The sequence below is a fragment of the Lampetra fluviatilis genome, chromosome 14 (assembly GCF_964198595.1).
Source record: "Lampetra fluviatilis chromosome 14, kcLamFluv1.1, whole genome shotgun sequence".
In the NCBI taxonomy this organism is placed as follows: domain Eukaryota; kingdom Metazoa; phylum Chordata; class Hyperoartia; order Petromyzontiformes; family Petromyzontidae; genus Lampetra; species Lampetra fluviatilis.
The window spans coordinates 14,353,835-14,470,389 of record NC_136288.1 but is presented as its reverse complement, the minus strand read 5'-3'; the positions used below and the strand labels follow the sequence as shown (position 1 = coordinate 14,470,389).

The following is a 116,555-nucleotide window of genomic DNA, read 5'->3' as shown; positions in this document are numbered from 1 at the left end:
CTAAAAAAAAACCAGAGCCGCACAAAGCGAACCCGCACAATGACACAGCTGCCTGCCGAGTATCGCGCATAGTACACGCATAGTATACACGCATAGTACACGCATAGTACACACGCATAGTACACGCATAGTATACACGCATAGTACACGCATAGTACACACGCAGAGCGCACACAGTACACACGCAGTGCGCACACAGTACCACAGTACACACGCAGTACATATGAAGTATTGGAAATGACGGCAGGAAACTCCTTGACGGGTAACACACTTCTTTTATTAAATCTTCACTTATCTCGATACAACGTGTAGTCTCTATTCTTCCGCGTACGGTCACCAGACACCGGTACAACGCGTAACCTCTTCTCTTCTTATAACACACCGTACTGAACTCGTGTAGACTCCAAGCCTCTAGCTACACACACCTCACTCGTCTCGTGTAGACTCGCCTCGTGTAAACCCTATGCCTCTGGCTACACACACATCACTCGTCTCGTGTAGACTCTTCTCGTGTAGACCCTATGCCTCTGGCTACACACACATCACTCGTCTCGTGTAGACTCTTCTCGTGTAGACCCTATGCCTCCGGCTACACACATATCACTTGTCTCGGGTAGATTCCTCTTGTGTAGACTCGTCTCGTGTAGACCCTACGCCTCTGGCTACACCTATACCACTCGTCTCGTGTAGACTCTAGGCCCCGGCTATACACTCGGCATGCTGACACTGCATGCTCACACTACCCCCGCCTCTGGGTTACACAGAGTCCCGGTCCTCTCAGGACAGCGGGACTAGGTACCGCAGGGCCCTGGCTCTTCTTCCCGTCTTCTGTCTTCGCTGGTTACACTCTCCCTGTGCGCCTGTGCGCATCCCCTTATATAGTCGTTCCTCCCGGGAGACGGAGCGGATGCGGACCTCGATGCGAGCATCGCTTGTTGGTGAACCAATCACAACGCGCTATCTCTACGATCCTTTCTCCCCAACGCGTGTTTTCACTCACCACCCAATCACGCCGCGCTGCCACTCGCTCACTCCCACACCAGCACGTCACCGGCACCCAGCCAATCAACACCACACAACCCACGATCCCGCGCTGACCCCTGATCCCTCGCCGTCAGCGCGCGTCACCACTCACACAACCAATCCCAACGCGCTGGCACCTGATCGCTACCCCAGCGCGTATCACCACTACATCACCCCCCCCCCCACATAGCTTGCAGCCGTCCCGGCTGCTAACCAACAACCTCCCACATCGTTAACACAACAAACCCCCCCCCCCCCAGTGTGCCCCGTAACACAACAACAACACAACAGCAACCTATGTACAATTTGACAATAAACGCAAGAAAAGTTAACAATACCACACACAACACCTTATATATATAAAAAAACTATATACAGCCCGACGAACAACATAATAAAAGCAATTTCTAGAAAACGAACGCGCTCCGCGTCTCTGCAACTAACGAAGTGACGAGGCGCTCCCACTGCCTCGACTCCTCACGTGGCAGGTCAAACAAAGTAGCGCGACCTGGCGCGAGTCCGTCTGGCTGGTCCGTCATACGGGACGGGACACTGACGACCGTCAGGCGGCTCCGGCTGCTCTAGACGGCATGGAACGGGCCTGAAAGGCCCGGCCCCGCCGCGAAGATCCGGCCGCCGGTGGTCGGCAGCTGTCAGTTCCGAGACACCTGGGAGCAGATCAGGCGGAGACATGTGAGGATCAGGCAGAGACATTTCCCCCTTTGGGTCGTCGGTCACGTCACATGCTCGGCCCTCACGACACAATGGGAGGCCATATGGAGGCGAGAACGGTTTCAGTCGGGAGGGGTGGACGTACCACCGTCGTTTTCCCCATTTTATCTGAACGCACTGGGGCCGTGCCACGCGCACGATCTCCACGGGCCCCCGCCATGGCCTCAACAATTTAGGCGACGTAGCCAAGGGCGCCTGAGGGCAATGCAGCCAGGCCCTGTCACCCGGTTTCCATTCGTGCACGGACACCTTCCGTGCCCGCAGCCGTTCGTTAGCAATTTGGCGAGCCCGCGAATTAAGCCGTGCGGCCTCCCTTGCCTCTGTTAGCTTGTGAATATTGAATTTAATATGTTCCGCCAATTTAGAATTGGTTCGTGGAGCGGACAGGCCAAGCTGCGTTTCCATGGGCGGGTCGGCTTCCCGACCGTACATCAAATAGAATGGGGAAAACCCTGTCGCTGCATGGGGGGCCATTCTGTACGCGGCAAGGACCCCCGGGACCTGCAGGTCCCAATCTACATGTGCCTCACACACCTGCTGGCACAGCATAGAAGTCAAAGTCTTGTGAAGTCTTTCCACCATCCCGTCTGTCTGCGGGTGGTACGGGGAGGTACGCACCTTTTTAGTACCCAATAAATCGCACACCTCTTGCAACAATTTACTCGAAAATTTTTTACCTTGGTCGGTCAGCAAGCGTTCGGGAGCCCCCTTGTCCAGGACATAGCCCTGGACAAAGGCGTCCGTCACAGCCGCTGCCGACTGGTTGGCGAGAGGCCACGCCATAGGCCACCGGGTGAAATATTCGACCCCCACCCTCTAGGTGTGACTGGAAAAGGCCCCAAAATATCGAGTGCAACGAGCTCGTTAGTGCGCGAGACCTGAATCGATTGCAGCGGTGGATTAGCTAGCACGGGCGGTGGTTTCCGTCTGGCGCACTCAACGCACCCCTTCAGAATATTTACCACGTCACTCCCCATTCCCGGCCAATAATAGTCACGCTGAAGCAGGGCAAGAGTTTTGTTTACTCCCAAATGCAAGAGGCGTTCGTGTGCGGCCAAAACAATTTTCCCCCTTACAGCCGAAGGCACCACCAGCACGTGCCGCCGGGACAAACTGTCTCATCTCATCAACATGCCCTGTTTAAGTACATAGGAGCCAGTTCGCTCTTGGTCCTCTTTAGGACCACCCACCCTGCGGCGCAATGCTAGCAGGGAGCTATCCGCCATTTGGAAGCGGCCCCACTCGCCCAGCGACAATGAGAGCAGCGAGTCCCGATCCTGACAAGTAGCGGGGACCTCCCCGATTGGCGCGCCCGCAGTCGCAGCCAATGTCCCTTTATCTTCCACAACCGGCGGTTTACAGCGCGCCGATCCCGATAGACACGCACATTTCTGACACGGCAACAATCGCGACAGGGCATCGGCATTTGTGTGTCGCAACCCCTTTCGGTATGTGGTCGTGAACTGATAGTCTTGGAGGACTTCCAACCACCGCGACAATTGGCCCGAGGGTTGGGCGACCCTCAATGAATACTGTAGCGCCGCGTGGTCCGTCCGGACCGTAAAGTGACGCCCATAGAGATACGGTCTGAACTGTTGTACAAAAAAAACAATGGCGAGCAGTTCACGACGGGTAACGCAGTAGCGCTGCTCAGCCGGAGACAACACCCTGCTACCATAAGCGACAACCCTTTCGACTCCCCCAACGACCTGGGACAGTACCACCCCAATGCCCGTGTTGCTAGCATCCGTGTCTAGCAAGAAGGGACTCGCAAAATCCGGATAACGCAAGGGTGGGGCGCCCACCAAGGCGTTCCGAAGGGCGCAGAATGCGGCCTCCTCTTCCGGTCCCCATTTGAACTTCACACCCTTTGCCGTGAGAGCGTGCAAGGGTTTTGCAATAGTGGCGAAGTGCTCAACGAATCGGCGATAATACGAAGCAAACCCAATGAAACTGCGCACGTCTGCAACCGACGTGGGCGTCGGCCATGAACCGACACAGTCCGTCTTCGCGGGATCGGTAGAAATCCCCGAAGAGTCGACAATGTGACCCAAGTATCTAACGGACTTACGAAGAAGGTGGCATTTGGCCGGTTTAAATTTCAATTTAGCCGATCGCATTCGCAAGAACACCCCTCTCAATCGCTGGAGGTGTTCCTCAAATGTTTTACTGAAAACAATGACATCGTCAAGGTAAATCAAGCACGTCTCCCATTGCAAGCCTGACAAAACCAACTCCATAAGGCGCTAAAACGTCGCTGGAGAGGAGTGAAGTCCCATGGGCAACCGGTTAAACTGGAACAGGCCCCCTGGAGTCCGAAATGCTGTCTTAGGTTTAGACTCTTCGTTGAGCGGCAACTGCCAGAATCCCGATAACAAATCAAGAGTCGAAAAATATCGTGCACCAGACAATGCATCGAGGGACTCATCCATCCTGGGGAGCGGATACGCGTCAGCCACAGAGATCTTATTCAGGCGACGGAAATCTACGCAAAATTGCAAGGAGCCGTCTTGCTTCTTAACCAGCACAATAGGTGCTCCCCACGGACTGGAGGAAGGCGAAATAATGTCGGCTTCAAGCATATCGTTAACGGCCGACTGAACATGTTCCTTTTCGGCAGGACTCAGCCGGAAGGGATTTAACCTGACCGGTGCCGCATCGCCCGTGTCAATGTGGTGGCGTAACAAATCCGTACACCCAATGTCATATTTATGCTTGCTGAACACATCAGAAAATACCATTAGTAACTCGCGCAGCGCACCCAACTGCACCCCTGACAAATCGTCCGCGCCCGCGCACAGCGAATGGACCCATTCAAGGTCCTCTTTCGGTTCAATATTCTGCGTGGGGCTCGAATCAACATGCGCAACCAGCCGTTCCTCCGCAGGAACCCGCGCTGCGTGAGCCAGCACGGTACCCTGCTGAATGACGGCTGGCCGCGATCCAGCGTTTAAAACCATCACAAACGGATCCTTGTCCGCCCGAACCAAAGTGTGAGCCACCGACAGATCGACCCCTCCTACAGCCCTGTTAGAAGGACCCAAAAGCACGCCTTGTTCCGAAGTCCCCTCTACCCATGGTTTCCTTAACCGGAGGGGAATTAACATCTGTGAACCCGGGGGCACGTGCACGGTCTGCGTCGCCAATGCTTGTATCGTGGCGCACGCCGTCCGAATCTCAGTAGGGCTCGTCAAAAATGAAATGCGGCGACCCGAAGGTAGTTCAATGCAACGCTGATCGATTCGAATTTTAATGGGCATCTTAGCCAAAAAATCAGTGCCCAATAGACAAGGAACCGCCAAAGAAGATGAAACAAAAACGGGTCCCGACAATTTGATATCTCCAATGCAAATGGACGCCCTAATCTGACCGATAATGCCCAACGATCCCCCATTTGCGGCGAAAAACGGCACATCCACTGGGAGCAGTGGACGGCACTGGACGGGGAGAATGTTATAAATGAGGTCAGATATAATCGTTGCCGACGCCCCCGTGTCCACCAATACCCTGACCTCTACCCCATCAATAGAACCCGCAACGACGGATGAACCCGCTGAAGCAGCCACAATTCTATGTCCCAACTCCGACCACTCAATGTCTCTCCGGTCCCGGCCGAAACCCCCTCGCCGTACCGAATCCCCGAACCCTAACCGGCCCTCTTCCGTCGCTCCGCGACGGCCCATGCGTGTCGAGTGTGTGGGCCGAACATGTGAGGTGCCGCGACTTGCCGGGGTTTGTAGGGATGCCTTGGGGCCTTGGTCGTCGTCCAGCCGAGATCCCATGGCGCGCTGACGGGGCGCGCGGCAACCGGACGCCACGTGGCCCCGGAGGCCGCAGTTGTAGCACGTGATGAGGGTCGTCGGTGATCTCGGTTGCTCCAGCTTGCGGGTCGATCGCAGAGGCGACCGACCCCCCGACCTCCAGTCCCCCGGTCGTCCCGCGGTGAACGCCTCCTCTCGCGGACTGACGACCTGTAGCTCGGTGATCACCGGACCCGGAGTTGAAGCCACAGCAGCGTTGCAGACGACCCCTTGTTTGCGTTGAAGGGCCTCGTGCGCTTGTATACTCGTAGTGACCCGTAAGGAAGAAATGTCGATCTCGTCGGCCGTGTTGATGGGGACCCCCAGGTCCTGCGCCAACTTAAGCAGCTGCTCCAAAACCATCGCATCCTGGCCCTCCTCATCCATCCGAGGGAATGCAGCATCGGCGAGAGCCAGCAACGCCGTGCGATAGGCGAGCGCGGTCTCCGTGTCCGCCTTCCGCCTCGCATAAAAATGATGGCGGCACGCCGAGGGAGGTCCGTAGACCCTGGCCATGAGACCCAGCGCTGCCTTAAGTGTGGATCGGTCCGACCTCCGAGCTGACATGAAGGCCGCGAGCGCGTTGTCGTCCAACATGGCAGGCAATGCCCGCAGCGCCGTAGCATCGGACCAGGCCGACATCTCCTGATGCGCCAAAAATCTGCGCTGAAACTGGCCCCAGTCCCCGCCTTCCGCCTTGAAGGCTGACAATGCGGGGAGGCGCTGTTGAAAAATGAAGTCGTCCTCCGCGTCGTGGTTCCTTCCCGCCGCGCCGTCGGTGTGTAAGATGGCGGCTCCAATGGCGGACGCCTGATGGCGGTCCGCAGCGCGCGTCGATGACGTAAGATGGCGCGCTTGGAGACCCGCACCCACGTGGCGGTCGCCGTTCCCGCCAAAAGTCGCCGCCGATGAAATGGCGGGAATCGCCAAGTCATTTTGGCGGGAATCTGCAGGGCGACCCTGTAGAATGTCCGCTGCCGTCTCCGCTCCAGCCGACGAGCTGATCTCCGCCAGGATGGACGCGGCGGCGAGCAGCAGCTCCGCCAGACGAGAGTGCGCCTCCCGGAGCACGGCCTCGGTCCCCCGCCGCTCCTCCGGCGCCGCCGGCGGATCCTGCAGCGTGGGCCATTCTTCGTCCTCACCCCCCGACGGCAGCTGGCCCGGGTCGTCAAGGTTGTCCTCGCGGTCACTCCCGTGGGTCCGAACGGTCTTCCTCGTATCCATGCTTGGAAGACAGTTTCACTTCTGACGCCAGTTGAAGTATTGGAAATGACGGCAGGAAACTCCTTGACGGGTAACACACTTCTTTTATTAAATCTTCACTTATCTCGATACAACGTGTAGTCTCTATTCTTCCGCGTACGGTCACCAGACACCGGTACAACTCGTAACCTCTTCTCTTCTTATAACACACCGTACTGAACTCGTGTAGACTCCAAGCCTCTAGCTACACACACCTCACTCGTCTCGTGTAGACTCGCTTCGTGTAAACCCTATGCCTCTGGCTACACACACATCACTCGTCTCGTGTAGACTCTTCTCGTGTAGACCCTATGCCTCTGGCTACACACACATCACTCGTCTCGTGTAGACTCTTCTCGTGTAGACCCTATGCCTCCGGCTACACACATATCACTTGTCTCGGGTAGATTCCTCTTGTGTAGACTCGTCTCGTGTAGACCCTACGCCTCTGGCTACACCTATACCACTCGTCTCGTGTAGACTCTAGGCCCCGGCTACACACTCGGCATGCTGACACTGCATGCTCACACTACCCCCGCCTCTGAGTTACACAGAGTCCCGGTCCTCTCAGGACAGCGGGACTAGGTACCGCAGGGCCCTGGCTCTTCTTCCCGTCTTCTGTCTTCGCTGGTTACACTATCCCTGTGCGCCTGTGCGCATCCCCTTATATAGTCGTTCCTCCCGGGAGACGGAGCGGATGCGGACCTCAATGCGAGCATCGCTTGTTGGTGAACCAATCACAACGCGCTATCTCTACGATCCTTTCTCCCCAACGCGTGTTTTCACTCACCACCCAATCACGCCGCGCTGCCACTCGCTCACTCCCACACCAGCACGTCACCGGCACCCAGCCAATCAACACCACACAACCCACGATCCCGCGCTGACCCCTGATCCCTCGCCGTCAGCGCGCGTCACCACTCACACAACCAATCCCAACGCGCTGGCACCTGATCGCTACCCCAGCGCGTATCACCACTACACATACACGACACGAGGTTGTCCCACGACCGACCGCATAGCCGCGTGTGGAGTGAATTCAAACCGCATAGTCGGGGGAATTTTGGGTATAACTCGATGAGCCGCATGTCTGGAGCGACATCGCACAAAGCGACCCAACGTCGACCTCGGGGAACCTGTCGTTCCAGAGTGATGCGGGCGGCAGCGGAGGTCGGTGTCCAAAGTTCGCGCGCTAAAACAAATGCTGCTCGGCTAACGCGGGTTCGGGAAGGCCAGTAGGCCGATATTGTTGTGTGGAAATCGCGCAACGGAAAAGTTGTTCGATATATATTTATTTGATTTAAATATCGCAAGCCACACGCAACAGAGAGCGCACCGCGGCGCGTGTTGCTGGAGATGCATCAACGACGCGGCGCTGGCGGTGAGCTGAGCTCAGGGTGTCGGAAGATACTTGTGCATGTTGAACTTCTTTCGCACCGTACGAAGCCAACCGTGCTCATCGAGAGGCACGCAGCAGCAAGCCGGGTGTGTCTCGAGGCGGGTGGAGCGGTGGCACAGTGGTGAGGGCACCAACGCTGACGACCGCTCACCCAAGTTCGACTTGCCGGCCACGGCTTGAACCCACGGGGCTCTTCATCGCAAGGCCGCGCGGACCCCTGGGGGCCCCTGGCGGCCTTCAGTGCAGCCCCCGACAATCCACAACACGTGACCCCCCCCCCCCCCCACATCATCATCGTCATCCTGCTGCTGTCAAACCACAATTTGTTTCAAATGTGTGGCGGCGGCTGCCCTCCCGTTGCTGATGTCTCATCAGCGAAAGTGCCACCCCCCCCCCCACTCTGAAAATGAGTGCAGAACGCTGCGCGAGATGGAGGTGTCCTCGTGGCCTGTAGTCCAGCACTTGTTGTGAAACTCCCTTCCCGTCGTTGTCGAAGAAGTGCCAAATCCCAGGCTCGCTAGAAGGCAGTACAGCAAGTGTGGACTGATCGCACTCCATCTCCGTCTCGACGGGGATAGAGCGTTGCCCCCTCTCGCAACCCGTCGATTTTCTCCGGGTGCTCCGGTTTCGCCCCACGTGTATAATTAGAATATTAAACACAACTCATCATTAAAATGGCTGAAAACTTCATATGAATAAAAAAAAACCCAATGTAGCGGCAAGACCCTCCTGCTCGTCCACGGTTCTTCGGTGTGAGTCTCAGGGTCACGATTTACACATTCCCCATTCCATTGACGGGGGCGAGTCACGTTTAAAGAGCAAACACAACGACGCGAGAGCGTCTGTGGAAGCGCGCGTGTGCAGAAACAACACAGCCCGAAGAGAGTCTCGCTGGCCGGTCGGGGTGGCTCCTGGGAGCGCGCCGTTCCGCTCAAAGTCCGAGTTCGCCTGCGGGCCAGGGATCTGAGTGCCGCGCGGTCAGTCCTGTTCCGTCAGTCGGGTCTGGAACGTGCGCTGGACTGCGGAGTCGTGTGACGTCATTGGTGATGAAGATAATTGGCGGATAACCACCGTGGTGGCCATGCCACCCGCACCACGGACCGCGCAGTGACCCCACTGCGGCCTGCGCTCCTGCAACGCAGCAGCAGGAGGAGGAGGGGGAGGAGGGCGACACGACACGAACTCTCTCTCTGCTGAAGCCCTCTTGTCGTGCCAGCAGCAGCAGCAGCAAGACCTCGACACCGGCATCGACATCCTCAACCAGATCGCTGCCATCACGCGCAAGAATAGCATAGTTGATCATGGATATCGGTCGTGATGATTATGTATTGTGGATGATGTCGATAATGATGATAGTGATGATTGGATAATGTTATAATGGATGGTGTAAGATGATAATTATGATGTATAGTGAGTGTAACCTGATACCAGTGATAATGGAGAGCGGATAATGTTGGAGAATACTACTGTTATTATCATGGATCATTTATCATGGGGATAATGATGCTGGTTATCATCTACAGTGCGTCCAAACAGCAATAGCAACTGTTGTTAAGGGGGATGATTCTGATGATACCGCCTCGGGCAAACGCTGCAAAGGTTCCCACATTTTTGAAAGTCACCAGCAGGGTGTGACCTGAACAAAGAAAAACACCACAATTAGCAGAAGGTTACGATTGAAGCGCCAAATACATGCACGTCCTCACCAATAATCTTCTTCGATACAGCTGATGTCGATGCAGAGCAACTACAATTTCACAATCAAGTGGTCAAGCCAGAGAACCGCGCCAATAGTGACATACGGCCACTTGTTCAACCCACTGCTGGGTGCAGGTTTGTCCCCACGCCGTGTAAGACCACGGGGATGTACTGGCCACGCGTCACCCAGGTGGGTGGTGAGCGCGGCTTGGCGAAGGGGCGACGCTCCGGACTTGGTTCACTCGCGGTCAGATTCACACTCGCCACTCACGTTAACAGATTCCCGAAATCGATCGATCCTGATCTTAAATAGCACACAGCCATCATTACCATCAGACACGATCCAACATCAGCATCGACATCATTGACTGCACCGTACAATCGTCATCGCCGTCATCCCGACGCCCCCACCCCCCACCGATCCGCCCCCCCCCTCACGTCAGCGCCGCGCCTCCGTCTCGGGTGCCGCGCAGAGAAGCCGGGGCGACGCCGCCACCCACGGGGTCCTCGTCTCGTCACTCGTCTCGTTCCTCTCCTCGTTCCTCTCCACTTCACTCTCCCCGTCACTCACCTCGTCACTCACCACGTGACTCACCTCGTCACTCTCCTCGTCACTCTCCTCGTCAGTCTCCACGTCACTCTACACGTCACTCTCCCCGTGACTCACCTCGTGACTCTCCCCGTGACTCTCCCCGTGACTCACCTCGTCACTCACCTCGTCTCTCTCCGCGTCTCTCTCCACATCGTTCCTCATCCTCTCCTCGTCCTTGTCCCTCAACCTAATCATCCTCATTCATCTTCCTCCTCCTCCTCCTCGTTCCTCCTCTCCATTGTTCTCATCCACCTTTCTCACCCTCGTCCTTGTCCCTCAACCTAATCATCCTCATTCATCTTCCTCCTCCTCCTCCTCGTTCCTCCTCTCCATTGTTCTCATCCACCTTTCTCACCCTCGTCCTTGTCCCTCAACCTAATCATCCTCATTCATCTTCCTCCTCCTCCTCCTCGTTCCTCCTCTCCATTGTTCTCATCCACCTTTCTCACCCTCGTCCTTGTCCCTCAACCTAATCATCCTCATTCATCTTCCTCCTCCTCCTCCTCGTTCCTCCTCTCCATTGTTCTCATCCACCTTTCTCACCCTCGTCCTTGTCCCTCAACCTAATCATCCTCATTCATCTTCCTCCTCCTCCTCGTTCCTCCTCTCCATTGTTCTCATCCACCTTTCTCACCCTCGTCCTTGTCCCTCAACCTAATCATCCTCATTCATCTTTATCCTCCTCCTCCTCGTTCCTCCTCTCCATTGTTCTCATCCACCTTTCTCACCCTCGTCCTTGTCCCTCAACCTAATCATCCTCATTCATCTTCCTCCTCCTCCTCGTTCCTCCTCTCCATTGTTCTCATCCACCTTTCTCACCCTCGTCCTTGTCCCTCAACCTAATCATCCTCATTCATCTTCCTCCTCCTCCTCCTCGTTCCTCCTCTCCATTGTTCTCATCCACCTTTCTCACCCTCGTCCTTGTCCCTCAACCTAATCATCCTCATTCATCTTCCTCCTCCTCCTCGTTCCTCCTCTCCATTGTTTTCATCCACCTTTCTCACCCTCGTCCTTGTCCCTCAACCTAATCATCCTCATTCATCTTCCTCCTCCTCCTCCTCGTTCCTCCTCTCCATTGTTCTCATCCACCTTTCTCACCCTCGTCCTTGTCCCTCAACCTAATCATCCTCATTCATCTTCCTCCTCCTCCTCCTCGTTCCTCCTCTCCATTGTTCTCATCCACCTTTCTCACCCTCGTCCTTGTCCCTCAACCTAATCATCCTCATTCATCTTCCTCCTCCTCCTCCTCCTCCTCCTCGTTCCTCCTCTCCATTGTTCTCATCCACCTTTCTCACCCTCGTCCTTGTCCCTCAACCTAATCATCCTCATTCATCTTCCTCCTCCTCCTCCTCGTTCCTCCTCTCCATTGTTCTCATCCACCTTTCTCACCCTCGTCCTTGTCCCTCAACCTAATCATCCTCATTCATCTTCCTCCTCCTCCTCCTCGTTCCTCCTCTCCATTGTTCTCATCCACCTTTCTCACCCTCCTCCTTCACTCTATTCCTCCTGCTACTCCCCTTTCGCCCTCCCCTCCCTCCCCTCCCTCCCCTCCCCCTGGTCCTCATCCTCCGCCTGCTCACCCCCCCCGCATCTTCTTCGCCGTCTCGCCCAGAGCTCAATGAGTTGAGGTCGCGATTGGACGCCGGTCCCCTGTGGACGGAGGGATCGAGGGAGGTGAGTGTGTGATGACGGGAGCTCTAGAATCGCTGACGATGATGACGGAGTACGTATGCTACTGCTGCGTAGGTTTCGCGGCTGTGCTGCTGCTGCGTAGCTCTCTGATGTGTTATCGTGGAGCGAAACGTCGGACATCGTGCCGAGAACGCGACGGGGAGCTGTGGTGAGAAGCATGGAAAGGCGCACGCTGGGGTCGACATTCAAAGGGATGAGGAACACGTGGATTCTAGAACATACTCAGGGTAATGGCATCATCAAACTATTTATAAGAAGAAGAAACACTGATTTGGGCTTGAACAGGCAACGTCGCTTACAAGATCGATGGCCCGTGGTCAAGATTAATGACGGAGTGGCAGAACAAAGGTGGAAGCCCGTCTCATTGACATGCGCTGTGGAGACGGAGCGATACAATCAGTCCGTGGGTGGATCGTTACTTTGCAGTGCCGTGAGAGGTGGCGAAGTTTTCACCCAGCGGTGAACTGACCATGGATGTAGATGATGATGAATGCACGGTGTGTATGTGTGTATTGTTGTGCATCTCATTTACGAGGAGCGGTGGTGCAGTGCTTAGCGCACTATGCTACGAACCGATCCGACCCCGGGTGTATACATGTCATGCACGTTGTGTGTATGTCGTTCAATTATGCAACACGCACGTCTAACAAACAATACAAAAAAGTCTGAAAATCTTCAAGTAATCTCGGTCATTGATCCAACCCGTCTGTGATCAACAAAGGCAGTGGGCCTACTGAGAACACGTGGGACGAGCGGAGGAGACCTGGGGCGGACACCTGGAGCTGGGGAGACCTGGGACACGTGGGGCACAGGACAGATCAAGAACACGTGGATTCAGACCGGGGAACGTGGGACAAGAAGGAGACTTGGGACGGACACGTGGAGCGAGGGAGACTTGGGACGGACACGTGGGAGTGCGATCAAGGTTTCTGCTGGGTGGTTCCCGATCAGACAGGAGCCCCGGTCCAAGCAGGGACCCACCAAGATGGCCATGAAGACTTCGTTCACCCTCCTCGTCCCCTTCCTCCTCCTCGTCCTAGGACCCGGGAATCGCACGGTGTGTCCCCACACACACACGCGCACTCACCTGTGTGTGTGTGTGTGTGTGATAATGTGCATGCGCTTTGTCAGTCCACTGCCGAACCCATACTTCACCGCGCTTGTCTGCGCGGGTCTGGGCTGACGTGGAGCCCACAAGTGTGGTACAACAATGTACATTTGATGCACTGCCCTCTGCTATGCTATTTGAGACTACTGGCAGCAGCTACGTGAGCTGTGACTACTGGCAGCAGGTACGTGATTTGATTCTAATAGCATCATGTAAGCTATTTCGGTATACTGGTACGTTCATTATTTGAGTCTACTCACAGGATGTATGTGATTGGTCCTCCTGGTGGCACGTATGTGATTTGAGCACTGTTGGGCACGAGCCCAACTTTGCAACATCGCGTCTCGAGTTCTTCTCTCGCGTTTCCCCAATTGGACACCCCGAGGTAATTTAAAACTCCACAATTGACCAGCAACCTTCCCCCTGCCAAATCCTTTCACAAAGCGAGTCTCTTGCACCGTCTCTGTTTCGCCTTTGTTCTCTCGTCAATGTTGTTCCTCCACTCCGCGCCATCTCTCGGCGTCTTTCCAAGCAAACCTCCCTCCCTCCCCTCCCTCCCAGCCTTTCACGCACCTCCTTTTCACCGTCACGCGCAACTTCAACAGCGCTCCGCGCGGCTCTCGCTCGCCCCATACATCTCATTGCCTTCATCTGATTCCTCCTCCACTCGCTGGCCCCAGTTTTACATCACACCGCAGTTGTGTGTTGTGCTGTGATCGACCCCCCCCTCCCCTCTATCCAATGCGTTCCGAGTGACGTTGGGTTTCGCTCCGACATTATCGCTGCAGCCGTCTTCATTGGGCACACGGCGCCATGCTGCCCAGCCGCACGAGGAAGCCTCTCGCGAGCGATATTATTCATGTTTTGTTTAGGGTTAGATCGCGTAAAAGTCAATGTGTCGTTCACCCGCCACGAGGCGCCCTCCCCCTCGCTCCCTATCCCCCCCCCGCTCCGTTCCCCCCCCCCCCCCCCCCGTTTTCCCCCTCTTTGACTTATATAGCCTCCTGGCATCTCTCCCACTTTAGCATAAATTATCTTGCTGTGGTGTTCACACCTGATGACGATTGCTTGTGTTGCAATCGAAACGTCGTGATTTAATTGTATTTATTTGTATCTTTTATTTTATTTATTATTTATTATTCTTAGGTTTTTTTCGGTAAAGTCACGTAGGTAAAAAATACAAATTAATAAAAGTAAAATAAAAATAAAATAATTCTTTTATTTTATTTTACTTTTATTAATTTTAATTTTTTACCTACGTGACTTTACCGAAAAACCTAAGAATATGAATCCTTGCAGTCACGAAAGCTTCAAATCTAGAATTATTATATATTATTTTCTTTACCGACGTGACTTTACCGAAAGCGCCAAGAGTATAGCACGTTGTGTTTACGTGACAAACCTCACCAATTGGCTGTGTTCGGTGGTGGCGGGCTAGCGGCACATTTATATTGACGCGCTCAAACCCTTAAAAAGACCTAGTTGCAGGGCGCTTCAAAACAATGTTGACACTTTGGAGAATTTGTAACGACACCACAGGAAGTGTGCCGCCTCCGCGCTCTGGAGACCACCTGGAGAAGATTCCAGGCACGCGTTGACAACGATGGCGAACACGTGGAGACTCTTTGAAGCTACTAGAAAACATTTGTTATCACGTGACAGTGTAGTAGTAGTATCCGTTCTTTTTTCCATTAAAAACGATAGTCCCATATAAGTGTTACATTTTTTTTTAAACGCCCTGTATCAGCTAGGACCGTCACAGCCAGATTAGCTGTATCAATCTAGAATTAATGCCCTGTATCAGGAAAAGCCTACCTTGTCAGTGATGTGTTCGTTGTTTCCGGACCGCATCCCAAGTGAAGGGATCGATGTCACCTCACGCCGCCCCCCTCCACTCACCCGCCCGCTGTGTTTGCTGCTTTGTGCCTCCAGGCGGCCGCCGGGGAAGGTCCACACGGTGTCCGCGAACGACGAGGTACAGCGCGGTACCGCGGGTAGTTCTGCATGATGTCTGACGTTTCGCTCCAGGGGTCTGGGAGTTTCCATCGGGGGACAATTCAATTCAGTTCCCGAATGTATGCACGTTGATGTACGTGCGTATGTTGAACTTCTTTCGCGCCGTACGTAGCCAACCGTGCGAATCAGAGGTGCGGGGGAGCACAACAAACTGAACACAAAAATAAGTTCTAAACAAATTACGTTTCAATCTGGAATTTAAAGCGCGTAGCTCCAGTGGCTTCCTAATATCGGAAGGAAGAGCGTTCCAGACGGCCGCAGAGGCGCACCTGAATAGCGATGCGGTGACCACCGTCTTTGTTTGATGGCCAGCAGCCAGAAGTCGCTGCGCGGATGACCGTGGCTCGCGTGGTGGTTTACGCTTCCCAGGACGTGGAACAAAACCTCGGGGAAGCGTGCCAATCGGTTCCCGGGTTGTGCCACGGGTTGTTCTGCATGATGTCTGACGTTTCGCTTCTAGCGCTGGGAGCTTCTTCAGGAACCTTTGATCGAGTTCCCAGAGGAGCTCCCAGCAATGTCGGACATTGTCGCGAGCACCTCGTAAACACGACGAGAGCAGAGACCTCCGCAGTGGCGTGAAGCGCTGCCTGCTGCCTCGCCCCTTCGTCTCTGTCAGCAGCGGCCGTGCAGACGATGGTTGTGCTGCTGGAACTGGAGATCACGGTCACCAATGGCATCATCAGCGACCAGGACATCCTGGACGTGCTGCGCAACGTCCAAACGATCTTCATCAACGGCAGCGCCATCAACATCACCGACCCCGAGATCATCAGCGGTGGGGTTCGCCTTCGCGCACGCGGCTTGGCCACCACCCCGCTCTCCCTGTGCACTCATGCGTGCGCCCTTCTGCACAGGGGTTCTGCTGCAGCGTGCACACGCGACCCGATTCAGAGCCTTCCCGTGCCGTGCCCTCGTTGGAGGCGAGGGTTGGCGTGGATCGCCGCACAAATGTTGATAAACTCCCTTCCCGCGAGCGTTGAGGAGAGGTTCCGTACCCTGCCTGGTTCGCAGGGAGAAGGCGGTACAGCAAGTGTGGACTAATCGCCGCCTTTCTCAGTCTTTACGGGGATAGAGTGTTGGTTCACAACATCTTAAAACAAAAAACCCAATGTTGCAGCACGAATCCTTTGGCTCGGTGTGGTTCTCCTGGTAAGTTAAGTTATTTTTTTACACGTTCGTTTTTATGATACCTGGTATAGCCCCGACAAAATAGCATGTCCACACGACCAGCATGCAACTGGTGAAATCTGGAATTCAGCCGATGCCATCGCCTTGCCGTTGACCTCCCTGGAGAGGGGCACAGCAGCCACTGCTCACGGGGCGCGCTTCCAGCAGGGGTCAGAGCCCACGTACGCGATGCACGAAGTCACCTCGAGGTGCACGCCAACCTTCTTCCTGGAATGAAGCAAAGTTAGTGCGGAGGTCGGGATGTGTGACGGTCATCTCGTGGGCGTCACAGTGACGAGATGTTAAATCCCTCGCCCGTTATACAGGAAGTCGTGGGTTCCATTCCGACCCTCACGGCTGTATATTTGGAGTTTGCATGTTCTCCCTGTGGTCGCATGGATTTTTCTCCGGGTCCTCCGGTTTTTCCCTCCGCATTTACAAACGTGCGTTCAGAGTATTTGGCGGCTTTAAATTTCCATGTGACAAGCCACTTCGTTGAGCCATCATCTGTGGCCACGTCACTTCTCACAAAGAGCTATAGAGCTCAGTGGGGGCCTACCTAACGTGCTTCTGTGGCCCGGCCACCCTTCTGTTGGGCGGCTTGCTCCCACAGCCTCTTGCCTCCTCAATGCCGTGAATCAGGGGTGCCCGTGTCTCCCTCACGCTCCCTCCTGTGCCCTATTCTGCACGGCTCAGAGTGTGTCCCCCAAGGCAACGAGACGCAGTGTCGGTGCGGAGCGGGGCTGCTGTGGGACACCTCCACCTGCCAGGCGCTGGGGCCCTGCTCCTCGGACCCCTGGGGACCCCCGCAGGGGTGCAGCTGCGTCCGGGGAGCACCCGCGGACCCCTTCCAGTGCAGCGCGCCGCCCCCTGCACCCAACGTCACAACCACACTCAACGTCACAACCACACCCAACATCACAACCACACCCAACGTCACAACCACACCCAACGTCACAACCACACCCAACGTCACAACCACACCCAACGTCACGACCACACCCAACGTCACGACCACACCCAACGTCACAACCACACCCAACGTCACAACCACACCCAACATCACGGCCACACCCAACGTCACAACAACACCCAACGTCACAACCACACCCAACGTGACGACCACACCCAACGTGACGACCACACCCAACGTGACGACCACACCCAACATCACGACCACATCGAACAAGCCTGAGACCAAACCCAGCTCCACGACCGCAAAGCCAAGCGGCACCCCGTCAGGTGAGTGAACCAATCCGTCTGCCGCACTCGCGAGCCATCGTGCCACCTCGTGTCATCACAAACGCAGTGGGGTGGCGTTTGTAAACAAAGGCTCAGAGGCAGAGCGAGCGGTTCCACGGCAAGAAGGTCGGGATTCGCATCCTGGTTGGGGAGTTAACTCGGACCATGATCCCACCCGGGTCGATAAAACAAGTACCGCTTCGTGGGGACGTCAACAGTGGTTGTTCGATGAATAGAACAAGTCCCCTTCATAGGAATGTGGAATGTCCACCGCGAGCTCAGGACTGTGAACACGAGATGAGCATCGTCAACACGATGCTCATTAGAGCAGGAAATATATTTTATTGAGCTACAAAGGAAATACCCCAGCCCAAACCATACATTGTAGCAATGCCAGGGTCTGAGCAGGTCGTCGGGCACATCCGGTACACCACATCCAGTATACCACCTCTCATCATGTCATCGCCCAGTGCGGCCCCTACATGCGTAATTGTGCCGATGTCAGAATATTTTGATGTACGGGAAGTCCTCGGTTAACGTGTGGCGATGTTCACACTACAACGCGGTTCTTCCATTCGGGAACACTTTTAGCACAACGTGGAACGCGCACCATTATAACACGAAATGCAGACCCCATTATAATGCAGTTTCAGAGCATTCGACGACGAACTACTTTCTTGAGCTGCGCGGCTGAGTGATAGAGTACGCGGAGTGATACAGTAACACGGCGTCGTAGTAGTAGTGCTTCGTGTCTCGCCAAACTTAATCATTTTTACATGAATTGTGGGGAAACTGTTTTCGCCGAACGCGTTTCTCGCTGAACGTGGCACTGTCTAGGAACGCAATCTGCCGCGTTAAACGAGGACTCGCCGCATGTACAGGGTCGCGCGTGAAGAGAATGCCCAGTAAGGAGTGAGTACGGCAGCTGCGATGATTAAACGCAAACATGGTGCGGTAGATGCGCGTCTTACCCGTGGCCAAGTTGCGGAACCTGACTGTGATCTCCTCGGCAACCACCCCTCGTGGGGCTCTCGCCGTGCGTGCATGGCTCTGGCGCGGCCCTACGATACCGCTGTGGGGGAGTGGTGGTGCGGCGGTTAGCACGCTACTGCTACAAACGCGGTGACCCCGAGATCGATTTCCAATCAAGGCCACCAACACCGATGGCGATTATCTGAATCGGACCTGGGCCTCCCCGAGGTCGACTCAGCCTCAAATGAGTACCTGGTGTGGGGTATAAACATCGCCACTGGGGAGACAAAAGCGGCCGGGCGTGGTGTTGGCCACCCATCCCATCGTGTGCTGTGCCGGCCTTCATAGGTGCTACTCGCGAACAGCACTTGCCCCCAACGCTATGTTAAGGCTACACGGGGGACCTCTGCCTTTGTGTGCCGTGCGTCTGCATTTACCCCACGCTCAGATGTGAGCAGACACAACGTCACGATCCGGACGACGATGGATTTCGACAGCCTGTACGAAGATAAGAGCAGCAGCAAGTACATGAAAATGGAGACTCGTTTCTTGTCCGCGGTAGGCACACCACCGCGCACCCATCGCGATCCGTGCCGTCAGCGGTAAGCCGGTCACGTGGCTCAGCGGTGGAGAGCGAGCAGCTCACAAGCCGCGAGGGTTGCGTGCTCAGTCCCTTGTTGGGGAGTTCAACCCAAAGCTGTCAGTCCATACGGTTTGCCAGCATTTTTGTGCAGGGACGTTGAGTTTTCAGGTCCATATGGCGTACAGCCGTTTCAATACGGGCAAATATATAAACAAATTGTGTCTGTTTTTGTTTCTCCCTTGTGATGGGACTTTATAGGATTAACTTTGAGATTTATAAGGGCACGGGGTGACCAATGAGGTCTAAATTAGTCTGTAATAAGGTAGGTCACTGACAAGGGGTTGACAGGTATGTGAACTCGGCCTATCATCTGTCTGGGGGTGGATAAAGGAAGTAGTGTACCGCTTTGTGGGGAAGTCAACAGCAGGTGCTGTGAACAGCAGCTGAGCACCTCCTCAATTATAAAGATGCTGTTGTTGTTTTTTGCGCGATAATGATGATGCTGTTGACATCAACATCATCGTAATCATCGCGCACACAAATACGCACGAAGATCCCCCCCACCCAGACAGCAGCGGATTGACAAAGGGGCGTGATGAATGTCACGCTGATGCACCCCTCCTCCCTGCATTCCTTCAGCTCAACAAAAGCTACCAGCGCCTTGGAGAGCGCTTCATAAAGGTGATCATCCTGAGGTTCAGGTGAGAGAGGTGACCCCGACACGCAACGCTTAGACGGCTGGAAGTGCCCTGGCTGCTGACGGCACGCAGGGAAGCTGGGGGGGGGGGGGGGTCGGGAGTGCTGGCGGTTAGCGGATTAAGCAAACAAATTGTTAATAATATTTAATAATATTTATTTATACATTTACTTTACTAGGTAAGTAATGTAGCTCTGGCCACAAATGATAGCTCAATCAAGTGGTTTACGTGGAAATGTATCGCAGTCTTTAGACTCTAAACGCACGTTGTCTCGACACGTGGGGAGGAAAACCCCGAGGACTCGGAGAAAAATCCACGCGACCACGGGGAGAGAAACATGCAAACTGCAAATATACAGCAGGCATCAGGGTTGGGATCGAACTCACGACCTCCTGTATACCAGGCGAGGTAGTTAACATCTCCTAGCCACCGTGGCGCCCCGGCAATGCCGGCTCTATGATTAATCAGGCCAACGTCGCCATTCTCCCGAGGGTCTTGGGTAGGCCTCGGCAAGGTAAGGTAATTTACCCTTTTTACCGGGTAAAAGGGTAAAGGTGTCGACATGCCAAGGGGTAAGGTGAAGGGTAACAGGGTAAAGGTAGCTCGGAAGAATTACCCGGTAGGGTAAAGGTAGCGCGAAGTATTACCTGGTAAATACGGTGACTTGTTTACCGCTAAAAGCTCCATGGCGCAGTCCGTGGCCTCCATTTAATAAGTAATATTTAAAAAAACTTTTTTAAAAACACGCTTTTATTAAATGTACTCGTTATGGCAGAACTTCACGACTCCAGGAAGTGGCCCCGAAGCTTGCCATAACGTAAGGGGCCGTGGTGATTTACAGCCAACGTCAGTTGACCGTGGACAATTAGACCCAAGCCGAAACATAACATATAAAAAAGAATGTTAAGAAATATATATTGGTTTAATGATAGAATATGGTATTGTCATCAGTATGATATAAGTATACGAAGTTTGCAGTCGATACCACATTAGGAAGTGGGTAAAAATTGAGTTGCAAGATTTGAGGATACAACGACGACAACGACGACAACAACGACAACAACAACGACAACAACAACAGACAGTGAGTTAATAGAAAGCGGGTAAAATTGGAATAATCGAGAGTATTCTATATTAATAAAGCGCTCTACCTAGCATTTACCGTCATAAACCTTGTTGATGTGTAGTTCCCTAGTAATTACCCTGTAATCAGGAAATTTGTATGGGGTAAGGGTAAAAGGTAGGGTAAAAGGTAGGCTCGTAGCTTTTTACCTTTTACCTTACCTGCTTAAGGGTAAAAGGTAGGGTAGAGTGATTGTATTGTGGTAAGGTAAAGGTAGGGTAAAGGTAGGCTCGTTGTTTTTACATTTTAACTCTTACTTTACCTTGCCGAGTCCTAGTCTTGGGGAATGTTGCGCCTTGGCGGGGGGCGGCAGTGTCAAATTCTGTCCTGGCTTCTACTCCGTACGTCACAAACAGTACATTTACATATTTGGTAAACAAAACTAAAACAACAATACGGGTCTACAAGTTACACAATCTCTGTGAGTGCATTGGATGCAGTAGTCCCTGCTGCTGCACTTGACCTAAAAGTCTGTGAAGGCTATACGGGGGAACTTTGTATATCCCTGTGGGATTGGCATATGTGTGGCACTGACCTTCCCCCCCACCTGCAGGAATGGGAGTCTGATCGTCGATTACCAGGTCATAGGTCACAATCTCTCCACTGAGGACATCATCAACAAGACTGAAGACATCAACACATTTCTGCCAAATGACACCGCAATGAACACATCAAACCGATTGGTTATTCACTCGGAAGGTTCGTAAACCCCGGTTGAACGCACGGCTATAGGGATGTGCGACCGAATTTTGGATCAATCTGAAAAATACGGATATAGGACCTCGTCACGAAGTTTTTGACGATCCAAATATTTTTTATGTCTCTGACCGATCCGGGAAGTGCAACGTCCCCAAACTTTGGCCAGGAATTCACTCCGGCCAGGTCTGCCCGGCCTGGTCACCATGCCTGCCCGGCCTGGTGACCAGGCCTGCCCGGCCTGGTAACCAGGTCTGCCCAGCCTGGTGACCAGGCCTGCCCGGCCTGGTAACCAGGTCTGCCCAGCCTGGTGACCAGGCCTGCCCGGCCTGGTAACCAGGTCTGCCCAGCCTGGTGACCAGGCCTGCCCGGCCTGGTAACCAGGTCTGCCCAGCCTGGTGACCAGGCCTGCCCGGCCTGGTGACCAGGGGAGCGTTTCCGCACCCGGCACAACAACCACGACGCATCACAAACATCTGCTGCTCGTAGGGACTTGGCACTTTTGAAAACCAGCCAGAGGTGAAAGGGTCACCCGAAATTTCGAGATTCAAACGAGCGCGCAAATGTTTTTTTTATACGCGAACGCATTTCACCCCGACGGCTGTCAATTGCTTTCTGGAATGCTAGTTCCGTCATCAAACATTTCCGAAGACAAACGCATGTTGGAAAGTGTTACATGATCCATGTGTATGCATGTTTTTTTTACTAACTTTTAAAATAAGTTGTTATCGACATTATGTTGGCGATGCACGTGTGTAATCCAGTACTTGTGGAGGCGAGGGCTGGTGGATTACACAGACGGTCGTGAAACTCCTTCCCATGGGCATCGCAGTTGCCATGGCCTGGCTTATGGCCCGGGTACAATGGCAGTAAAGCAAGCGGGTTAATTTCCATCTGCGCTGGGATTGAGTGTTAGCACCTCGCACACACGTGCGTTCTTCCCAAGTTTAAACACTCGTAAAACGATCTTGTCAAATATCCAATACAGGACGCCAGAGCTCATGCAATTATTTTATTGGCAGAAAGGGTAAACCCTATTCTTATTTTGTCATACTTTGATACTGGCAAAGAGATCCCATGTTGTCGCTGCTCGCCCCGAGGCATTACTATAAATGCTCTGATAGTGCATTGTCCTTGTACTGTTCACGTTTTGGTGTTTTCTGGTCCGGCACTGGTAGTGAGACTGGGCCCTCAAGGAGGCTGTCTCTGGTGTAGGCCAATCAGTTTCAAAGACAATGCCACATAGATTATGAGAGCCACGTGTTTGTTTGCATGTTCACCACGAGTACGTATGGTTAATGCGGGCTTGATTCCTTGCAAAAGGTTTCTATTTGGTGTTAGAACATCTTAACACCTCCTGTTTTATTTCCAGAAAGAGTCAAACCTGTTATTATTATTTTATACACAATTGTTTTGTGTCGGTTCTGGATGCCTTCCCGCCCGCCTGTGTTTGCCCGCACCATTGTGCAAAAACTGTGCTCGTGACAAATGTCCACGAAATATGACACGATCTACATTGTTTTAATTTACATAATATTATCATTACTCTTTCCTTTTGTTTGAACAGGAAAAGAGATTTCGGTCGACGGCAAACTGACAGAGAATGCAGAGGTGACCCTTGTCTACAACAGCACAATAGGGAATACAACGAATGTCACTTGGTCGAGGAACGGGCAGAGCGTTTCCACTGACTTCGATATGATTGTGGCCGAGAAACTAACCATCCGGAAGTTCCAGATAAGTTCCAATGGTAAGACATTCAGGTTCAACACCAGGCTCACAAAGCTCTTCAGAAGGGATATTGACACCAAACGCAGATGTGCCGGTCCGGTTTGGCCGTGACAATCCCAGTGGAGTTTAGAAAGCCTGGAAGTCTACCCCCCGGCTCAAATGTCTGGCCTCACGCTCGGGAAAAGGGCTGAGCTTGCCGAGTAGTAGGCAGGGCAGGCAGAGGAGTGGGCAGGGCAGAGGAGTGGGCAGGGAGGGGAGTGGGCAGGGAGGCGAGTGGGCAGGGAGTGGGCAGGGCAGAGGAGTGGGCAGGGAGGGGAAGGGGCAGGGAGGCGAGTGGGCAGGGAGGGGGCAGGGAGGGGAGTGGGCAGGGAGGGGGCAGGGAGGGGGCAGGGAGGGGGGGGGGCAGGGAGGGGAGTGGGCAGGGAGGGGAGGGGGCAGGGAGGGGAGGGGGCAGGGAGGGGGCAGGGAGGGGAGTGGGCAGGGAGGGGAGGGGGCAGGGAGGGGAGTGGGCAGGGAGGGGAGGGGGCAGGGAGGGGGCAGGGAGGGGAGTGGGCAGGGAGGGGAGGGGGCAGGGAGGGGAGGGGGCAGGGAGGGGAGTGGGCAGGGAGGGGAGGGGGCAGGGAGGGGGGGGCAGGGAGGGGAGTGGGCAGGGAGGGGGCAGGGAGGGGAGTGGGCAGGGAGGGGAGTGGGCAGGGAGGGGTTGGCAGGGGGCAGGGAGGGGAGTGGGCAGGGAGGGGAGGTGGCAGGGAGAGGAGGGGGCAGGGAGGGGAGGTGGCAGGGAGGGGAGGGGGCAGGGAGGGGACAGGGAGTGGAGTGGGCAGGGAGGGGAGGGGGCAGGGAGGGGAGGTGGCAGGGAGGGGAGGGGGCAGGGAGGGGGCAGGAAGGGGAGTGGGCAGGGAGGGGAGGGGGCAGGGAGGGGAGGTGGCAGGGAGGGGAGGGGGCAGGGAGTGAAGTGGGCAGGGAGGGGAGGTGGCAGGGAGGGGAGGGGGCAGGGAGGGGAGGGGGTAGGGAGGGGAGTGGGCAGGGAGGGGAGGGGGCAGGGAGGGGAGTGGGCAGGGAGGGGGCAGGGAGGGGGCAGAGAGGGGAGTGGGCAGGGAGGGGAGGGGGCAGGGAGGGGAGTGGGCAGAGAGGGGAGTGGGCAGGGAGGGGGCAGGGAGGGGAGGGGGCAGGGAGGGGAGGTGGCAGGGAGGGGAGGGGGCAGGGAGTGAAGTGGGCAGGGAGGGGAGGTGGCAGGGAGGGGAGGGGGCAGGGAGGGGAGGGGGTAGGGAGGGGAGTGGGCAGGGAGGGGAGGGGGCAGGGAGGGGAGTGGGCAGGGAGGGGGCAGGGAGGGGGCAGAGAGGGGAGTGGGCAGGGAGGGGAGGGGGCAGGGAGGGGAGTGGGCAGAGAGGGGAGTGGGCAGGGAGGGGGCAGGGAGGGGAGGGGGCAGGGAGGGGAGGGGGCAGGTAGGGGAGTGGGCAGGGAGGGGAGGGGGCAGGGAGTGGGCACGGAGGGGAGTGGGCAGGGATGGGGCAGGGAGGGGAGTGGGCAGGGCGGGGAGTGGGCAGAGGAGGAGGCTGCAGGCGTGAGCTGACGAGCGTCTCTCCGTGCAGGGACCTACACGTGCCAGGTGCAAGTGGGCTCGTTCGCTGTGCTCAAGAGCAGCGTGGTGTTGGAACTGATGCCAACCATCAACCAGCAATCGGGGTCCCCGCCTTCCGTGTCGGGGAAAAAAGGCGTTCCATCCAACGTGACCTGCTGCCTGCAGCAACAGTTGCCGAACTTGACAATAACGTGGAGTGTCAACAACACGTCCACGAACTACCGTGAGTTGCCCACGTGGGCAGCGGTGAGAGATAGTTTGACATATTTATTTAACAAAAACGCTCCTCAATAATACCGAGTTCCCATGACATATAATCATATATAATAGGCAACGTTGGGCCCTTCTTCACCTCTCTGGTTTCTCTGCGTGCTACGAATGAGGAACATTTATCGACATGTCGCCGATTGTAGTTTTCTTCGACGGACGCGCTCAGCTTGCTCCGTGTGTGCCCTTTCACACCACTGCGATGCAGCAGCAGCAGCAAACACCACTTTAGCTTGACGAGGTCTCCCAGCACGCACGTCTGGCCTGAACAGACTGTTGGGGCAAGTGCTGTGAGCGAGCACCGATGAAGGGCCGCACGGCACACGAGGGGACGGGTTGCCAGCATCACGCCCGGACGTTTTTGTCTCCCCAATGCCGTTGTTCACACACCGCACCAGCTACTCACTTGAGGCTCAGTCGACCTAGGGGAGGCCAAGAACCGGTTCAGTACACACGCACACACAACAGCAACAACCGCCATTCGGCACGATGCGTCTATGACGTCACCACTGGTGCCAGGCTATGTGCACACTAAGGCCACTTGAAGTGTCGAAGCCTCGTTGTGCAGGTCCTGGGAGAGACGCAGCAGGTGCCATGGGTTGACCGACTGAGATAGCCGGCAGATGCATCACCTGTGCCCCCTACTGCCAACTTGCTGTGTTTTAGCTGGCCGGCTCTCTGCTCGACGTTGTGCGCACACACGCACACGCTGGCACACATGCAAGCATGCACACAACACACACGCCTACTTCGGAGCTCCCTCCGCCAAACATTCATTTCAGCCGGGTCCGTTGGAGTCCGTGAGCCAGAAACTATTCCCGCACCCAGCACACCACATCCAGTATGCCTCTCGCTGTGGCCGCGGCCACGCGTGCCACTCCTGCGGAGTACACGGCCACGCGAGGTACCCAGTGAGAAATGGAGTCCCCCCTGTACTCCGCCTCGAGTTCCGCCGCTGGTACGAATGGCTGCTTTGAACGCCCATCGCGCGTGCGTTGGATTACCGCAGAACATCCGCTTTATCCAAATGTAGGAAGGAGAGAGAGAAAAAAAATCGAGCTGATGCGTTTATGTCAGTCCAAACAAAGAGTTAAAAGTTGACTGAATGTAAGTAACGCCATCGTCCAGCTGTGCGCTTGGTCACGCCCACGCCAGAGGCACGAGAAGCTGGGGTCGATCGGACCGCGGCTCTGCGAGTGGGCCACTGAGTTGATGAATGTGGCCAGATTTCTCCTCCTGCAGGTCCCCCCAATAGCAACGCAACGTGACACGCACGTTTCGTTCGTATTGGATCATCGTGACGAGAGAGTTAACGCGTCCGCCCCCACTCCCCTACCTCCTCCACCCCCCTGCCCGGTACAGGAAGGCAGAGCTCATGCAAAGGTGATGCTTTGGTGAATTCCATCGCGTGTGATTGCGGTGATTGATATTCGCTTGCAACTTTTTGTTGCGAATCTCTGCTGCGTTTTGCTTGTCCTGCAGTGACGAATTCGAGTGGATGTTCTGATTACCCGCACACGTGCAACGAAACCAATTACAAGTGTTCCACAAACAGTAGCAGCAAGGAAATCAACGTGGCCTGCATTGATGGAGGTACGGCGCGCAAATGCATACGGCACTGCCACTCACTGAGCCACACACAGTAGAGATGACTGATGGAAAAATGTAAAAGCGCAGCCCTGCAATTACCTGGACGTGTGACTGCTGGGAGCTCTAGAAGGCATCTTACCGACTCTTCTATGTTGACCAGACATCTTGTAAGGGGCGGAAGCACCTACACTTTGTATGTGTGTATGTTAAACTTCTTTCGCACCGTACGGAGCCAACTGTGCTAGTCGGAGGTGTGGGGGAAGGACAACAAACTAAACACAGTTTTCAAGTCTAGATTTAAAAGCGCATAGCTCCACTGGCTTCCTGACATCGGCGTGAGGAAACGTGACCACCACCCCTCCTGCCCACACCCACAGAGATACCCCCCCGCCCCCACGCTTTATAATCATCAAATAATGAATTCGCACAGGTAAAGATAGAGGGGCAGCCTTGAAATGACCTGTGCACTTCGCTGCTGGCAGAAGGGCCCCTACCGGAGGGAGTTCGAGAGAGCCCCTCTAGAGGGCATTTGGCCGCTGTGCTGGAAGAGGATGGGCCCATCCACACTGCTGTGTGTGCACCTGGTGGTGTGGGCCCATCCACACTGCTGTGTGTGCACCTGGTGGTGTGGGCCCATCCACACTGCTGTGTGTGCACCTGGTGGTGTGGGCCCATCCACACTGCTGTGTGTGCACCTGGTGGCGTGGGCCCATCCACACTGCTGTGTGTGCGCCTGGTGGCGTGGGCCCATCCACACTGCTGTGTGTGCACCTGGTGGTGTGGGCCCATTCACACTGATGTGTGTGCACCTGGTGGTGTGGGCCCATCCACACTGCTGTGTGTGCACCTGGTGGCGTGGGCCCATCCACACTGCTGTGTGTGCACCTGGTGGCGTGGGCCCATCCACACTGCTGTGTGTGCGCCTGGTGGCGTGGGCCCATCCACACTGCTGTGTGTGCACCTGGTGACGTGGGCCCATCCACACTGCTGTGTGTGTGCACCTGGTGGCGTGGGCCCATCCACACTGCTGTGTGTGCGCCTGGTGGCTTGGGCCCATCCACACTGCTGTGTGTGCACCTGGTGGTGTGGGCCCATCCACACTGCTGTGTGTGCGCCTGGTGGCTTGGGCCCATCCACACTGCTGTGTGTGTGCACCTGGTGGCGTGGGCCCATCCACACTGCTGTGTGTGCACCTGGTGGCGTGGGCCCATCCACACTGCTGTGTGTGTGCACCTGGTGGCGTGGGCCCATCCACACTGCTGTGTGTGCACCTGGTGGTGTGGGCCCATCCACACTGCTGTGTGTGCACCTGGTGGTGTGGGCCCATCCACACTGCTGTGTGAGCACCTGGCGGTGTGGGCCCATCCACACTGCTGTGTGAGCACCTGGTGGTGTGGGCCCATCCACACTGCTGTGCGTGTGCACCTGGCGGTGTGGGCCCATCCACACTGCTGTGTGTGCACCTGGCGGTGTGGGCACATCCACACTGCTGTGTGTGCACCTGGCGGTGTGGGCCCATCCACACTGCTGTGTGAGCACCTGGCGGTGTGGGCACATCCACACTGCTGTGTGTGCACCTGGTGGCGTGGGCCCATCCACACTGCTGTGTGTGCACCTGGCGGTGTGGGCCCATCCACACTGCTGTGTGTGCACCTGGCGGTGTGGGCACATCCACACTGCTGTGTGTGCACCTGGCGGTGTGGGCCCATCCACACTGCTGTGTGAGCACCTGGCGGTGTGGGCACATCCACACTGCTGTGTGTGCACCTGGTGGCGTGGGCCCATCCACACTGCTGTGTGTGCACCTGGCGGTGTGGGCCCATCCACACTGCTGTGTGTGCACCTGGCGGTGTGGGCCCATCCACACTGCTCTGTGTGCACCTGGCGGTGTGGGCACATCCACACTGCTGTGTGTGCACCTGGTGGCGTGGGCCCATCCACACTGCTGTGTGTGCACCTGGCGGTGTGGGCCCATCCACACTGCTGTGTGTGCACCTGGCGGTGTGGGCCCATCCACACTGCTGTGTGTGCACCTGGCGGTGTGGGCACATCCACACTGCTGTGTGTGCACCTGGTGGCGTGGGCCCATCCACACTGCTGCGTGTGCACCTGGCGGTGTGGGCCCATCCACACTGCTGTGTGTGCACCTGGTGGTGTGGGCCCATCCACACTGCTGTGTGTGCACCTGGTGGCGTGGGCCCATCCACACTGCTGTGTGTGCCCCTGGTGGCGTGGGCCCATCCACACTGCTGTGTGTGCACCTGGTGGTGTGGGCCCATCCACACTGCTGTGTGTGCCCCTGGTGGCGTGGGCCCATCCACACTGCTGTGTGTGTGCCTGGTGGCGTGGGCCCATCCACACTGCTGTGTGTGTGCACCTGGTGGCGTGGGCCCATCCACACTGCTGTGTGTGCGCCTGGTGGCGTGGGCCCATCCACACTGCTGTGTGTGTGCCCCTGGTGGCGTGGGCCCATCCACACTGCTGTGTGTGTGCCTGGTGGCGTGGGCCCATCCACACTGCTGTGTGTGTGCACCTGGTGGTGTGGGCCCATCCACACTGCTGTGTGTGTGCCTGGTGGCGTGGGCCCATCCACACTGCTGTGTGTGTGCACCTGGTGGCGTGGGCCCATCCACACTGCTGTGTGTGTGCCTGGTGGCGTGGGCTCATCCACACTGCTGTGTGTGTGCCCCTGGTGGCGTGGGCCCATCCACACTGCTGTGTGTGTGCCTGGTGGCGTGGGCCCATCCACACTGCTGTGTGTGTGCACCTGGTGGCGTGGGCCCATCCACACTGCTGTGTGTGCGCCTGGTGGCGTGGGCCCATCCACAGTGCACCGTGTGTGTGCCGGGTGGCGTGGGCCCATCCACACTGCTATGTGTGCACCTGGTGGCGTGGGCCCATCCACACTGCTGTGTGTGCACCTGGTGGCGTGGGCCCATCCACACTGCACCGTGTGTGCACCTGGTGGCGTGGGCCCATCCACACTGCTGTGTGTGCGCCTGGTGGCGTGGGCCCATCCACACTGCTGTGTGTGCACCTGGTGGCGTGGGCCCATCCACACTGCTGTGTGTGCACTTGGTGGCGTGGGCCCATCCACAGTGCACCGTGTGTGTGCCGGGTGGCGTGGGCCCATCCACACTGCTATGTGTGCACCTGGTGGCGTGGGCCCAGCCACACTGCTGTGTGTGCACCTGGTGGCGTGGGCCCATCCACACTGCTGTGTGTGCGCCTGGTGGTGTGGGCCCATCCACACTGCTGTGTGTGCACCTGGTGGCGTGGGCCCATCCACACTGCTGTGTGCGCCTGGTGGCGTGGGCCCATCCACAGTGCTGTGTGCGCCTAGTGGCGTGGGCCCATCCACAGTGCTGTGTGCGCCTGGTGGCGTGGGCCCATCCACACTGCTGTGTGCGCACCTGGTGGCGTGGGCCCATCCACACTGCTGTGTGCGCACCTGGTGGCGTGGGCCCATCCACACTGCTGTGTGCGCACCTGGTGGCGTGGGCCCATCCACACTGCTGTGTGCGCACCTGGTGGCGTGGGCCCATCCACACTGCTGTGTGCGCCTGGTGGCGTGGGCCCATCCACACTGCTGTGTGCATACCGGCAGTGGAGGGAGGAGGCGGGGTAGCGAGGGATGGATTAAAGAATCTTGCTCCATTATTGAAACTGCCGCGTCGGGAGGTGGAATCAAAGCGGCGACGTCTGGATCGCGAGTCTAGTGCGTGCTGCACGTGACACCGCGCCAACATCCAAGCGGCCCTGCAAGGGACAGCGGCGTTTTCTTTCTAAATATATTTATTTTTTAACGAAAGGCAGAACCAGCATGATGAAGTTATGGTAAAATAATGCTTCATAACCCCACGACGTGAGGAGGCCCTCTCCCGGCAGTGGAATGCAAAATAAGAGTGGCTGTACACGCACACAAATTAGAAGCTTGACAATCACGATGCTTGCCTTGCCCATTGCGTCGTGTGATTTCAGGTCACTCTTGCCCAGCAAATCAAACAGGGAAGTGGAATTGGACGATAACGGCGGCAAACACAACAGCGTACCAGACCTGTGAATCCAATTACACCGGATTTATAAGCCGATTTTGCAGTAAGAGTAACACATGGGACGTTGAAAACGACAACTGCATATCGACTAAACTCAAAGACATCATGGACAAGGCGACGGTAAGAAATGGCTCAAAGCAGATTGAGGGGGAGGAGGATGTGGAGGGTGGGGGTTTGGTGTTAGTTCTGTAAAGAGGTAGGGGGGGGGTAGTTCTGTAAAGAGGTGGGGGAGGGGGGGTAGTTCTGTAAAGAGGTGGGGGAGGGGGGGTAGTTCTCTAAAGAGGTGGGGGGTGGGGTAGTTCTGTAAAGAGGTGGGGGGGGGGTAGTTCTGTAAAGAGGTGAGGGAGGGGGGGTAGTTCTGTAAAGAGGTGGGGGAGGGGGGGTAGTTCTCTAAGGAGGTGGGGGAGGGGGGGGTAGTATGTGAAGAGGTGGGGGAGGGGGGGGTAGTTCTGTAAAGAGGTGGGGGAGGGGGGGTAGTTCTGTAAAGAGGTGGGGGAGGGGGGTAGTTCTGTAAAGAGGTGGGGCAGGGGGGGGTAGTTCTGTGGGGGGTAGTTCTGTAACGAGGTGGACTGAATGAGGCTTTTGTTCGAAATCGTCTCAGGGGAAGGTGGATCTCAGACGGCGGCTATGCTCAGAACCTACCCCCCAGGGTACACGGCGAATCAGGGCGACCTCCCTGGGCCCCGCACTTTGGGGGGGGGCACTTCGACGTCATGGTAGTGTCAGACGTAATCCCGCAGAGTTTGAAGGCGTCAGGGTGCCCGCACTGTCGTGACTTGCTCCGGGACCCACACAACTCTGCGGTCGGCCCTGGCTACGCTGGACGTGGCCTGTAATGTGTGCACGCACGCTGAACTTCTTTCGCACCGTACGTAGCCAACCGCGAGGAACAAAAGCAGCAGTCTCGTGGTCTGCGGTGTGGCGAGCGAACACAGTTGCGGACGGGATGGAATAAGTGACATTCTTTGTAAGAGTGATCGTGGTAATTTGCGTGTCGATGCGTTCCGGGCGGTGTCTCTCGCACTAGACGGCAAATGCCAGCAAAGACCTGGACTCGAAAGTTCCGGATCTGATCAAGGAACTGTCCGGGTACCAGCCTGACCAGATACCCGCCAACGACGTGAAGGATGTCAGCTTTGTAATCAAGCTCTTGGCCAATGTCATTTCGCAAAATAACATCCCCATCAACAAAACCGTGGCGGAGGTGAGAGACGCTTTACTTGCAATGCGCACCAACAGAGAAGCGGTATAATACAGTTTGTTTTGGGGTTAGATCGCGTAAATATATAAATGTGTGTCGTTGAAACCCGCTGCCACCCTACACAGCCAACTAGTAAGGGTTGTCACGTAATCAGAACGTGGCCAATTCGTCACTAGTACAGCACACCGGTGTGTTGGAGAGAAAATTACAAAATCTACACGTTTATATATTTACGCGATTTAACCCACCCCCCACCCCCACCGTATAATGGATATTGGTGGCGAATGCCGACTACGTGTTAACGAGGCTGTAGCCAGAGCCCGAGCACAGACGACGCTGTGCTCGGGCTCCTGGACTGCGTTGTCTGCTTCTCCTTCCCCAGGGCACGCGCCCTGGGGAAGAGCTTCGAGATGCTGTTTGTCGGAGGTGACCCAATGGGTCCTGAGCTGACAAGTCTGAGAACCCGGTGCAATTCATGGCGCGCCGCCTCTGGTTAAAGCGGGAGGTCAAGTGTAGACAGTTGATCGACCCATCGCCAATGACTGCACACACATAAAACACGTTTATACATTTGACTCTGCACTGGAATTGGCAAAAAAAAGAGCAAACTATCGTTTAGTTTCGAAGTGACAAACGTGACTCTCTCTCAGTGGTGGAGCGGGTGGGGAAGCACTGCCCGATGTTGTGTGGCTAGAAGGGACCTCAGAGTTAGCTCTCCAATACCCACTTCCGTGGGCCGCTCGATTACATGGAGTGTCGCACGGCTGTCCGCAGGAAGATGGGTATTCTGGCAGTGTCTCCTGACATCATGTTTCTGGCACAATCCCGAGAGCACGATTGAGATAACATTTGACAAAAAATAGAAATGTTTTAAATTTACCCGGTTGTCCTTGTCCGTACCTTTCAGGATTTCTTCACTTCTGTGAGCAAAGTGCTCGATATAACTTTGAAAGTTTCGTGGGATAAACTTAACGACAATGATAACAACAGCGCCTCGCTGCTGAAGAGTGTCGAGACGTTTGTGGAGGCAATCAGCGGTGAGTCAGCACCAGCGGCACAACGGCAGCCACAGCGGCGGGGATGGCAAGGAGTCAAATGTGGCCCGCTCTGTCCTCGCCCTCTCCACGGCGCAGTTGTACTCTGCGTACGCGATAGCTCTGCTACTGCCGCAGAAAATAATAATAATGTATAAAACTATTTTTCTTATTTTACCAGGTAAGGCACACTGAGCTGTGTAGCTTTTTTTAGAAGCGACCTGGCAATCACAAATGATAGCTCAACGAAGTGGCTTATCATCCTGTGTAAATGTATAGCAGCAATCAAATACTCTGAACGCATGACGTTGATTCTAAATGGTGAGGCGAAAACGAGAGGACCTGGAGAAAAATCCACGCGACCATGGGGAGAGAGACACGCAAACTTCAAATATTTAGGCGTCAGGGTCTGGATCGAACCCACGACCTCCTGTATACCAGGCGAGGCAGTTAATATCTCCCCACCGTGGCGCCATATGTATCCAGAAACGTGACTTTGAGTTGTTATTTTACATAGCGCTACACATGACAATTGCAGCTCGCAATGCTGGGCAATTACTAAGGGGGGACAGTTTCCGATTGGAGGTGCGAGGTGCACTGCAGCCAGACCGCCGCTGGCAACAAGTGCCCCAATCTCTCTGTGCCCTGCCATCAGGGGGCTGATGTTTGCTATGTGCTATACAGTATAACCGCAATTTGATTGATTTTAGGGTAATTTTCGAATTTGGCAAATTTGGATCGTGACATCGGCACACAATGGCCTCCTCTTGCAAATGATGCCACGGGATCTTTAACGTCCACTGTGAAACAGAAGGCGCGTTGTGCTATTACGGTTGGTACATCAGCACCAACAGCTCTGCAATTTGCATTTTAAACGCGTAATTTAATGACTATATCAACCGTAATGCACCCAATCACGTTACGATCTGAGAAGCTAAGCAGGTTTGAGCCTGTATAGTGCTGGCATGTGTGACCACAATGCACGCAACAGGTGGCTGTGGGGCTGGATATGGGCAGCAAAATGCAGTGCAGCAGAATGCGTTGTGGTGCTGTGCGTAGATTCATCCACAGCTCGGCTCCCGCCTTCAGCACCCCGCGCCGAGCCAGCGTGGGACACGGTCAGGTAGCCCCCCACTCAGCCGCGTGGCGTCGGGAAGCCCTCATCCAGCAGTGGATTGGCAAAACATCGGTACAGTACACGTACAGTGCGGTATAACTGCCCATTACGTTGCTCAGCTGCTGCGAGTTGGACCGTCACATCGCGAGGCGATAAGAGCTGGCGATGGCTTGGGGCAGGCCTTCATCCAGCAGTGTATAAAGCAAGGCTGAAGAGGTTGAGAAAACAATGCATTGATTCTCCGACTTGTACAGGTTGGAGAGCTGCAATTTAACAGCGAACCCATCAACAGGTTTCACTTGTTCCCCTAACTTTTGGTGACCTCACGCACCGACTCACTAACGCCCCCAACACTGCCCCCATTCCCCTTCTTTCACCCCCCCCCTCCACCACCCCACCGTAGATGTGGGTGAGAATGATACTTTTAATATCACGAAACCTAACGTGGCCGTGAATGGAACGCGGTACATCTCGGGCCAGTCGGCCACTGAGTACATCAAGGTTTTCAATAATTCTCATAAAAACTCCAAAGTGAGCATCCACCAGAATGTGGTGAAAGAATTGTTGAATTGGGGCAACTTGACTATCACAAGCATCCAATTCAGGTGTGTTGTCTCACATTACTTCTACTGGATAATGGTGGTGGTGGTGGCGGGTGTTCACCAAACCAAGAACGAGCCAGGCTGAACCCTGCTGAGCTGGGCATGGTTCGAGCAGCAACCATCGTGCGATATCCACATTTGAAATCCGGCCGATGGGCGAATGAGACGATCAGTGTTTGTCGCTCTTGTCGCTCTTACCTCCTGGAAATGGACGCGAAGGACGGTAGTTTAAGATGCGTTTCATTCGCATGTCAGAGTACATTTTCATTTCCATCTGTGGGGCAGCTGTGTCTTCCGCAGAGATGATGATAAGAGGTGCAGATATTATCTTTATGAATCGTGCACGTTAATCGATGATGGTGGAAAGCGATAGGGTGCTCTTAAGATGGGGAGTAATTTCTGACGATAACTATAAGGATGATTGTATGATGTATGATGACGAAAGGTGAGAATTGTTGTTAACGAGGACCACGGCGGATAGTGTATGAGAAATAGTGTGCGTTTTATTCTCATATTGATGATGACGATGGTGGTCATTGCAGCACCCTGTCAGAACTTCTGCCAAATTACGGCAGCAGCAGCAGTTTCAAGGTGGGGAGCGTTGTGCTCAGCACCGTCATCCGCAGCAACGCCACCGCGCACAAGAACATCAGAATGGAGATGGAGCTCGGGGACAACGTCACGGCGAAGAACCAAACAAGTTGCGTTTTCTGGAAATTTGGGGTCAGTCGCGTTACACGTTAAACACTCCCCTACGTGGTATTTCTATATATATATACAATACTTACACACACCGCTTACACACACACACACGCAATGCCTACACACACGTAATAGTGATAATAATGATGATGCAATTTGTAACGCGCACTATTTTTCATGGACATATTTGACCGTGACTCTAGGCACGCAGCCAAGCTCAGTGTCGCCCAAAAGGCAGACGGAAGAGATGCTGCGCCCTTACAGAAGGACGTGGGGCCCTGAAGTGTCTCCTCTTAAGAGTCGGGTCACATTGCTGATTCTAGATTTGAAGTTTTCGTGACTGCAAGGATTCATACTCTTTGGTTTTTTCGGTAAAGTCACTTAAGCGGTGTGGTGTTCTCGCTAAGTTGTCCCAACCTGAAGAAGGACGCTTGTGTTGCGCCCGAAACGTCGTGATTTAATTTATTTCTTTATTTTTACCTACGTGACTTTACCGAAAAAACAAAGAGTACACATTTCTGCTTTTGCTGCTGCTGTGAATGTGCAGCCGCAGCGGCAGCAGCGGAACGACGACGCTGCTGCTGCTGCTGGCCACGTTGCAGTCGGCGGAGGCTGCCACGGAGAAACGACTCCCGGCAGAGGTTGCTCTGCAGTGGAGAGGTCTCCCGTGAGCTCGAGTGCGGGGTGACAGAGAGTGGAGAGGGGTAATGGTGGATGACTCAAAGTCGAGGTGCGGTGGCACAGGCGGCAGGCGATCTTGTAGCTGACCTGGCCACCTCTAGGACCAATGACCACAATTAACACCAGGGGTTTCATTGTGTCTTGAGGATAACAATAAAGAACACAAGGAGGGATGTTATGCATCAGTGCCAGTCCGTCGTCATTACATTTAAAGCTGCGATTGTGTCGCCTCTGCACCGTGTTGTTTTTCCGTTCCCATACAGGTGAACAACAACAGAGGCAACTGGTCAAATGATGGTTGCAACACCACCACCAAGTCCCCTGGCAACGTGGTGGTGTGTAGCTGCGACCACTTGACCTCCTTCTCGGTGCTCATCTCTCCCGAGGCACCCGACGACGTGATCCTCTCCAACATCACCTACGCGGGCGTGGGCATCTCCATAGGTGCGCTCGTGTGCGCCCTCGTTCTCGAGGCCGTGGCCTGGCGCTCCGTCAAGATGCACGTAAACTCGCGCATGCGCCACATCATCCTCATCAACATCTGCGTGTCGCTGCTCTTCGCCGACGTGTGGTTCATCGTGGCCGCGTCCGACGCCAGCACCATTTACAACAACAACCTCTGCCTGGCCTCCACCTTCCTCATGCACCTCGGCTACCTCTCGGTCTTCTTCTGGATGCTGTGCGAGGGCCTCTTCCTCTTCTACCTCGTCGTCATCATCTTCAGCCGCGTCCCCATGAAGCATCTCAGGGCGGCCGCGTTCGCCGTGGGCTACGGGGCGCCGGCCGTCATCGCTGTCGTCACCATCGCCGTGACACAGCCGCGCGACGCGTACACGCGGAAGGGAGTCTGCTGGCTCGACTGGGAGAACAGCCGGGCTCTGCTGTCCTTCGTCGTACCCGCGTTGGTCATCGTCGGCTTCAACACCATCATCCTGGTGGTGGTGCTCACCAAGATCCTGCGCCGTCGCAGCGTCAGCGCGGCCATCAGCGAGAGCCCCTCGGTTCGCGTCAAGCAGCTGGCCAAGAGCATCGCCGTCATGATGCCCGTCCTCGGGGTCACGTGGGGACTCGGCATCTTCGCTTTCAGTAAAGAGAACAGCAAGAACCCCGCTCTGCACTACCTGTTTGCCATCTTCAATTCCCTGCAGGTGCGAGCAACCCACACACATATTCACCCGGTGTTGCGGAAATTGTTTGAGTTTCAAGGACTGTAATATTGTTTTCAAACAGGTTTCCATAAAATACAACCCAAACAATTCCACCGACACCACAACACCGCGACAAAGCAATTGAAGCCCTGCTGATTTGCACATGGTATACTGCACGGTACAAGCCAAAGGTGTATCGAGTATATGTAACATTCATTATGGAGTTAGACAAACATGCAAAGTCCAGTACCTCTGAGGATATCCCTCGAGACTCGGTGAGATTTTTTCGGGGTGAAAAAATGTCACATCACGTTTATAAAGCGCGTCCCATTTTGTTTGTTGTCGTTACGGCAGGGTCTCTTCATCTTCCTGTTCGACTGTCTGATGGACAAAGAGGTGAGTACCCACACTTCATTCACGTCCCCATACACCATCAATCGATAACGCCTCATTTGTTCTTCTGCACATTCGTGATACATTCTTCCTCTCTAATTACTTGCTTGCCCCGTCACTGGCTTTGGCAGCAAGCCCTCAGAGTATCGTCATTGGTTCGGGTCGGACGCGTGGTCTCTTGCTCGATCGGTTGTTTGCTCGCCTGTGCCAGCCTCTTACATTCCATTATTAACGTGTGCGCTCGCGGGCAGTAACAATCATGCTCCATTTTTCAAAGGGTCGAGATGTGCCTCTCGTTTGCCCAACCAGCCCCTGCATAGGCTTCTTGGACAATTATAATGAGCCAAGAGTAGTACAGCAAAATGGATAAACCATCGTGAGACAAAGTACAGGGGACCTCAGCTCAGGTTCAAAGCAAGTTGTCATTGGGCACTTTCAGCTCCAAATTAAAATTAATACGGTTAAAATGAGTAATTTAATAATAAAAAAAAATAAGTTAATGTGTACAAAATAATGCTGCATACTCATTTGGTTGCATGTGATGTGATCATGACATGGTATCGGCATCTTGTGAACTGTAAAGAAAGTTGCACATTCACAAAGCCCGTCGGCGGCCCGGCTAGGTTAGGGCCACATTCCCATGTGCAGCAGCAGGGATCAAGCGCAGAGCACCGGACGTCTGCCTTGTCGACTAATGCGAGACGTCGGCAGGTGTTCACCAAAGACAACATTAAAAACGGTGACTGTACTAGGACGGGCGATCGGCACCTTTGACCGGTCCCCACGCAAGTTCACAAAGCCTACTCCGTCTGCCTCCATCCTCCCCCTCCTCACCCCCTGTGCTCGCTCGCAGGTGCGCAAGGCAATAAAGAAAATACTTGGCCTAGACCTGGCGAAACGTGTAAGTGTCGCCGTGCGCGCGTCAGTCGCAAGACGCAGTGCGAACAGCGGTCGCGTTTGTCTGCCTGCTGAGGATTCGGAGACAATGACTGTGCTGACAACAAAAATGTCCTTGCCTTGACGTGCACGCGCGTGTGTGCGTATGCTTCTGTGTGTCTGCATGTGCGCGTGTGTGCATATGCTTCTATGTGCGTGTGTCTGCATGTGCGCGTGGGTGCACGTGTGTGTGTGTGTGTTCCCACGATGTCACCTGCAGAAGGGCGCCAGCAGTCAGGGGACGCCCGTTTCGCCGTACAAATCTCGCTGTGAGTACCCACAATGCAGAGGCCGTGATACCAAGCACAGCCGTTGCAGGCTGTCTCGACACCACTCTCAAGCATTACTGACGATAACTCCCCTACACCTCTAACAGCATAGGCTAAGCTGGTTTATTTGAGTTTTTGTCATCTTGGTGACCGAGGTACATTTTTTAAAAACCAGCCACCCACGTCTCTTGAGTTCTCACCTGGTTAAAAAAAACATTAAAAAACACACGAGGCTAACGCCAAACACGAGCCCGAACCACCAAACCCCATCGATAACCTCGTGACCCCTTGCCACCGACCGCCCGGTCCGCTTCTTTCGCTGCAGCCACGGCGTCGACGGACCCGCGCGTCACGGGGAAAGCGAGCCGCTCCGTGCGCGACCGCGTCAAGAAGACGATGCCCTCCCTGCCCGGCCACAGCACCAGCAACTACGACTCTCTCATCGCCGACTAGGGGCTCCACAAACCGTGCCCCCTCCTCACCTCCTCTGCGGAGTCAGCCCCTGGAAATCCTCTCCACCTACTTACATCATCACCATCATGATCGTAAAATTGTGGGGTTCCGGGTTGGGCTGCTTGTTGAATATTTATTCTGTCAATATTTCACCACGCCCTACTGCGGGAACCCTATTCAATCCCTGAGGATGGCCACAATTGCGAGCATCTACAGCTGAATGGAATGTGGCCTATTTATGAAATGAGTCGATGGTTTTACAGATGCACAAAAAGTGAATGCACCATCACCATCCCAACAGTTCATCCAGGTACTCCAACACCGTGGTATGTCATGGACACATTTCTTCTGCGTGACAGAATTCCTAACCGGTCGGCAGACCATACACAAGTCAACAGCAAATTGTTGATTCCATGAACGACTGATACATCTGAAGTGTCTGAAACGTACATTCAGATTCGTGGAACTGCTTTTTTTTAATCAATTACGGGTATTATAGCCACACAGATTCTCTGATTATTTAAGCAATAAAAAATATAACCGTCGTATATTAAATGTAGCAGTGGCGAGCTCAAACTTATGACGGGGAAACTTTTAACCGCTAGAATATCAGCGAATCAAGACATTGCAAGGTATTGTGGACATAGCTTGTAAAAAAAACAAGAGACGTTAAGGAGTGGGTGTATTACCACAATCAGTCACGATCAATCCACTGATGGTTCATGACATCCCCAATCCATCGCCATATCTCGCGGTGTCTCACAATGCAAGCTGATCTCACCGCATTGGTCGTCCTCTGGGGTATTGTCCCCTTCCTTATGCTGCCACTCTGTCGTTAGTCTCGTCCACACAGGCATGACAACACAGAGTCAAGCAAAGGCTGTGGTGTATGGTCGTTCACATTTTTTAGGGAGTATTTTAAGAGGTGGTTATATTTTTTACGCACCAACATTAAACGCACTGTGCAATGTTTTGCTTGAGCACTTAAATAAACGAACTCAGGTTATGAAAAAAAGCTTGTCAAAAATAAAACAAAGATCCCTCAAAGCCATAACAGATTGTTGGGGCAAGTGCTGCTAGCGATTGGCACCTAATGAAGGCCGACACGTCACACGAGGGGGTGAATGGCCAGCGCCACGCTCGGCCGCCTTTGTCTCCCCAGTGGCGATGTTCACACCGCACCAGGTGCTCATTTAAAGCTGAGTCGACCTAGGAGAGGCCCAGGACCGGTTAAGAAATATCATTGCTGGTGTTCGCCGTTCGCGGGAATCGAACTCGGGTAGCCAGCTTCGTAGAGCAGCGTGCTAACCACTGCACCACCGCTCCTGATTTTGTCAAACACATCGGTGCTCACCTGCGCACACGATTACTCAATAAGGTGGGCACCTCCTTACTGAGCAATCGTTCGCGTGACCAGTCAAATCGTGGTGAGGTTTCAACCTCTCCGAGTCTCACCAGCAGATCGTGGCCTGTCCAAGACACACGAATGGGCCCGCAGGGTGCGACTGGCAGGTGCTACTCTCCGTGAACACGGCAGTTCCCTGACGGTGCGGTACACAAACAATGGCACACAGTGTCTGTTGGGATTGTGCATAGCTAAGGTCTGCTTTACCACCAAAAAATGTAAATGCGGTACTGTGACATTAAAAAGCTAAAAATAACGTAAAATAAAGCGTTTGCTATGAAAGTCCATCGTCAGCTGTGATCAATCCACTACTGGTGGAAGACGTCCACACATTTCTCGGCCAAATTTGTAGCCAAATTGTTTTGTGAGCAGCACTGCCCGTGCGTTTCCGTGGGATATCACTTAAGTGAATTATATGCGATGTAGATTTATATGAATTTCTCAATGACATTCGCTGGCCTACTTTCAACAATATAACATCACGTCCACAACGATTTAACATAACATCAACAATAATGACATATCTACATTAATAAGATCATTTAATATCATCAAAAATAGATCGCCATGTCAACAAAATAATATTAACATCAACAAGTATGGATAATAGCAGCAGCTGTACAGTTATATCACCACAACTGAAACTACATTCTAACCACAACTTCATCACCGCAATCATAACACTCGCATTATGAGCACAATTAACCCCACATAACCACAACATTATAGGCAAATTATAACCACAACTGATACCTCAAGCAGTCATAACCACAACGATATCTACCACATTGTAAGCATTATAACCACCATAAACATTCTGACCAGAGCCACGTTATACACAGTCATCTTATAATGACAGCTGCCACAATATAACCACAACCGTAAAAGCACCGTATCGTGCTGTACAATTATTGGTGGGGTCCCAACAATAATCGATTCACTCGTAGGGGAAAGGGTCAACTGACTAAAGTTCCACACGAGCTAAAGATTCAGCGTCCAGTGTCACACACAGAGCGTCTCTGTATTATGCGGTCGCATTTATTTACGCGCACACAAAGCGCTTGCCACAAATGAACCACAACAGCCCGCTGATCTCGTACAAGGAGCATAAACCACCACCACTACCACCATCATCACCACCACCATCATCACCACCACCACCATCATCACCACCACCACCATCATCACCACTATCACCATCATCACCACTATCACCATCATCACCACCACCACCACCATCATCACCACCACCACCATCATCACCACTATCATCCTCACCACCACCACCACCATCACGCGAACTGCGGTGGTCATCCTCGTAGCAGCAGCGGCGGCTTCTGGCTGCTCGACATCGAACAAAGGCGGCGGTCACCGCATCGCGCGGCGCTTTCAGATGCGCTCCTGCGGCCGTCTGGAACGCTCTTCCCACCGATATTAGGAAGCCGCTGGGAGCTATTTCACTTGAACATCATCCAGATTGACACACGCATTTCTTTATAACGGCTTCTTCTTGTTGTTGTGTTGTTTGTCCTTCCCCCGCATCTCCGATTCGCGCGCTTGGCAACGTACGGTGTGAAAGAAGTTCAACATAGACGAGGCCACGCGCCCCGGGGCAACGATTCATTTGAATCTCGCAATCCAATTCCAGCATCGATTCTATTTTGATTGTAAACACTGCGGCAAATGTGGCGGCCTCTAGTGGCCGCAGAGATCACGCGAGCTGCCATACTTACTATAATCACCCAGGAATGTCTGTCCTTAACGCGCGTGACGTCACTCCACATCGACCAGCCCCCCTCATTAATATTCATCAGCAGGTGACGTCCTCCAAATGGACACACCTCCACCCCTCCTCATTCACAATCATGAGCGGATGACGTCACTCAATATGGAGTACTCCCCACCCCCACTAATAATCATGAGCAGGTGACGTCACTCTACATCGAACAACCCCCCTCATTAATAATGTGACGTCTTCCTAATGGACCCCCGCCCTTCATAATAATTAGCGGGTGACGTCACTCCACATGGGGGGGGCGAGGCGCCTCCTCCCCCCTCCTCGGCGTCAACTGCCAACCCCCACGTCACGTGATCTCCGCATTGCCGATCGAGCGTCGTTGCTGCGCCGCGCGCTGGGGAGCAAATCGCCGCGGACCCCTGGGCTGACGCGACCCGCCACGTGGCATCCGACATCAGCACCCCTACCCTTACCGCCCGTCTTCTCGGGGGTCTCCAACCCCTACACGGACCCCCCGTCCCTCGTTACGAACCCTCCGCTGGAGAGACGACTCTACGGGGCTGCTTGAGCCATGACCACCGCGCTGTTCGGTACGGGTGGGTTTAGGGGTCGGCGGGCAAGAGGGTTGCGCAACTCCCCGGTAGAGACGGCGCCCTGCCGCTGACGGCAGCCGCGGCCGGGATTGGAACCCAACCCGCCGGGTGATCTCAGCACTGCGCCGCCAAGAGACGCCCTCTAACCCCCCTCCCTCTCTCCCATCGCCACATGGCCGCCTCCGAGACGGACCCTGCGCTTCGTGATGATGATGGTGGTGGTGTTAGTCCCGGCCACACCGCTGGGTGGCGCTCGGAGACGGTGGAGTCGGGACTGGCTCCCCCTCCTCCCGTCAGTACCGTGACCGCAACCACCAGAGAGAGCACCGCCAACACCACAACCACCACCAGCAGCAACAACAACAACATTTGCAGCAGCAGCAGCAACAACATTTCCAGCAACAACAACATCTCCAGCAGCAGCGGGCCGCGTGGAGCTGAAGCGCCTCGTCCACCGGCGGGAGAGGCGGCGGCCCTCGAGGTGTCGCTCTCGCTGGCGCAGCTGCTGCTGCTCGTGGGCCGCGGCGAGGAGGTCCCCGGCCTGAGGAGCCGCGGCCGCGTCTGCGCCACGGGCCGCGAACCGAGCGCCGCCACGGCGCCGCGCCAGCCCAAGCCGTGGCACCGGCCGGGGGGCCCCGCGGGGGGCCCGCCCATGGGGCCTGCGCGGGCCTCCGGCGTGGACCGGCAGGTCCGGCAAAGGGCCGAGGGTGATCGGAGCGGCCGTGGGCCCGCCCAGGACGCAGGCGGAGTTGGAGGGCCCACGCAGTCGGGGACAGTTCATGACCCCCTCCTTCCCCCTTTAAGTGACGGGGACACGGTTAGTTAGATGCATGGGTGGTCAGGGACACGGTCAGGGACACGGTCAGAGACACGGGTGGTTAGAGACACGGGTGGTCAGGGACACGGGTGATTAGACTCGGAACTTTCGCAGCGTGCCCGCGAGGGGAAGTACACTAGGGAGATGGAGCGATGAAATCGCATCGTGTGCAGGGGCTGGATGGATTCCTGCGGAGTACGACCGCGAGAGATGGCGACGGACCTGGGGAGGCCTTCATCCAGCAGTTGATAGATCATAGTTGATGATGAAACATTGGTTTGGAGGTTCGATGTGCTGCTGATGGACATGGGTGTTGCTGTAACTGCCATCTCAATATCCACACCAAACCTGTGAACTTTATTCCATACAACGATAACAGTGATGGTTGTGTATATACAAGCACTCCTTTAACCAAATCACCCCCAATGCAGCAGATCCAGTCGACAATCTAAAGCTCAGCAGGTTGGATCCTGGACAGCGCCTGGCAGGACCACCGCCATGCCGAGCACAGTCATCGATCGCGTCATTGTGGAGAACGTCGGTCCCCAAGCAAGCACGCGGGTCTCCTCCCCATGTCTATCCCTCCGCGTAAACGCCCCCCCCCCCCCCCTGAAAGTCATGTATACACATCGCATCAGCCACGTGGGCCCTCTGGGGAGCGCATTATTTCAGCTGCGTTTGGTCCAACGCAAGAAAACTCTGCACCGCCAACAGAGGGCAGTGCAGCCAAATCAAATGTCATTGGCACCGTGACGTCTTTGCTCGCCACATTCTCTTAACCGGCGTCGACCGGCGTGGTCAAGTATGGTCAGTCAACTCGCTGACGGCGTGGAGATGCGCTAACATCCAGCCGTGGAACGCACGCACGTGGAACTTTTTATTGTGCCGCACCTGGGACTGCTTACCGTGCCGATTTGGAGGAGCGCGGAATGACAAAAGAGGCTGTGCACGTCGGCTGATTGCGTCGCTGTTGAATGTGAGCGTAATAAATAAATACCAAGTTACGAGTGCAAGCGCTGTCGGGTGTCTCTGGACTGACCCTTTCACAACGCTTGTGGATGGCAAAACATCCCAGTGTAGCAGGACCCGCCTGACTGAGAGTCCTGAGACTCATTGGGGCTTTCATGGAAAGCTGAAGGTCATTAACCATTGCTACCCACGTTGACCAGCGTGGTGAATTAAGGTCGAATAATTTTTCTCGACCCGCACGGCGTGGGGGAGGCTCTCACCTAGCAGTAGATTGACAACAGGGGCTGTAACATGGACCGTGCATGCACCCATTACCACTTGGGGAAGAGTGGTGGTGCAGTGGTTAGCACCCTGTGCAATGAGCCGGGGTTCGCCTCCTGGCCATGGCGAACATCGCCGGCGACTGATGCCTCAACCAGTCCTGGGCACCCACATTTCACAAACCCGCACTGCCCATCATGCTGAAGTATGGCTAATCGACCCCCGTGACCCGAGACGGCTTTAGGGCGCCTTCATCCAGCAGTAGATTGACGAAGGGCTGTAATAGACCGATACAGACGTAATGAAGAGCAAAGCTAAATGTGCAGCCCCGCAATGTGCTTGCTCACGGCACTGCTGCAGAGGGGGCCTCCACTAGACGGCGCTCTCGAGAGAGCACATCGAGAGGTCATTTGGCCGAATTGTCCACGTTGGTCAGACAATCGATGAAGAGGAGGACCCACACTTTACACCACCACCACACACGACTGGTCTATTCATGTAAACCCCTGGGCTGGACGGGAGTGTGGGGGTAGGTGTGTTAGTCGGCTACTGTGTATCAGCGTCACACTCCAAATGTGCCAAATTGGAAATGTTACTCACGGCAGTCATCGCCACCTGCCGGCAGACCAATGCCCATGTGTAGGCCGGTGACGAGCCGCGTTCGGCCGCGCACAGGGGCAGCTGCCGCTGGGGGCGCCCTTGGAATGTTTGAGATGAGATGCCGCGCAAGACGCGTTGAGTTGCTGAAGCATTTAAGCAAGCGCCATATGAATACAATTATAATTTAACACGTAGGCTTTCGCTTATGTGGCAGATACTATCTTGGACAGACGGGACTTAACATTAGCGTAAGACTAAACGAACAGCAAATAAATATTAACTACTCTCAAACACAATTCTCGGCTGTTGCAGAACATGCTTGCCAATAAGGACACTCATTTGATTTTGATAACGTTGAAGTGTTGTTTAAAACTTAATATTGCTGTACTCTTTGGTTCTTTCGGTAAAGTCACGTAGGTAGAAAAATAATAGATCACGACGTTTCGATCGCAACCCAAGCAATCGTCATCAGGTGGGACAACCACAGCAGTTGTTTTCTTGCTGTGGTTGTCCCACACCTGATGATGATTGCTCGTGTTGCGATCGAAACGTCGTGATCTATGATGTATCTACCTACGTGACTTTACCGAAAGAACCAAAGAGTATGGATTCCTGCAGTCACGAAAGCTTCAAATCAAGACTAAACATTGCTGGCCGAGACTAATTCGATAATTTATTGACATTTAGAGATATACAACACATTTTTTACCGCTCTGATAGCTACAGGCTTAGTGCAGCCTGGAAGCGTATTATTAAGTAATCTTACAACTGCATTCCTTATAGAGGAAACGCATGCTAATGAACTGATTACTCATCTATTATATAATTACAATACCCCCCCTACTCTCCTGCGCATCTGATATCTGCACCTGATGGGTTCAGTGACGACGTCGTTCTGCTGCTGCTCGATTTAAGACCGGGAGGAGGTGGATTGCTTCACTATTCTGGCAAATCGCCCGATGATGCTGGTTGTATAATTACCAGTGAAACGTCACTGGACTCAAATTGTAAATGTTGTGGATTTACTCTCCAACACACCGGTGGGCTGAAGTAGTAAACTCATTGGCGCGTTGTTTACGTGACAAACCTTCCTGGCTGTGTCGGGTGGTGGAGGGTTACGACACATACTTACGCGACCTAACCCAGACACCTTTATTGTGAACAATTATAATTCTTAGTTGTTTCCCTACCTGCCGCACCGGGAGATCGACTCTTACCGGCGGATTGCAATTTGCAGGGTGCTCTTACCCATTGCACCACGTGAGCTGCATGGGTACACGGCGGTGTTGTGCACACGGCTCCCGCAAGCCCAACGCGTGGAAGTCAACACAATGCTGCCGCTTGCTCGGGGAAGCAAAACAACGACGGGCGCTCACTCCGCCCAGCCAAACCAAACACGAGCGGGCGGACCGGTTTGAGTTGGCCTTCACATCGTACTCATCGAAATACGTGGCCAATTAGAGTGAATTATCCGATGACTCCTTAGTTTACAATGTTTGAGCCCGTAATTAAATCTTGACGGCCTCTGCGGTGGAAGAGTCTCATCCACACTGTGTCCAGTCACGTCACTACTGGTCACACCGACACACTCAACCCCACTCACCCACCCACTCACCACACTGCTGATCACACCGACACACTCAACCACCCACTCACCCACCACACTGCTGGTCACACCAACACACTCAACCACCCACTCACCCACCACACTGCTGGTCACACCAACACACTCAACCCCACCCACCACACTGTAGATCGGAGCGCCTGTATTTCAGCTACTTCCCTCATACTGCTGCATTTTTAAATGCCATCCTCCCATCGTCTGAAGAGGTTACCACCACGTGTGAACTCAGTATCTTACCACTTTGATAGCGCGCTGTTTATCACTGACAGACCACTCTACTTATCAGATCTCTGGGCCTGTTCTCTGTGTGTTTGTTGAACTTTCACACCGTGCGTAGCCAACTATGCTAATCGGAGGCGCTCTCCATCTGTGCGAAGAAAGAAACACCAGACTTCCATGGAGACCCACTGAATGACGCAGAGGCACGTGCACTTGCATGTGGCACGTGCACTTGCATGTGGCACGTGCACTTGCATGTGGCACGTGCACTTGCATGTGGCACGTGCACTTGCATGTGGCACGTGCACTTGCATGTGGCACGTGCACTTGCATGTGGCACGTGCACTTGCATGTGGCACGTGCACTTGCATGTGGCACGTGCACTTGCATGTGGCACGTGCACTTGCATGTGGCACGTGCACTTGCATGTGGCACGTGCACTTGCATGTGGCAATGTTGTCCTCTGTGCCACTACCCAGCACGCGGATCACTGCTTTGCGAGGGAAGGGGGAAGTAGTGGTGTGGGCGTGCATACCTTGCGTGCTTTCTAAAATAAATTATGCTTTGCAACACGTAAGGGTTGTCACGTAGACAGAAGGTGGCCAATTCGTCACTAGTACAGCACACCGGTGTGTGGAGAGCCAAGCCACAACATTTACAATCTGAGTACGACGTTTCGCCAGTAATTACAACTAGCTTCATCAGGCGACAGTCAGATTTGTGGAGAAGTCCACCTGTTTCGTTCCTTCTATATGCGACCTTGCGCAAAATGGTTTGGGGAGATTACTGAGGCAACGTACATGATGCATGTGCATCATGCGAGCCCTATGAGCTTGTCCTTCCTGTCGATTGTGTGTATTAAAATAGCCGTACCAACGGTAATCCCTATTGAGGTATGGTGCCCTTTATAGGCATGCATTTAAACAATGTGTTATTTGGTGATTCGCTTCCACGCAGCACTAAGGCGGTATCTATCCAAACGGTAAAACATATTTTTATTTCTTTTAATGTCGATAGATTATCTAATTCGTCTTGTCCAGTAGTAGCTAGTTTGGCACAAAACTTCAACATTATCAAAATTAATTGAGTGTCCTTGTTGGCACGCGTGTTCTGCTACTGCTGACAGTTGTATTTGGGAGTGTTTCATGTTTATCTGATGTTTTTTTTTTGTCTCGTGCTGATCATTCGTCCTGTTTGCCCAACATAACATTTTCCACACATGCAGTTAATCCGGTACACACCTTTTGTTGATAAACTATGTTTTATTTTACTAGGTGTAAGGCCCACTGAGCTAAATAGCAATTTTTTTTCAGAAGCGACCAGGCGATCGCAATTGATAGCTCAACAATCGTGGCTTATCACGTGGGAATGTTTCGCAGCCAAATACTTCGCTAAACGTCTGCGGCTCCACCAGGGGTGGGCACGCTGCTGCGGAGCCATCACGCGGCTCATCAATGACTCTCTCGTGACGTTCTGCGGGACCGTCTCGTATGCACGCGCAATGCGCCTCTTGGCAAATGTAGTTTTTGAGCGAATTCGAAAGAAAATTTCTCTTCTTGTTATTTTAGTTGCCGACCCCCACTCCCCCCCCCCAACATCCTTCCACCATCGCGACACGCACGCACCGCGGTCCGACGATACGCGCCAGGCCCACCGGGCGGAGACCGGCTGGCTTGGCGGGAGAAACAAAGAGCGAAATCAGCGTCCAAAACCGGTTCCCAATCGCGGATCCTACAGCCAGTCTGTGCAGCTGGCTCCACGGCTCCACACACGCCGCCTACCCTCTCCAGCGCTGGGGTCTCCGTGTCGAGCTGCCGCTGTGGCGCTGTGTACAAGCAGCGTCGCTTGTCCACTGGGTGGCCGCGTTCTGGCTCTCGTAGAGCTACAACCGCGCGGAATCGGCGTTCGTGCACACGCTGAATGGGTGCACGTCTCTGCGTGCACTTTAACGTGACGAGCAGAATTCCCCACCGCGTCGAACATCAGTGCGGGTCGATGTATCGCATTACGCAGAGTGGAGCGGTGGCGCAGTGGTTAGCGCACCGCAAATTTGACCCGGCTCCGGCTAACATCGGCACCCCGAGTTAAATATGCACCACCCCTTTATAAGCAGCACATAGAGACCAGCGTGGTGAAGTATGGCCAAACAAAGCACATCGTTCGGTTTCTCATCCACGAAGCTTCAAAGGTGAATGGCAGAGAGTTGCTTGTGGTTCATAAATAGTGGCTGCGTAGTACAGTCCATGTTTTGCATGACCCCCACTGTCACCTTTTTTGTTGCGGGGGGGTTGGTGGTTACCCCCCCCCCCCCGTCTTTACCCCCTCCCCTTCACCCGAGCTGTGATTGGTCGATGTGGCGCGCGCCGCTTCCTCACGCACAGAGTGCGGTTGAGCCCGGGATTTGTGGTGAGTGGACTGAGCGATCGAGTGACTCGGCTTGGTGAGTTACTAACTCAGCTACTTGGTGAGTGATTGAGTGAGTGACGTGGTGAGTGATTGAGTGAGTGACGTGGTGAGTGATTGAGTGAGTGACGTGGTGAGTGATTGAGTGAGTGACGTAGTGAGTGATTGAGTGAGTGACGTGGTGAGTGATTGAGTGGCGTGGTGAGTGATTGAGTGAGTGACGTGGTGAGTGATTGAGTGAGTGACGTGGTGAGTGATTGAGTGAGTGACTGGGTGAGTGATTGAGTGAGTGACTGGGTGAGTGATTGAGTGAGTGACGTGGTGAGTGATTGAGTGAGTGACTGGGTGAGTGATTGAGTGTCTGACCTGGCAAGTTACTGAGTGAGTGAATTGGTGAGTGACTTTGTGGGTTACCGAGTGAGTGACTTAGTGAGTTACTGAGTAAGTGACGTGGTGAGTGATTGAGTGAGTGACGTGGTGAGTGATTGAGTGAGTGACTTTGTGGGTTACTGAGTGAGTGACGTGGTGAGTTAATGAGCGAGTGACGTGGTGAGTTAATGAGTGACGTCGCTATGGCACCTGGGGTGCTCTCTGACGCCACGTGAAGTGTCGGAGGTTCTCTGGCAGGAGGTCTCAGCACAAACATCACAAAGTTCCCCACGTGATCTTTAACAGACTGTTGGGGCAAGTGCTGTTAGCGAGCACCTATGAAGGCTTGTACGGCACACGAGGAGGTGGGTGGCCAGCACCACGCCCGGCCGCCTTTGTCTCCCCGGTGGCGATGTTTTACACACCCCACCGGGTACTCATTTGAGGTCGAGTCGACCTAGGGGTGCTGCAGCACCAGTTCAGACAAATTAACTGGAATTGGCCATGAGTTGGACGGGTTCGTAGCGCAGTGCTGCCATCGCTGCACGACCGTTCCCTGACAGTCCATACCCGAACAAAGACACAGGTGACGCACACACACGCACATACACCCACACACGCGCGCACACACACACGTGTATTGATAGCGCTGTGCGCGGATGTGCCGCAGGAGGCTGCGTCAGACGGGGCGGCAGTGGCGACAGACGCAAGAAGATGACATCCTGAGTTCCACTTACGGGGTCCCCGATTCAAAAGCCCGAGGGACCGGAATATGGAGATGAGCTGAGAGCAGAGGATCGGGGAGACCTCGAATCGGGCCATCGCGAGGGAGCACGGCAGATCGGGAGATTCAAAGAGCGGGAGGACACCTTGAGACCTCGAGACCGGGAGGTTGGAACACCAGGAGGACCTCGTATCGGGGGATCGAGAGGTGGGGAGGCCGACAGGGTGTGAGATCCAGAAGATCGGCAGACCCTACTGGAGGAAGGAATCCAGGAGGAGTTGGGGAGATTCGAAGACCGCGAGTCAGGAAGCGCGGTGAGTGGTCGCGGTTCCGCGTCTCGCACACGACGCAGCTGTTGTGCACGCAGAGCCCGTTCGTCACTCCACTGCTGGATGACCCCCCCTACCCCCTCCCCATGCCGTGCGGGTCGTGGGGCTCGATGTGACCACGCTTCACCACGCCGCTTGTTGTGTCGGCGTGCGTTTCGTGAAGCCGGTGAGTGGTAACGACGTGTGAGTGTCGGAGCGCCGTGCAGCAGTTGTTTCTGGTGCAGCTCTCTCTGCTGGCGATGTGTGCACAGTTCATGTTTAGTTTACATTCGAACCACTAAAGGTTTACACATGCGAGCGATCTTCGCGTGCGAGTGCTCCAATTTCTCACAAAACGCCTGGCGAGCGTGGAAGGAAAGGGCAGACGCCGTCTGGAGTAGCTCCATACACCTCTAGTTCTGTGCAAGGTCCCTTCCGGCAGCAGAGGCTTGAGCGAGCAACTGCAGAGCTGCGCCTTTACCGAGACCCTTGTAACGCCGGGCAAGCAGCACTCGGTCGAGCACAATCCACGTGGATGTGGAGTCCGTGTTGCCACCCTGGAGTGTGCGCTAGTTGGTGTGACATCGATGATTAACATCGACTCTCTCGGACCGCTGTCGTGTTCCCCAATGGATTGCCAGCCGCGGCTCACACCAGTGGCGAGTGATGTCAGACCCCCCCACCCCCCCACCTGCCTACTTCAGCACCCCGCATTGACCAGCGGGGTGAAGTATGGCGGGAGGCGTTCATCCGTCGGTGGATTGAGAACACGGCTGGAATGTAGCTTGTGACGCGTGGCGGACTGGCTATCGTTACCCGCTGTGGCCGGTGGGGCGAGACTAACCACGGAGTGGCAGCCAAAGGATGAGAAACGCGCCCGAGGAGATGTCCCTGATTGACGGGACCGTGAGAGGCGTCGACGGCCTGGCGGGAGGCGGGGGGATGGGAGGTTTTCATCCAGCAGTGGGTCGATCACGGCTGTTGATGGTGAAGGGGGGGAGGGACAGTACCGACTACGAGGGGTAGGGGTCACGCACGCCAAGCGCGGCCCTTGAACGGAGGCGATGAATGTCATCGGCCGACAGTGAAGGTGAGTGAGTGGGTGAGGGTGGCGTCTCCCGTGTCTGTGTGCCGCTCGCCTCGCTGTGTTCCGGTAACTCCAAGCCGTCGAGATAAGCGAGGAATGCAGCAGAGCCGGCCGGGTGCCCGACGCGGCCGGGTTGCAATCCCCTCCTGGCTCTCAGGATCGGAGTGGGGAGGACTGGATGGGAACACCAGGTGGGCGGGTGCGGGTGCGCGAGATGAGCGTGCAGGTGATATCACTCCAGCAATGGATTACTGATTTCATTTGTACGGAGCCTTGATCGTTTCCCACGCTCTCAATCATGGAATTCGTGGACCAAGATCGTGATGCAGAAGCAGCAGAATCATCCTAGATGCACACTCAACGCAATCGTCAGTCTAAATACAGATTCTGCGTCCTTTAAAAAACTAAATAAAATAATTTAAAAATAGGCGACGTTTCAGCCAACGGCCCTTCCTCATAGCACATAATTATTGTATGTGCTATGAGGAAGTGTCGCTGTCCGAAGCGTCGCCTATTGTGCTTTTAGGCCGCATTGTGTTTTATGATTGTTTTGAGTTGTTGACTGCGCTTGTGCAGCCAAGTAGCAAGCAGCAGCGTAGTAGCGGCAGCAGCAGCAGCTACAGCAGCAGCCGCAGCAGCAGCTACAGCAGCAGCAGCTACAGCAGCAGCAGCGGCGGCAGCAGTAGCAGCAGCGCAGCAGCGGCAGCAGTAACAGCAGCAGCAGCCGCCAGATGATTTGTTGAACCCTCCGGATGAAGCCCGTCTTGAGGCTCCGCCAGGTGACAAAGCTGCCACTCAAAGCGCCGTCACACAAACTCCACATACAATTATAAATATGATGTAATTAATAATAATAATATAATTAATAGTTTTGTTGTTGTTGTGCTGCCTTACCCAAGTTTGCATTTGGTGTTGAAAAAAATTGGCAGCCATTTGTACGTAGCAACTTTATTTTCATTTATTTTTTGACACTTATATCGTTCGTGTTGTATTGTTGTTGTTGTAACTCGCTGAACCGCCCCCGACTGTGAAAAAGAGCTTCATAGCTCATCGGATTCCTCCTCCTCCTGCTGCAGTCTAAATACAGATTCTGATTCTGACATCAATAACGACGACGACGACTCTGAAGCCAGATTGGTGGTGTCGGTGACGGTGGGCTGCATGGACTCGATCGGCCGACACCCAAACCACGTGATTTCTTTTGTCGGATCCACATTCTAAGGCAGTGTGCATCCCTCTAGGCTTTACGCATATCTATAGCAGTATGCATACCCACAGCAGAGTGCATCACTCTGGGCAGTGTATACCTCGAGGCAGTAGAGCAAAGCCTTCCAGTACACGTCACGGTGTTCGTGTGGTTGCGGTTCCTTTTAATGCAACGCTCCTGCGCCCCACGAAGCCGCTCATGGTCCACCCCTGAATAGCATCCGCTGCACAAACCACCACGGCGGTAGATGCGGATACCTGATGGTGGCACAAATGGAAACTTTGGCCATACACAGCAGACCGCGGCACCACGTGTAACGACGCAATCATTCCAGCTCTGAGTATAGACGAGCAGAGCGGGCGGAAAGTGCCGGTGCGTATGGTGTGGGCCTGAGGCCACTTGTTGAAGGGATCTGGGAGGCAGTTCGGTGATAGAGAAAATATAAAAGTGTAGACATTGGTCTCTCAAACTGCTGTAGTCCAGAGGCGTGCACGTTGTGTTTCTCATGTGCGCGTAAACATGTTCATAAAGGCGACACAGCCTTGGAATGTCAATCAGACCGTGATAGATACAAAAACTCACCACCACCTGCACCCTGAACACTTCCTCACGCCCTCCATTCACCCCCGACTCTATGGCAGGAGGGTTCTGCCACAATGGGACGTCTGGTCTTGGATTACTCCAATCATCGAGTTTGTGAGAAAACACGCCCACGCACACGAGGGGATAACAACCCAAAGGTCCTCCGTGTGGACGGGTTCGGGAACCTACTTGCTGTACTGCCACCCCTTGCCCACCAAGCCTACGCGTGCCACGGACCGAGTAGATCATTCAGTCTCCCTTCCCAGGGAGCCGGCCCCTTCGGGGAGGGGTGGCGGCAGGCGACGAAGCCACGCCAGGCGGCAGGCCTCTGGCTTTTGGTGCACGTGCTCGCGAACAGCACTTTCCCCGACGCTCCGTTGAGTCTATACGGTGCATCGTTGTCTTTGTGTTGTGTTAAGTGATCTGTGTGCTTGATTGCATGCGCGTGCGTGTGTTCATGTGTGGAGCGGTAGTGTAGCGGGTAGCGCGCTGCGCTACGATCCCAAGGGTCCCAGATTCCCGCTCACGGTCACCAACACAAGTGACGATTATCTGAAACCGGTCTTGGACCTCCCCTAGGTCGACTCAGCCTCAAATAAGTACCTGGGGCGGTGTGTAAACATCCCAAATCGGGAGACAAAGGCGGACAGGCGTGGTGCTGGCCAGCCACCCCGCGTGTGCCGTCCCGGCCTGTATAGGTGCGCCTCTTGACTTAAAGCTCTCGTGACTGCAGGAATTCATATTCTTTGGGTCTTTCGGTAAAGTCACGCACATAGGTAAAAAAAACAACAAACAAACTTCGACGTTTCGATCGCCACACAAAGCGTCCATGATGACAAACGCTTGTGCTGCGATCGAAACGTCGTAGTCTTTTTGTTATTTTCGTTGAACCTATGTACGTGACTTTACCGAAAGACCCAAAGAATAGGTGCTACTCTCTCAGCACTTGCCCCTAATGTCTGTTAAAGCTATATGGGGGATTTTTTAAACTATGTTCGGCTACTTGACACTTCACGTGGCCTCAAAGCGCACCTAGCCTGGCACAAGCGCCGAGGGAACGTCTCCACTACTTTGTAGCGAATGGCTGTTGTTGTGGGTATGTAAGCTCATTTATAAACGGACAACTCTCATAGCCAAGGCTAGTAATAACGAGGGCGCGTGTGTTCGTGCGTGGGTCAATGTGGATTACATTCTTGGCATTGTGTTGGCTATTGCGTAACGCCACAGCTGAGCACACGCGTGCGTGCGTGTGCACTGCGCTACGAACCCGACCACCGAGTTCGATTCACCGCTCACGTCCAACACCAGTGGTGGTTATCTGAACCGGTCCTGGTGCCTCTCCTAGGTCGACTCAGCCTTGAATTTACGTTGGCCACGACGCAAATTGTGATGTGCGCCGTGCCACCCATCGTAGGTTCTCGCCACCGACGATACTCGCTCCAATCGCCTTTGTAAGCTACACGGGGGGGGGGGGGGGGGGGTTGTCTTCGCTCCGCATGCAGGTGCTGTTTGGGTAACCCGAACCCGCAAACACTGCAGAGTCATCGAGTGGGTGGATTGGTGGGGGGAGAACAACAACGGGCCGAAATATTTACGTCGGTTTAGCGACCCCCCCCCCAACATAGCAAAAATCTGAAATGCCCGTGCCATCAATCACGGGAACTCTAAACCCGAAACGTGAAACCGCCTATGAACCAACTCGCGTGGAATGCAGCCGACGATCTGAGCCTCTGTGGTAAATCCATGGCTGCGTGAGCGCCTCTCCACACACCACGTGGGGCGTTGGTGCTCGTTGACCATACTTCGGCGCCTTGAAGGCGGGGTGCGTGGTATAGACGCGGGAGCATCGAAGTGCAGTACAACATTTGGGTGTTGTACTGTCCACCTTCTGACCACCGGCTACCTCGGTCCCATGTCCATCGATGCGAACCTGGCGTGAATGGTGAATGGTGGTCACCCATCCGTGGCACTATACAGGTCCAAACCTGCTGAGCTTCGAGACCTGGCGATATCGGAAACGTTATTTATTTTGTTAAAGTCGCCTCTGTTCACAGCCCGCCTGATACGTCTCATTCACGCTTCGTTCACGCACTGCAGGTCACAACAACTCACCCACCCACCGACTCACTCACCAATCCACTCGCTCACCCACCTACCACACTGCAGGTCACATCACACTCACCCAGTCAACCACTCGCACCCACCTACTCACTCGCTCACCCACTCACAGCACTCCAGGCCACAACAACACACCCACCCAACCACCCACCCACCTACTCACTCACCAATCCACTCGCTCACCCACTCACCACACTGCAGGTCACATCACACTCACCCAGTCAACCACTCGCACCCACCTACTCACTCGCACCCACCTCGTCACTCACTCACCCACTCACCACACTGCAGGCCACAACACACACCCACCCAACCACCCAGCCACCTACTCACTCACCAATCCACTCGCTCACCCACTAACAGCACTGCAGGCCACAACACACACCCACCCAACCACCACCCATCTACTCACTCACCCATACACTCGCTCACCCACTCACCACACTGCAGGCCACAACACCCACCCACCTACTCACTCACCCATTCACTCGCTCACCCACTCACCACACCCCAGGTCACACCACTTCTTGTTCTGCGTGTTCGCCCCCACTTTAGAGTTTCGATGCGTCGCGTGATTTCCCCAGTTCTCATCATCACCTCGCTAAATCTAAGTAACCTACGAACTCTCATTTATTGCAATGTTAACGGTGCTGTTGTTACCGGCCACTCGGTGTTGTCGGGCTTTGCTCAGCAAATCGTGATTTAATAATAACGAATGTGTATATATATATTCCGCTTCTTTTTAGATTTGAAGTATTCGTGACTGCAAGGATCCATACGCTTTGGTTCTTTCGGTAAAGTCAGCTATATAATAAACCCTTGTTAGAGCCATCTCTTCGGCATACCTCGGCAGCTGTCTTCGCTGTGGTTGTCCCACCTGGTGACAGGCGCTCGTGTTGCGCCCGAAACGTCGTGATTTAATTGAGTTGTTTTTTAATATTTTATTTATTTATTTATTTCACTTACGTGACTTACCGAAATATCTAAAGAGTATTCCGCTTATGTTCTCCGTCACCAACAGAGTAACTTCTGGGTTCAGCAACCGGGAGGCGAGGAGGTCAAGGAGGTCCTTGGAGTCGAGATCTGTGAACCCCACGAGCCTCGCCCGGGGATCGATGGAGCGACTCGCCCGGATCACCCCGGCCCTGCTGCTGCTGCTGAGCCTTCATAGCGGGGTTGGTGCTCATTTGACTGCCGCAATGTGCGGGGAGTCGCTGCACTGATCACAGTGGTTAGCACAGGAACGGGGCACTACGACTGGCAGCATCACACAACGTGTAACAGAGTGGTGCAGGTGTATTTTGACCCCCATTTAATTAGGAGATGAGGCGTTAAATATAATAAGCAACATAATTGCGTTTAGTTTGTGAAACAATTAACGACAATATCCGAAAACACGCTGCTGCTGCTGCTGCTGATGATGATAACCATGCTGTTGATGCTGCTAATGATGATAACCATGCTGCTGCTGCTGATACCGTGGGGCATGGCCGCGAGGTAGCGTTCGTTTGAGCCCTTGCCAGGCAAGGAAGACGTACAAAGTGGTTGCTAAACGCGTGCATTAGGAAACGCACACGCAGGTGAATGACATCGCCACTCGCACTGTTGAGAACGGTGGGCACGGGCACGACTCAGCATGCCCAGCGGGGGAGTGACCACGGCCGATGGTCGAGGTTCATAACGGAGCGGCGGCCAAGGGACGGAACGCGCACGAATGGGGAGATGGAGCCATGAGATGAGCCGCTCGCGTGCGGAGCGGCGGGTACCGAACGGGAGATTTACATCCAGCGGGGGAGTGACCACGGCCGATGAGATGTTGAACGACGGCATTCCCGCGAGCCATGTAGGCATGTGTGCCGTGTGTGGGCGACGGTGATTTTTTCTATTTACGACAACCCCGTTCCGCCTCCCCGGGCCAGTCCGACAAAAGAGACAGGGGGCGTTAAGAATGCGAGCGAGTTCGTGCCGGCCGTGAAACCCGTCGAGCCAGTCGGAGAGGCCTGGCACGACGGGCGAAACACGCACGGCATGGGGGGGGGGGCAGTGTCGCGAACCCCAGCCACCCCGACTGCCGCTCACGGCCGACATCCGGTGGGGAATGTTCGAACCGGTCCCGTGCCTCCCCTCGGTCGACTCAGACTTCGATGAATACACTGTGCAGTGTGTAGGCATCAGCACTGGGGAGACAAAGGCGGCCGTGCGTGTGGTTGGACACCCCTTCTCTCGTGTGCCGTGCCGGCCTTCATAGGTGCTACTCGCTAACAGCACTTGCCCCCAGAGCCGGTGAAAGGCTATACGGGGATCTTTATCTTTGTATTGTATTGCGCATGTCATGTTCTTGAGTACCCGCAGACTGGCGATAAATCAGTAATTTAATGGACATCACACAGCGTCAATCATATACATCATAGATCACACTCAGCGTGATGAAACAAATCACTGCGCTGCCAGGGGTGCACACATTGCAACACATCTCAATGATGTGCTGCTTTGAAGAAAGGCTGCTGCCCAAAATGTCGCCGATTATACTGCTCCTTTCAAGGCCACGGTGCGATTGACGGATGTGTTGAGTTATTTGTTGTTTGTGCACAATGATGATATAAATGTTGTCGACGATGATGACATGATCGTGATGATAACATGATTATGATTATGTATATGCATGTGTGTAGAACTTCTTTCGCACCGTACGTAGCCAACCCTCCTAATGGGAGGTGCGGGGATTGATGACATGATCATGACGATGCAGCACCACCACCTCCTCATCATCATTATCCACAAGCCTCTACCATAACCATTGTAATCATCACCAATACCCGAATAGCCACCATCGCCGTAACACCCAGCGCCACTGCCAACAGTCGTGCGGAATGAAGTCACGTGCCGTGGGGAATGAAGTCACGTGTCGTGGGGAATGAGGTCACGTGCCGTACAGAACGAGGTCACGTGCCGTACAGAACGAGGTCACGTGCCGTGGGGAATGAGGTCACGTGCCGTGGGGAATGAAGTCACGTGCCGTACAGAACGAGGTCACGTGCCGTGGGGAACGAGGTCACGTGTCGTGGGGAACGAGGTCACGTGTCGTGGGGAACGAGGTCACGTGTCGTGGGGAACGAGGTCACGTGTCGTGCGTAACGAGGTCACGTGCCGTGCGTAACGAGTCCTGCTGACACGTCCTCCTCTCGTCTCTTCCCGGCGCCCCCCGCAGGGTGCAGGGAGCGTGGAGGGTGCACGCGCAGCGCGGGTCGCACGAGGTAACGCCTCCAAAACGCGTCTCCTGTTTTTCTCTCCTCACAAACTCAAAGCTAAAACGACAACACGAAAGCAAAAACACAAAGGGACTGCAATGGCGGTCAGATAAAAACACAAATCCGCACATTCGTCATGAACAGCACCTGGTAACAACAACTTGGGGGGGGGGGGGGGGTTAGCGCTACGCTGCGCTACGAACCCGGCGACCCGAGTTCGTTTGCCGCTCACGGCCACCAACATCAGTGACGATTATTTAGACCGGTCGTGGGCCTCCCCTAGGTCAACTCTGCCTCAAATACCGAGAGCGGTGTGTAAACTTTGATAATGGGGAGACAAAGGCGGTCGGGCGTCGTGCTGGCCACCCAACCCCTCGTGTGGCGGCCTTCGTAGGTGCTACTCGCCAACAGCACTTGCCCCAACAGTTTGTTAAGGCTACGCGGGGGACCTTTGTCTTTGGTTCGTGCTCTATGGTGACTGTGGTCTCTGTCGGCAGCGGCCCCGACGCAGTCGTTCCTGCTGGAGCTCGAGATCTCCACCACGGACGAGTTCTTTGACAAACAAGCCTTCATCAACCTTCTGCTCAACTTCCCTCCGTTATCCTTCAACGGCAGCTACGTCAACATCACCGATCCCGTGCTCATCAGCGGTGTGTGCACGCGCGGGTGTGCGTGTGCACGTGTGCGGGGTGTGTGCGTGGGGTGTGCGTGTGCACGTGTGTGGAGTGTGCATGTGCACGTGTGCGGGGTGTGTGCGTGGTGTGTGCGGGGTGTGTGCACGTGTGCGGGGTGTGTGTGTGCACGTATGCGGGGGGTGTGTGTGTGGTGTGTGTGCGTGGTGTGTGCGGGGTGTGTGTGTGCACGTGTGTGTGTGCGGTGTGTGTGCGTGGTGTGTGCGGGGTGTGTGCGTGGTGTGTGCGGGGTGTGTGTGTGTGCACGTGTGCGTGGCGTGGTGTGTGTGTGTGCGGGGTGTGTGTATGCACGTGTGTGTGTGTGTGCACGTGGTGTGTGCGCGTTTTAGCGATCAGGTTACGCCCAGACGTCCCTTGACGCCCGGGCCAGATTGCTACGTGGGGCCTCCTCCTTCATCCACCCCCAGGCGCGGTGTGGGGCCCCTGCGTGACGCGTGGGGGTGATGGCCCCTCCAGCCCCTGCCTCTGGGTGGCCCTGTGCGCGACGATGATGATGATGATGGCACTACTCATGATGATGATGATACTACTAATGATGATGATGACGGCACTACTCATGATGATGATGACGACACTACTCATGATGATGATGACGGCACTACTCATGATATTGATGCCGCTGCTACGGCTTCGTATGATGCTTCACGCGTCACCCGCCATGACCGTCTCCCGCGTCATCATCACCATCATCATCATCTTTTATAATCCGATCGTAATCGTCATCATGACTACCATCGCCACCCACCACCTTCACCCGAGCCACAGCGATCGTCATCATGATGATCGTCATCACCATCATCACGATCAGTGTCACCCAACACCACCACCACTCTGTCCACCGTAACCGTCATCACCATCACTACCACCGCAGTCATGATCATCATCACCACCTCTATCTCACCCCCCCCCTTCTGGCCCCCTTCTCAGAGTGCGTCCCCCAAGGCAACGAGACGCAGTGTCGGTGCGGAGAGGGGCTGCTGTGGAACACCTCCACCTGCCAGGCGCTGGGGACCTGCCCCTCGGACCCCTGGGGACCCCCGCAGGGGTGCAGCTGCGTCCGGGGAGCACCCGCGGACCCCTTCCAGTGCAGCGCGCCGCCCACTACAACCACGTCGACAACCACCCCCATCGCCACGACCGCCATGCCAACCACCACAGCACCCACAACGTCAACAACGACGCCCAACGTCACAACCACCCCCAATGTCACAACCACCCCCAACGTCACGACCACCCCCATCGTCACAACCACCCCCAACGTCACGACGACGCCCAACGTCACGACCACCATGCCAACCACCACAGCACCCACAACGCCAACCACAACAACGCCAACAACAACGCCAACAACAACACCAACAACAACAACGCCAACAACAACGCCAACAACAACGCCAACAACAACAACGCCAACAACAACACCAACAACAATAACGCCGACAACAACGCCAACAACAACAACGCCAACAACAACAACGCCAACAACAACAACGCCAACAACAACGCCAACAACAACAACGCCAACAACAACAACGCCAACAACAACACCAACAACAACAACGCCAACAACAACGGTGACCACCACGACGGCAAGGACCACAGTGAAGCCGATCACCCCTCTTCTCCCTCGACCCACGAGTGAGTCCATGGGGGGGGGGACCCCGGGGGGGGACCCCGGGGGGGGGACCGTTCCGCGGAGCCCTCAAAATACGGGGGGGAGTGGGGGTGGGGGGCGCCGTTGAGCGAGCACCGGGGGGGGGGGGGGCGGGGGAGCCGCCACGACCCTCAGGGTCGCGGGGGGGGGGTCCCGGGAACCACGCGCGCCGCTCCGGCTGACGTCGGAGTCACGACTGGAACTGCCCCCCTCCACACACATCGCCCCCCCCCCCTCCAAATAGCCCCCCACGAGAGGCAAAGCAGATTATGTTGTCGATAGAGGGCGAGCAAACAAAAACCGCAGGCCACGGCGTCACGGGCTCTGATCGAACTTGACACGATGCGTTCCACGTGTGTTTGACACGATGCGTTCCACGTGTGTTTGACACGTAGCAGTAGTCGGGCTTTCGCCACCAATATTATCCATAATAAATGACTTTGGGGTTAGATCGCGTAAGTATAAATGTGTCGTTAAACCCAAACCTTGCTAATGGTCTGTGTCGGGTGGTGGCGGGTTTAACGGCACATTTAACTTTACGCGATTTAACCCAAAAAAAACATTTTATGTATCAAGTGACCGCGGCGCCCCCCTTTAAAGCGTGCGGTGGTGACTACGCTGCTGCTGCTGCCGCTGCGCGTGGCTGCCTGGAGTGGCACAGCGCTGTGGAGGCAGCAGCAGCAGCAGCGAGGGATGGTGGATCACGCGCGGATGTTGTGTGAGACTATTCCCTTCCCGCTGTGGGGGGGGGGGGGGGGTTGAGGGTCTGTGAGAGGGTCATTGTCCTCTCTGCTGCTCAGATTCCTTTAAGACGTCGTTGAGGATGGATAAAGATTTCACGGATGACTTGAAGGACCCTACTTCGGCCACATACAAGAAGTTGGAAAGCGACATCCTAAATATTGTGAGTAGCGCCAAGGCAAGGGTCTGCTAATGCTGCTGGGTGTGTGCGTGTGTGTTCCTGTGTCAGTGTGTGTGTGTGTTGCTGTGTTAGTGTGTGTGTGTGTTCCTGTGTCAGTGTGTGTGTTCCTGTGCCAGTGTGTGTGTGTGTTGCTGTGTCAGTGTGTGTGTGTGTGTTGCTGTGTCAGTGTGTGTGTGTGTTGCTGTGTTAGTGTGTGTGGGTGTTCCTGTGTCAGTGTGTGTGTGTGTTCCTGTGTCAGTGTGTGTGTGTGTTGCTGTGTTAGTGTGTGTGTGTGTTCCTGTGTCAGTGTGTGTGTTCCTGTGCCAGTGTGTGTGTGTGTTGCTGTGTCAGTGTGTGTGTGTGTGTTGCTGTGTCAGTGTGTGTGTGTGTTGCTGTGTTAGTGTGTGTGGGTGTTCCTGTGTCAGTGTGTGTGTGTGTTCCTGTGTCAGTGTGTGTGTGTGTGTTCCTGTGTCAGTGTGTGTGTGTGTGTTCCTGTGTCAGTGTGTGTGTGTGTTGCTGTGTCAGTGTGTGTGTGTTGCTGTGTTAGTGTGTGTGGGTGTTCCTGTGTCAGTGTGTGTGTGTGTTGCTGTGTCAGTGTGTGTGTGTGTTCCTGTGTCAGTGTGTGTGTGTGTTCCTGTGTCAGTGTGTGTGTGTGTGTTCCTGTGTCAGTGTGTGTGTGTGTGTTCCTGTGTCAGTGTGTGTGTGTGTTGCTGTGTCAGTGTGTGTGTGTGTGTTGCTGTGTCAGTGTGTGTGTGTGTTGCTGTGTTAGTGTGTGTGTGTGTTCCTGTGTCAGTGTGTGTGTGTGTTGCTGTGTCAGTGTGTGTGTGTGTTGCTGTGTTAGTGTGTGTGTGTGTTCCTGTGTCAGTGTGTGTGTGTGTTCCTGTGTCAGTGTGTGTGTGTGTTGCTGTGTCAGTGTGTGTGTGTGTTGCTGTGTTAGTGTGTGTGGGTGTTCCTGTGTCAGTGTGTGTGTGTGTGTTCCTGTGTCAGTGTGTGTGTGTGTTCCTGTGTCAGTGTGTGTGTGTGTTGCTGTGTTAGTGTGTGTGGGTGTTCCTGTGTCAGTGTGTGTGTGTGTTGCTGTGTCAGTGTGTGTGTGTGTTGCTGTGTTAGTGTGTGTGGGTGTTCCTGTGTCAGTGTGTGTGTGTGTTGCTGTGTCAGTGTGTGTGTGTGTTGCTGTGTCAGTGTGTGTGTGTGTTGCTGTGTCAGTGTGTGTGTGTGTTGCTGTGTTAGTGTGTTGCTGTGTCAGTGTGTATGTTCCTGTGTCAGTGTGTGTGTGTGTTGCTATGTCAGTGTGTGTGTGTGTTGCTGTGTCAGTGTGTGTGTGTGTTGCTGTGTCAGTGTGTGTGTGTGTTCCTGTGTCAGTGTGTGTGTGTGTGTTCCTGTGTCAGTGTGTGTGTGTGTTCCTGTGTCAGTGTGTGTGTTCCTGTGTCAGTGTGTGTGTGTGTTGCTGTGTCAGTGTGTGTGTGTGTTGCTGTGTTAGTGTGTGTGTGTGTTCCCGTGTCAGTGTGTGTGTGTGTTGCTGTGTTAGTGTGTGTGTGTGTTCCCGTGTCAGTGTGTGTGTGTGTTCCTGTGTCAGTGTGTGTGTGTGTTGCTGTGTCAGTGTGTGTGTGTGTGTTGCTGTGTTAGTGTGTGTGTGTGTTCCTGTGTCAGTGTGTGTGTGTGTGTTGCTGTGTTAGTGTGTGTGTGTGTTCCTGTGTCAGTGTGTGTGTGTGTTGCTGTGTCAGTGTGTGTGTTGCTGTGTCAGTGTGTGTGTGTGTGTTCCTGTGTCAATGTGTGTGTTCCTGTGCCAGTGTGTGTGTGTGTGTTGCTGTGTCAGTGTGTGTGTGTGTGTTGCTGTGTCAGTGTGTGTGTGTGTTCCTGTGTCAGTGTGTGTGTGTGTTGCTGTGTTAGTTTGTGTGTGTGTGTTCCTGTGTTAGTGTGTGTGTGTTGCTGTGTTAGTGTGTGTGTGTGGTGTAGCGGTTAGAACGTTGAGTGTTTGCGCGCACACACACAGTGGGGAGCAGTAGTGTGTTGGTTAGCGCACTGCGCTATGAACCCGGTGACCCGAATTCGATTCCCGCTCGTGGCCAACACACACACACGCACACACGCGCACTCACGTATATTCACACAGACATGCGCACTCACATATATTCACACACACGAACATTCACGCACGCGCACTCACGTACATTCATGCACACACGCGCACTCACGTATATTCATGCACACACACTCACACACTCATGTACATTCACACGCACGCTCGCACGTACATTCATGCACACACACACTCTCACGTATATTCATGCACACACGCGCACTCACATACATTCATGCACACACACACACTCATGTACATTCACACACACGCACACACGCTCTCACGTACATTCATTCACACACACACTCTCACGTATATTCATGCACAAAGACAAAGATCCCCCGTATAGCCTTAACAGACTGTAGGGGCAAGTGCTGTTAGCGAGCACCTATGAAGGCCGGAACGGTACACGAGGGGGTGGGTGGCCAGCACCACGCCCGACCGCCTTTGTCTCCCTAGCGGCGATGTTTACACACCGCACTAGGTACTCATTTGAGGCTGAGTCGACCTAGGGGAGGCCCAGGACCGGTTCAGATAATCGTCACTGGTGTTAGCCGTGAGCGGGAATCGAACCCGGGTCGCCAAGTTCGTAGTGCAGCGCGCTAACCGCTACACTACCGCTCCCCACATATTCATGCACACACGCGCACTCACATACATACATTCATGCACACACACACGCTCCCACGTACATTCACGCACACACGAACTGCTATGCAAAGCGACCCCACCTCTTGGACAACTTCCTCATGCCGCGCCGCCAGCGCCGAGCGAGACTCAGCGGGCAGGCAGCTCGCCGCGGGGCGTCGGTCAGCGGCGCACACGCGAAGGGAAACAATCGGAGCTGGGGACAGGTCGGCGCACTTTGGTGGTTGTTGTTGTGGGGACAAGAAGGACGCCGCCTGGCGATGGACTGCAAGGGAAGGAGGTGGGCGTACGGTGACGTGCTTAGCTGTCGCATCGCACCGTCGCCTTTCGCTGTTCCCACGTGTGCCGCTGGACGGGAGGCGAGGTGACATCATCATCAGCCACTTCGTGCTGGGAGTTGCCCTTAGAGGGGGGTTCTCGCCTTCGCAAGGCAGGAGGAGGAGGGGGGCAGGATCAGCGGCGTCGGCCACGCAATCGGCCACTTTGTAGGATGAACGTTGAGATTTATAAGGGCACACGGGGTAACCAGTGAGGTCCTGAATTGTTGGTCTGTGACCAGGTCGGACACTGGTAAGGGGTCAACAGCGATGCACTTCACTGAACGCCCACCCCTTTCCTAGACGGTGCATCTTCAAGCAGCGTCTTTCTTGTTCCCATTCTTGGCCTCTTTCCCAATTATCTTTTTTTAAATCTAGATTGAAAACTCATTTCTTTAGAACTGCTTTTAGTTTCGTTTTCCTTCACCCTGCACCTCCGATGAGCACGGTTGGCTACGTACGGTGCAAAAGAAGTTCAACACGCAGTTGCGTACACATCGTTTGCAGGACTTTTCACCTCCAAGAATGTTGGAAAGTCTGGGAGCGGTCCCTCATCCCTCCGTCTTCCACCGCAAAACCAAAGCCAGCACCCCATCAAGGGTCGTGCCGTAGAGGACGATGCATTTGCCGTCCGTATGCGTGCATGTTCTCCTGTAGCAATGCGTGGTGTCTTCATAACGCCAGTTGCATGCAACGCGGTTGAGGGGCCGTCCATAAATGATGTCACGCACCTAGGGGGGCAGACATTTGTGACGATGTTGAGAAATGTGACGTCACATTAAATAATGTGACGTCACATTAAATAAATATAGACAACACGCTCTACTTAATTAAATAGACTTTTTAATGAATGTTTTCTCCCACAATATCGGAGTGCAGCGCCACATTAAATACGCACTATAAAGACAGAAGTTTAAAGCGATTTGAAGCATGTTTTATTTTCAAAATGGAAATATGGTTTTGGGGGGGTGGGGGTGGGGGGCAGAGCTTTGTGACGTCATATTTGAGGGGGGTTTGACTTTTTGTGACGCCGTGTGACGAGGGGGGGGGGGTCAAAAATCGTCCAAAATCGCGTGACGTCATTTATGGACGGCCCCTGAGGAATCAGCGGTCGTAACGGGTGCCTCGGCGGAGCTATCGTCACGCAAGGCAGCGGGATGCTGCTGGATGGTTCAAGACCAGTGGTTCTTAACCTTGACTGCAGCCTTGCACTCCTTCTCAATCGTTAACAACACTACAATGTTAATGGATACAGAGGGTTCGATTAAACAAAGTAAGTTGTAATTACGTGCAGGTGCTTAATTTGTGTTTCGATGATTTACCGTCTAACAAACGTGGAGGGAAAAACCGGAGGAGCCGGAGAAAAATCCACGTGACCCCGGGGACAGATAAAGATACATGCAGACTTTAAATATACAGATGTTAGGGTCGGGATCGAAGCCCATGACCTCCTGTAAATTGGGCGAGGTTGTTAACATCTCGCCCCAATCGGAGGTGCGAGTTGAATGGTGCTCAGATGGGGCAGGGATATATTGCGGTCGTGGTGTTTTTGGATTCTGGTTACGACGCCAGCCGCCCCTCGCTGCACCACCACCACGCACCATCACCACCACCACGCACCACCACGCACCACCACCACGCACCACCACCACGCACCACCACAACCACCACCACGCACCACCACCACCACCACGCACCACCACCACCACGCACCACCACCACGCACTACCACCACGCACCACCACAATCACCACCACGCACCACCACCACCACGCACCACCACCACGCACCACCACAACCACCACCACAACCACCACCACGCACCACCACCACCACGCACCACCACCACCACGCACCACCACCACGCACTACCACCACGCACCACCACAATCACCACCACGCACCACCACCACCACGCACCACCACGCACCACCACCACGCACCACCACAACCACCACCACAACCACCACCACGCACCACCACCACCACGCACCACCACCACGCACCACCACAACGCACCACCACCACCACGCACCACCACGCACCACCACCACCACCACGCACCACCACCACCACGCACCACCACCACCACGCACCACCACAACGCACCACCACCACCACCACGCACCACCACGCACCACCACCACCACCACGCACCACCTGACAAGCTGTAACACATCGCTCTCTCCCCGTTCACAGCTCATGGGGGAGTACGCGAAAATTGGGCCGACGTTCCGGGGGATCCGGATACTTGGATTCAAGTGAGTGTGCTGCACGTGTCCCCCGGAGCTTCGTTCGCCTATTGCTCCCATGAAGGGCACGAGTGGTTATAAATGCACGTTAGCTGCGCGATGTCTTCCAGGTACATCTAGCTGTTGTCTCTACAGGAACATCTAGCTGTTGTCTCTGCAGGTACATCTAGCTGTGTGTCTCTACAGGTACATCTAGCTGTGCGATGCCTTCCAGGTACATCTAGCTGTTGTCTCTACAGGTACATCTAGCTGTTGTCTCTGCAGGTACATCTAGCTGTGTGTCTCTACAGGTACATCTAGCTGTGCGATGCCTTCCAGGTACATCTAGCTGTTGTCTCTACAGGTACATCTAGCTGTTGTCTCTGCAGGTACATCTAGCTGTGTGTCTCTACAGGTACATCTAGCTGTTGTCTCTACAGGTACATCTAGCTGTGTGTCTCTACAGGTACATCTAGCTGTGCGATGCCTTCCAGGTACATCTAGCTGTTGTCTCTGCAGGTACATCTAGCTGTTGTCTCTACAGGTACATCTAGCTGTTGTCTTTACAGGTACATCTAGCTGTGTGTCTCTACAGGTACATCTAGCTGTTGTCTCTACAGGTACATCTAGCTGTGTGTCTCTACAGGTACATCTAGCTGTTGTCTTTGCAGGTACATCTAGCTGTTGTCTCTACAGGTACATCTAGCTGTGCGATGCCTTCCAGGTACATCTAGCTGTTGTCTCTACAGGTACATCTAGCTGTTGTCTCTACAGGTACATCTAGCTGTTGTCTCTACAGGTACATCTAGCTGTGTGTCTCTACAGGTACATCTAGCTGTTGTCTCTGCAGGTACATCTAGCTGTGTGTCTCTACAGGTACATCTAGCTGTTGTCTCTGCAGGTACATCTAGCTGTGTGTCTCTACAGGTACATCTAGCTGTGCGATGCCTTCCAGGTACATCTAGCTGTTGTCTCTACAGGTACATCTAGCTGTTGTCTCTACAGGTACATCTAGCTGTTGTCTCTGCAGGTACATCTAGCTGTGTGTCTCTACAGGTACATCTAGCTGTTGTCTCTACAGGTACATCTAGCTGTTGTCTCTGCAGGTACATCTAGCTGTGTGTCTCTACAGGTACATCTAGCTGTTGTCTCTGCAGGTACATCTAGCTGTGTGTCTCTACAGGTACATCTAGCTGTGCGATGCCTTCCAGGTACATCTAGCTGTTGTCTCTACAGGTACATCTAGCTGTTGTCTCTACAGGTACATCTAGCTGTTGTCTCTACAGGTGTATCTAGCTGTTGTCTCTACAGGTACATCTAGCTGTGTGTCTCTGCAGGTGTATCTAGCTGTTGTCTCTACAGGTACATCTAGCTGGTGTCTCTGCAGGTACATGTAGCTGTTGTCTCTGCAGGTGTATGTAGCTGTTGTCTCTACAGGTACATCTAGCTGGTGTCTCTGCAGGTACATGTAGCTGTTGTCTCTGCAGGTGTATGTAGCTGTTGTCTCTGCAGGTGTATGTAGCTAACAGTGCATATTTGCTAATAGTCTTTTTCATACCTGATGTAATAGTATTTATAGAGTTTCCTGCCCCCCCCCCCATTCTACATCCGGACCCCTTTAGAATGTTGGCTATCTCCATGATAGAATATAGTATTGTCATCAGTATACCAAGTTTGCAGTCGATACCACATTGGGAAGTGGGTTAAAATTGAGTTACAAGATTTGAGGACAACGACAACAACAACAGACAGAGTGAGTTAAATAAAAGCGTGTAATAATAAAAGCGTGTAAAAACAAACTCGTCGAGCAGGGCAGGGCAGACCGAACAGTGCAGAGTGGTGGCGCAGTGATTTTGCGTACGGCACTGAAAACTCAGCGGCCCAAGTTCGATTCCCCGGCCGTGGCTAAAATCAGTGCGATTGATAATCTGAACCGGTCCTGTACCTAGGCCCCCTGCCCCCCCCCCCAACAGCCGTCACTGACCAGCGTGGTGAAGTATGGTCGAACAACAATATCAGTGCAAACTTCCCGTGGCAGTTGTATCTCCGACTTTCAACACAGAGCTCAGCTCTTGTGTTTATCACACAATGTGCAATCACTTGCATGTGTCAACATTAGCTGAGTTGGTATAATGGTTTGCAAAGGAGAGATGTCATGGTTGGATGCTCGTCTAATTGTTTGTATAGTCTGTCCGTGTCTGTGTGGTCTGCCCAATATCTGTTGTTGCCTGCTCTGTCCACATCTGTCTGTGTGCGTCGCCCGTCATGGCGTGTCTGTCGCTCTGTTTGCATGTCTCTCTGGCTGTCTGTCTCTCGATAAGTCTGATCTGTCTGTCTGTCTCGGTACGTATGTGTGGTCTATCTCCCTACATCTATTTATTTGCCCTGTACATCTCTTTCACTGCCTCGCTGCCTGGTCTGTCTACCTCTCTCACTCTTGTACGTCTGTCTCTCTGTATGTCCCTGTCTCTCTATGTGTATGTCTCTCTGCATGTCTTGTCTGTCTGTCACTCTCTCTGTATGTCCATCTACGTGTGTCTCTGTTAATCTCTTTAAGTTCTCAGCTGGTCAAGCTACGGCTTCTGCACGCACGCTCCCGAGTGCAGGCGATGAGGAGCCGAGAAGGGACACTTTTACAATTGACCCATCAAGCACGCCCGTGCTTGAGTGAGCGTGGGCCAATGCCATTTTCCGTACGGCAGCCCTGAACCAAGAGTGGACATTCGACCTTCCAATGACGGGGGTGGTTTTTAAACACAGGACAAGCCCCCTGCTGACTTCCTGCGAGTGTTATGCAAACATCGATGATGATGATGATGATGTTCACGAGGGTGACGATAAAAAAAACAATCATTCGGTTACATTTGCTAATCTGACGTTCCTACAACACATTCCTGCGGAGGGAGCTGGTAGGAACGTTGGGTTGCTCGGTCAATGGCCAGGGTCAACGGCGGCGTGGTGTATTCTGCAAATATGGCCGACTGTGAGGGCGGGCACAAGCCGGCGTGAGTAGGTTAAACGTTGAGTTTTATAAGGGCACCACGGGGTGACCAGCCCCTCCCCACCCAGCCCCACCCTTCCCACCCAGCCCCTCTTCACCCTCCCCTCTCCACCCAGCCCCACCCCTCCCATTTTTGGATTCACGACGGACGGATGGACACAATAATCCCCTGTGGGCTGGTGTAACCAGGAGGTTCCTACCAGTAAAAGCGACGCGTGGCATGAAACCACGTTGAGCCACTGATCACTCAGCTGTGGAACCAGCTCACGTCCTCACCCACCGTGTTGTTTCTACTTCCTGCAAGGGTTGAGGGCCACGCTTGCAGATGAAGTCAACTGCACAGCAGATGTTCAAATGTCCATTTGTCTCCGTTGGTCATATCTAACTAACGTCCTGAGCCAGTGGTGGAAATGTCACATTCATATGGCGGGAACCACGTTGGTCACAGGAGCGTCATCAAGTGAATGATTGATTGTTATTTCTTCGCAGGAAAGGCAGCGTCGTCGTTGAATACGAGATCTTGGGTGACAACCTCACCTTGCCAGAGGTCGCTAACAAGGCAAAGAGTGTGATTGAAGCCTTCCGTAACAACGGGACGAAAATAGACTCCATGGAGATCTTTAAGAAAGGTAAAGTAGGTCTCACTGGCCGCTCACGCGAATCAGCTTCGCCACGGCGGCGACGTAGACGTCGTCTCCTTCGCCTGGTGCCCAGGAAGTGGTGGGTTCGATCCCGGACCCTGGCGACGCCTGCAGTGCATTTCTCTCTCCGCGTGTTCTCTCTCTCTCTCCGCGTGTTCTCTTTCTCTCTCTCCGCGTGTTCTTTCTCTCTCTCCGCGTGTTCTCTCTCTCTCTCCGCGTGTTCTCTTTCTCTCTCTCCGCGTGTTCTTTCTCTCTCTCCGCGTGTTCTTTTTCTCTCTCTCCGCGTGTTCTCTCTCTCTCTCCGCGTGTTCTCTTTCTCTCTCTTCGTGTGTTCTTTCTCTCTCTCCGCGTGTTCTTTCTCTCTCTCCGCGTGCTCTCTCTCTCTCCGCGTGTTCTCTTTCTCTCTCTCCGCGTGTTCTCTCTCTCTCTCTCCGCGTGTTCTTTCTCTCTCTTCGTGTGTTCTCTTTCTCTCTTTTCGCGTGTTCTCTCTCTCTCTTCGTGTGTTCTTTCTCTCTCTCTCCACGTGTTCTCTCTCTCTCTTCGTGTGTTCTTTCTCTCTCTCCGCGTGTTATTTCTCTCTCTCCGCGTGTTCTTTCTCTCTCTCCGCGTGTTCTCTCTCTCTCTCCGCGTGTTCTCTTTCTCTCTCTCCGCGTGTTCTCTCTCTCTCTCTCTCTCCGCGTGTTCTCTCTCTCTCTCTCCGCGTGTTCTCTTTCTCTCTCTCCGCGTGTTCTTTCTCTCTCTCCGTGTGTTCTCTCTCTCTCTCTCTCTTCGTGTGTTCTCTCTCTCTCTCTCCGCGTGTTCTCTCTCTCTCTCCGCGTGTTCTCTCTCTCTCTCTCCGCGTGTTCTCTCTCTCTCTCCGTGTTCTCTTTCTCTCTCTCCGCGTGTTCTCTCTCTCTTCGTGTGTTCTCTCTCTCTCTCTCTCTCCGTGTGTTCTCTCTCTCTCTCTCCGTGTGTTCTCTCTCTCTCTCTCCGCGTGTTCTCTCTCTCTCTCTCCGTGTGTTCTCTCTCTCTCTCTCTCTCTCTCTCTCTCTCTCTCTCTCTCTCTCTCGCCACCGTTGGGTGCGGTCGTGTTCACCTGGAGCTCCTGCTCTAACGTGTGTGTGGGTGGGGGCCTGGGCTCAGGTGTGAGCCTGAGCCTGGCCTAGGGAGAGTTTTCCTAGGGAAAAACGCTAGGTTATCTCTGCGTTTCTCCCCGTGTATCGGCCTGCTGTAGTTAGTTTGTATTACTACTGTCGTTTGTGGGTTTGTCTGTGTGGTGCGTTTGTCTGTGTGTTTGTTTTTTGTTTGTTTGTCTGCTTGGTTGGTCGCGTTGTGTGTTAGCCTGGTGTTTTTTTTTCACCTGCTTTACCTGGCTTAACACCGCGTGTGTTTGGCCTGTTTGTCTGTTTGTCTGTTTGGTGAGTGTTTTGTCTGTGTGTTTGTTTGTTTGTGTGGTTGCTTGTGCGTGCGTTTGTTTTGTTTATCTGTCGTTTTGTTTATTTGTTTGTCTGCTTGGCTGGTCGCGTTGTGTGTTGGCCTGGTGCTTTTTGCCTGGCTTAACACCACGTGTGTTTGGCCAGGTTGTCTGTTTGGTGAGTGTTTGTTTTGTGTGTTTGTTTGTTTGTGTTTGCTTGTGCGTGCGTTTGTTCGTCTATCTGTCGTTTTGTTTATCTGTAAGTTTGTTTTGATTGTTCGTTTTCGTTTGTCTGCTTGTTGGTTCGGTCGTGTGTGAGTTCGTCTGTGTGTTTGTCCTGCGCGTGTGTGTGCCTGTCTGTGTGTGTGTGTATGTTTGTGTTAGGTGTTGGTGTTTTTATTTTTTTTTTCATTTTTTTATTCGTATTTTTATTTATTTTTTTGGCGATTAATTTTGTTGCTGCTGGTGCTGCCATGCGGGCGACATGGTTCAGCCCAGCAGCATGGAGGCTCTCACCGACGATCATGGCTTCCGGTGTTTCCCATCGCCGGGGACAACGCCTGAGGAAGTCGCCACTGCAGTGGCAACGCACACCGGGCTGCCTGCTGTCCGGGTGGTGCAGCGGGAAAACCGTGGCTATGTTGTGTACGTAGCCACGGTGGAGGCAGCGGCACGGGTGGTCGAAAAAGGGCTCGAAGTCGGAGGTGAGGGGGGGCAGCGGGTGCAGTGCACCCCTCTCACAGCACCGACGGCGCGAATCACCATCACGGGCGCTCCACCATATATGACTAACGCGGTGCTGATGGGAGAGCTGCAACGTTTCGGTACGGTGGCCTCAAACATCAGCCTACTACCTATGAGAACGCGGAACCCTGCCATGCGACACATCTTATCTGGGCAACGGCAGGTGCTCCTCATCCTGAAGGGTGGACGCACCGTGTTGGACGTGGCCTTCAAGCGCACCGTTGGTGGCCGCGTCCACACGGTGTACCTGGCCACGACCGAACCACGCTGCTACGGATGTGGCAGCGTGGGACACGTCAAGAAAAATTGCTCCACCAGGGCGGGGTCGGGTGGAGCTGGGACAGGGACGACGCCGACGCTGCAGCCGCAACCGCAGCAGCAGCGGGAGCATCGCGAGCGGCAGCAGCAGCAGTTGCAGGATCAGCAGCAGCAGCAGCTGCAGGATCAGCAGCAGCAACAGCCGCAGCAGCAGCAGCAGCCGGTGAGGGAGCACCCCCCGCCGCCGCAGCAAGAGGTGCAGCAGCAGCCGCCGCAGCAGCAGCAGCAGCAACAAAAGCCGCACCAAGATGGTGCCGGTTCCACGCTGGAGCGCCGGGAGCCGGCCCCAGAGAAAGAACCCTCTGACGAGGACGGTGGAGAGTTCACCAGCGTCGGAGGGTCGCGGAAGAGGAGGAAGACGGGCAGGCGCGGGGGCGCCCAGCCCGTGGAAACAGCCAAAACAGCTGGCGACGGTACCCAGCCAGCTGGCCGACCTGTGGAGGAGCGGGGGGGGGGCGTGGGTGACGCGCCCCTGGTGGAGACGACCGAGCCGGGAGCGCGACCTCCGGGCCCGACCTCACCCCCTCCAACGCAGGGAGAGAAACAATTGACGACCGCCACCGGCGCCGTGGTTGTGCCGGGTGGCGCCGAGGCTCCGGGAACCACCTCTCCGCCTGTCCTGAGGGAGGGGGAGGAGATGGAAATGGACCCGGGGGAGAGTGGGCTGCCTGCGAGCGGGATTGTGCCCAGTGAGGGCCCGGCCCCAGAAGGGGTGGCGGGGACGGAAGAGGAGGCCTGCGCCGACGTAGGAGGTGGCGTTACCCTCACCGACATCGGGGGGTGGCCCGACACTGATGACAACGGCGTGCCGAGCGGGTTCGTGCCGGGGAAGGGCGACCCTCCGCCCATCCCGAAGATGTATTCCGAGAGTGTGAAAGCGAGACAGAAGAAGAAGAAGAAAATGCCCAAAATTGGGCTCGAGCCAGGGGAGGCCCCGGCCCCAGATGGAGCGGCGGAGGTGGAAGGGGAGAGCTGCGCCGACGTGAGAGGGGACGCTGCCCTCATCGCCATCGGTGGGTGGCTCGACACCGATAACAACGGTGTGCCGAGCGGTCTCGTGCCGGTGAAGGGCGACCCTCCGCCCACTCCGAAGGATTGGATGGACAATAGGGTGGAGACGGCGAAGAGGAGAAAGATGCCCAGGATTGGGCTCGAGCCCGGGGAGGTCCCGGCTCCAGGAGGGTTGGCGGAGGCGGCGGGGGAGGCTGGCGCCGATGGGACGGGTGACTGTGAGGGCTCTGAGGACGACTGGGACGAGGAGGAGTACCCCCGAAAGCACGCAGGGTGGAGGAATGAAGGTCAGCGGGGGGAGTACACCCCCGCGAGACTCCGCACGTGGATGAAGCAGGTGTATGGCAAGCGGAACGTTTACGTACAGAAAAAGTTCCCCAACAGGGGGGCTTTCATTAAGATGGCAAAGACAGTGGTCAAAGACCCACACAAATACCGCTTCAACCGGCAGGAAGTTCACCGTCTGAAAGCGATGATGACCAGAGTGAGGAAGCTGCCACCCTCCCCCCTCCAACCGGAAGAGGAGGGTGATGAGGATCAGGAGGAGGCCTGCTATGCGAAAGGGGGCCAAAGCCCGGAGTGTTCGGACACTGACTGTGAGAGCGGTGGCGAGGTGGAGTGAGATGGCTGAGCAATGCTTGGTGTTGCCATGGAATGACCACACCGAATGCACTCGGACTTGGTTTCAGCGCAATTTGCGCTGGAACCGGAATAACACGCACACCGGACACTGACTGCGATGCGATGGCGATGTGTTGCGCGATAATAAGTGGAATGTATGTTGTTGTCATGACAGCATGTACATGTTGATTGGTGATCCAATGAAGCAAATGCTGTTGTCATAAAGACATGTACTTGGCTTGACCGCACGGAAACTTTCCAGCGCAATTTGCGCTGGAGTAATAAAGTTTCTCAAAAGTCAAAAAGTCTCTCTCTCTCTCTCTCTCGCCCCCGTGCGGAGAGGCCACGCCTAGTGGTCGCTCCTGCTCCACCAGGTGAGCGGATGGAGGCCTGGGCTCAGGTGAGAGCCTGAGCCTGGCCTAGAGAGAGTTAACTAGGAAAAACTCTAGTTTATTCTGTTTTCTCATCCCGGGGGTCAGCCTGCTGTAGAAACAGGTTGCTATTACTACTGTTGTGTGTGTCTGTGTCTGTGTCGTGTGTTTGTCTGTGTGTTCGTTTGTCTGCTTGGACTGGTCGCGTTGTGTGTGGGCCTGGTGCTTTGTTACCTGGATCGGCACCACGTGGGTCTGGCCTGCTCTGTCTGCCTGGTGAGTGTTTGGTTGTGTTTGTGTTGTGTTTGGTTTGTGCTGTGTGGGTGTCTGTCTGGTTTGTGTGTTTGTCTGTGTGTTTGTTTTGTTTGGTTGTCTGCTTGGCCTGGTCGCGTTGTGTGTTGACCTGGTGCTTTGTACCTGGATCAGCACCACGTGGGTCTGGCCTGCTTGTCTGCTTGGAGAGTGTTTGGTTTGTGTTGTGACTTGTCTGGTTGTTTTGTGTTGTGTGTTGTTTTGTTTTGTTTTGTGTGTGTTTGGCTGGTTTGTGTGTTTGGCAGTGTGTTCGTTTGTCTGTTTGTCTGCTTGGCTGGTCGCGTTGTGTGTTGGCCTGGTGCTTTGTACCTGGATCGGCACCACGTGGGTCTGGCCTGCTTGTCTGTTGGGTGAGTGGTTGGTTTGTGTGTTTGATTGCGCGTGCGTTTTTTCATTTATCTGTCGTTTTGTTATTTGTATGTCGGTGTGATTATTCGTTTTCGTTTGTTTACTCGTTGGTTCGGTCGTGTGTGTGTTCGTCTGTGTGTTTGACCTGCGCGTGTGTGTGCTTGTCTGTGCGTGTGTGTGTTTGTCTGTCTGTCTGGTGATTGGTTTCAGGTGTGTGTTGTGTGTTTGTTGTGTCGGGGGGTTATTACTTTTTTCTATCACTTGTTATTTATTTCTACGATTATTTTGACAAAAACAACAACGACAACGAAAACAGCATCAGCAGCAAACACCCCAACGACACAGCGCACAGGTGTTCTGCCGCCGCCATCATGGCGCAGCGCCAGCGCGCGGAGGAGGAGGACGCGAGGATGATGAGCCTCACGCGGAGGAACGGCCTCGTGGCGTTTCCTCCGCCGGAGGTAACTGCCGAAGCTGTCGCCGTCGCGGTGGCCGCGTGCGTCGGCCCCGCCAACGTCAGGGCCGTCCAGCGCCAAAACCGCGGTGTCACCGTGTACGTGGCGGAGGAGGAGATGGTGGCGCGCGTCGTCGAGAAGGGGCTCACGGTCGGGGAGCTGTATGTACAATGCGCCCCGCTTGCCTCACCCGCGGTCCGCGTGCTGCTCTCCGGCACGCCGCCGTACCTCTCCAACGCCGAGCTGCGCAACGACCTGCAGCGTTTCGGCACGGCCGTGTCGAGTATCACGACATTGCCCATGCGAACGACCAACACTGCACTCACGCACGTCAAGGCACTGCAGCGGCAAGTGTTCATGGTCCTGAAAAATGGGGCCGAGGAGCTTGACGTTACACTAAAATACACCATAAACAAATGCACGTACACGGTGTATGCCTCATCGGTTGGACTCCGGTGCTACGGGTGTGGCAAATCGGGCCACGCCCGCAGAAACTGCCCGAGCAAGGTGAGCGGGGTGGCCGCGCCACCTGCCGCGACGACGCCGGGACAGTGGGGGCGGCCAGAGGCGCAGCACCAGCAACAGACGCAGCAACAGAACCAGCAGCAGCAGCAGCAGCAGCCGCAGCAGCAGAAACAACAGCAGCAGCAGCAGCCGCAGCAGCAGCAACCGGAACAGCAGCAGCAGCAGCCGCAGCAGCAGCAGCAGCAGCAACAGCAGCAGCAGCAGCCGCAGCAGCAGAAACAACAGCAGCAGCAGCAGCCGCAGCAGCAGCAGCAACCGGAACAGCAGCGGCAGCAGCCGCAGCAGCAGCAGCAGCAGCAACAGCAGCAGCAGCCGCAGCAGCAGAAACAACAGCAGCAGCAGCAGCCGCAGCAGGACGAGCGGCAGGACCGGCGGGAGCGGCAGATCATCAGCCACGACCCGCCGGGAGCGGAACCAGGCGGCGACGCGCAGGCGCCGGGGGACGACTCCGCCGGCTTCGTCACGGTTGAAGGGAGCCGAAAGAAACAAAGGGCCAAGAGGAAGGCGAAGAACGGGCACGCGGAGGGGGAGCACGAAGGCGCCCCCCCAAAGCGCACGGCCGGCATCGATGGAGACGCGGCGGGGCAGCCCGAGAACGCTGAGATCGCGGCACGGGGGGAAGAGATGGACCATGGAACAACCCCACCCCCCACCCCCCACCCCAACCCCCCCACTCCCCACCCCCCCACCCCACCCCCCCCCATCACCCCCCCCCACCCCCCACCCCCCCGCCCCACCCCCCCCACCACCCCCCCCCACCCCCCCCCCACCACCCCCCCCCACCCCCCCCACCCCCCCCCACCCCCCACCCCCCCACCCCCCCCCCAGAGGCGGACACCCGCAGCGGCGACGGAGGTGCGCTGCAGCCGGCGACGACGGCGGCCGAGGGAGCGCCCGTCGAGCCGGACGACGAGAGTCGCCCCGGTCCGAGCGGCGCCCTGGGCCCACGGTGGTGGGCAGCGGACGCTGACCCCGGGGGTGACCGCGACGGGCGCGCGGACGCCGGGGCGGGCGGCGGCGACAATGAAGACTGCGGCGCCCCGGGAGGAGGCGGCGGCGACGATGACGTAGACGACGACGACGACGCCTACACCGTGTGTGAGGGCGACGGAGGCAGCGTCTGCGGGAGCGAGTGGAGCTGCGGCCTGGTGGAGCCGGATAGGAAAATGCCCGCGCAGACCATCCTTGCCTTCTTTAGAGACAACTATGGCAAGAGGGTGTTTTCCAAAAAGGCTTTCCCGGACGCGGACGCGTTCCTCTCCACGGCGCAGGAGATCTGCCGGCGGCCGGCAGAGTACGGCTGCACTCCGAGGGAACGCTACCGTATTAAAGGAATGATGACGAGGCTGCGCGGGAAGGGGAAGGCGGCCTCAAAGGAGGCCTCAAAGGCGGCAGGGCGCGTGGACCTCCCCTGAACGCCGCGATGGGACCACAAGTAGTTGTCGCGACCATAAATTGTAACGGTCTGCGCAGCGAGGACCGGTGGCGCCGGCTGTGCAGGCTCCTCGACGATCAGGCGGTCGACGTGGCTTTAATACAAGAAACCCACCTAGACGCCGCGCTACAGCCGAGCCGCCAGCAGCTGCTGCACGGGCGCTCCTTTTTCTTTAGCAACGGGGTGAACGGGGCGGCGGGGGTCGCGGTGGTGTGCTCCCGGACCTTCGCCCCGGACGCCCTGACTTTTCGGGAGGTAGTGGCCGGCCACCTCGTCGTGGCGGACATGGTGCTCGCCGGCACCAAGGCCCGCGTGATAAATGTGTACGCGCCCAGCAAGTCGAGGGACAGGGCCGTGTTTTTCAAGGGCGAACTACGGCGGGTGGTGGCGGAGACCGACGGCGTCGAGGGGGCGGTCACGATCGTGGGGGGCGATTTTAATTGCACGCTCCAACCCTCCCTCGACCGAACTGGGCCAGAACCACACCCCGAATCTGCAAGAGAGTGGGCGGCCGTCGTGGCCGACCACGGACTACTCGACACGTGGCGGCTCCAAAACCCGGGCCGGCAGCAGTACACATGGACCAGGTGCGGTGCGGGGGGGCGGCCGAGCCTGGCCAGGCTAGATCGGGTGTACGTCACGGCCGGGGGGGCCAGCCTGCTCGGTGAGAGCGGGGTGGTTCCCCCCGGTTTCTCCGACCACCACATGGTGTACGTGCGCCTGCATCTCCCTCACGGTGGGCAAGGGCGGCCGTATTGGAAACTGAACGTGAACCTGCTGGACGATGGTGGATTTCGGGCGGCCTTCCGGGCCTTTTGGAAGGTGTGGGAGGAGAGACGGGGCCGTTTCGCCACCCTCCAGCAGTGGTGGGACAATGGGAAGGCCCAGGTGGGGGTGTTGGCGAGGGCCTACATGGGCCAACACGTCGTGGCCCGGCGCGAGGAGGAGGAGGTTCTCCGGGCCCGGGTGCTGGCGGTGGAGGAGGCACTGGGCCACCACCCCGCCGCCGAGGGCTGCAGGGAGCTGCGGGAACAACAGCGGCTCCTGAGGGCCGTCTCGGACAATGACGCATACAGGGGGTTTGTGGGCCGGAAGATGACCCACCTGTACAGTATGGACGCGCCGACGAAAGCCTTCTTCAGGCAGGGGGCCACGCGGGCCCAGCGGGCCGACATCACCAGCCTGACGGGGCCGGACGGAGAGACCCGGTGTGACGGGGAGGGAATCGTGCGCCTCGTCAATGGGTATTACGGACGGCTTTTTTCTGAGAAGAAAATTGACGAGGAGGCGGTGGCGGAACTCCTGGAGGGCGTCCCCAGGTTGGCTCCGCCTGACGCCAAACTGCTCGACGAACAGGTCACCATGACGGAGCTGGAGGCCGCGGTGAGGAGTCTCGCCGCGGGGAAGACCCCCGGCATAGACGGCCTTCCTACCGAGTTTTACACGACTTTCTGGAGCGAGCTCGGACCGGCGCTCGCCGACGTACTGCGCGAGAGCCTCCGGTCGGGGGTGCTGCCGCAGAGCAGCAGGCGCGCGGTGGTGACCCTGCTCCCAAAAAAGGGTGACCTGCGCCGCTTAGACAACTGGAGGCCGGTGTCCGTGCTATGCACGGACTGTAAGGTTTTGGCTAAAGCCCTGGCGAACCGCCTGAAGACCGTGGCGGGGAGCCTCGTGCACCCGGATCAGTCGTACTGCGTCCCGGGGAGAGCCATACATGACAACGTCGGGGTGGTGCGGGACATCATGGACCTCGCCGCCGCCCACAGCGTTGATGCAGGCCTCTTGTTTTTAGATCAGGCGAAGGCCTTCGACCGTGTCTCACACGCGTATATGTACAGGGCGTTGGAGGCATACGGGGTAGGGCCAACCTTCAGGGCGCAGGTGCGCCTCCTGTATACGGAGGTGAGTAGCCTCACTAAAATAAATGGCAGGCTTGGCGCCCCCTTGGCCGTCGGGGGAGGGGTCCGGCAGGGGTGTCCTCTGTCCGGTATTCTGTACACCTTGTGTATAGAGCCTCTCCTGCGGCGGCTGCGGGGTACGCTGGGGGGGTTTCAGTTCCCGGGTGCGGGCGACGCGCCGATCACGCTCTCGGCGTACGCTGACGATGTGTGCGTCGTGGTGACGGGCGCGCAAGACGTGGAGGCGGTCCGAGGCGCGGTCCGTCTCTACGAGAGGGCCTCCGCCGCCAGCGTAAATTGGGAAAAGAGCAAAGCGATAGCGCTGAGACCGGGCGGGGTGGTGGGCTCACTGGCGCTCCCGGGAGGCGTCGCCTGGGGCGCGGGGGGAGCCCGCTACCTCGGGGTACATCTGGGAAGCCCGGTTGAGGTGGAACAAAATTGGGTAGAGGTAGAGGGAAAAATTGACGCGACGCTGGCGGCGTGGGCCCGGTTCGCCCCGGGAATGGCGTACCGGGGGAGGGTACTTGTAGTCAACAATTTGGCCGCGGCACTCCTCTGGCACAAAGCCAAAGCGCTGGAACCTCCGGCGGGGCTAGTGGCGCGGATACAGAAGCGCTTCACCGCCTTCGTGTGGCACGGTCACCACTGGCAGAGGCCAGGGGTCCTGTGTCTGCCGGTGGCGGAGGGGGGACAGGGCCTCGTGCACGTAGCGGCGCGAATCCGGACCTTCAGGATCCAACAAGCGCAGCGACTGTTGTACGGGGGGGAGGGACGGCCCGGGCGGCCCCTGGCCCTCGGCCTGCTGCGGCGCGCCGGGCGTCTGGGGTACGCCCGGGAGCTGTTCCTGACGGACCAGGCCATCGTGGACCGAGCCTCGCTGCCCGCGGTCTACCGCGGCATGATGGACGCGTGGTCGACGCTGGATTGGGCGCGGGTCGGCGGCGGATACAGGGCGGCCCACTTCGTGGGGGAGCCCTTGTTCGCCAATGCAGTCCTGCCTGGCTTGCGGGGTGAGCATGCCCTGGCCAGGCGCTTTGCCGAATGCGGCATCGGACGGGTCGGTGACCTGCTGGCGCCCGGACGGGACGCGTGGCGGACGGCCCTCGAAATTTCCGGAGCGGCCGGACGCCGCACGGTCCTGGCGGGCGCGAAGGTGCTGAGGGAGGCCCTGCGGGCGATGCAGGCGCTGGGCGTCCGGCTGGCGGAGGTCGGGGAGGAGGACACCCCCCCGTTCCCTCCGCTGGCCTTTTCGGTCCGCGCCCCCGACGGCCACGTGGAGGGCGGGACGCTGCTGCGCATGGCGGGGTGTACCGAGGTGCCGCTCGAAGGCGCGCAAAAAACGCGGCTGTACGACGCCTGTCTGAAGGCGGTGCTGAGCGCGGAGCTGGTGGGCCAGCCGGACACGGGGTGGAGGGAACACTTTGGCGCGCTGGACACTGCGGGGCCCCAGTGGAAAAACTTGTACCGCCCTCCCACCACCAAGCGTTGCGGTGACCTTCAGTGGCGGCTGGTGCACCGCACGCTGCCAACGGCCGTGTGGGTCAGCCGCGCCGTGCCGGGGACCCCGGACACGTGTGCGTTCTGTGGGGTGCGGGAGGATGTGGTTCACGCGTACCTCCAGTGCGCGAGGCTGGCGCCACTCTTGGCCTTCGTGAAGGCGGTGCTCCGGAGGCTGGACGTTCCGGCCCGAGAGAGCGCGTACATACATGGGGTGACCGGCGTGGCGGGGCCCGTCAGGGACGTGGCGAACTTTGTGTGCGCGCAAGCGAAGCTCGCAACGTACACGACGAGGAAACGCGCGCTGGAAGGAAAGGTCGGCGGCGCGGGGGTGCTGCAGGTGGCGCAGGCCCTGATAAAGGCGCGCGTGCGGCTAGAATTCGCCCACCACAGGCTGACGGCGGCCGAGGGGGAGTTCCTCCCGCGGTGGGGTAGGGCGCGGGACGCCCTGTGTACGGTCGATGACGGCGCGGTCCTGTTTGTGTTTGACTCCCTCCCCCCCCCTGACCGGATGCCCCCCCTCCGCCCCCCCCCAGAACCCCCCCCCCCCCCTCAGGGGTGACCGGTGCGAATAGTGCCTGGACACTGAAGCGGGCGCGACGTTTTTTGTGGTTGTGCGGTGTGGTTTTTGTGGTTGGTTTATATCGCGCACATGGGCGCCACTGCACTGGGCAGAGGGTGCCGGAATAAAGACATTCAAAAATCAAATCTCCGCGTGTTCTCTCTCTCTCTCTCCGCGTGTTCTCTCTCTCTCTCCGTGTGTTCTCTCTCTCTCTCTCCGCGTGTTCTCTCTCTTTTTTTTTTTTTTTTTTTTTTTTTCTTTTTTTTTTACGATCAGTGGAAACAAGAAGATGCTCGGTGTATTCGGCACTTTGTTTCGGTCATCATTTCGTAAATTTTTTTTTTTTTTTTTTTTTTTTTTTTTTTTTTTTTTTTAAACTGGGCTTTATGTAGCCCTCGCTCGCTCTTTCGCTCACTCTCTCGCTCGCTCGCTCTCTCGCTCTCTCTCTCACTCGCTCTCTCTCTCGCTCGTTCTGTCGCTCATTCTTTCGTTCACTCTCTCGTTATGTACGCCGCCCCCCTCGCAGTCCGACGGCCTCCGACGGGTAGCTCATAACAGCATGCAGAGCTCCCCGTCATCTGCCACGGAGCACACGGCCTCCTCCATCGCCCACTGCTCCATGAAGGCCGGCACGGCGTGGGTCAACCGTGCATGGCGGAACTCCAGCCACACCCTGGCTCCGACCAGAGCGCGGAAGATGCCCAGGCTGCTAGCCGGACGTTTCCCCTCCAGGGCCACTTTCCTCGCCCTGTAAATGGCGAGCTTGGCGTAGCCGACGAGCACGTTGACCAGCCCCTGAAGATGTTGGGATCCGTCGCCCTTTCGGTATCCAAAGATGAGGACCGTCGGGGAGAAGTGGAGGCTGAACTTTAGTAGGATGTTTCTCAGGACCTTGAACAGCGAGTCTAGGCTCTTGCACTCCACGTATTGGTGCGCCACCGTCTCCACTTTACTGCAGAACCGGCACTCCGGGGGCGTGTCGGTGAAGCGCGCCAGGGAGGCGTTGGTGGTGACGGTGCCGTGGGCGATGCTCCAGCTGAGGTCGCCGATGCGGTTGTACGTCGGGCTGGAGTAGAGTTGCCTCCAGCGAGGCCTCTCCGGAGAGATGCAGGGCAGGGCTTTCCTCCAGGCATGGTCCTTGTGGCTCCTCAGGGTGTCCTGTTGGTGAAACCGGACCATGTAGGAGTAGAGCACCTTCCTCTTGACATTTGCGAAGGCCACCTCTGGTAGGTCTTCCAGCCGGCACAGGTTGTGATCCGCCTTCGCTTGTCGGCATTGGCGCTGCAGCGGCACGACGGAGAGCTCCGGTGGAGGGGGACCGAGAGGGGCCTCGTCGTCCCCAACGCCGATGGGGGGCGTTCTCCCCGCTGCCGCTGAGAAGGCTTCCTTGGCTTCGGCCAGGATCCGGGCAGCCACCCGGAGCGATTGCAGCCCTGTCTTTGTGGCCATGTCTGCTGGTCCGTGTGTTCTCTCTCTCTCTCTTCGTGTGTTCTCTCTCTCTCTCCGTGTGTTCTCTCTCTCTCTCTCCGTGTGTTCTCTCTCTCTCTCCGCGTGTTCTCTCTCTCTCTTCGTGTGTTCTCTCTCTCTCTCTTCGTGTGTTCTCTCTCTCTCTCCGTGTGTTCTCTCTCTCTCTCTTCGTGTGTTCTCTCTCTCTCTCTTCGTGTGTTCTCTCTCTCTCTCTCCGTGTGTTCTCTCTCTCTCTCTTCGTGTGTTCTCTCTCTCTCTTCGTGTGTTCTCTCTCTCTCTTCGTGTGTTCTCTCTCTCTCTCTTCGTGTGTTCTCTCTCTCTCTCTTCGTGTGTTCTCTCTCTCTCTCTTCGTGTGTTCTCTCTCTCTCTTCGTGTGTTCTCTCTCTCTCTCTTCGCGTGTTCTCTCTCTCTCTCTCTCCGCGTGTTCTCTCTCTCCGCGTGGTGGTCGCCGTCGATTGTTCTCCGGGTTCCTCCGGTTTTACCCCCCCCCCCCCCCGCCTCGAGTCAACGCACGTTAAAGATTATTTTGCTGCTACGATCAATGATTCCCGCGTACGGTGATGATGACGATGATACCAGCCACTTCGATGATCAGCGATCATCACGCGTGGCCAGGCCGCCCTGGTTAATACTGCGGGCCGCACCTCCGATTAGCACGGTTGGCTCCGTACGGAGCGAAACAAGTTCAACATATGTACACCCGCCCGCCTTTTGTCTCCCCAGTGACGGTGTTTACACATCGCACCAGGTACCCATTTGAGGCTGAGTTGAGCTAGGGAAGGCCCAGGGCCGGTTCACATCACCGTCAACGGTGTTGGTCATGAGCGGGAATCGAACTCGGGGTGCCGGGTTCGTAGCGCGGCGTAGCGCTAACTCACTGCGCTGTCACAGTGTGTACGTAGCGAGTCTCAAGTCGCTGGGACTGTCTCGTCCCGCGATGATGACGCTGATGATGATGCTGATGATGATGATGCTGATGCTGATAATGATGACGCTGATGATGATGATGATGCTGATGATGACGCTGATGATGATGCTGATGATAATGCTAATAATGATGATGATAATGCTAATAATGATGATGCTGATCATGATGCTGATGCTGATAATGATGATGCAGATACTGATGATAATGATGATGCTGATAATGATTATACTGATAATGATGATACTGATAACGTTGATAATGATGATGCTGATAATGATGCTGCTCATAATGATGATGATGCTGATCATGATGCTGATAATGATGATGATGCTGATAATGATGATGCGGATACTGATGATGATGCTGTTGATGACGATGCTGATAATGATGACGATGCTGATAATGATGACGATGCTGATAATGATGACGATGCTGGTGATGCGATGTGCAGGAATGATTAAGAACCAGAGTATGGACAGCCTGCTTGTGGGAGATCGGCTCGTGCTGCAGTGCAGCCTGGAGGACGCAACTAATGGAACGTGGACGGGCAGTGGCATCGCTGGAGGGTTTGAGACCCAGCCGAACTTTCCACAGCAAGGGATGAATCTCACCTTCGATAAAGTGCAGCAGACGAACCAAGGTGAGCAACATGGGTCGGGCGCGTGCAGGTACAGGGATGATAATACCGTCCCACCACTCGCCACCGCTGTTAGGGTGAGCGTCGCGGCGGCTCGGCTCTGCGGTCGAGCGAGCGGCTCCGCAGTCGGAACGGTGCGAGTTCACACCCTGGCGGGGGGTGGGGGGGGGGTTCACTCGGCCCGTCATCCCTCGCTCCGGGGCCGACGATGCGAGCGCCACTCTGTGGGGAAGTCAACAGCGGTTGTACCATGGATAGACTCTCCCCCGCCATAACAATGTGGGATTTCCACCACTAGCTCAGGCCTGTTAACGGGAGATGAGCACCAGTGCCTCGATGGCCATTGGAGCAGGAATTCTCTTTGACTTGAGGAGCACAGCAGCGGCCCTTTTACCTGCGACTCCCCTTGCCTGCGACTCCTATCGACGACGACTGCCATGACGACGACTGCCATGACGACGACGACGATGATAACGATCGCAGTGGCTACAAAGAGGATAACAATGACAATGGTGGCGACGCGTCCGACTGTAACGAGTGCCTCTCGACCGCGATCGGTGGCAACAACATCGACCGCTCCTTGCAGGCGAGTACAAGTGCTCCTTCAATTTGTCCGACGTCATTTACTACGACGTCATCACCGTGCCGACTCCCGTGCTGCTCAAGGCCCCTTGGGGGCTCGGCCCGGCCGGCGGGGTCACCCTGCGGAGCGGGGATACGAGGCAGCTCCCCTGCTGCTTCAACACGAGTGACAACCCCCAGTACAACTACAACGTCACGTGGAAGGTGGCGGACCAAGTGTTGAACAACAGCCAAGGTGGGCTAAGAAGACGACGCTCGCGCGACGCTGCGCACGGGGCGCCTAGTTCTGTAATGTGCCCCTTTTAAATGGGGCACGTAGGAAGTATACTCTTAGGTTTTTTCGGTAAAGTCACGTAGTTAAAACATAAAATTAAAATTAATAAAAGTAATAATAGAAATAAAATAATCAAATAATAAAAAATTACGACGTTTCGGAGGCAACACAAGTCTCCGTCATCAGGTGGGACCGTCACGGCTAGATTTGCTGTATCAAGTGATACACTTGATACAGCAAGTGATGCAGCAAATCTAGTTGTGACGGTCCCACCTGATGACGGAGACTTGTGTTTCCTCCGAAACGTCGTAATTTGTTATTATTTGATTATTTTATTTCTCTTATTACTTTTATTAATTTAAATTTTATTTTTTACTTACGTGACTTTACCGAAAAAACCTAAGAGTATGAATCATTGCAGTCACGAAAGCTTCAAATCTAGAACACGTAGGAAGTCTGCGAGCGGTACGGTGGCTCTTGCTGCCTACAGGTAGACACTCCGAACGTGAAATGTGCGTTTTTATGAACCCCCAAAAAATGTAATTTCCAGTACCATAAAACATATGCATATGAAATTTTGATTTAAAGCTTTCGTGACTGCAGGGATTCATATTATTGGTTCTTTCGGTAAAGTCACGTAGAAGGGAAATAATAAAATAATAAAAATATAAAACAAGAAAAATTCTCACGACGTTTCGACTGCAACACAAGCAATCATCATCTTGCTGTCGTGAGAATTTTTCTTGTTTTATATTTTTATTATTTTATTATTTCCCTTCTATGTGACTTTACCGAAAGAACCAAGAATATATATGCATATTAGTTTGCATGTTTGACCACGAGTATGTGTGATTGTGAATGCATACCTGATGCCTCGTTATAGGTGGCCAGTTGGTGTGTGAACACCTTAACACCTCCTGCTTTGTAACCAGGCCAGGTCAAAGCCGTTCACTGTTTATTATTATCTTGACACTGGCAAAAAAAGGGTCCCGTCGATCAAAATATTCTACCCCCCCTCCCCCCCACTTACTTACCCCTCCCTTCCTTCACACCAATGGGGTCCTCCGCCAATCCCCTTTGCCTGCCATCCTTCCCAGCACCCCTCTCTCCTTGGGCCTACTCAACCCTCACGTGCCGCCACCCCGCCCATACTCAACCATAACCCGGACGTGCACCATCCCGCACAAACTCTACACAAGCAATACATTGTCCTCCCCTTTACAATTTGCCCCCCCCCGCACCCCCGTTCCACCACCACCGCCCCCACCTCTGCAGTCTTTAACAACAAGTCTGGGATCACGTGCTTGAACCAAACCGTGTCGTGGAAGGATTTGGAACAGCCGCTGACGTACAGCTGCTGGCTCGCCATCGACAAGCATAACGTGAACAGCAGCATTGACGTGGGCTTCTACGTGACACGTGAGTGTGCTCGCACGCACGCACGGAGACACACGTGTACACACTGCTTCTTACCTATACCCATAAGGAGAAAGACCCCCCCCCCACCGTATCGCCTTCAACAGGCTGATGGGGCAAGTTCTGTTAGCGAGCGAACTGTGAAGGCCTAAACGGCACCACGCCAAGGGGTGGGTGGACAGCGCCACGCCCGGCCGCCTTTGTCTCCCCATTGGCGATGCTTGCACCCCGCACCAGGTGCTCATTTGAGACTGAGTCGACCTGGGTGAGTCCCAGAACCGGTTCAGATAATCGTCGCTGATATTTGTAGTGAGCGGGAATCTAACTCGTGCCGCCAGGTTCGTAGCGCAGCACGCTAACCGCCGCACTGCCACGTATACTCACGTGAACACACAGAGACGCATGACCCCTTAGACTCTCGGTTGACACATGCTCTCTCTTCCTGTTGACCCCTGAAGGTTACGGGATAACGCTCAATAACATGAACCCAAAGCCCCGCGAGAGTGTGACCATGACGTACGACCGCATCCTGAAGTCCAACGAGAACGTGGCGTGGTTCAAGGACGGTCAGGAGTTGAACACGAATGGATTTTTTACTTTATACAGCTCCACTGGTTCTTACCCAAGCCTCACCATCTCGAACGTGCAGCTCAATCATCAAGGTGTGATGCTGGGACGACGCAGATCGCCAGGGTGACGTGGGAGACGAGGGGGCGCGGGGACAGGGAGGAGCGGAGACGAGGGGGGGGGGCGGGGACGAGGGGGGGTAGGGACGAGGGGGGGGGCGGGGACGAGGGGGGATGGGGATGAGGGGGGATGGGGACGAGGGGGGATGGGGACGAGGGGGGATGGGGACGAGGGGGGGGGCGGGGACGAGGGGGGATGGGGACGAGGGGGGATGGGGACGAGGGGGGGGGCGGGGACGAGGGGGGGCGGGGACGAGGGGGGGGCGGGGACGAGGGGGGATGGGGACGAGGGGGGATGGGGACGAGGGGGGGGCGGGGACGAGGGGGGGGCGGGGACGAGGGGGGGGCAGGGACAAGGGGGGCGTGGGGACAAGGGGGCACGGGGATTTTTCTCCGAGCGCTCCATTTTTTCCTTCCGCATGTTTAATGAACATTGCGTTTAGAGTATTTGGCTATAAATGTCCACGTGACGATGACGGTGATTCCCCGCCTCGACGAGCCATCATGTGTGACGGTCGCTTCTGACAAAGAGCCGCGTAGTCAGCCGGGGCCTTACCCGGTCAAAATAACATCGGAGCGCCGCCGCGTCCCCGCAGGCACGTACCGCTGCCAGGTGCTGGACGGCTTGATGGTGTTCGAGGGCAACGGCATGATGCGGATCACGACCACGCCCGAGGTCGATCCGACGAAGGGATCCTTTAGCACCATCTCCATCTCCAGGCCGTGCAACGTTGTTGACCTGCAAGTGTCCCTCGAGCTATGCCTCATGGTCAATGCCAACGGCACCGCCACCTGGACAACGCAGGGCGCCAGCTATCCAGGTAAGCGTGATCCACCGTGCGTATGCATGCGCGTTGAACTTCTTTTGCGCCACAGGTAGCCGCCCGTGCGAATCAGAGGGGCGGGGAAATGGTTACAAACTCAACTTTCAGCTTTGCTAGGGGCAACCTTGTTGAGCCACCGCCATGACCGGCTGGGGTTGGGGAAAGATCTTCATCCAGCAGTGGATTGACAGAAGGCGGAACATGAATCGGTGAGACTGGGTGGTGGGGGTTCACTATAAATCTCGTAGAGATGACTCAATACACAAACTAAACTATACATCTCATTAAGATGACTCAATACGCAAACTAAACTATAATTCCCGTAGATGACTCAATACACAAACTAAACTATACATCTACTAGTGATGACTCAATACACAAACTAAACTATACATCTCGTAGATGACTCAATACACAAACTAAACTATACATCTCATTAAGATGACTCAATACACAAACTAAACTATACATCTCGTAGCTGACTCAATACACAAACTAAACTATACATCTCGTAGATGACTCAATACACAAACTAAACTATACATCTCGTAGATGACTCAATACACAAACTAAACTATACATCTCGTAGATGACTCAATACACTAACAAAACTATACATCTCGTAGTGATGACCCAATACACAAACTATACTATACATCCCGTAGATGACTCAATACACAAACTAAACTATACATCTCGTAGATGACTCAATACACAAACTAACCTATACATTCCGTAGATGACTCAATACACAAACTAATCTATACATCTCGTAGATGACTCAATACACAAACTAAACTATACATCTCGTAGATGACTCAATACACAAACAAAACTATACATCTCGTAGATGACTCAATACACAAACTAAACTATACATCTCGTAGATGACTCAATACACAAACTAAACTATACATCTCGTAGATGACTCAATACACAAACTAAACTATACATCTGTAATAGCGTTCCACGAGACTTGGACGCCGGGGTTGGAGGCACACGTATTTATTCCGTGTTGGGTACAGCACAACACTGGACATACATCACTGGAGGGGGTATCGGCCCCCTCACCCGTCTAACTGGGAATACACCCTCTAGCTACGCCTAGCCTACCTCTTGGTCCTCCACTAACGGGCTAGGGGAGGCTAGCTAGCCGACACTGGTAAGTCGGCTCACGGTACCCGGAGTCCCAGACCAGCTCTTACAAGAGCACCGGCTCTGGCTCTCGGAACCACGCCGCTGGCTCGATCCTGTTCTGCCCTGATAAGGGCGGCGATCCAGGGGAGTCCAGGGCTCTATCTAGACGACCTTCTGTCTTCACTGGTTAGCTTCCACATCTCCTCTCGAGCCCTCCGGCTCATCCCATTTTATACCAAAACCCCCGCTGAGGGGTGGGGCCCCGGGGGATCCCAGCTCCGAGTCAGCCCCCCAGACTGCCCGATGCGGACGTCGCTGGGAGCACCTTCCCGTGCACCGACATAGCCACGCCCACTGTGTTTCTTTCCCGTGTGATCCCATTGTATAACAGCCCCCCCGTAACACCCCTACATCTACTAGAGATGACTCAATACACAAACTAAACTATACATCTCGTAGATAACTCAATACACAAACTAAACTATACATCTCGTAGAGATAACTCAATACACAAACTAAACTATACATCTCGTAGATGACTCAATACACAAACTAAACTATACATCTCGTAGATGACTCAATACACAAACTAAACTATACATCTCATTAAGATGACTCAATACACAAACTAAACTATAATTCCCGTAGATGACTCAATACACAAACTAAACTATAAACCTCGTAGATGACTCAATACACAAACTAATCTATACATCTCATTAAGATGACTCAATACACAAACTAAACTATACATCTCATTAAGATGACTCAATACACAAACTAAACTATAATTCCCGTAGATGACTCAATACACAAACTAAACTATACATCTCGTAGATGACTCAATACACAAACTAAACTATACATCTCATTAAGATGACTCAATACACAAACTAAACTATACATCTCGTAGATGACTCAATACACAAACTAAACTATACATCTCATTAAGATGACTCAATACACAAACTAAACTATACACCTCGTAGATGACTCAATACACAAACTAAACTATACATCTCGTAGATGACTCAATACACAAACTAAACTATACATCTCGTAGATGACTCAATACACAAACTAAACTATACATCTCATTAAGATGACTCGATACACAAACTGAACTATACATCTCGTAGATGACTCAATACGCAAACTAAACTATACATCTCGTAGATGACTCAATACACAAACTAAACTATACATCTCGTAGATGACTCAATACACAAACTAAACTATACATCTCGTAGATGACTCAATACACAAACTAAACTATACATCTCGTAGATGACTCGATACACAAACTAAACTGACATACTCTTTGGTTCTTTCAATAAAGTTACGTAGGTATGAAATAAAATAAATTACCACGTTTGGGGTGCAACACAAGCGTCCGTCATCAGGTGGGACAACCACAGCAAGAAACAATCGCTGAAGTGGGCGAGAGGGCTGCCGTGACAAGAGGTGATGTAGGTAAGAGAGGGGGGAGGAGCAAGGGGGAAGAGAGGGGGGGGGAGATGTGGGGTAGTGGGAGTGGAGCGCTGCGAGAGCGTTAGGGGAAGAGCAGACGTGAGGCGGGGGGGGCTGGGAGTGGGAGGCTGAGGAAGCTGGAGATGCGGATATGAAGGCAACACCATAAAGCAGTGAAGGTTTTACCTGTTAATAACATCCTTCCAATGATTGCTCAATTTGTATCCATCTTCTCGGTTGAAGTTATGTCTATGTTTATAAATCTGGATGGCTTCATGAACAAACCTTTGATAGTCGCCCGAAGGTTTGCAGAGTACCTGGGTCTCGGAAAAAAACAATGTCATGCGTGCCCACAGCGTTATAACAATGGTCAGCCACGGCAGAGGTATTGGTTCTGTCGTGTTTCAGATCTGCCTTGTGTTCGCGAATACGGTCCGAGACATGTCGTTTCGTTTCCCCAATGTAAACACGACAAAACCAATACCTCTGCCGTGGCTGACCATTGCTATAACGCTGTGGGCTCGCATGACATTGTTTTTTCCGAGACCCAGGTACTCTTCAAACCTTCGGGCTACTATCAAAGGTTTGTTCATGAAGCTATCCAGATTTATAAACATAGACATAACTTCAACCGAGAAGATGGATACAAATTGAGCAATCATTGGAAAGATGTTATTAACCAGGTAAAACCTTCACTGCTTTATGGTGTTGCCTTCATATCCGCATCTCCAGCTTCCTCAGCCTCCCACTCCCAGCCCCCCCCCGCCTCACGTCTGCTCTTCCCCTAACGCTCTCGCAGCGCTCCCCTCCCACTACCCCACATCCCCCCCCTCTCCCCCCTTGCTCCTCCCCCCTCTCTTACCTACATCACCTCTTGTCACGGCAGCCCTCTCGCCATCTTCAGCAGTTGTTTCTTGCTGTGGTTGTCCCACCTGATGACGGACACTTGTGTTGTGCCCGAAACATCGTGATTTATTTTATTTTCTACCTACGTGACTTTACCGAAAGAACCAAATAGTATGGATCCCTGCAGTCACGAAAGCTTCAAATCTAGACTAAACTGTCATCTAAGGTTCTACAGACTTAGCAGATTGAAAACAGGCCACGTTGATCGAGGGGCTGGTGAAGACCTGCCCGGAACCTGGGGGACACAACCGAGGGCAAAAATAACTCTTTGTAAAGATGCAAATGCGTAGTGCCTTCACAGCTTTTGTCTGCATCTGCACTGCTAATTAGAGGCCACCGAAGACAACTTGCTGTGTAAAGCGAGTTGCGTCACTCACGAGTAGCCGGTGCAACGTTTCCCAACTTTAGCGACGATGCTTTACCTTGCGTAACATTTTTCCCGACGTGTTTTTTGTTTTGTTCTCACTCAGTACCCATCAATAACACCACGGGCTGCTCGACTTACACCGTGACACACAATCCCCAGTCCTGCAGCGATGTCACGGTCACGTGCATATTCTCGACGAACGGCGGCAACTCCGCCCCCAAAACCTTCACGGTCGTCTTTACAACGGGTACGTGGCGAGCGCGTGTGCGACTGTGTCCGGAACACTCAGGCCCGGCATGGCGGATGCCTCCTTCAAATATTCATGTGCAGTGAGAGTAATGGCGATGCTCTGCTGGTTCACGACGAACTAAGGACCCTGGTTTGGCTCATTCTTTTTCTTCAAGAGTAAACTCATCCTGCGTGGCTGAACATTTTCCAGCTCCCTACTCGACTGCAAAGTGCCACGAGATCGGTAGCCACAGCCATAGTGAGGGGTTATGGGTTTGGGCTGACTGAGATTCATATTCGATTTTATTTCTTTAAGTAGGAAGTGCCCAATGAGCTCCTAGGCTCTATTTTATAGTCGTCCTGACTGGCAGATCCACGACCTGTGCTGCCGACTGTGCCACGTCGCTGTGTTTTATCCGCCCAGTGCTCTGCTCATTGTTGTGGGCACTCGGTGCATGCATGCACACAACAACAACAACAACAACAACAACCGCCATTCGCCACTAAGTGGCGGTGACGTCACCACGACGCTTGTGCCAGGCCATGTGCACCTTGAGGCCACGTGAAGTGTCGAACGCCCGCTGGCAGGAGGTCACGGGGCAGACCCAGGTGCCACGGGTCGACTGACCGAGATGACCGAGATGACTGGCTGATGCACCACCTGTGTCCCCTACTGTACCAACTTGCTGTGCTTTAGCCACCCGGCGCTCCACTCGTTGTTGTGAGCGTCGCTCCTCCGCCCTCCGTTGTTGTTGGAGGGCGACTGCCTCCAACTGCCCAGTAGCGTCCTTCACGAGCCTTCTCCACTGAGACCGATCTTGACACCGCTGGTACCAGTCATCGGCAAGTCCACTCAGCTCCACGTCCTCCTGTACCACATCACTCCATCTCTTCTCTAGCCCGTGCCGCGCCCGTTCAGCCCCCTCGATCCGGCCGAACAAAAGCTGTTTAGCCATGCGGTGGCTGGGCATGCGGGCTACATGACCCAGCCAACTCAGCCTTGCCTGCCGGAGGAGCTCACTGATGGGACTTTGCCCAGATCTTTCAAGGACTTGTGAGCTCCTCACACAATCCAGCCTGGTTAAAACCCAGGATGGATCGTAGGCAGGCCAGCCTAAATGTTTCCAACCGGCGAAGATGCTCCACTAGGGGGGTCCACGTTTCGCAAGCGTAGAGAAGGGAGGGAATGACCGTGGCCGAGAAGACCTGAAGCTTCGTGCGGAGCGACAGACCAGGTAGCTTCCACACAGCCTTACGCAACCGATGAAAAGATATTGCCGCTCGACTGATTCGGAGTGAGACCTCTGCTGATAAACTGGAGCCGGTCATAAGCACACTGCCCAGGTATGGGAAACTCTCCACTCTCTCCACAACTGCCCCATCACCAATTGGGAGTTGTGGGGGTGGAGTGTCCGATGGTACAAAATACCCAGGCAGGTGCTTAGTTTTGGTGGGGCTGATGGTAAGGCCCCACCTCTTAGTGGCACGCTCCAGTCTCAGCAGCAGCGTCTCCAACTCCTCTTCTGAATGAGCAGCTATTACCAAATCATCGGCATACATAACGTGGTTGACCAATAGGGAGCCATCCCTTGATCGCACCCGGGCGTCGATCAGCCTCCCATTATATCTGTACCAAATGGAAATTCCCCCGGTACAGCTATTGAAGGCTTCACGAACTACCCAGTCGAAATAGATGTTAAATAATGTGGGAGCCAGAGGACATCCCTGTCGCACCCCAAGGTGTACAGGGAAAGGCTCCGACTCCCGGCCACGTAGTTTTACCCGGGCCCGCTCACCATCATGAAGGTCCTTAATGATCGTGAGCAGAGGGTCAGGGACACCGAAAGCACGAAGAACAACCCAGAGCCCAGTCCTACTGATGGTATCATAGGCCTTGACCAGGTCAATAAAGCAGAGATGTAGGTCTTTTTGGAATTCCCTACACCTCTGCTGTAGCAGACGGACAGAAAATATGGCATCTGTGCAGGACCGCCCTTTCCTGAAACCGCATTGGGGCTCCGCAAGCCTCTCCTCAGCGTGCCTAGCAAGGCGATGTTGAATAATCCTTGCCAGGACCTTACCCGGTACACTGAGGAGTGAGATGCCCCTGTAGTTGTTACAGTCGGTACCGGCCCCTTCTTAAAGAGGGGGACCGCCAGGGCATCCTTCCAGTCCTGCGGAACCCGTCCAGTGGTCCAGACTGTTGTTATGATGTCATATAGGGCAGTCTGTGCACAAACGCCACCCTCCCTCAGCATTTCGCTTGGGAGATCATCTCTGCCCGGTGCCTTCCCTGGTCTCAGACTCCGGATCGCCCTCAGTACTTCCTCAACAGCTGGCACCTCAGCCAGCCACTCACAGGGGGTGACCTCTTCCAATATTTGAGGCACCGCAGCCTCAGCAGGGTTATCCCCACTTTGTGCCATGATGTTTTCCTGGCTGAGAGATTTTCCCTCCCCCAGGACCTCACAGAAATGCTCAGCAAATCTGCAAACCTGTTCCTGAGGGTCGGAGATTGGATCACCGTTTTTCCTCTAATGATGGTAATAGGTGTGGCACTGCAGGTTACTTTTTTGATGGAGTTAAATAGTGATTTGTGATCGCGGGCCACTGAGGCAGACTCCATCTCCTCAGCAACCCGCGACCACCACCCATCCTTACAGCGCCTTACGGCTCTCCGAACCTCCGAGCGAAGGCTGCGGTAAACCTCCTCATTCTCTGACGTGGGATGCTGTAGGCGATGAGAGTGGGCCTGTCGCTTTTTCTCAATTAACCTGAACACCTCCTCTGTCAGCCAGGGTTTCTGGGGAGGTCTGGACCGCGTACCCAAAGCAGCCATTGCAGCTGCATGAGTCACAGTCTTAAACCTCGCCCATTTACCCTCGACATCAGGTGGAGTGGGGGACGATGCCAACCCCAGCTGCAAGCGATGATGAAATTCTCGCTTGCAACTTTCATCAGCTAACTGAGACCAGGCCACTTTTGGTTGGAATGGGATCCTGGGTGTACACCCACCACTGGAGTGGAAGAATGGCAGGCGCATCTTACAGATGACTAGTCGATGGTCAGAGGGCAGATCAGCTCCACGGTAGGTCCTGGTGTCAAGGACATGGGCTCGCATCCGCTGGTCCGTCACTATGTAGTACAGCAGATGTTCTTGCTTGGACCCGGCATGTATCCATGATGTTGTGTGGATGCGCCGATGCCGGAAGAGCGTGTTGGTAATTACAAGCCCATGGGCTGCACAAAAATCTAGCAGCCTCCTACCGTTATTATTGAGCTGATCTGGCCCATGCCTTCCAATCACTCCAGACCAGGTGCCAGCATCATGACCAACTCGGGCATGCACACACACACACGCACATGCACACACTAATGGAGGCGTGCTCTCGAGAAACAGTGCCGTTGCTCACCACAGTCTGTCGCTGAACGTCTGTCAGAGAAGGACGTGCTCTGTGAGGATACTGGGTGGACGGCTACAAAGAAAGGTAGCGTGGCCACCAAATTGTGCGGAGATGGCTACACCGGATACATCCAGCGGACATGCTTACAGAACGGGTCATTCGACAACCCAACCGACAACTGCGTCTCCAATGCCTTAAAGAACGCCAGCAACGAAATAAAAGTACGGCTTGCAGGGTCCGGGTGGGGGGGGGGGAGCAGGTGGCAGCGCACACGCCGCCTGTCGCGGAGAGTCGTGGCGCTGGCCCGCTGGCCGCCCCGGTTAATAGCGAGCGGGGCGTGCTGTTTACCGGGGCGTGCTATTTACCGGGGCGTTCAGAGGCAGAGTTTGGCTTGGAAGTTTTTGGGGGGGTGGTGGTTGGGGTTTGCTTTGTCCCTCACATTAGGAATTGCGGGTGAATATTATTAATGCATTTTTAATTTTAATTATAAACTACAGAAAATAAATGAATAACGGTGTCCAGTTTGGATGGGGCATTGCACCCCCCCAGTGCTCCCCCGCAAACTCTGCCCTTGGCCGTCTGCTTCACAGCGGACGTTAAAGATCCACTCGCTCGGAGCGTATTTATTCTGAGACTTACAGATGATGACCCTGGGAAGACCCCCCGGGAAGACCCGAACAGCTGTCACCACCAGGTCACGCCGTCTCTCGCTCGCTTCACCCCAGGACCTTCAGGCTGGCGTGGGCAAAGTGGAAGTTAAAGTTCCGGAGGTCCTGGCATTGTTGACCAGCGCCACCACGAACACAAGCAACATCCTCCAAGGAGAAGTCATGTCCGTCAGCGAAACCCTTGAGAACATTGTGAGCGTCTCCGGCAATAACACGTTCAGCAAAGACGTGGTCAAGGTGAGGCCACGCCGCCGCCGCTGCTGAACTCTTTGATGGTCTCCACCCCTAATCCTAGATTTGAAGTCTTTCGTGACTTCAAGGATCCATACTCTTTGGTTTTATCGGTAAAGTCACGTAGGTGAAAACAGTCACACCTGATGGCGGATGCTTGTGTTGCTTCCGAAACGTCGTGATTTAATTTAGTTTTATTTTATTTTGTTTTCACCTACGTGACTTTATCGAACAAAACAAAGAGTAAGGTCTCCACCCCACCAGTAACATTCGAGTACGCATCTCGTCGGTTGTTCCAGTGGGGTATCCTGCCCATCTGCATCGGTCTTCACAGGTGCCACTCGCTGACACAATTCACCCCAACGGTCTGCTAAAGGGTACACACGGGGGGGGGGGGGAATCTTTGTCTTTCAGAGTTTTATGAACTCTGTGAGCAACCTGCTGTCAACAAATACGACGAGCAGCACAGCACGGGAAGCCGTCAAAACCGAGAGCTCCAGGCTGCTGAAGAACGTGGAGGCGTTCGCCAACACCATTGACACCAACGCCTTCCACACGACGACAGGTAGCGGGCACGGAGCGCTCGGCACGGAGCGCTCGGCACGGAGCGCTCGGCACGCGCAGCGCCGAGGCCCAGTCTGACGTACGACGAGAGCGGATGAGATAATGATTAAGTCGTGGGGTTGTTGTCACAAGTGCTGGTGGTGTAGTTCTGAAGGTGACAGCAGAATGTCGTGGGGTTGTTGTCACAAGTGCTGGTGGTGTAGTTCTGGTGACAGCAGAATGGGCGGGAGTGGCTAAGGAGGGGTTGGGGTAGGGTTAGTGATAGGGGTAGAAGTAGTGATAGGGATTGGGGTAGCGATAGTGGTAGGGGTAGTGGTAGGGGTATGGGTAGTGGTAGGGGTAGTTATAGGGGTATGGGTATTTAACTTGGGTGGTCACAGCTCCGTAACAAAGTAACACAGTGACACAGTGAGTGACACAGTGACACAGTGAGTGACACAGTGGCACAGTGACATCATAGTGACAAAGTGCGCGAACCATGGTACACCCCCCCCACCACACTCGACCGCACTCCACACACAAGGCGCTTTTGTGTGTGACGGACAGTAACCACGCGAATATGTCCTCTGTGGAGTGCAGATACGCAGAAGGATTTCAACATCACGACCGACAACATTGTGATAAGTGGCACGGTGTACAGCAGCAACATAACACAGTACTCGAAGGAGTATGTCAACAACAGGGTGTTCATTGACAAGGACGTGATCGAAAAACTTACACGACCCATCATCATCACCAGCATTTTCTTCCCGTGAGTGATGTGTCCTCGTCATCAGCATCCTGACATTAGGATGTTGTGACCTAGCGCCAGGATAATTGAATTGATCATGTGTTGCTGACTTTTCAGCTCAGTTACTCGGATTAGCTCGATTATAGTCGGGAAAATAGTGTGACCAATGTGTTTCTGGACGGGAGGTGATCGGTAGGTGTTTGGTGACGTCACCGGCACCGTCGGCCGTGGTTATTGCTGGGCGCAGTTCGGAGCGAGGGGGCAGGATGTGGGGAAAGACGTCGCCAGATTAAAAATGGTCCCAATAATAATCTCACAATTAAAACGTACGATGCTCATTCCATCCCAGGATCCCAATGCGCAATGCATGAAAAGCAGGAAACAAACACATACCAGGGGGCAAGCGACCAAACTAAAGAGGGAAGGTCAATTTAAAGAGATGGGTTTTCAAAGCAGACTTCAATATATCTACCGACTCTGATCGCCTGATTTCAAGTGGCGAGGCGTTCCATAGCTTGGCTGCCACGCTAACAAAAGCACGATCACCAAAAGAGCTCAACCTAGACCTGGGAGTGCTGAGGAGATAAGAAGAACTTGAGGACCTTGATGGAATAAGTAATGTGGGGTGAGTCCCTCTCAAAGCATTATAGCTTAATAGCAGTATCTTAAAATCCACACGGAATTTGACCGGTAGCCAGTGAAGAGATAAGAAGACTGGTGTAATGTGCAGGAAGTGATGCATTCTGGCAATAGTTCTTAGGTGGAAAAATAACATTTAAATCTCCTTAGATATATGTGACTCAAAGGATAATGAGCGGTCGAACTGGAAAGAGACTCGTCCTGTACTATTTTACACGTCGACAAAACTCCCGAATTCGACCCATGACATCGGCGGGGACTTTAACACCAATGCCTGTTATAATACATGCAGAAGGTGATCTGTGACCAGAGGATTAACCCTCCCGTCACACCTCGCATGTCCCACCACATATTATCTTATTTCATATGTATAGAGCGCCTTAGCTCAAGGCGTTTGACAGAGTTTAATAGCGATAACAACAACAGAGTGATTTAGATGGCCAGGAACAGTGCAAGGGCCAAAGGATGAGTGATCGTACCACAGGGCACATGGGAGGGGGCGGGGGGTCACGAGAGGGCTATAGGGGAGGGTCGGGCAGGAGTGGAGGGGCGAGGGAAGGGAAGAGGAAGGGAATGGGCAGTGGAGAACTGGTGAGGCTCTAAGAGAGGGGTGTGAGGAGTACACGTCGTCGCCGGATTGCGTGCGTTTCGCGTGCGGGGCCTTGTCTTGTGACCACCGACTTAACAGACGGGGTTCACGGGCCACCCTCGGGCCGTGCTGAACTGTCCCCAACGTGGCCAGGGAGGGGGCGGGTCCACACCAAGCCCCTGGGGCAAAACGCAGCAGTGGCAATGACGGCCGCATTGCACTGATGGTTCCCCAGGATGTCACCGGCAAGGTTGTCTCCTTGTCCTGCTGCTGCTGCTGTCCACAATGTTGTGGCTGCAATGTCGGCTCTCTTGAGTCGACGGTCGAACACAAAGCTTCACGTACGCCATATCTGGACTTTTTACGCTTTTTTAGTTTCTCAAAATATAGGGAAGCCTGTGACACGATCGCCAGTTGACATTGCCCCGACTCTTAAAGTAAAGTATAGATAAGCATCCCAGTGATTCTTGCGACAATCGTCTCTTTGACGATAATTGCTCATGACAATGCCAGTGAAAGGGACTCGCATGTTACCGACGCTCGCTGACACCCCCATGTGACACTGACGCCTGCGACTCCGATCATTGTGACGACGATGACATCGACGTCGTCCATTGAACCGTGACAAGCCTGTGATGCTGCTACCCACTGCCACACCAACGCAGGACGCTAGGAGACGTTCTCAGACCGGCTGCCCCTGGGAACTCAACGAATGAGACGGCCAATGAAAAGATCGTGAGCATCGTGGTCAGCACCATCTTAAAAGTCAATTCCAGCCTGAGCAAGATCTCCATGGATATGAATCTCATTCCGCTGGGCAGAAACTACAGCAACAGCAACTACAGCTGCGTCCACTGGAGTTTCAAGGTAACCAGCATGCCCTTGCAGAACGTGAGTGGTTACAGCCCTCACGTCACGTTTCAGGGTGTTGGGCGATGCCCCTTCTCCACTGGCACACCTGAGCCGTGCCAGTGCGGGGCCAACACGGTACGGGTGTCTTTGTTCACCGGCTCTTTGCCGGGTCGTCGCTCGACATTTCGAATCTGCCTCTGGGAGCAAGTGGCGTAAGCGTCTAATAACACATTCATTGCACGTGACACAATAGTGGCTCGGCTAGGCCTCTACAGATTTATGTACGTTTGGTAATCGACAACAGATTTAAATGCAACGTATTTATATGTTTGACAACTGAACATAGAGTGTTTATGTCCGTTGATTTGATGTACCCTTGGTTATCAAACGTGCACATTCTTTTATTTTGCCTATACTCAAATGTATGATTTATCAAGTATTTTAAAATGTACATCAAACTTTTATTTAATGCTTGAAAAGTATTTGATAAATTGTCAATAATTAATAATGTAGTTATTACATTGTTGATATGTCTCAGAAATAGAACATATATAACTAATCAAATATAGCAACAAATATCATGATTAGCTAGATAGCGCTTTTAAAGTCGCCAAATATTTAACTTGATACCTTTACCAAGTATTGAGAAGATACTTGGTAACTTAACACGTCACTAAATACATAACACGTGGAGACAGGAGATGATGTAGCTGGCCCTGCTGGTGATGGAGGGAAGCGAGTGGAGGAGGGAGTGGAGGCAGGAGATGATGTAGCTGGCCCTGCTGGTGATGGTGGGAAGCGAGTGGAGGAGGGAGTGGAGGCAGGAGATGATGTAGCTGGCCCTGCTGGTGATGGTGGGAAGCGAGTGGAGGAGGGAGTGGAGGCAGGAGATGATGTAGCTGGCCCTGCTGGTGATGGTGGGAAGCGAGTGGAGGAGGGAGTGGAGGCAGGAGATGATGTAGCTGGCCCTGCTGGAGATGGTGGGAAGCGAGTGGAGGCAGGAGATGATGTAGCTGACCCTGCTGGTGATGGTGGGAAGCGAGTGGAGGAGGGAGTGGAGGCAGGAGATGATGTAGCTGGCCCTGCTGGTGATGGTGGGAAGCGAGTGGAGGAGGGAGTGGAGGCAGGAGATGATGTAGCTGGCCCTGCTGGTGATGGTGGGAAGCGAGTGGAGGAGGGAGTGGAGGCAGGAGATGATGTAGCTGGCCCTGCTGGAGATGGAGGGAAGCGAGTGGAGGAGGGAGTGGAGGCAGGAGATGATGTAGCTGGCCCTGCTGGAGATGGTGGGAAGCGAGTGGAGGCAGGAGATGATGTAGCTGACCCTGCTGGTGATGGTGGGAAGCGAGTGGAGGAGGGAGTGGAGGCAGGAGATGATGTAGCTGGCCCTGCTGGTGATGGTGGGAAGCGAGTGGAGGAGGGAGTGGAGGCAGGAGATGATGTAGCTGGCCCTGCTGGTGATGGTGGGAAGCGAGTGGAGGAGGGAGTGGAGGCAGGAGATGATGTAGCTGGCCCTGCTGGAGATGGTGGGAAGCGAGTGGAGGAGGGAGTGGAGGCAGGAGATGATGTAGCTGGTCCTGCTGGTGATGGTGGGAAGCGAGTGGAGGAGGGAGTGGAGGAAGGAGATGATGTAGCTGGCCCTGCTGGTGATGGTGGGAAGCGAGTGGAGGCAGGAGATGATGTAGCTGACCCTGCTGGTGATGGTGGGAAGCGAGTGGAGGAGGGAGTGGAGGCAGGAGATGATGTAGCTGGCCCTGCTGGTGATGGTGGGAAGCGAGTGGAGGAGGGAGTGGAGGCAGGAGATGATGTAGCTGGCCCTGCTGGTGATGGTGGGAAGCGAGTGGAGGAGGGAGTGGAGGCAGGAGATGATGTAGCTGGCCCTGCTGGAGATGGTGGGAAGCGAGTGGAGGAGGGAGTGGAGGCAGGAGATGATGTAGCTGGTCCTGCTGGTGATGGTGGGAAGCGAGTGGAGGAGGGAGTGGAGGAAGGAGATGATGTAGCTGGTCCTGCTGGTGATGGTGGGAAGCGAGTGGAGGAGGGAGTGGAGGAAGGAGATGATGTAGCTGGCCCTGCTGGTGATGGTGGGAAGCGAGTGGAGGCAGGAGATGATGTAGCTGACCCTGCTGGTGATGGTGGGAAGCGAGTGGAGGAGGGAGTGGAGGCAGGAGATGATGTAGCTGGCCCTGCTGGTGATGGTGGGAAGCGAGTGGAGGAGGGAGTGGAGGCAGGAGATGATGTAGCTGGCCCTGCTGGTGATGGTGGGAAGCGAGTGGAGGAGGGAGTGGAGGCAGGAGATGATGTAGCTGGCCCTGCTGGAGATGGTGGGAAGCGAGTGGAGGAGGGAGTGGAGGCAGGAGATGATGTAGCTGGTCCTGCTGGTGATGGTGGGAAGCGAGTGGAGGAGGGAGTGGAGGAAGGAGATGATGTAGCTGGCCCTGCTGGTGATGGTGGGAAGCGAGTGGAGGCAGGAGATGATGTAGCTGACCCTGCTGGTGATGGTGGGAAGCGAGTGGAGGAGGGAGTGGAGGCAGGAGATGATGTAGCTGGCCCTGCTGGTGATGGTGGGAAGCGAGTGGAGGAGGGAGTGGAGGCAGGAGATGATGTAGCTGGCCCTGCTGGTGATGGTGGGAAGCGAGTGGAGGAGGGAGTGGAGGCAGGAGATGATGTAGCTGGCCCTGCTGGAGATGGTGGGAAGCGAGTGGAGGAGGGAGTGGAGGCAGGAGATGATGTAGCTGGTCCTGCTGGTGATGGTGGGAAGCGAGTGGAGGAGGGAGTGGAGGCAGGAGATGATGTAGCTGGCCCTGCTGGTGATGGTGGGAAGCGAGTGGAGGAGGGAGTGGAGGCAGGAGATGATGTAGCTGGTCCTGCTGGTGATGGTGGGAAGCGAGTGGAGGAGGGAGTGGAGGCAGGAGATGATGTAGCTGGCCCTGCTGGTGATGGTGGGAAGCGAGTGGAGGAGGGAGTGGAGGCAGGAGATGATGTAGCTGGTCCTGCTGGTGATGGTGGGAAGCGAGTGGAGGAGGGAGTGGAGGCAGGAGATGATGTAGCTGGCCCTGCTGGTGATGGAGGGAAGCGAGTGGAGGAGGGAGTGGAGGCAGGAGATGATGTAGCTGGTCCTGCTGGTGATGGAGGGAAGTCAGTGGAGGAGGGAGTGGAGGCAGGAGATGATGTAGCTGGTCCTGCTGGTGATGGTGGGAAGCGAGTGGAGGAGGGAGTGGAGGCAGGAGATGATGTAGCTGGCCCTACTGGTGATGGTGGGAAGCGAGTGGAGGAGGGAGTGGAGGCAGGAGATGATGGAGCTGGCCCTGCTGGTGACGGAGGGAAGCCAGTGGAGGAGGGAGTGGAGGCAGGAGATGATGTAGCTGGTTCTGCTGGTGATGGTGGGAAGCGAGTGGAGGAGGGAGTGGAGGCAGGAGATGATGTAGCTGGCCCTGCTGGTGATGGAGGGAAGTCAGTGGAGGAGGGAGTGGAGGCAGGAGATGATGTAGCTGGTTTTGCTGGTGATGGTGGGAAGCGAGTGGAGGAGGGAGTGGAGGCAGGAGATGATGTAGCTGGCCCTGCTGGTGATGGAGGGAAGCCAGTGGAGGAGGGAGTGGAGGCAGGGGAGGGAATCCAGGCAAGGATGACGCGGTAAAGATGGCTGTGCAACCGTTGGGGTTTATTCTCTTCACCATCATTTTCCTTTTTTACCATTTGGCTCGTGCCTACGTACACTCATCGTCTTAGTTATTCTTATTTTCACCTTCATCTGCAGTTAGTCATAGAGCTCCCAAGGCCTTCCCCACCATTGCCGTGTATTTATATTGCTTCGATGAGCGAAGAAATTCGTGCAGAAATGTTGACGTTGTTGTGCATTGTACGCCTCCGACCGGGACTGAACTGGGCGTGCGTGCACGTTTGTGATTTGCAGATGAACAACTACTCGGGGGGGTGGTCCGACGAAGGCTGCACTGTCGGCAATTACAACAACGAGACCAATGTCCTGACGTGCATCTGCAGCCATCTCACCTCATTCTCCGTGCTCATGTCGCCCAACGGAGATAATGCATTAAGTGCAGAAGAAAAGAAAACCCTCGGCTACATCACCTACGTGGGCGTGAGCGTCTCCATGGCCGCGCTCGTGTGCGCCCTCATCGTCGAGGCCGTGGCCTGGCGCTACGTCAGGAAGCAGGAAAACTCGCGCATGCGTCACATCATCCTCATCAACATCTGCGTGTCGCTGCTCTTCGCCGACGTGTGGTTCTTCGTGGCCGCGTCCGAAGCCAGCACCATTTACAACACCAACCTCTGCCTCGCCTCCACCTTCCTCATGCACCTCGGCTACCTCTCGGTCTTCTTCTGGATGCTGTGCGAGGGCCTCTTCCTCTTCTACCTCGTCGTCATCATCTTCAGCCGCGTCCCCATGAAGCATCTCAGGGCGGCCGCGTTCGCCGTGGGCTACGGGGCGCCGGCCGTCATCGCGGTCGTCACCATCGCCGTGACGAAGCCGCGCGGCGCGTACACGCGGGAGGGAGTCTGCTGGCTCGACTGGGAGAACAGCCGGGCTCTGCTGTCCTTCGTCGTACCCGCGTTGGTCATCGTCGGCTTCAACACCATCATCCTGGTGGTGGTGCTCACCAAGATCCTGCGCCGTCGCAGCGTCAGCGCGGCCATCAGCGAGAGCCCCTCGGTTCGCGTCAAGCAGCTGGCCAAGAGCATCGCCGTCATGATGCCCGTCCTCGGGGTCACGTGGGGACTCGGCATCTTCGCTTTCACCGAAGCCGGCAGGCTCAACTACACTCTGCACATACTGTTCACCATATTCAACTCCCTGCAGGTGTGTCCTTTGCACGCATCACTTTAAGGTCAGACGTGGAAGCCAAAGCGGCGTTGCTCTGACGGAGATCGCAAATGTAAACACACAAAAATGCCTTTCACATGCTTCGAAAGGTGCAGCTCCACGATCGCCATGCCACTGACTTGCTGGCCGCGCTACCATCACCACCACCACCACCATCACCACCACCATCACCACCCCCATCACCACCATCAACACCACCACCATCAACACCACCACCATCAACACCACCACCATCAACACCACCACCATCAACACCACCACCATCAACACCACCACCATCAACACCACCACCTTCATCACTATCACCACCATTACCATCACCAGCATCAACCACCACCATCAACACCACCATCATCAACCACCACCATCAACACCACCACCATCAACACCACCACCATCAACACCACCACCATCAACACCACCACCATCAACACCACCACCATCAACACCACCACCATCAACACCACCACCATCAACACCACCACCTTCATCACTATCACCACCATTACCATCACCAGCATCAACCACCACCATCAACACCACCATCATCAACCACCACCATCAACACCACCATCATCAACCACCACCATCAACACCACCACCATCAACACCACCACCATCAACACCACCACCATCAACACCACCACCATCAACACCACCACCATCAACACCACCACCATCAACACCACCACCATCAACACCACCACCATCAACACCACCACCTTCATCACTATCACCACCATTACCATCACCAGCATCAACCACCACCATCAACACCACCATCATCAACCACCACCATCAACACCACCACCATCAACACCACCACCATCAACACCACCACCATCAACACCACCACCATCAACACCACCACCATCAACACCACCACCATCAACACCACCACCATCAACACCACCACCATCAACACCACCACCACCATCAACACCACCACCACCATCAACACCACCACCATCAACACCACCAGCATCATCAACCACCACCATCATCACTATCACCACCATCAACACCACCATCATCAACCACCACCATCATCACTATCACCACCATTATCATCATCACCAAAACTAATATCCCCCGTATAGCCTGTAACAGACTTTTGGGGCAAGTGCTGTTGGCGAGCACCTAAAAAAGGCCGGTACGGCACACGAGGGGGTGGGTGGCCAGCACCACGCCCGCCTTTGGTGTGGGGGATAAGCCGGGAGGGGGGGGGGGTGAGCGTTGTGAGCGCCAGTGCTGAGGAGTCTCCACTGGGCGCACCCCGCTCGATTTGACCCCCTGCGTGTTCGCCTTTTGTCCCAGTGCCCCCCCCGCTCCCTCTCCCCCGCTCCCCCCCCTCTCCCCCCCCCCACTCCCCCTCCCCCCCACACTCTCTGGATCGCCGAGTGCGTGCGGTGCCATCCACTGTCAGCAGGGCGCCGTCCTCCGATACGGGGACTCCTCTACTTACGAACATTCGACTTACGAACTTTCAGAGATACGAACAAACCCGTCCGTTATGTCCAGGTGCCTGTTCGGCCGAGAGTCGCAAGTTCAACTTCCGCGCAATAGATGGCGCCGGTGGCATCTACTTCTGCAGAACGCGAAGAACCAGTGGCATCTACAGAAGCTTATACAACTTTTAAAGTCATTCCCCGTGTCTAGTGTACATGCCTCACAGCACGTTTAGAATCGACGGGAGTAAAGTTGAACTTACGAACAAATCGACTTACAAACACAGACTTTTGGTACCTACCTCGTTCGTAAGTAGAGGAGCTCCCGTTGTAACATTCTACTATTTGTTGTTTCGTTGTGACGTCACAGGGCTTGTTCATATTCCTCTTCGACTGCCTCATGGACATCGAGGTGAGAGCATGCGCCCTGCGGCGCGTACACTCGCTGTCGTTATCACTGCAGGGGAGTGGTGGCGCGGTGGTTAGCGCGGCCGTGCTGTCGATCAACTCGGCGACCCGAGTTTAGTTTGCGGCCACGGCCAACGTCAGGGGCGGGTCCTGGACCACCCCCCGTCACCTCCTGTGACCAGCGTGGTGAAGTTTGCTAAAACAGCCCCCATGACCGACACAGCATCGGAAAGTGCCCGTGCATTGTTGTTTGTGTGTAGATATTACGACGAATGTTTGGCCGACGCCGGGCATGACATGCGTTGTCGATTGAGATGCTTGAGTGAATGCAAGAATCGATTATTTTTCATTCGTGCACCATTACATCCGAACGTTACCATGCGACTCGTGAAACAAAGGGGGCATTGACAAGGGCGGGAGCCCAGAGCGACAGACAAACAACACGAACGGCACACAAGCGACGCACGCGACGCACGCAAACAACACGATCGAGACACCGCGATGGTGATTATTCGCGAGCCGAAGCGTGACAGCCATCGAGTGCCAGCTGTGGTGGTGGTGATGGTGGGTAGGTCGACTCAGCCTCAAATGAGTACCCGGTGCGATGTGTAAACATCGCCACTGGGGAGACAAAGGCGGCCGGGCGTGGTGTTGGCCACCCACCCCCTCGTGTGCCGTGCCGGCATTTTTTAGGTGCTTGGTGGTGATGGTGGTGGTTGATTCTGGTGGTGATGATGGTGATGGTCGTGGTTGATTCTGGTGGTGATGATGGTGGTGGTGGTGATGGTGGTGGTGGTTAATTCTGGTGGTGTTGATGGTGGCGAGGCCCCCAGGGCAGAGACATGGCGAGTCGCCACGCAGCCCGGGGTTGCCCCAGCTGCGGCTTTTCCTACTGCAGTTGCAATCCAGCGGTGGTCCCGTCGATATGAATCTTTGGCCGCTTTAAAAAAAATTCCGCATGATGATGAGCCACTTTGCTGAGCGATCATTTGTGGTTTGCCAGGTCGCTTCTGAAACAGAGCTAACATAGCTCAGTGGGCTTGACCTGGCACGATAGTTGAAACAATGGGCAAGTTTCTTAACCCCCCCCCCCATCCACCCAGAAAACGAATGAGTAGACCACATAATTGTTTTTTTTACCCTTTAATCTGGCGACAAAACTGACACCTTTTTTACAAGGAGTCATGTTTGCATTGACCACAATACCTGCGGTCGGAATGCAAACAAAAAAAAACACAACTCTGATAATGTATGCACTGTCCTTGAAATTGATTGGTCCAAACCCGAGACAGCTTTTCTTAGGGCCTAGTCTCACATGGTGTTGGACCAGATGACGCCAAAAGGTGCACGAAAAACAAATAAATAAAAGGTGTCAGTTTTGTTGCCAGATAAAAGGGTAAAAAAAACCATTATCATATTTTGCTACTGGCAAAGGAGGTTCCAATGGTGAGTAGACCACAGTTGATAGATGGCGTGCGGCGGGGTGACATGCGGGTACCCCCGCTTCAACCAGCGTGGAAGAGTAGGCCAAATACCGGACAGACTCTAGAGTGGCTCTGTGGAGTAGTAGAGCGCCCTGTCGTGGAGAGGGAGATGTTGCAAGGGCGCCGCGCCTTTAGCTCAGCCGATGAGTGGGTTGTTGTTGTTTGAAGTCCTGCCGAGTGGGTTGTTGTTGTTTGAAGTCCTGCCGAGTGGGTTGTTGTTGTTTGAAGTCCTGCCGAGTGGGTTGTTGTTGTTTGAAGTCCTGCCGAGTGGGTTGTTGTTGTTTGAAGTCCTGCCGAGTGGGTTGTTGTTGTTTGAAGTCCTGCCGAGTGGGTTGTTGTTGTTTGAAGTCCTGCCGAGTGGGTTGTTGTTGTTTGAAGTCCTGCCGAGTGGGTTGTTGTTGTTTGAAGTCCTGGCGAGTGGGTTGTTGTTGTTGTTGTTTGAAGTCCTGGCGAGTGGGTTGTTGTTGTTGTTGTTGTTTGAAGTCCTGGCGAGTGGGTTGTTGTTGTTAGAAGTCCTGCCGAGTGGGTTGTTGTTGTTTGAAGTCCTGGCGAGTGGGTTGTTGTTGTTGTTGTTTGAAGTCCTGGCGAGTGGGTTGTTGTTGTTGTTGTTGTTTGAAGTCCTGGCGAGTGGGTTGTTGTTGTTAGAAGTCCTGCCGAGTGGGTTGTTGTTGTTGTTGCTGTTGCACGTGTCACGAGTCACGGTCCGCCACCACCCTCTGCAGGTGCGCAAGGCGATCAAGAAAGTGACGGGGATCAACCTCGTCGCACGACACGTGAGTCGCGGGGGGCTGGGGGGGGGGCTGGGGGGGGCTGGGGGGGGCTCCGTGGCGTTCCGACGTTGGGCCGCACGCGAACTTCCACACTCCGCCTTTTCCATCTCGCGTTTCATCATCGCCATCATCATCAGCAGCAGCAGCAGCGGTGGTCTATCCACTGCTGAATTAAGGCCCCCCTCTATCTCTCAGGGTGTCTGTGGCGCGGTCTCCACTGTGGCTGCCGCTCCGTGGATAGTTCCGATCAAGCGGCCCGCGGGCCTCGCTTGCAGCGTGTCTTGCACAGCAGGCCCCGCTTAGCTCTTCTCTCTCCACGTGTGATGCGATGGACTCCATTCGTGTGCGCGTGAAAGAGAAGGCCGATTACCATGTACCCCACGTGTATGTTGCAACACTGTTCGCATGAATGTTGAACCTTCGTGCTAATCTGGGGGTGGAAGAACAACAAACGAAACAAAGACACGCACACGCGTGTCCTTCTTGAATCCCGGCATCATCCCCCGCATGCACCTCGCCGCTCTTATCTGTGCACTTGTTCCGCTCGCTGTGTCGGTGTCCAGCGGGGCTGCATGAGGTTTGGTCTCTGTCGGCGTGATACGTCAGCGACACGTGCGTCCGCGTGCGAGCGGGCGTCGACTCAGATGAGTACCTGGTGCGATGTGTAGTAGAACATCGCCACTTAGGGGGACAAAGGCGCCCGAGCGCGGTGCTGGTCACCCACCCCCTCGTGTGCCGTGCCGGCCTTCAAATGTGCTCGCTAAGAGCACTTGTCCCAAGAGGCTGTGAAGGCTACACGGGGAGCCTTTGTCTGTGTGAGTGTGTGAATGAGTGAGCGAGTTGGAGTCTCTGTGTGACGAGCTTCTCGCTTTGTCCACAGGAGGGCAGCAGCAGTCAGGGACCTCACGGGAAGAGCCGATGTGAGTGACGTCACCTCCAGCTTCCACGAACACCACTACCGCCACCACCACCACCACTACCACCACCACCGCCACCACTACTACCACCCCCGCCACCACTAACCCCACTACCACCACTACCACCATCACCGCCACCACTACTACCACCACCATCATCACTACGACCACCACTGCCACCACCACTACCACCATCACCACCACCACTACTACCACCACTACCACCACCACCATCACTACTACCACCACCGCCACCACTACTACCACCACTACCACCACCGCCACCACTAACAGCACTACCACCACTACCACCATCACCGCAACCACTACTATCACCATTACCACCATCACCGCCACCACTACTACCACCACTACCACCATCACCGCCACCACTACTACCACCACTACCACCATCACCACCACTACTATCACCACTATCACCACCACTACTACTACCACCATCATCACCACTACTACCACCATCACTGCCACCACTATTACCACCACTACCACCGCCATCTACCACCAAACCACGACATCCATGTTTGCAACCCTGTTGACTTGTTTATCGATTTGTTTGTTTAGTTCACTTGTTTGAATCCGTGTGTTGTTTATGCATATATGTGTTTGTTTACAGATCTTGTATGTATCTGTGTACACTCCGACTTGTTTGTTAACGCGTTCATTTACATGCTTTACGTGTTCGCTGAGGTGCTTGTGTACGAGCTTGTGTACGAGTGTGTTTGTTTGTCTCGGCAGCCACGGGGATGACCGACCCGCGCTTGAAGACCAAGGTCAAGGGGACGGTGCGCGACCGCGTGCGGCAGAGTGGCCCCACGCTGCCCAGCCTGAGCACCAGCAACTACGACTCGCTCGTCAGCGAGTAGGGCAACAACGCCCCCCGGGCAACAACACCCCGGCAACAACACGTGGGCAATACCTGGGCAACAATCGGGCAATACCTGGGCAACACGTGGACAATACCTGGGCAACACCTGGGATACACGTGGGCAACGCCCCGTCAACACATGGGCAACACATGGGCAACACATGGGCAACGCCCCATCAACACATGGGCAACACATGGGCAACACATGGGCAACACATGGGCAACGCCCCATCAACACATGGGCAACACATGGGCTACACATGGGCAACACATGGGCAACGCCCCATCAACACATGGGCAACACATGGGCTACACATGGGCTACACGTGGGCAACGCCCCGTCGACACATGGGCAACACATGGGCTACACGTGGGAAACTCTTGAGCAACATCTGCTAAACATCAACACCCGGGCAATATGGGTGACCGTGAGAGTTTGGCGTCGCACACAAGAATCCGGAATAAAACACCCGTCACACGCATGAGTGAGTAAAACTCACAAGGTCTGCACAGATGGATTTACCAATGCACATGCTGTACCGTCGTAGACTGCCCTGGCCACGCCGCAGCACCCCACCCCCTGCTGCCCGTTACGGGCACCACCCCCACGCACCACGTGGAGATAGCGCCCCCTCGTGGTCACTGGGGGGCCCCAACCAGCACCCTCGCCCCCCACCGAATTAACAGCGGTAACCACAACCCAGGAGAACCTCACTGAGTCTCAAGACTCCAATTCAGGAGGGTCCTGCTACATTGGACCGTTTGTCCCCATCCCATTATTGGTGAGGGTTTGTGGAGGGACCCCGACTCCGCGCACGAGAGGGTGACCACTCCGCGTGGATTCAATCCACAAACCCAATCGAGGGAGCGGATGAAATCACATCCGCTGTGCTGCGGCCCTGCGAATCGTTCGCCAATTGTGAATATTCTCGAGCAGTGTTCTTCGTTGCAATGGCCCGCGGGCCACTGGCACCCCCTGGTGGACTTTAGTGCGGCCTCCCCGTCAATGCACACAGCGAAGACGCGCCCCACCATCACCACCATCATCACCATCACCACCACCATCATCACCACCATCATCATCACCACCACCATCATCACCACCACCATCACCACCACCACCATCACCACCATCATCATCACCACCACCATCATCACCACCATCATCACCACCACCATCACCACCATCATCGCCGTGCTGATGTCAAACCCCCAATGGTTTCAAATGCGTGGCGGCCCTCACACCGATGATGTCACAACGGTGAAAGTGCCCCCCCACCCCAGGTGAAAATTAGTCAAGAACGAGGGGTGATGGCGGGCGGGGGGGGAGGGGCGGAGGGGCGTGGGGGGAGGGGGCGTGAGGGGAGGGGGCGTGGGGGGAGGGGGCGTGAGGGGAGGGGCGTGGGGGGAAGGAGCTGGGGGGAGTGGGCTGCTTGATTAGCGATGGATCGTCAGGGAACGGCTGGAGGCGGTGAGGCAGTGAGTGACGTTGCCACAGAGACATTGAAAGCACGGTGGATGGTGATGCTGATATGGATGGTTATGTGGATGGTGATCGATCTGGATGGTGATGCTGATATGGATGGTGATCGATCTGGATGGTGATGTGGATGGTGATGTGCGCGGGTGTAGATGTGTATCCATCTGTACGCGGTGCGCTCGCGGTGCTGATGGGTGTTTTGTTTTGGAAACCCAATGGCGATGTTGGGCCTGGATCGCAGTGGCATTCCTGTGCATAACAGCAGTGACGATGACGACGGAGGGAGCGGTGGCGCAGCGGTTAACGCGCTGCGCTGTGCGCAACCGAGGCAACCTCGGTTGGAATCCGGGCCTTGGATACTATCAGTGGCGAGCGATCTCTGTGGTCCTTTCTTCACGAACCCGCATTGACCGAGGTGGTGCAGTGCAGTCAGACAATCCCGATGGCTCACGCGGCGTGGGGAGGCCCTCAGCAGTGGAAGGACGCAGGCCTCCGGGTAGATCTTGTGCGGGTGACGAAGAAGCCCCAATTTTTATGAAGGTACCTGATTGTAAACCTTTACAATAAATGAGGTCATTTATTGTAAAGGTCAATAAATGACCTCCAAATTCACTGCTTTCGTATAATAATGTTTCATATCACACCCAAGTATTTATCTTTTTGCTATAGTTTACACATTTTACGTGGTGATGATTAGGGTTGGGTAGAGGTGATGTAACGGTTGATCCCATAATCGATCAAATATCGATAATGAAGATAAAGAACACGTGGATGACGTTTCGTCTGTGCAAATATAATCGATGGGTATTTGTTTTTAAACGTACATTAAGGACACTCCGTCTCATTCGCGTTGTACGCAAAGGGTTCATGGGAACAGCGCAGCCGCTAGAGGCGACACGATTCACCGCGGCGTTCAACAACAACAACAACAACCACAACAACCACATTGGCTCGCGACGGCCGAGCCGGGGAACAAAGGACGCCAATGATCTTCTGTATGCATGTAGGTTGAACTTCTTTCGCACCGTACGTAGCCAACCGTGCTAATCGGAGGTGTAGGAGATTCCGCGGGCATGCCTGCGGTCAGCTGCCCGGGCGATGGGGGTGGCAAGCGCCCTGCGCGAGTGGGGAGCAGCAGCTGGCACGAGACCTTCGCTCGCTGCGGTCGTGAAGAGGGGCGAGTGAGCAGGGTGGAGCTCCTTCTCGGGGCTCGTCCACTCGCCATCATGATTTGAGAGCTGGCCCCGACTCCATGCCACGTGCAGCACTCACCGCCTCGACAGTCGTCTGCACACACCCAGCCCCGTGACCTCTCCCGAGTCTCGGTCCAGTCGATAGTCAAACAACCAAAGTAGAATCTAGATTTGAAGTTTCTCCACAGTTCTGCCTGTCGGCTGATGATGCTGGTTGTAAGGACTGGCGAAACGCCGTACTCGGAATTGTAAATGTTGTGGGTTTACTCTCCAACACACCGGGTGTGCTGTACGAGTAACAAATGAATATGTTATGTTTACGTGACAACCCTTTATCATAGGCTCTGTCGGGTGGTGGCGGGTTTAACGACACATTTATATTTACGGGATCGAACACCAAAAACCTGCATTATGGATAATATTGGTCGCGACATCCTACTACGTGTTAAAATGATTACGTGAAGCACAATATTATGTTTCGTTACGTTGGTGGAATGATTGAAGATTTGAAAATGCAATTGCCTATCTCTAAAGAATAAAATTATACCAAATATTTATCCAGGAAAGACCGAGTCTCACAACTTGCGTCTGTGTGCGTTTGTTCTACGTGGTTCCCAGCTACATTGACAATGTTTGGCCATGAATTCCGTTCATGGGAGTTTAGCTTCACGCGGAAAGAAAAGCCAACCATACATCGGAGGTCGGATGACGGGCACTGCCACATCTCCTGGAATTCATCATCAGCCATGATCTATTCACTGATTGATGAAGGCATTGTCATACGTTGTCATCACTCCCCGTCTCACAATGCCCACACTGCAGAAAAGGTTTTGAACGTGGTGACTTCCTCATCGTTTCATCACTCCGTCTCCACGGAGCGAGCGTGCAAGACTCGCTCCATCTCGTGGAGATGGACGTGCAGCCAGGGCCACCAGTGTGATATGACAACAATCACACGCAAAGACAAAGACCTACCCCGGTATAGCCTTCACAGACTGTCGGGGCAATTGCTGTTAGCGCGCACCTACGAAGGCCGGCATGGCACACGAGGGGGTGGGTGGC

The 116,555-nt window shown here is 54.8% G+C and overlaps 2 protein-coding genes across 2 annotated transcripts; both read left to right on the top strand.

Moving 5' to 3' along the window:
* The first annotated feature begins 43,057 nt into the window (after window positions 1-43,057).
* On the top strand, window positions 43,058-44,160 carry PEX39 (peroxisomal biogenesis factor 39). Its single transcript, XM_078862506.1, has one exon. The coding sequence runs from the start codon at window positions 43,450-43,452 to the stop codon at window positions 44,101-44,103; it is 654 nt and encodes a 217-aa protein (XP_078718632.1). The 5' UTR covers window positions 43,058-43,449; the 3' UTR covers window positions 44,104-44,160.
* Window positions 44,161-50,156: 5,996 nt separating this feature from the next.
* Window positions 50,157-112,960, top strand: LOC144935764 (adhesion G protein-coupled receptor F5-like). Its single transcript, XM_078862507.1, has 26 exons — window positions 50,157-50,207; window positions 51,210-51,577; window positions 57,587-57,740; window positions 59,774-59,819; window positions 60,311-60,463; window positions 61,433-61,619; window positions 61,749-62,143; window positions 62,960-63,063; window positions 68,305-68,366; window positions 71,827-71,975; window positions 86,315-86,503; window positions 87,087-87,317; window positions 88,632-88,775; window positions 89,231-89,434; window positions 90,055-90,279; window positions 94,266-94,409; window positions 97,831-98,015; window positions 98,520-98,699; window positions 99,108-99,258; window positions 99,837-100,008; window positions 101,881-102,082; window positions 105,975-106,880; window positions 108,723-108,764; window positions 110,967-111,017; window positions 111,895-111,934; window positions 112,691-112,960. Exons 3-26 carry the CDS (start codon window positions 57,681-57,683, stop codon window positions 112,816-112,818), a joined length of 4,350 nt encoding a protein of 1,449 aa, XP_078718633.1. The 5' UTR covers window positions 50,157-50,207; window positions 51,210-51,577; window positions 57,587-57,680; the 3' UTR covers window positions 112,819-112,960.
* Window positions 112,961-116,555: the final 3,595 nt, after the last annotated feature.

What these genes read in the sequence shown, in the direction of transcription:
- PEX39 (XM_078862506.1), top strand. Translation starts at nt 43,450, where the DNA reads ATGGCCGCCTCCGAGACGGACCCTGCGCTTCGTGATGATGATGGTGGT.
- LOC144935764 (XM_078862507.1), top strand. Translation starts at nt 57,681, where the DNA reads ATGGAGCGACTCGCCCGGATCACCCCGGCCCTGCTGCTGCTGCTGAGC. An exon ending in CGATCCCGTGCTCATCAGCG is followed by an intron (nt 60,464 to 61,432) that starts GTGTGTGCACGC and finishes CCCCCTTCTCAG; the next exon opens with AGTGCGTCCCCCAAGGCAAC. An exon ending in CGTGCAGCTCAATCATCAAG is followed by an intron (nt 89,435 to 90,054) that starts GTGTGATGCTGG and finishes GCGTCCCCGCAG; the next exon opens with GCACGTACCGCTGCCAGGTG.